A 121,896-nucleotide genomic window follows, 5' to 3' on the forward strand; every position below is an offset into this window, starting at 1 on the left:
TTGTCGACGAAGTCAGGCATTTGGAGGTGACGAAGAATCTTCCATGCGTTGGAGAATAGTTCAGCAGTATGGGTCGATGCGTTAGTGGGACACAAGGACAGATGGGCTGTCGTGTCTTAGCCATTTGAGGGTTACCATGGGTAAAGCCGATGAAGAGGACTCAGGACGTACACAATCACGGAGAGGTTATGGTGAATCGTCATGATTCGGCAGAGGGTAGCAAGAGAGAGCATTGGTGTCTTGATGCTTCTTTGCAGCCGTGTAGGTGATATTGAAATCGTACTCCTGTAGGTGAAGCACACAGCAACCCAGGTGACCTGATAAATTCTTTAGCGATGAAAGCCAGCACAGTGTGTTATGGTCGGTAACGACTGTGAAATGGCGGCCATGAAGACATGGGTGAAATTTTGCACTGCCCAACAGCAAGGCACTCCTGCTTAGTTATGGTGTAGTAATTTTCTGCACTGGTTACTGCACGACTAGCATAAGCAATTACTCGTTCGCGGAATGTGTTGTCACATTGCAGTAGAATGGCACCGAGAGTGACTGCTAGCGTCGGTGTGAGAGATGGTGGGCTCGGTCGGATCAAAGTGGCACAGTACTGGGTCTGACGTCAGGGCATGTTGCAAAAGCGGGAAAGCATATTCACATTCGTCGGACGAAACAAAGGGCGCATTACTGGCGAGGAGTTGATGGAGCGGGGACGTAAACATAGCGAAGTTGCATATGAAGTGCCGGAAGAAGCAAGTCCAAGAAAGCTGTGCATGTCTTTTTGACGCAGTGGACACAAAATTCGAGGATGGCAGTAAGCTTCTCGGGGTCCGGTCGAATACCTTCTTTCCTGACTATGTGCCCCAGAACTTTGATGGCCTTGCTGGCCAAACTGCATTTGTGTGTGTGTGCATGTGTGTGTGTGCGCGCGCACGTGGGCGTGTGTTGAGCTGCAAACCAGAATTTGCAAGACAGGCAGGGACTTCATCAAGATGTTGCAAATGTTGTGAGAACATGGTTGAAAACACAATGTCGTCAAGATAGCACAGACAGGTTTTCCATTTCAAGCCACACAAGACTTATCGATCATGCGTTCGAATGTGGCAGGCACATTGCAGAGTCCAAAAGGCATCGCACTGAACTCGTAGAGCCCATCAGGGGTAGCAAATGTCGTTTTTGCTTTGTCGGATTTGGACATCGGTATTTGCCAGTAGCCTGGTCTAAAGTCAAGGCTAGAAAAATATTCAGCACCGTGGAGTGAATCTAGTGCATCATCCATCCGTGACACGGGGTAAACATCTTTGCGCACGATTTTGTTCAGTGCACGGTAATAGACGCAAGAACACACTGAGCCGTCTTCGTGACAATTGCAACGACATGAGTGTCAACAGCTCAAGTGACAGTTGATCCACGAGGCAACAGTTGGGGTTCGATTTAGTTTATTGCAGTAAGCAATGCAGACCCCTCAGAGAAGCAAATAAGGCCAGGGGTAATCAGAATTGCTCGAGATAGGGTATGGTCATAGGGTAGAATGAATACGCCGCCATCCACAATGTTAGAGGAGTTGACACCTATAATCTCTTCTCTAGGTGGCCAAAGAACGTAATCGGAAGAGGTGACGAGACGAATGCGTTCTTCGAGGTTAGGAAGAGAATTGCCAGTGGCATCCAGTTGTGTGAGGCGCTGACGACAAGAGATAGAAGCGAACGCCAAAGATAAGAAGTCCCACCCCAAGATGAGTTCATGGGTCACTCACGAAATACCGCAAAAGCAATGTGGTGAAGAATTTAGTCTATGGACACACGAACAGTACACGGTGCGATTGGACAAATAATAACGTTGGCCGCTGCACAAAGAGAAAGGCCGGAGTAAGGCAATTCTTGTGTTTTATAGAGTCCCGAACAGTCACATGGCAATAATCGCCAAGCGTCTTGTAACATGGAGCCACCTCAGAATTGCACCAAACAAAGATGATGGATGCAGCCAGTCTTGCCAGATAACTACATTTTGACTATTCTGTATTGTTTGCATTTTTGTGCAAAAGGAATTCTCGCAGAGAGTTTTATCTTCAGTGGCCTTCAGTTGACGTCATCTGCTACAACTAGCACATAAGTTAACTCCATAGCACCACTAGGATGGAGACATTGTGTCGTGGGATGCTTCCTTAAAAGTGGACAAGAAGATTCCAAAGGAAAAGTGCGAGATGGTCACAGTAATAACCAAGGCATTTGGCATGGGAATGACCCAGCTATGAATGCATTATCAGATGTGGACAAGCATATAATACTAAATGGCGCCTTGCACGAGCCCCAAGTGTCAAATGTAATGAGTATTGTGCATTGAAAGGGCCAAAAATGTTTTGTACATGCAAGGGAACACTATGGGCATTTGATAGCAGTTGCTTAGATGTACTACATTAACAGGAACCAAACAAACTCCCGTAGACATAAGCATGCAGCAAATTCAAGGACTAGATGAAGCTTCAAAGAAGTAACTGCATTTCATGTAGGATAGGTGTGAATGACCTTTGTGCATGAGATGGAAAGGGCTGCCAAAAGGGCTCACTGAAGTAAAGGTTGCAAATGGCAGTGTTACCGGACTTCAGTCCAAAAATGAAATGAAGGCACTGAAGTGGATGGACAAGAGGCCTGTTCTGATACTCACATCTGTCGCCTAATATGAAGCAACTTTGGTGGACAGTGGGAAGAAAACAAGGGACGGCGCACCAATCATGAAACATCAGGCCGGTCTCGATTACAATGCTCAAAAAAGGGCGCCGACTATAGTGACCAAATGACGTTATACCACAACTGTCTTAGAAAAGGACTCAAGTGGTACAGAAAGGTAGCTGTTGAGTTGCTTGTTGGATGTGCCATCATAAATGCGTGGAACATTCGTGGCATTCTTGAAGGAAACTCTACACCAATTATAAAATTTCAAGATGAACTGGCTCATTCACTGTTCGGCCCTCATCAAGACAACATCGAAGAAACTCGTGGGAGAAGTGTCCACATGCTAAGAAAAACTGGCACATCGGCACACGACACTCAGTGGCACTGCACTGGCTGCTATGCGGCCAACAGTACGAGCAGTAGCCCAAACACTACGGTGAGAGAGAAAAGTGACCACTTTATGTGAATAACGCCCCGGCAAGCCATTCATCTATTTGTTGTGCTTTAATTCTAAGCACAAGTAACCTGAGAAGCAAGCTAGCTTCAACTGTAAAATGAGTAGGATGAAAACTTCAAGACATGGCTAATGTTCATAGGAAATTTTAGCCTTTCTCTAACTAATAAATATTTCTAACACAGGAACTGACTTCTTGTCTTTTCTAATGGCAAGCACTTTGTAGTTCAACGTAGGTTTCTAGCATCTTGAATCCATTGAGGGGCTACAGAATGTATTAAAGAAAGATAAAAATGCATAATGTTGTGCTGAATGTGATCAAGACACATGTACAAGAAACTATAGTTATATTAGTTCGATGAGGACAGTAATGTGCTTTAGCAAGTTAGAAATTTGTTACCAACTTGCCCACATTCACATCTTAACAGATTTAACATATATAGTTTCCACTACGTGGAGAACCTTGATCTACAGTGCTTTTATCATCCTGAAGAAGGTTGGTGTTCCTATTATAACACGTGTACTTAAGAAGCTCAATCTCTCAGGATTTCATGTTGTTTTACTTGACATAAGCTTACGAGGCTTACAGATTACGTGCTCGTATCTCAACGTAAACACTTACTTCCTTTCCAATGATTTTGATTTCTGTAAAAGCACAGTAAATTTCGTCAGACGAGAAGTGCAAATGCGTTTTTTATTCTTTCATACTTGGTGCTTGCTGTTATACAACTTACTTATATTACAACTTGCTTGTTTAGAAAACTCGAAAAAAAAAAGGTGGGGGGAGTGTTTTCTTTTACTTTCCATTGACTCTGACTTTCATTATGTTAATAAACTTCAGAAGAGCTTGCTCTCAGGCTAGTTTGTACACACTGCTAAGAATGAAAAAATGTAGAGAAAACGGGACAAGAAAGAGAGGCCTACAGAATGCTGATTTGCGCGCGGAAATTTATATCAAGGACGGGGTGCTGGACCAGGGAAGCTAAGAAGCCGCCACAACAAACTAGGGGAGCTAGGTGAATGGTTTCGATGTCCACACAGAAACATAAATATAGGAATGTTAGAGAATGCTGTGTCATTCAACAACCCCGTGAATGTTGCAAAGTGGGACAGTGATTAGCTGAAAAGAGTTTCAGAGAGCTCCAGGGAGTGGGGAGGTGGATACGGTAAGGGGGCTAGGGCGGTGACGCACATTAAGGGCATCAAGAATGAAGTGAAAAATTATGGAACATAGGGGGATTGTCTCATCACTGCTCGATCGCTCAACACCAGATAGCCGTGGCCAGTTGCCTTAGCCGAAATTCACCTACCCTGTCATAGCATTTGCTGTGCTTGCTGCTCTGCAGTCTTTACAATAGGCAGGTGTCAGGGAAGCATGCCCATAATGCCTGCAATTAAGCAATAGGTGACTTGCAAAATAGTGCCCGCTCTCTTCCATACACAGCCATGGCTGAACCACTCACTAGCAAATCTGGTAAGAAAATAACGCTTACCTCCACTGTTACTTGGGCTCCAACAAGTCTGGGCTGCAAACAAGAAGACACAAGACAGAGCGCTGTCATGTTTTTAGCACAGTTTGCTTTCCTAAGTAATGTACCAACAAGGTCATAATATACATTATATAAATACATCAATTTGTAAACAAAATGTTATTTTTAATATAGTCATTTTTAAAAACAGCACAAGGATGATAGCATAATATTAGGCGTAATGGCTGCATGCCTTAGCAATGAAAAACTTTTGTCAGAAGTTAAGCAAAGTTGTTTTGGCAACGTAAAAATGTGCATCCTCATTGCTAAAGCATTCTTGTCCGGGGAGTGTTAGGAGTTTGTCTTGGTGCGATGTAAAACCCTCCACACAATTATATAGTGCGAGAGAGAGAGGTGATGGGGGAGTGGTAGTAGCCAGTGGAGAATCCTTCCCTGAAATAAATTTCTGGCTATGTCACTGAATGTCTGCAATGCCTTGTAATAGCAATAGGTCTTGGATGGAAACACCATAGATGATACCAGTGAAGCTATTGAGCCTATTCCTGTTTAGTGAAGTGATGGATGTTTCCCCAGAGAATTATAGAAACTGTACAATGGAATGTTTTGTACCACCTGTAATAACCATGCTGTAAGAAAACAGAAAGGCTGAGCTTAAATGTTGTAGGAAATCTCTTAAGAGGCTCGAGGATAGCTAAAGATGACTAACTCCCGTATTCTCCACTCAACACTCCACCTGGATTCAAATGCACAGCAGCCCCGCTCCTTGACAGAGGCGGTTGCTTAGCTTTAATTAAACTTCATGTCAATTACTGTGAAACACAGCGTCGTCTTCAGTCGAGGGGTGGCACTGCGCTCAGCTCAGTGGAATGAAGCTTCCAGTCATAGATGGTTTCAGAATACAGGGTAAGTGATCTCACATTTTACTCTCTTCGTCGTGAAGTCTAGACACCAAAGCCTCGGTTTGAACAAGTAATGCTTTAAGCGCTCTCTCATGCATATGTTTGCTTTAAGGCAGAGTCAGCTTACTATTTCCTGCTTCTGCCACATGCAAATGACACAAAAATATCTCAATAAAATGATTGTGATTTAAGTGGTACACACTCTCTGCAATGTGATTAAATGTTTGTAATAAAAGACGCGCTACTCATGTGCTGGTCAGCATCTGCAGCAATATGTTCACCAAGATATTTTTTTTTGTCTCAATATATTCGATATTGTTGCAAGTTTAAGAGGTTTTGCAGCTAACATGTAGCTGTTTACTTGTGTCTCGAGAACATACAGCTTTAGGTGAGAGGAGCGCTATATTGCACGATACAAAGGAACATTTTTAGACTGCTTGATTTATTTTTGTGCGAAAAACAATTATGAAGGTTTTAATTGCAAAGTAATACAGTAGGTGTTGGCAACGCGAACAAGCCATGCAAAGTGTTAGAAATGAACTATCCAGATGAGGACCCCCCACCCCACTGATATATGTCAATGCTATAATATCAAATGCTGTGACATTTGATATTATACTTAAAAAAAGGATAACTTAAAAAAAGGATAAAAAAGGTGACTTAAAGAAAAGGATAACTAAAGCAAAAGCAGCATTAATAAAACAACAATACCAAACTGCAAAATTTATATAATTTTTCTCAAAACTTTTATCTTCGCATAAACTGTGGCCTCGCGCACTGTGGGCACCTTTGCTAACAACCTTCACATTTCGCTAGTGCCAATTCTAGCTTCCCTCTAGCTTCTAGCTCAACTGCAATGTTTTGAACGTCAGGGCATGTGCAAGTGAAAATTAGTTTGTGATGGCCATGTGGATCTGTTTCTCTGCCTGAATAGGGAGGAGGGCAATATAATTGCCTTGAGAACTGTTAAGCGGAGGCAGCATGGTGGATGAGGAGCAGTAGCCGGGATAAAACATTTCAGGAGTTCAATGTAGTAAGGATACAGTAGTAATATGATTAACTTCGCAAGAATATGAGGCCATTATAACACTAAGGGAAACAGACTGGCCCATCACAATGAATTTTCAAATATTGTAACTGATCTAGAACACCTTGCACGGCTGCTGTAATTAGGAAAAAAAATGTAGCATTGTCTTAAAAAGACAGCTCTTTTGTTTGTTTACTCTGCTATGCCACTGTACACATTATTACTATTACTTTTTTTCTTTTGGAACAGAAAGTCACCATATGCCTGGAGGATTTAGATCACCTTGGTGTGCTCCCGATATATGAACAGTTCGAAAACATTAACATTGTTGCTTGGTTTATTGCCCAAGTAGACCGGCACGTAACGACCGACTAAGGAAGCAGGCGTGTGAATATGCACACCCTGTATCCAATCAACCCCTATATCAATCAATTTTGCACAATTAGACCTCCATATATTGAACTTTATTGTAACAAACCGTTTTACTTTGCAGAACTTATTTGGTGTGCATATAGAAATCTTCAATTTATTGAATTCTGTTTATCTGCAATTTCAATTTACTGAAATTATAAATTCTTCTAAAATTTAAATGAGGATATGTGTTGCATTTGAACTGTAAATTCTATGGACGTACAAGCGCTTTTCGGGAGTAAAGCTTCACGATTTCCTTCCCAAGTTTATTCGACTTAAGGACAAAATTCTGCAGCAAAGTTATAAAACGACCACAGGTGACAAGCAGTTGAATGCGAGGTATCTGGTACAGACCGACGGGGGAAAACTTACAAATCACAATAGCACACATTCAGGCGAGTATGTAAACAGGCGAACTAAGCAGGGAACAAAAACAACACAGCACTGCTTTCATAGGTCCCGAATGATCAGAGTTTCGTCAGAGTTGGTGCAAGCACGCATCCGCAGATAAAACGGGCTCCCACCGTGCATTGCCCAATACTTCGAGAGCTGACGCCTACACAACCACTGGGGTAGGTTATAGCACTTGTTTCTGCTCTGATGGTATAATGTTCGAATGATATGTCGCGACAACGCAAGCACTTCCAATACGGGCGACGACCTTCCACAACTCCAGGACATCACAAGAGACCGTTTGCACATGTACTAACCAGCCAAACAAACTAACCACGGCAGCGAAGACCACTTAAATCGAAAATACAACGCAGAAACACCTCGAAAAGGTTTCACCATAGAGAAAGGTTACACCCTGTTTCACAGACGCTCACAAGAAATTCAAGAAATGTCCAAAGCGCACTACCGCCGCCTTTTAAAAATCCAACGGGGGCCACGCCAAATCAGTAACAAGTTGGCTATTTGGGTGAACGCAACGCACCCGTTCGAACCACCGGGTACGCGCAACGCCGGCCAAGATTATGTAAGCGGCCAAAACACAGCGCGCGAAGCTATGAGCTATTGGCACTGTTTTGAGGGCATCGCAGATCGCTTTCAAGCTGCGGGCCACGCGGCATTGCCATAAGAAGCCGCCGCGTGAGTACGCTCATAGCTCAACAACAGAGAATTTTAGTGCGTCCAGTACTCGGGCAAGCGCGGGTGGTTTGCCGAGTGAACGGGGACGTAAACGTGAGCGGCCAGATTGGTGGCGCCAGCTGTTGGCGCAAAGCTCAACAACACAAACACGGAGCCAGTTGATATATTCTGCTTAGCTGCTGGTGTAAATTTTCGACAGCGGCGCAATCGTGTGGACAATTACGCCACATCGCCGAAAATTTGCACCAGCAGTGAAGCAGAAGATAGTCGCTTAACGCAATTTTAGCTCTGTGTTTGTCTGGTTGAGCTCTACTACACCACGGCGGCTGCACCGCTCCGGCCGCTCACGTTGCCCTCGCTCATCCGGCAATCCGCCCAAACCACCCGCGTCTCCAATGGTTTCACGCGGATCAACAAGGCGCTGTAGAGTGATAACGGCTTATATAATGATCGGAACCGTCATCAGCGCACCTCGGGCCTCCACCTGCAGTACTTTGCTTGCGTCGTCAATGCTCCTTGTGCCACCGTCGGCACCAGTTCGTGTCACCATTGAGCTGTCGTTAGTAATGGCCTAATCAAGCTACATTACATTGGTAATGACACCGGGCTGCGCGGAGATGAGCTAGTGGCACAATGCTTACGCATAGTCTAACTCCCAGAGGAGTTTCTGCGTGATTCTTTTTCTTGTTCCCGGCCGTTTAATATGCGTACTGTATCGCGCCAGCGCCTTGCTACTGTTTCTGCTGGAAGTGAGATAGTGATGTCAAGAAGGAAAGGAAGCTTGAGCGTAGCGATGATGTGGGTAGTGGTGCGAGAAACCCTCCATGCCCCACGATTTTCCCAGCTTTTGTAGATCGAAGCGCCTCGCACACCACGACCAACGTCTTATCACATCCATTTATCCCCTTATCCAAACTGAAAAATTTCGTCCAGTGTTGCGTCAGCTTCCGCACGCAACTCTTATTTCGAAACAGCCTAGGCGACTTGTTTTGAAAAAACTGTTTTCTCTTAGCGACAGCTGAGTGAGCAGATTGTGCGCCCAGGCAAAACATCTCCCCAGTCCCGCGTCAAGTACCTACAGGGATCTAGGGAGCGCTCGCCGTGACGCTTCGGGGAAGAAAGTACCTATAAACGTGGTACACGCGAGCGGCGCATGGTGGCGCAGCGGTCGAGCGCTGGGCTTGGGCGTAAATAGAAACACGCGGCTCACACACTCACATACGCACTTTGGGTTCCCCAGAACCCACCGAGTTGAGCGAGTCCGTGTAGACAGATTGTCACGCGTGACCCCAGCGGGCACGTCTTGATTTCAGAGCTGACTTCTCAGGTAGCCGCCACGACTGTCAGCACACTGTCACGAATTTTGGGGCCCGTGAAAACGCACTGCAAAACACCCTTTTCCAGCAACTTTCTTGCTGCAAGTAGACCATAAAGGCGACCGCGAATCAAGTAACAATACTCGGTCCGCCGAACGTGGCTAGCCTTGCTGGCGTCGCCGACTCTCCGAAGGAGGTGCATGGCTGATTATTATAGCGCATTGTGTTGTCGTCTCCCTTCCGTCCTTGTTTGCTGGCGCTAAATATGTTTTCAATTTACCAACACGCACAACAAATGGCAATGCTACAATTTATGATTAACTTTGCTGTGGTATCCAGTTCTCTGAATGAGGCGCATTGTTGGCTCCCCAAAACGGCTCGGCGCAGAGGGCCGGGAAGGGTTCGAAGGTCGCTTCTCCGAAGGACGCTACCCCTGCAGGCAGATCATAACAATACATAGCATGGCTCGTACACTGAAAATATGACCGCTATTCCGTCGCTAAGACATTCACCCACGTCTCCTAGATGAAATTCTACAATATCTTTCAAAACAGCAGTACTCGCATCATTGTGTTGCCTCCCACTGTCACGTTCCGCACAGACACAATTGAAATCACCAGCCAGGATTAGTCTAGGCTCGCATTTCAAGTAGGTCTCAGTTTCTCCAAAAAATTCCCTTCGCTCTTGAGCCTTTGTTGGTGCACAAAGACAATTCACTTGCCAATTTTTTGTTAACAGGGAAAAGTCAGATACAATGAAACGGCCCGACTCACAGGTATACTCACCGGCTGCACTACAGCACCAGGGCTCTGCCGAATTAACAAAATGCACCCCGAAGGCACCCCCACCGCATGGGCAACACACGTGTCATAGCGTCTCGCGAAAGGGCGCACCACACGCTCTCTGTGGTTCTCTCTCTCCACTTTGGTCTCCTGAATGGCTACAATATCAAAGTCGTGCTCCGTTGCGAGGCGGTAAAGTTGGTTTTGCCGCCTCTTGGCAATAAGCCCTCGGACGTTCGGTGTAGCAATATTTATCGAGCTCCCTAAGGACTCTATAATGGCAAGTGATACCATACCGAGTCTGCGGCGCTCCCCTCATAGACCTTGCCTTGTAGTATTCCGCAGTCCAGTCGACGCTCAGGGCGTCTACTTGCCGCAGCCGCGTGTAAGCGACGCCGACCGCTGATGGCTGGCCACACGAGGTTTTTAACGCGACAGCGTTGAGGGGCTCATGTCGAAGAAAAGCCGGTGTCGTCGGTGTTGGCGTGAGCGGAAAATCCCGGAAGGCAATTCATAAATAAAGAAATGGCTGTGGCTTAGCTAAGGTTAAGCCCAGGATGCGAAGCATACTAGCCTTTATTTTAGTTGTTGAACCACTGTTTAGCCTGGTGAACTGCTGTTGCTTGGCTATATTTGGTTCGGTTAGACGAAGAAACAACTCATGCGTTACTCTGCTTCGCCTTCAAGAGTGGAACGCGACAGCGTTCCCGTCGACCCGCCAAGGGGTGTAAGACAATGGGCTACGGCGCAGCGACTATGCGCCCCGCATTGGACGCGGTTAGCGTCGAGCAACGCAGCGTTCGGCGCGGCAACGAATGTGCGCCTGAGCAAGCGACGCACGAGAACAGCTCGTTTCTAAGGCAACACCGCATTCACTAGAGGCGCTTTTGTACCGCTTTGAAGCATCGTACTCGTGGCTCAGTGGTAGCGTCTCCGTCTCACACTCCGGAGACCCTGGTTCGATTCCCACCCAGCCCATCTTGCAAGAGTTGAGCCAAAGCCACCTAGAAATTTCGTTGTCGCGCCGAACGCTGCGTTGCTCGACGCTCACCGCGTCCGATCAAAGCCACCTAGAAAATGTCTAGCAGAGGCAAGCGCAGCTGCTTATATACCGCCGCGACGCCGCGAGCGACGGCGCGAGTTGGAGCCCCGTTTCTCCTCTGTCGTGACGTCACGGTGTCACGTGGTAGGGCATGGGGTCAAAGGTCATTGAAGGCAACACCGCCGCGCCTGAGGAGCTGGGTTGTGCTCTCGTAATATGCTTCGCATAAAAAAAACTGGCTGTGGCTTAGCTAAGGTTAAGCCCAGGATGCGAAGCATACTAGCCTTTATTTTAACGCGACAGCGTTAAGGAGCTCGTGTCGCAGAAAAGCCGGTGTCGTCGGCTCAGGCGTGCGGCGCTTGGTCAGGCGCACATTTCGTTGTCGCGCCGAACGCTGCGTTGCTCGACGCTCACCGCGTCCGATGCGGGGCGCGTAGTCGCTGCGCCGTAGCAAAGCCACCTAGAAACAGTGTAGCACGCCGCAACCTTCGCTTCTCATTCCAACGAGCAGCTCTGTCTCCAGGAGGCATCTCACCTCGTGAGTGTCTAGCAGAGGCAAGTGCAGCTGCTTATATACCGCCGCGACGCCGCGAGTTGGAGCCCCGTTTCTCCCATCCTCTGTCGTGACGTCACGGTGTCACGTGGTATTGAAGGCGACACCGCCGCGCCTGAGGAGCTGGGTTGAGATCTAGTAATATGCTTCGCATAAAAACAACTTGCAAGATGGGCTGGGTAGGAATCGAACCAGGGTCTCCGGAGTGTGAGATGGAGACGCTACCACTCAGCCATGAGTTCGATGGTTCAAAGCGGGACAAAAGCGCCTCTAGTGAACGCGGTGTTGCCCTAGAAACGTGCCATAGAAAGTTATACTGCGGTGCATATCGGTAATTATGAGCATGTAAATTACAGAAGTCGCAGTTAAACGAGTAGCGAAGTACGTTTCCGCTAGATTTCTTCTGCGCTCGGCGCACACGCAGAGCCATCTTGCGGCAAACAGGAGACCCCCTCCTCGCAATGTAAGGCGCTGCCCCGACAGGTGGCGCGCCACTCGCCCGCTTCTCCCCTTGGTCTCGTTTGAGCGCTTTGGAGCCGTGCGGGGACCGGTCCGAGGATGCCCCAATACTCTTGCGTTTAATCCGTTTTCTCGCTCTCTTCTCTTCCAACTTCCAGCGTGCGTCACTCGAACCCTCGTGTTTAGGCGACGCGGCTCCTCTTTCCGCTCACAGCGCGATTCCTAGGTGCAGCGTCCGATACGGGACGCCGCGCGTCTGGTGGGAAAGCGTCCAATGCGATGTGTGCCGCGCTGCTGGCGAGGAGTCATGCGTCTGCGTGGTGCTCCCAAGAGAGATAGAGGACGATCCCATCGATGCGTCAGCCCCATGATCGCGTCCGCCTTCATGGAGCGTTGCGGCCCGGCTGTCCGTGCCGATCACGACGTTTGGCTCGCGTACATCGTTTCTCCCTCCGAGATACCGAGTTCTGTGGTTCGTTTCGCATGCTCAGGCGCACGTTTCGTTGCCGCGTCGAACGCTGCGTTGCTCGGCGTTCACCACGTGATTGGTGGGTGCAAAGTACGATGCGTGGCGCCTCGTAAGTGATTGCTGCGCCGTAACGCACTGTCTTACACCCCTTGGCGGGTTGACGGGAACGCTGCCGCGTTCCACTCTTGAAGGCGAAGCTTAAGCGTGCTCTAATATTTTTGTTCCAGGTCTCGTTCCCATCCGTGGCTTGTAGCCACGTGTCTTGAGACGCCGTGCTTGCATAGTTGGGGTTTCGCAGGTGTTGCCTCCATTGCAGCCTCGTCCGTCGAATCACTGTCTTTGAGCGTCGCGACGGCCTCGCTTACTGCGGTCTTGAGTTCATCTGTTTTCTCACCAGTCCCGGACACACTTACTGGCAGCTGCTGCCCTAAAATGTGGGTTTCAGAAGTGCGCTCTGCCGAACCTTTTTCCTCTTCGTGCTTTCCTGTCGACGCGTCTGCCACAGTGACGTCTCCTGCCCGAGCGTCTACAGCACTGTTCTCTTGCAAGCCTGCATCGCTGGTGGACGCCGCCAGTGCGGCCGCGTCAATGATGGGCGCCACCATTCCAGCCACGCTCTCCGCTTCCTCTTCGTCCATGAGCACCTCGCTCCGTCCATTTCTCCGCTTGCGCATGCAACTTTGGCGTACGAGCGAGTACATCAGCCTGCTCGTGCCCGAACGTTCGGCAAGCTGCGCACTAGGGCACTCGGCATTCTCGTCGGATGTGTCCAGTATTGTGCAACGAAGGCATAACGAGGCACGTCCAGGCACAACCACGAGCGCAGTGCCGCTACCAGGACGCATTTGATGCGGGACACGGTCAGGTGTGACATCGTCGCGGAGCAAAAGACGTACTAGACGATCGTTGACTCGGTGCCTTCAAAGTCCTCGGCCTTCCACCGATCACTGGTGCCTTCCTTTACCACACCCTGCTCTCGAAAGGCTTGTCGAATGGTCTCAGAGGTGATGTCGAACACGACCCAGTGTAGCTTAATCCTGAGCACTTGCCGCGCCGGATCAATGATGAGGCATGGCGTGTTCTTCACTAGTAGCGGTCCGGCGTCTAGCAGCGTCTGCTTTGCCTCGTCTGTCTTCATGTTTAGCAGCCATACGTGCGACATTTGGTACGCATCAATTCCACCTACCTGCTGAATTAATCCAGCAACCTTCAAGGGCTTTAGGAAGTCGTCGATTCTATGCGGGCGTCCAGTGACGTCGCAGTGCAATACAACTGCGCGCCTTTGTCCTTCACCTGTTGGTAACGGAAGCAAGATGACACGGTAATCCTTGGGCAACGCAGAGCACGGGGCACCACGGCCAACATCGGCCGCTTTCGCAGCTTTCGAGGAGCACTCCATTCTGCGTCCGTACCGCACGGCGTCCAGAAGCAGAATGACACCACGGCAGGTCGGTTGACAGGACAGGATATTGAAACAAGCTTAAGCATCGGAAAGCAGGTGCGGCAAAAGCTACTCAGCATTTTTGTATGTTATGCGGGGAGAATCTAACATTGAGAGTATATACTTGCAACCATAAGCGACTGCGAAAGAAAATCTGCCCGAGTATTCTTGGCGGCGATTTAAACTGAGGCACTACGCAATGTATACGTGTAGTGAGCTCAAACGGGCACTTAAGACGACAGAGAAGGCCAATTTCTGTCGCTGAGCGTGTCCCGCTTGAGCTACACATCGCTTCAGTTTAGTTCGTAATCTCCTTGGAACGGGAGGAACTTAGGTACTATTGAAGAATATCTGCCAGTCCATCGACGACTTGAGCGTTTAATGTGTATCGCTCACTTATGGTGTGCGCACGAAGGGCATGACTCTTCACATTCCAGTTTTTAAATTTCAAGCAATTTTCTTACGAAGAGGCAAAGTGCTGTTTTGCATGTAGTTCAATAGACAGTGCACGAACTTCGAACTATTCACAATTTATAGGCAATACCCTTTCTGCCGCATCACTCCACGACACGAACTAGAATTAACAGTGGAGTGCATAGGGAGTAACTGTTGTCGTTCGTCGCCCCGTTGCTCCCTTTCCGACCTGGGACTAAAACACTTACTCTCCGAAAATTACACACGGCACGCACATTCATGCAGTAAGTCCCTTGAAGGACGAAACCGCCCTTTTTAGAACTAACTGCCCAGTATACTCCCATTTTCCCCGGGATTTTTCTTGGTGTACGTACGTCGTCCATGCGCAATCCTTGTGGGCGCGACATGAAAATGACGGACGCTGCGACTGCCGCGGTCAAATTACACACGGGGGATACGTCTTCGGCGACTTCGGTAGCGTTGGAAACGCGCAGAGCGGAAGTCGGGCATGGTTTCCGGAACCGGTTTGTGTGACGTGTACGCAGACTTTCGATCACCCGCGGAGCGTTTTTGCGGTCCGCTGGACGATTGGGATTTGTGAAACCCGAGCACTCGCTCGAAGATTTCGGCGGCCGCTCCAGATCGCGACCAGTGAAAAATGCCAATTGTTTCGTTTTCCGCGCGCGCGAGTGCAAGAAGTGGGAACAAGCAGACGAAACGGAAGTACATGTCTGTTGCTACGGCGAGTAGTAAAACGCAGACATTCGGTTCGTACGTTTTAACACGACAGCGTTAAGGAGCTCGTGTCGCAGAAAAGCCGGTGTCGTCGGCGTCGGTGTCGTCGGCGTTGGCCGTGAGCGATAAATCCCAGCAGGCACTTCATGAATAAAAAAATGGCTGTGGCTTAGGTAAGGTTAAGCCCAGGATGCGAAGCATACTAGCCTTTATTTTAGTTGTTGAACCACTGTTTAGCCTGGTGAACTGCTGTTGCTTGGCTATATTTGGTTCGGCTAGACGAAGAAACATCTCATGCATTACTGCTTCGCCTTCAAGAGTGGAACGCGACAGCGTTCCCGTCGACCCGCCAAGGGGTGTAAGACAATGGGCTACAGGGCAGCGACTACGCGCCCCGCATTGGACGCGGTGAGCGTCGAGCAAAGCAGCGTTCGGCGCGGCAACGAAATGTGCGCCTGAGCAAGAGACGCACGCCTTAGAAACAGCTCGTTTCTAAGGCAACACCGCATTCACTAGAGGCGCTTTTGTACCGCTTTGAAGCATCGTACTCGTGGCTCAGTGGTAGCGTCTCCGTCCCACACTCCGGAGACCCTGGTTCGATTCCCACCCAGCCCGTCTTGCAAGAGTTGAGCCAAAGCCACTTCTCCTCTGTCGTGACGTCACGGTGTCACGTGGTTTCATGGCGACACCGCCGCGCCTGAGGAGCTGGGTTGAGCTCTCGTAATACGCTTCGCATAAAACAACTTGCAACATGGGCCGGGTGGGAATCGAACCAGGGTCTCCGGAGTGTGAGACGGAGAGGAGACTCTACCACTCAGCCACGGGTTCGACGCTTCAAAGCGGTACAAAAGCGTCTCTAGTGAATGCGATGTTGCCTTAGAAACGAGCTGTTTCTAAGGCTCAGGCGTGCGTCGCTTGCTCAGGTGCACATTTCGTTGCCGCGCCGAACGCGGCGCTGCTCGACGCTCACCGCGTCCGATGCGGGATGCGTAGTCGCTGCGCCGTAGCCCACTGTCTTACACCCCTTGGCGGGTCGACGGGAACGCTGTCGCGTTCCACTCTTGAAGGCGAAGCTTAAGCGTCCTCCATTTTTTATTGTTTTTCTAAAGTTTCATTCGCCTATCGAAGCAACAGATTGAACAAATAACTGATGCTGCCTTGAATAATTTTCGAAGTCACGTGTCACTATGAGTGACGTCACAGCATTGCCATGTACGCAGGCGCATTTGCGCGATTGACGGGCAAACGGTATTTCGTTTGAAATTTAATCTATTTCGGCGGCGCGCAGGGATGCAATACTTTGGGGCCCCTCACCAGATCTGGCCATTTTGAGCTGACAAGCGGAGAGCATACAACGTGCGATAACCATCGTGTCTGCAAAGTAAGACATCGCTACGCGCAACGGAAAGCTCTGAAATTTCAAACCGAACGCCGTTTTCCCTTCTCCTCGCGGCCGCCGCGCTCCAAGCCGGAGGATGACGTACACGTGCTAGTGCGTCTATGTACACGTGTTTGCTGTGACGTCGTTCGTGGTGACACGCGATTTCGATAATTACTTTAGGCAACATCTTTCATTTGTGTAATATGTTGCATGAATAGACGAATTAAATCTTAGAGAAATAATAAAACACACAAACCGAATGTCTGCATGTTCTTGTTTTACTTCGCACCGCAGCAAGAGAGATGTACTCCCGTTTCGTCTGCTCGTTCCCGCGTCGTGCAGTCAGATGCGCAGACACCGAAACTATGTCATTCTCTACCCTCTTCCAGCGCGGGATCATGCTCTATGATCCGCTAGTGTCGGCGTCAGCATACGTGTTGCACTTACTTATACCGCTAGCCAGGTGTCCTCGCGCACAGCACGCAAAATCCTGCGCTGCGCGAAACAAGACAGTCGCAACAGCTCGCACGAGACGCCGTCAGCGGAAGTGCACCGCGCCGCAAATAAACGAGGAAATTAAAAAAAAAATGAAGGCGGGGCCCGTGACGTATGCGTCGCGCTATCCTCGAGGTCCGGTATGGGAGAACGCAGGCAAGGAATTTCGCTTGCGGAGGCTAGACGGGGCAAGTGGAAAGAGTGTGTCGCTTGGGAGTGGAGCTCGCCTCCTGAAATCATGGGTTCGCGGCACTGAAATATTTATATCTAGGCTATTATTGAGCCGAGTCGAAAAATTTTTGCGGCAGAACGCTCCCCAGAGGACATGTAACAACTTCCAGCGTATAACCAGAATTTGCTATGGGGCCTGATGAGGGGCCCTTTAAAGAGTACCTGTAGGGTGCCTCGATGTCCTTCTCGCCCTCAACGCGCACCTGCTCACCCGCCGCTACGTGGGGGCGAGGATGACGTCGAGGCACCCTCAGTGAGGTTATATACACGTATAACCTCCTTGGGCACACTAATGGGGTGGATGCTGTGAGCGTCCCCTATGACGGGGCGATGGGTTGCGCCACCAAACTCCTGTTCTTATATTGCCTAATGTCTTACCTATCTTTTTTTAACACACATAGAATTCCCGTCGAATTTCCAAAACCACTATTGGGAACATTGTTTTTGTACGCCTCCGTTGCTTGTGGGCTCTTTAGTTTTCTCTATTACTACACTCTAAGCCAAAAAGGACTAAAACGGGTATGGCTGTTAGTCTCTTGGGGGACTAAATGACCTGCCACAGATTTTGAACCAATTTTGGACTAACTGCGGGAGCAAATGCAGCGGCCTAACTGGGGGAGCAACTACTGCAGACTAAAAGTGAGGGCAACTTTTAGACCCTCCCAGTTAGTCCCTAGAGGATCAACGGTTAGTCTGTTAAGGTTAGTCCACAGGGAGTAACTGCAGGAGCAACTTTTAGTCCTTCCCAGTTAGTCCGAAATCACTTTTCCAATGATTCCAGGTTGCCATAGCTTTTCAAGCAAAAACAATGATCGAACTCAAGTAACCCATGTTTATTTTTGATTACATATTGCCGCCATCATCTTGAGCCACAATTAACAAAACAAAAAAAGGAATACTAGCATACAAATGCCAAGTCCTTGGTATACAGTAATGACATATAGATACAGAAGATTAAAAAAATTGACTGAAAATATGCAGCAGTTCAAACAAAATAAAACAACTCCAAAGTATACAGCAGATGAAACGTGTCATAGCCAGAGTAAAATCATGAAAATGAAATTAAGTCAGGAGCAGTCACAGTCAAATATAAGTTAGAAGCACTCTACAACCCCCGAATGCAGAGATCTAACTTGGCTCGAACTTGACTTCTGGCAGACTCAAGACAGCTTCGCGGCGCGTCGTAAATCGTGCTTGATCTTGCGGACGACTTGGGAACGACTTGGCTGCGTCGAAGTCCGCTCAAGTTTGAAGTCTGCTCCCGGGCTAGCTTGAAACTGACTTCGTGTAATCTCTACTGCGGACATATTTACTTCGTCCCTGCTAACGCTGAAATCAGGGGAGGGGCTTCAAGGAGGCCAGCGGAGCCTAAACCGACAACTGGGTAGATATCTGTACATTGTAATAAAACATTTCGTAGTTTTTCTAGTTTCACCGCAGCAAGCACCTGATTATTATTCCTTGATGTATTTCGCTTTATAACTACGCATAACAAGGCATCCGGATCTCGCTTCGAAAAATAACTTTGAAAGTATGCATTCCGGGTGCTCTCAGTGGCTAATGAGTAGGCTATATACGTTTTTTGGCAACATCACCTTGGCACGCGCGCGCGCGCGCGCGTTTGTGTGTGTGTGTGTGTGTGTGTGTGTGTGTGTGTGTGTGTGTGTGTGTGTGTGTGTGTGTGTGTGTGTGTGTGTGTGTGTGTGTGTGTGTGTGTGTGTGTGTGTGTGTGTGTGTGTGTGTGTGTGTGTGTGTGTGTGTGTGTGTGTGTGTGTGTGTGTGTGTGTGTGTGTGTGTGTGTGTGTGTGTGTGTGTGTGTGTGTGTGTGTGTGTGTGTGTGTGAAAACTTTTATTGTAATGAGGTCCGGAGGCTCGACTTCTTAAGCCAATAAGGCAGGCCGCTCCCACGTTAACTGTCAGGCCAAGCCTTTCAGCGACATCATGGGCCCTCTGGACGGCCCTTAGTTGGTACTGAAACAATGGGCTGAGTGAAGGCTTTTCAAGGGAGTTGGGGAAGAAAGTTGAGGTCAAGCTGCGTAATTCATTACATCACTGCAAAAATGGTTTGCCCGTTATTCTTTAAGAACGTACTCAGCATTTTATTAGGGTATATAAGAATTATAAATATACTACTAGCTTTGGTGCGACCATGGTAAACGTAGAAAAAGAAGAGGAAAAGAAAACGAGCGGTGTAAACAAACAAAACTATAGGAAACGCAGTGCTAGAATTTGTCATGAATGAAATATTGCGTATTTTTGCCTCTCCATAACACATTACAGCGAAAGATGTTAGTACTCCTTGGAGAAACAGGCGCACAGTCAAAGAAGATATTAAACATTGAAAATTGAAAAATACGTCTGCGCAATTTTCTGTCACGCTCACAGCTAAACACCTGCAAGGCTAAGCAACAATCAGCACTCCGTGACACATGGTTGTTTACTACATGTCACCTCAGGCGAAACACTTTTTTCTCTCTCTTTCTCTTTTCCTCTTTCTCAGTCGCGTGAAGTTTGGCTGCTTTCACCGCCGACTAGACCGAGACCCTATTCAGATTTCGTTACGGAGGCGAAACAAAGTGCGGGACGGAATAATGCCGGGAGAGGAGACAGAGAGAGAGAGCGAGCGAGCGGCAGAGGCAAAGATTTCGGCACATTGCGTGCAGGCTTCGGTGCCAGCTTCGACACGCAGCGCGAAGCTCACGCTGCACGCGGACGAGCGACGTCGTAATGTCGCCGTTACATTGCCGCTTGTATCGATTAGGCTGGAGCCAAGCCTGCATTCCGATCGGAGCCGTTACGCAACCCAAAACTCCGAGGAGGGCTGGCGAGAGGCCGCCACTGCGCCGACTGGGTTGGTTGGCGGGGAAGGGGACGCAGCAACGCGCCGCAGCGCACGGCGCGCGCAACGTGACCGTCCGCGAGGCCCTTCACGTGACGTCGCCGCCGTCCTCCAATGGGGACCGACCTCGGCGTCGGGTCACGTTGAAGACGTCGTGCTATGCCGTTAGCGCGTCGTACGATCGTTGTGTCGCTCTTCCGCCGTTCAGCCGCCTCAACATGATGTCGCCCGGCGCAGCGCCGCGTCACTGTTTCGCCGCGACCTCGAGCACCGGTTGAGCGCGTCTGCCTGCGCGTCGCAACAGCAGCAGCACTGGGATCTAGACCTCGGTTCAGACACCGCAAGCCGGCCCATGGGCAGGGCGACCAGCTGCCGGGATCCAGCAAGGCGTCCGTCGTGATGGCCGCCATGTCGCATGCTCCGGCGCCGCACCATCAGCAACAGGTGACGTCCGTGGGCGGTGGCGGCAACAACGGCGACCGACACGTGGTGCACTGGTTCCGCAAGGGACTGCGGTTACACGACCAGCCCGCGCTCAGGATGGGTCTTCAGGGGGCGCGCACGTGCCGGTGCGTGTACATTCTGGATCCGTGGTTCGCAGGATCATCCAATGCCGGCGTCAACAAGTGGAGGTGAGTGGCACTGCTCTACCAGCGCTACGAGTGCTGCCATGGCCTGCTGGCGATGGAGCGTCCAACGCCGAGCCAGAAAGCGACGCGATTATGACGACGGGACGTGCACGCGGTTCGTTGCGCAGGTTCCTCCTGCAGAGCCTCGAGGATCTGGACGCACGGCTGCGGAAGCTCAACTCACGCCTGTTTGTTATCCGCGGACAGCCGGCCGACGTGTTCCCCAAGCTGTTCAAGGTACAGGCTCCTTTATTTCTCGCCGACCGAGGGGCTTTAATTCGAAGAATAAGGCTACGCTCGTGCGCCCAACAACTGATATTGTTAGGCGCCCACCGATTGATACTTACTGACATTACCTGCGCCTTCAGTATCCGAGTGGGACATAGCGATACGTTGCGGCCGAGGCGTCTAGCAGACGGAAGAACCGTGCACGTTCGGGCATCGCAGAAACGTATTAAAGTTTCGTGACACTTTCCACTTGATGACTTTATGCTCGCCTTTTTATTCTAAATTATTCAATCGGTACTATGCTGCTTTCGCATATTTGCGAGGTTAATAATGATTAGATAGATAGATAGATAGATAGATAGATAGATAGATAGATAGATAGATAGATAGATAGATAGATAGATAGATAGATAGATAGATAGATAGATAGATAGACTCGGCATGGACGACTACACATTGTTTGCATCTGACCACCACTGCCGTACCTTTACTGACGTTCGGATCGATAAAATTTGCTAAAGCTGTCGTGTAGAGCTAGACATCCACGCCATCTGCCGGAAGCACAGCGGTGGCTGCGAGGCAGTGATAACTTTTTAATTCGCGAACTACTAATTAAGACAGTGTCACATCTTATGCCGCGGTCCAGCTACGTCCAGCTCAGCCACGTCATGTTCAGGTCACACGTCATTCTATATTGCATGGGCCGAGTGTTCCGAACGGAGCGGAAGCAATGAAACGCATGTTTTTAAATCACACTCCAGCCTTTACGCAACTTCGTCCAGCAATCTGACGTAGCAGTACTGCGCAGGCACAAAGACCGCATCTTCTAGCACAAACGCGCGAGGAATTTCAGTCGGAGAGCATCTGAACAGCGCGTTCCGGCACATGGTAAAGGACCATTGTGTGGTCCAAAACCTGGCCTCCAGATATCTTGTTCATAATTTATTTCACGGTAGACACGGAGCAGCGCGATACGATAGGGACCAAGAATGAGAAGACACATGCACAGCGATAACTTTTAACTAAATGTTTTATTCGATCGCACGTGTATTTATAGAATGTCAAGGGATCGAAAATAAAACCAAGGAGACAAACATATAAAGATACAGTACTGAACCCACACGTCTCGTCACTGTAATCACATCGCTCCTGGTCATGCTTAACGCGATGATTCTGGATACCTTTCTCAGATAAGGCCAAAGATGGAAAGCTCACACATCTTTATTTCATTTCGTAGATTTCGTGAGCTTCAATTATCTCACGTGTCATTCTGCCTCGGGCCCTGCTTAGAATAGTCGTGTCTTTGTATACAAGAGTATTTTCGATCCCCTGACATTGTATAAGAAACAGGTGCGATCGAATAAAACATTTAGCTGAAAGTTAGCGCTGTATGTATTCTCATTCTTGGTCCCTGTCGTATCGCGCTGATCCGTGTCTACCATGAATCCAAGCCAACTAGCCCGGCCACGGGCCCCAGCAAACATCATTCATTCATTCATTCATTTTGTTTAAGTGCAGAACGTTTCGTACAAGAAGAAGGTGTCGGACTCGGGCGTCCTAGCGCTATAGAGCAGATCACTTGAAAAGTGATGAATGGACATAATTCATGACACCTGCATGATTGAATTCGTTAACCGACTATGAAGTGCGAAATGCTTTTGAACGCCTATAAAAATATGAATAGAAAAAATTACTCGTTGAAATCTTTTTGAAATCGGGGAGAGAGCCTTGTACTTTAACCATGTGATCTCTATGTCTGTGCTGCTTTGGCTCCTTTGTAATCGGGGCAGCGGGTTCGTCAAGCTGCCGCAGCTTTTACCTGCCGCTCCTCTATCGGCTCAAGATGACGAAATAAAATGACTGATCGAAAAAGATCAGTCGCTTCGGAAAAGCTCGCGGGACACTGAACAGCGACGATGGGCGAACCGAGTACAAGCAGGAGTCAGGTAGACCAGTCAAGAAGGTTGGATCCCTTTACTTTGTCATTTCAAAACCACGTCCAGCCTACAGCGAGCGAAGGTGACCATCTAGTCCACATTAACTCACTAGCTAGCTCGGCACCACCAAGAAAGTTTAGAGGGCGGGACGCCTCCCTCCGGAATGACCATGTGTCGTTGCAGTAACACCGACGTCAGCGTATAGCTGTGTAGAACGTTTAAAATCTCCTTAAGCTCTGGGCAATATGAAAAGTTATGTCTCACACAAGCATTGAGCCTCAAGGATAGGCACACTGACGCCGGCAAGTACGCGGGTACAAGTTACAACGTACGGATACGTTGCTTCTTGTAACCTGATGAGCGCCCCAATCTGATTACTGATGCTTCATTAGTTAGAGCACATCATTAAATGCAGATCGCCCTTAAATATATGTAAAAAATCTAATTAAATATATACCCTGTGCCATATATGCACTCTATACACTAACCTCGTACTTACTGATCCAAGTTTGAACGCAGGGGGTCCGGAAGTGTACATTGAAGGGGTTGCAGGAGCTGGGGCTTATTTTGCCCATGCATACCTCCTTGGTAATTCGAAACTCAGACTTAATTTATTATATTAGAGTGGAGGGGGATCAGGCTATCAGGGCTAGAGCCCCTCCCCCTTCTTTACGCTTCCAAAGCCCCTGCTCGCACGGACGGAAGGCGGGTATGACCGGCGCGCACTCAACTGACATGCAGGAATGGCGCGTGACTCACCTGACGTTCGAGCAAGATCCGGAGCCGTACGGCGCGATTCGCGACCAGAAGATCACGGCGCTGGCACACGAGATGGGCGTAAGCGTGGTGTGCGAACCGTCGCACACACTGTACCCGCTGGAGCGCATCCTGGAGCGGCACGGGGGCAGGACGCCGCTCACGTACCGCCAGTTCCAGGGCGTCGTGGTGGACATGGAGCCGCCGGCGCAGCCCCTGCCGGCGCCCGAGACCCTGCCGCGGACGCCCATTGACGAGGATCACGACGAACGCTTCGCCGTGCCCACGCTCGCCGAGCTAGGCAAGCCAGAGACTGCCCTCTTGGCGCCGCGGCCGGCTGCTACACAACGTGCCGTCTTTATGCAGGTTTTGACATGGACAATCTCAAGGCAGCCGTGTGGCCCGGAGGTGAAACGGAAGCATTAGCGCGGCTAGAGCGACACATGGAACGCAAGGTACGCCACTCTTCCAACGCTGCCCCTACCGTCCCAATGGGAACCCTTGGTTCATTAATGACCCGCGCTGCAGCAGGCGTGGGTGGCGAGCTTCGGCAGCCCAAGGATGACTCCCAAAGCACTGCTGGCCAGTCAGACAGGCCTGAGTCCGTACCTGAGGTTCGGCTGCCTGTCGGCCCGCCTCTTCTACCACCAGCTGGCGGACCTCTACCGAAAGGTAAGTCCGAAACAGTGCCTCACGAGCTGACTCTCCAGTGTCCCGAGCTGGCGAACGGCCCCTTTGGCAGAGCACTATGCACGTTTGCGTGCAGATAAGGAACTCGAACCCGCCGCTGTCGCTTCAGGGCCAGCTGCTGTGGCGCGAGTTCTTCTACTGCGCGGCCACGCGCAATCCAAACTTCGACCGCATGCACAACAACCCTATGTGTGTGCAGATACCCTGGGACGTCAATGCCGAAGCACTCGCCAAGTGGGCCAACGTAAGTCTCGCGGCGGCATCTGTACAAGCGAATATGCACTGATGACGATAGTGTGAACAAAAGGATCGATGGTCGAAACACGACAGTTTGAAGGGGCCCTGAACCACTGTTTATCGAAGTGGAGAAATGCGTCTGTCTTGCCCGCATTTCCTTTCTTTCTTTAACGCTGCGAGCCCGGTACTTCCCAGTAACGAACGGTATGCGCGTTATTAGCATGACATAGCATTCCCGACAGGAAAGTAGCGGGCGCGGTGTTATCAATAAAGGAAACGCAAGCAAGGCAGATGACTATTATACACTTTAAAAACGTTTACACCCTTTGGGGTGTATATTTGCCACACAACACACTCCTAGAAAAATTTACACCCCTTGGGGCGTATCTTGTCCCACAACGATAATCGTCATCCGTGTTGCCCGCGTTTCCTTTTTTTTAACGCTGCGAGCCCGGTACTTCCCAGTCATGAACGGCATGCGCGTTATCAGTGTGACGCAGCATTCTTGACAGGAAAGTAGCGAGCGCCGAGTTTTCAGGAAAGGAAACGCAAGCGAGGCAGATGACGATTATCGCTGTGGGACAAATATACACCCCAAAGGGTGCAACCATTTTAAGAGTGCGATACACTCTTGCGATAGACTCACGATTAGTGGCCTGTTTTTTTAAGACAAAAAATGAGCTGTTTTCGCCTATGGGAAATATGGCGTCTGAGAAGCCGGCCCTGGCACATACTTGTGTCGCCGCCTGCCGGCAGCGGTTGGAAGGAGCTGCTGTCGCGTAAACGGCCGATTTCAAGATGCTGTTTCGTCTGCAACGCAGCTCCTTCCTGTTGCTGCCGGCAGGAGGCTTCACAAGTCTGTGTCAGGGCCGGCTTTTCAGACGGCATTTTTCCCATAGGGGAAAAGTTTCTCATTTCTGTCTTAAAAAACTGGCGAATAATAGTGCCAAGTGTTATACTAAACGAAGTAGACAACAAAATGCGATTGTTCTGCAAAATTTGAGCCAGAACAGTGCAGCGGTGAGTGCAAAATCTTTTTTTGAACACGCGCAGCCAAATATTCATGTCCCTGTATGCTATCCACTGACTACGTACTCGTATTTTCACCAAGCCTGAAGGGTGGCTTAGGACCCTTTTAACATTAACGTGTTTCGACTATGTCCTTTCCTTGCACATTTTGTTGCTGGGAGTTCCCGCTGCAGACTTCTATTAGTGCCCAGAGTGGTGGCGTGAAGGAACAGCAGTTCTGTTCCGTTCACATGCACATTCCTTTTTTGTTCCACATGCACAGGGCCAGACAGGCTACCCGTGGATTGACGCCATCATGCGACAGCTACGCGAAGAGGGCTGGATCCACCACGTGGCGAGGCACGCAGTCGCCTGCTTCCTGACACGTGGCGACCTCTGGCTTTCCTGGGAGGAGGGCATGAAGGTCTTCGATGAGCTGCTCCTGGACGCCGACTGGAGTGTCAACGCGGGCTCCTGGATGTGGCTCTCCTGCTCGTCCTTCTTCCAACAGTTCTTCCACGTATACTGCCCCGTGCGATTTGGACGCAAGGCTGACCCTTCAGGAGACTACATTCGGTAAGCACGCCTGTGCTCATGTACTCGTATACTCTTATTTCATCGTGCACGACAGGTGCAGTTAGGCTACATGCATGATGCACGGTGAGGCGCCGACAAGGTACAATACTACTGTTTCACGTATTTGGTTTGACAGGGAACCCCCACTGACAACAATGACATTCTATGGATATTCTATGGACATCCACTACCAGGACATGGATATCCTAGGGATATCCATGTCCTGGTATCCTAGGGATATCCATGATTGTCATTCCAACTCCTTGATCCAGTTGTCATAACGTCGTCATCCTGCCATTGTTGCCATATTGTCGTCATGTCGTTGTTGTCATGCTGTTGTCGTTATACCATTGCATATTATTGTTATCGGCATATTGTTATCGTCATGTCATCCATCCATCCATCCCGTTACGTTGACCCAGTGGTCCAAGTTGTCTAACAGCTTGGGCCACTACATATGTGATCCTGGTAGAGATGCCATCTTGGTTGTTGGATTGTCTTCATTGCAGCTTTGTCATCTGACTCTCGTCATGCCATCATCATCATGCCATCGTCATCACCGTAATCACACAGTTGTCATCATGCCGCAGTCGTCATGCTGTTGTTTTGTCACTGTCTACACTTCAGCAACACCATCTAATTGGCGTCGTGCCATCGTCGTCATGCCACCTTCATCATTCCATCGACGTCATTCTACTTTAATTATACTGTCATCATTCAATCATGATTATGCTGCCCTTGTCATGCCATCATCATGAGACAGTCGCTATCATGCATCCGTTGTTAGACCATCTTCATCATGCCATTGTCGTCATACCATTGTCACACTGTTGTTTCACCATATAGTCATTACTTCAGTAACATCGTCCCATTGTTGTCATCACATTGTCACACTACCTTCATCAATCCATCGATGTCATTCCTTGTTCGTAATTCTATTGCAATTGTGATAATGCCACCGTTTTCATGCCATCGTCGTCATTGTGTTGTCATCAGACGGACTTTTTCATGCATCCATTTTCATACCATTGTCATCGTGCCAGTATGGTTGTGCCATTGTTGTCATTCCGACTCTTTGATCCAGTTGCCATCATACTGTTGTCATCCTGCCATTGTCGCTATATTGTCGCCATGTCGTTGTCATGCTGTTGTCGTTATACCATCGCATAATATTGTTATGAGCATATTGTTGTTGTCATGTCATCATCATTATATTATATTTGTCATTCCACTGATATCATTCATTCTTCGATATTCCATTGTCATGACGCCGACGTCAAATGTTTCTCATCATGCCGCCATGCTCACGGGCAACCTTGGCAAGCAAGTGGCATAGCAAAGTGGCACGATAACCGAGCACTTGGCATATAGTAGAAGCAATGAAACATGAAAGTCTCACATTTACCACTACACGTGTTCAATAAAAGTGACTTCAGGAATACCGCCAGTGAGCATTGCTTGCATGCTATTCACATTATTATCGACAGTCATCGTGAGACGAGTTCTGCCGTAATTTTTTTATTTGCCTAGGCTGCCACATTGCATAATGTGGAAAATTAAATTACACTAAGCATGGAGGTCCATTCTATGCAAATACTGCTACAGAAACTTATGAGAAGTATTGTAGCTTTCTCAAAATTCTGCTCAAATTTCAATACTTCTGCGTCAAGCATTTGCACATACAGCTGTCGCTTCCCTGGATTGGATAACGTGGCCTACAGCCACTTTCAGATTGACCAACAAATTGCTATACGCAGGAAGTATGTGCCAGTATTGAAGCACTTCCCCAACAACTACATCCACGAGCCTTGGACTGCGCCGGAGTCGGTGCAGGTGGCCGCACGATGCGTCGTGGGTCGTGACTACCCACTGCCCATGGTCAACCACCAGGTTGCCTCACACATCAACCTGCAGCGTATCCAACAGGTCTACCAGCAGCTCACGCAGTGTGTCAAGGCACCAGGTACAACCACCTTTTGCGAAACCTCGCCATGAGATGGGCTCTGAATGTCTACTGAGTGCTGCTATCTCAGGCTTAATATGATAATTTAATTTTATTTTTTGTGCAGCTGTGTAAAGTTTGCATGCTCATGAAACACTGAACGAGTTTACATATACAATTTTGAGCCTGCCTGTAAGTGCACTTATGGAATGCCAGAGACATGTATGGCAGCTGTGGCAGCACCATCTTGTAAACCTTTCTTCAACCACAATGCCTGAAACTCATTTTCCGACAATGTTGTTCTTGCAGATGGGGTAAAAAAAAAGAAAAGAAAAATGAGACAGATATGAAAGGCCAGGGAGGCTAACTAGCAAAAAATCCAGTTTGCTACTTAACATAGAGGGGAGAAGGAGGGGCTCATAGAAAGATAAGGAAATATATCCAGAGAGAAATAGGCCACATGCACATAATCACTACTGTTCACAGCACAGGACAACAGTATGCTATCGATTATTGCTGCTAATGCGTTTGCACCATCGAACGTAACCATCTCAAAAAGGTGCCACTAGCACAGCTGTGCATGTCAATTTGGTGTTACATATTCCGTAAACTGCAATCCACAGACAGATATTTTTTTCAACTCCATGTAATTTCTTCTGTCACATACTTGATTATATTTGTTATTACTCCGTATCAAGCCCTTGATGATGGCACTCTAACAAATATATAATTGCATACTTATCCCTTCTAGTCTACTGCCAACTCATAGATAAAATATTTTTATATATTTTTTTCTTATTGCTGAGATAAATACACAGACAGCTGTAAGAATGTCTGTAAATAAAGTGTACTCTCTGCTCTTTGAGTGAATACTGCCCACAGCGAGAGACTGCCAATCCCTTTTTGGCAGCTGCATACTGCAGCTGCTTCGCACAAAGCATTTCAGTCCTACTATCTTGATCTGTTAATGCTGCTGTGTGCTATATTTAACAGCCAAATGAATGATACTGTACTGCAGTTGATTTGTATGCATGAAACTGGCTGTAAGGATGTGTTCGGTGTTTCATGGCCATGTTAAATTGATGTCCCTTCACACAAAATAGAAATTGTTTGGGTAGCAACCAAAGATGGCAGCAGTGCTCATGTATCGCAAATGCCATATATGACCTGATCGACTTTCACCACTCTGCTTCAAGACTGTTAGTGTCAAGCCTGATGCTGGCTGCCTAAGGGCCCGAGCAAGCCCTATGTGGTTTCAGATGAGTCACGAGCTACGCGGCATTTCCCATTTTGAAAACAGCAAGCTCGACGCCACATTTATTGTCTTTGTCAAAAGTTTAGAAGCCACTACACACGCAAACAGATCTGGAGTCGTGACATGCATTGTGGCCGCTGTATAACTTTCACTGCTCTAAAGAAGTAGAAATTGAGAGGTAGGTGCGGTCACTGCTCTTCTGACTTTGGAGCACTAGGTGGAGTTCTACACGAGTCTGGCTACAGGACCCACCAGCAATGCTTGTAGCTTGCAGCGTTGCTTTTAATTTTGCCATGTGCCACCAGCACTGGCTCACAAAGTCATGCTGAGCGCCTGGCTTGAAGTAGCGCACAATTAAAGCATCTGCACCTCTTGCAAAGACAGCAATTGCACCTCTTCATCAAAACATTAATAAATGCTTTTTAGAGCCTCAGTTCACTATACGAATACCATTTGTGATTTATAACCAGTGCCACTATGCAATTAGGGTGTTTATGCTACAAACTTTTCCATGCCTCAGCTCTGTGAGATACCCACTCCCACTATGCCTACTTAGCAAGACACCAACACCAAACTTGGAGAAAGAGACAAAGAAGCTAGGTCCTCATGCTACACCCGAACAAAATTAATGTGATAGCATTATCAGGCCACCCAGGCCTTTCATTGCACTGCCTCCAGGCCCACCCCACATTACAAACGACAAACCACATTACACTCCTTGCAATGAATAAAGGGAAAATGAGACATCCACCTGTTCGTAGCAATTGCTACAAAGGAAACCCATACGGGTTCCTCGAAAGAAGGGTCCCGGACCAGAACGAATTTTTCTTCAACTATGAGGCTTTTCTTTCGAGGAACCCGTATGGGTTTCCTTTGTAGCAATTGCTACGAACAGGTGGATGTCTCATTTTCCCTTTATTCATTACTTCTCTCCACCTTGCGGGTTTCCGCAGAACTACTACGTCACACTCCTTGCAAGGACACGCATTGTGCACTGGTGTCAGAATTGGCCAAACAATTAAGCCGTGACCTTTGATTATACAGTATCCAGGATTGGCCTAGTTTACTCGACTAGACATGACACGCCAAGCCCCAGGAAGGTAATGAAAGCTTCACTTTAAAATATGAAAACTGTTTGTGAGTTCTACTATGTCGCAATGGATACATTCAGCATAGCGATAAGACATGCAGTGAGCAGCAGCATGGCTATCGCAATGACTTCGACTAGAGCAAATCATTCAACTAACCTGCTGAATGCAAATTTTCTTTTTTGGTGAGTAACATAAAACAAACTGCGTGCCACGGCTGATCAGAGGTTGCAGCGCTGCTGGTGGTCTCGGGCCTTTTCATATTTAGTGCCGTGGAACAAGGTGTGATTTTAAGATATATTGTTACCATTAAGCTGAATTGATTAAATTAGGGGCAGTAGGCGAATTTAATACAATAGCACTATCAGGTCACCCATGCCTTTGATTGCTATTTGTCAAGACTATTTTTTTTATTCACTAACCTTGCTTTTGTACTTTTCTCATGTGCACAGCTTCTTTTTTCTTTCTTTAAGGCTATGATTTCTCAGATAATGGGCGGGCTGTTTATAGATTAAATTACTGCTTTGTAGCAGTTAATAAGAGTGCTTTACTTCTTTTTTAGTCTGAAGGTGGCAGAGGTCTTATCAAAATGAAGAAATACGTAACTGAGATACTGTGACACAACTAGCACAAAGAAGGGTTCTACGACGTAAGTTCCCCTTCCCGACTTCTACTCGCACTGGTAAGGCAGTCAGTAAACTGTGGACATCGGTCAGCACATGGCAGAAGGTGTCAAAATGACACCGGCCTCCCTAAACAAACGAAATGAGAAAAAAAAAAAAGGCTCGCAGTTCTGTACAAAAGTTTTGCCCAATTGCGATAGCAAATTATTAGACAGCTGTGCGAAGTAAGGATGGCAGTTCTATCGACTGTATAAACTTGTAAACATGAGCTTACTAATTAACTTAACAAGCATAGCATTATGCACGCACAGGCTTATTCGATGACCGCTGACAGTTGCTATCAAAACGCTGGCGTGAGGAAGAGTGGCAGCGAGCAAATTGGCCTTCGTGCTGCCTCTCATTTCAATGCTAACCAGGCAGCGAGAACAGAGCGCACATGAAGCTATCAGCCCTCGGTGAACCTAGACTCTGTATCCATCGCAGATCGCTTACAAGATAGGGCCCAGGCAGCCGCACTTAGCTGCACTGTATGTAGTAGAAGCCCCCCTCCTTCCAGGTGCCTTGCACGCAATGGAAAAACGACGTGCTTCCTTCCAGCCTTCCTCTCTTGTGCGCGCGTGATCCAGCCACCATCCTCGGCTGACCCTCGCATACTTCTTACTCTCGTACCCACAGCATATGGTGCACGGCCATGACGTTATCGCACTTTGACTTTATATAGAACATCATGGCGACAGCTGAAATGCACATGTCGATATAATTGCTATCGCAATAAAATCTAGACCTAATGCAAAAGTTGGAACTTCTCAGAAATGAAGGTTTAGCAAAGCGAATAATTACACGCCATACAACTTTAATGACAATGCTACATTTGTGCTTATTTGCATCCTATGCAATGTAACATCTTATATATACAATGCTAACGTTGTGTACTGCAAAGGCTAGGACTTTGACCTCATGCAATTCTTGTATTTTTGCACCATATCATTCACAGGCAAAAAAAGTTTTTCTTTAGAAAAACATTACTTCCATGCAAGCCCTGAACCAGAACATCCTAACATCATTCCACTCATTGCAGTGGCTCAGTGGCTATGACATTCTGTTGCTCAGTACAAGGTTACATGTTCGATTCCCACCTGCACAGGACACAGTTTGATGGGGCTAAAATGCAAGAACTTTCGCTTCTACTTTATTAAATTAAATTATGGGGTTTTACGTGCCAAAACCACTTTCTGATTATGAGGCACGCCGTAGTGGAGGACTCCAGAAATATTGACCACCTGGGGTTCTTTAACGTGCACCTAAATCTAAGTACATGGGTGTTTTTTGCATTTCACCCCTATCGAAATACAGCCGCTGTGGCCGGGATTCGATCCCGCGACCTCATGCTCAGCAGCCCAACACCATAGCCACTAAGCAACCACAGCGGGTACACTTTTACTTTATTACCCTAAAGGCCCCACTGTGGGGGTTATTACATAAGGGGTGGGTGTACAAAAACGAAAACACATTGCCATTCAGGATGAGTAGTGAGCTCTTACGGGATCAATGAAGGCATGTGGGTTGGTGATGGCCACAATGACATGTGGAAAAACGTTCCAGTTTACAGTAGTGCGTGGAAAAAAGAGGGCAAAAAGGTGAAAGTATGGAAAAATGTTCCAGTTTACAGTAGTGCGTGGAAAAAAAGAAGGCAAAAAGGTGAGAGTATGGGGTTCGGGGGTGAGCAACGCTCATGTACTTAGGTTTGCGTGCACGTTAAAGAACCCCAAGTGGTCAAAATTAATCTCCCCCCCAGCGCAGTGCACCTAAGACCCACCGTGCAATTTTGCAACATGAAACCCCATAACTTTTTATAGAGCACAGCTCTTAGGTGCCCATTCCTGCAGCGAGCATTTGCACCGGTGTTGTCCCTCAACTGAGTGAATGAGCGCAGAGAAGGATGAAAGCGAACACGGAGTGCAGCGGGAGATGAAAAACGGCAATAACGAAGAGAGCGCAAAGAAGAAAGTGGAGGAGGGGGGGCGCAGCAGAACCGTGAGGTGGAAAGAGGAGGAGGATGGTATGGCAAAAGCATGAGAAGAAAACCATAGTTCTGTGCAAGACAGGCTTTGTGGCAACGATGACTACGAGGTGGCACCATAGTAGTGCGTTATCTGTATGGAAACAAAGCGCTGCATGAGCAGAGGTTGCTGTGAACCATGCCTATGAGTCACCGACGCACTGCCTCTTGTGCTTTTCCGACAAGCCAGGCAGTAGCACCACACTTCACTCCATTTGCAATGTGCCGCATGAGACAGATTGTCCATGTCATCCAACATATCTCAAAAAGGAACACGTACAGAGGTGCACTCGAATTTCACATTAGGGATTATCGTAATCATCGGTGAATTTGTAAAATTTCATTAACTATGATATGTAACAAAGAACAACAACTAGCCTATTCAGTTCACTTCTACTGCATGATCTACGGCAAATTTTGTGCATATGATGGCACCTTTTCAGAGTCGGTATTCCTTCAGAGTCAGTGTTCCAGAGTCAGTGATATAAAGAGAAACACTATTCAGAGTTTGAAAAGTGTGACAATGGTTATGCAAAATTACAGCAATGTCGACTTATAATGTACTAAGGGCAAGGTACTGCCGGCCGTCCATCACATACCTGCTACTTTCAAGTCGAGAAGCTCAATGTTCAGATGCTTGCTACGTGAGCACAACACAAGATATCAGGGGGAAAATTGCAAGATTTTGAGAAAATCTTATGTAAATACTAGTAGAAGTAATAAAAGTGCTTTGGTTAAAGCCTCAAAGCCAATAGTGATTAATAAAGTTTGCAAATTGCACATAGTGTTGCAGCTCGTAGCGCCAGAGTGTTCCAAAAATTTATGAGAATGATTGCTATACAAGAAAATGGGAAGTGATAGCAAATTGAGGCTTTGCACAGGGCTTGGACAGTTCCTTTAGACACTCAAGGTTCCTTCAAAGTGTTGCAGGTACAATTGTAAGTACTTAAATAAACAAGAGTACAATGACATAGTGCACCGAAGCTTACGGCCACCAGCGGTGTGAAGCTGGGGAGCAGTTAGAGAAGCAGGGTTTGCCCAAGGTCATGTCAGAACATGGAGGCACTCGGAAAGTAGTGCAATGTGTGACGTCAGATTTTGGCGAGGTCTCTCACCGACAGCTGCTACAAAAAAAGTTGCACCGGAGGAGTGGTGGTGTGAGGTGTTGTGCCACTGTGTCAAACAAATACTCGATGTGCCTCGTAACTTTGGCAAACTTCAGTGCTTTCATGAAGCAGTCCTTGAACACAATGTTTCTGCTGCCTTGATTGTACATTTGCTTGATTACACAAGCACGACAGCTGAGTGGTCATGTGACGCTGACCATGGTCAGTGGCCATGTCGTGAAAACTTTTGGATGAGCCTCTGACATCCATTGTTATGCAACTTGACACGTCTGCCACACATGGCCAGAGCACCACCTGAATTTATTGACAAGTTTGGCGAGATATTGTTGTGCGACTATGTGCTTCCCTTCTTCTTTTCAGGCACCATGCTTTTGTTTTCTGGTGAGTGCATTTTTGTATGCATTCTGTTGAAACTTAATGTGGTGTACATGCAGGCCTGTTCCCAAGCCTGCCATCAGCCTCCCCCACAGAGTGCAACAAGCAGAACAACCACTTTATCAATGATCGCAAGCTCAGGACCAACAAGAACTCCAGGGTACTGTGCCACAACATTTTGTCCTTTTTTGTACTGATCTAAAATGGGCCAACCAATGTATGACCGGTGATCGAATTATACCGCAGGTCGAATTAAACAATACGCATAAAAATGTCAAAACCCACCACCGATTCAATTGGCAATAATTTTCAGAACCTAACATGCCCCCGAATCAAATGTGCGCCAAAATTCTATGTGTGCAAGGTACAAAATTAACGTAAAAATTACATGAAAGCTCCTAAACAGAGTAGAAATTGTGGGGTTCTCCTCCGTGCTCTTGGGACAAAGGAACGACAACACAGTAGTGCAAACAATCACAAGGGCATTTATTGCACCTTTCATAGATCAATGCCTGCTAGCCGAGTTGCTATCCACAAAACATGCCGATGGGCGCGCGACAAATCTAGAAGTCCGACTCACCGCGACCGGAAAACGAGCGAATATGTTCGCCCCATGCTGGATCCCAACGCCTGGTCGTTCGCGTGTTCGGTCACGCCAACGGTGGCGCGTTCGAAGGTGGCCACGCGAGGCGGTCTCGCAGTAGCATGGGTAGGCGCACGCGCGGCACGGCACGTCCGTCCCGCTGGCTTCCCGAACCCCCAAAGAGAGCAAGCGCCTTCCTTTCGGCGCCCAAGTAACCTCGCCTGTCGGCGGCGTTAGCAGCGCAACACTCGCGCCATCTCTCGCACTACGCTTGTACCACTCCGACCGCCGCGAGCATCACGCAGGCCACGCGGCGAAGCCGGATTACAGGAGACGCGCTATGCGGGAAAAACATCAGGGGAGGCGCGAGGGTCGCGCATCCCCACAAAATCTAACGCGCACACAACTCTTTAGCTAGAAAAATACGTGTTGCACAATAACGGCCGGTTTCTTAAAGTCAACTTCGCCGCACGGTCTCAATGTCAATTTTGCCGCAGTACGCTCATATTGTGCGGAGAAGCATACAAACGCCGTGGAGGCGGTGACGGTTTCGTATCAGACTTTAAAAAATAGAATGCGCGCGTGTTCGAATCAGGTAAATACCGTAGTTAGTCATTGTGAGTTACGGTTATTGCTTGAAAATCTTGCCAGGGCTGGCCGAAAATAAGCGTTTTCAACAGGTGATGACGTGTTTTCAACACATACACTGTCCCTTAAGCTCCACCGAAACAGACGCTGCCACTAAAAGAGCCACTACTGAGGTCACCATTGGGGTCAGGTGCATGCATGCTGAGTGGCCAAGTTCGAATTATCCGGCGGAGGTCAATTTTAGCATCGAATTAACAAATGTTGGGCCCATAGAAATGCATGAACGCCAGTTGAGATCTTTGGTCGAGATCGAATTAACTGGAGTGGAAATAACGCGTCTACTGTTTATTTGAACAAGATGCATACCTACGAAGCTGTTAACATTAAAATTAGTAACTATCCCACACAAAGAAGGGAGAAGGGGGAGAATAGCATGGTTACACAGCTCTTGTGGGATAAATATACATAGTTTATTAATTGTGCCACACCTTTGTGAACGGAGCACACATACAAGCAGCAATAATATTGCTAGAACAGTGACTGACAGAAAATACACTATTTTTAGATCACAATAACTTTTTCAGCAAGATTGCCGTTGCTATTTCGCCTGCCGCAGGAACTTGTCTGTACAAACTTGCTTGAGGGAAGACTTCTGTTCCGTCCTTTCACCGTAAGACGGCTCTCAATGGAAGGTTCAGAGACTGATGGGCGAAATGTTTCCACAAGCATAATTTATTCCTTGTAATATTAATCAAAATTTGTAAATTGAGCTGAAATTAGCAAACTGTATGGAAAATTATGGAGAGTTGGCACGTATGCATGATGTAGCAACTCATCACAGAACGATGTTGCAGCACTGCATGGTACATGGAAAGTCTAGGAAGTTGCCTAGCTGAAATTAACAAACTCTGTAGTGAACTAAAGGTGGTAAGCACAAAAAAGTGACAATGTTAAAGTGCAGCCTTACAGAAAAGTCTCACATAGAGTGCCTGCACTGGCCTATAAGGATGGTTTGTGTCCATGACACGACCTATACTCGACTTCAAACTATGCTGTGCTGTAAGGACCTGACTCGCTTGTCGGTCTACGCTTGCGTGATACCTCAAGGGTGTGTAATGTGGTTGGAATCAAACAGAAACAATGCAGCACACAATGTCTTATAAATAATAATGTGCTTGTGCAGGTTATAACTGGTACAAAAATCTGTTGCTTGCTACAGAGCAGGAGATTATTAGTGTATAGTGGCGACAAATAGCAGAGCACCAACGCCTGTGTGTGTGTGTGTGTGGTTTATACCTGCAAGACCTCACAGTGCAGAACAAGTTCTCAGAGCTAAAAATTTTGACACTATCCCTGTTAGGTGGGTTAAGTAAAAATAAAATTAAAAAGAATGTACAGTATTTGCATGAATAGCGTATCCTGAGAAAGATTAACAATAAACAAGAGAACTAATAATACAATGTACATTATTATAGCACAAACTACCAATACGTGGCCAAATGTTACCATGGCCTGAAAAGAGGACATTTTAGCATAACGCTATGCGCCTGCTAGTTTGCTGGGATCTGCACAGATGCACACTGTGGCAACAAATTGTGTTTGCAATGTGGTATAATGCTTTGATACATAGCTAACTTCACTTCCCCCCAAACCATGCTACTCCCTTTCCCTTTGCAGTGCTTTCGCTTCCCTGCAAGACCAAGTCTCCTTTCATGCATATGCATCTGTATTATTTATATGACACTGAAAGGCTAGCTTTTCAGCAGAGCTCGCTCACCCAGTGGTAGAGACTGCCACATGCTGAAGCATGAGATTATAAAAAGAAAATTCACTTCTGGTTGGGGCATGCTTCTGAGCTACTGTCCATGAAAAAACTTATGGCCCAAAGTGTTCTTGGCCAGACTTGACATAGTGCCATGCGACAGCACTATGATCGTGGGCAAGGACAAGGTACCAACCTATCTTTAGGGCCAAGAAGTCTACTAACACTTATACATGCTTGCACATGCTTGTACACATCCATGTACATATGCTTGCACATCATCTCAACGCTGCCAACCAGTGTCACTGCAGTGCTTTGCATCCGGTCTGGACCACCTTAGAGTGGAAATTTTCAGAACAAGCAGAAATTTTTTCAAGTTGGCAACAACAATAAATGTAGCCATTTATTTGTGCAAATTTAATATTAGGCTACAGTAAAAGTGTTATGCCACAATCTTTCACTGAAGGTTTCGTGCAGTTGTCCACCATGGAAAGTCACCATTAGCATTTTTATAATGCAAACAACATCTGTTAAAAAAAAAAAGGGGAGGTGCATTCTGCATTGCATCTGTACAGAGCACAACCACTATCAGGTGACACAAGTAAACTTCACTCAAAACAAATATGCAGATGAGTATTACCAACTTCACTTCAATTGCATATCTTGTTGTTGCTGTATGCAGCAGGAAGATGAAGAGGAATCCATGGAAGGTGTGGTCTAGAAGGTCATTTCCTGGCACAGCATTCCCTGAACTTCTGACTCGCCACACTGCTGCCAATTGGGCTTCATATGCATGGGTCCAAACATGTGCTGGCCCAAGCTCTCTACTTCGGACATGTGAATCACACCCGGATTTGATGCAAAGACTTTGTGTAGCATATTCTTTGTGACAAAAAACAGCCTCGCAAGGTACCAAGATGTTGTTGCTTTGACTTCTTTCTAGGGATATAAAACACCAAATAGTAGATTTCAAATCGAATATCAAGTATAAGAAAATTTATTACAATGTTTATAGCTTACAAATTTTGTGCAAGAAAATACGGTGCTTCACATGCTCAGCAGCCTAACAGCATTTTACAACAAGAATGTTGCAAGCTATCGGTAACTAAAGTATTTAGCAATCAAGATGTACACTATCGTCTGATCTTAAAACCAAATTAGTATGCCAGCACTGATTACAGCTGTGTTCTATATGAAGGTCTGTAAAATATATATATTTTTTTTCTGAATAGAACATGTGCTGAATAGACTCAAATACTCTTTGCTATCTGAAGCTGAAGAAGTAGTGAGGTTATGTTGTACTGAATATCTTGTGAAATTTTCAGTTTTATAGTGGTCTGTTTTATGGCAATTTCTTTATTGCATAGAAAGTATTCTTTACCCATTTTCCTCCAAAACATGGACAGCTTTTCCTAGCTTCACTGGCAGTGGGTTTTGCGTGTTATCATCAGCTAGTGAAAGTCAATCTGCACGGCACACGAAAATGCACATCATGTGACTTGATCACTGCTTCACCCATAGACATCATCAGCACTGCGCAGGTCAATTGCGATTGCACTGATGGTGAAAAGCAATTGCCTTTTCATTGCCGGGTTCAGCGTCAATTGCCACCTGTCAAGTTCTGAAATTAGGAGGGCCACGGCAAACTTGCGCAACGCATTCAACTCATTACACTTGTGCGTTCCATGCAATATGAAAGCCTATGCTACAGCTACATTTGTGCTACATTTGCCAAATAGTTGTGCGGCAATATATATAGAAGGAAAAGCACACTACTCATGTACACAATCACCAACAACTTAATTTGAATATTGTATTTCAAAAAACCATTGCAACGTACAATGCCAGAACTCGAGCGAATAAACTTGGCTTGAAATTTATAGCTCTATAAAATATAAGTTGATAACATGCAACGGTAATGCTCATATGGAAACACATTTACCGTGCAACAAGCAATTTTTGTTGCTTTGTTACACTTTATTTCAATGGCAGTTGATTCCAATGGTTGACTTTTCAGGCATCAACTTTAGTACTGTGTTTCGTTATGTAAGTGAAAGCGAATTCTGTCGGGTTTTGTTTCAACAAGTAGGGTATTCAGCACAATGCAACTACGACCGAGTCCAGCAAGCTGAGTTGCGATACCTCTCTTATCACTCCTGGCAAACCGGTGTAGGGCTAGAAAGAATACAAAACGATGACTACGAAAGCTGACACTTTGACATAATAAATTTTTCTACCTTGTGTTAAGACTTTGGAGATTTCATTCACTAGCATTGCAATTTTCCGAGTGCACTGTCGAACGCACAGCCATTTGCTGTGTACGCGGGGGAAGGCATGCGAGAGTGAACGAGAAAGATGCTGGCTTGAAGTGCGCCATCATCCAGCGTGCCCGATGTTAGAGGTCACGTGATCAAAACATAGCTAGAGCAGGAGCGGGGGTTGGGGGGCAAAATGAGCATGTGCTAGGGGGAGGGAGGAAGATAAGGTAAGCGCATTTCTCCTCCTCAGCTGTAGCACAGGTTGCGCATCCCTGTCCACGCGGTTGAGCCCACTCTGTAGGTTCTGTGGGGAACTAGCAACACTGAATCACGTAATATGGGACTGCAAGGAGGACAAGCCTCCTACTAACCCGATGGCCCCTACATCACCCGAAGCATGGGAGGCGGTGCTGCACAGTTTTAGCCTGGACGTCCAAATACAGGCCATAGAACGGGCTAGAGAAGTCACCGTCAAAGATCGATTGGCGGCCATCTCGCCCACCCGAGAAAACCACGCCTAATTGCCCCACCTAACGCTGACGAAATAAAGTTTTTCCTACCTATAGTAGGCAGTTTTCAAAAGTCATCAATAGCATACTCGGCCTATTACGGGTCTGATGGAGACCCAGGCCTATTACGAGCCCGACCCAAGTCTGAAGCTCTTTGGACCGAGTCCAGCCCGAGCCCGGCCCGAGTCTGCAACAGCCCAAGCCCTTACCCACCCCTTACCCAACCAAAGCCGGGCCCACGGGCTGGGCTGGACCTGGGCTTTCGAGCCGGTCTAGGCCTGTGCAGTGCCCTAGCGCTGATTAGGACTGATGGCTGTTGAAGCGGTGCTCAGGTCTGTGCACATATGTACCAAGTTTTTTTGTGCACTTAACTCACATGCCGACAAAATGCTCCTAACTGTGTGAATACGCAAGTGTGAATGTGTATCAGATGCAATGCCTTCCAGCAGCTAATTATTCCAGTCTACACACATACTTTTGTGCTTTCCGAATATGCATTGCTTTTGTCGTTGTTCCCTCTGTATGCGTCGCATTATCGTTTTGATCGATCCTGCCAATCGAAGACCCTTGTACTGAGTGAGATTATGCGCCGTGAGAAAGCTGTACACGTTAAAGGCACCAACCACTCCAGTTCTTCCACCAAATGTACCGAACATTCGAAGTCAAATGCATAGTCTAATTTTCTCTTTAAATATGCAGGTATTTCATTTGTAAATTTAATTATTCAAATGATCCCTATTCAATTCAATGATATACAAGTATTCACACACCTCTGCTTCTTTCCAATAGCCATGTACACAACAGTTCCAACACATAAGCATTCACCTGTAATTTATCACAGAACAAAACTGTCCCAACTAACATGGAAAAAAATATCAGACACCTTCAGCATAATTTTGTTTACTGAACAATGAGCCAGCTTTCAAGGCCGCTAACACACTCTGGTTTAAGTTGCAATAGATAGCAAAAAAGTGTTTTTACAATGAATGTGGAACAATTAGTGGCAATCATTATTAGATTTGACTCTGAGCTGCACCAGGGCCTTTATCATGCTCAGCAGTCACTTGGGATCTGAAGCACATGTTTTTTTAGGACAAAAGCAAACACAGCAAAGCAGGCACTGAGATAGGGTAATAACAACCAAAATCATGCTATATTTTCAGCTACCACCATTATATCATAGCACTTCAAATGTCATGTCACTACACATGGCCAAGGAGTGTTTCATAGTTATTTTGTGTGATAAAATGAAGTATATAGCATACGATTGTGTGGCAACTGCTGTAGATCACTGTGACCTGCTACAGTAGCTTATTGGCTATGACGTTGCCCTGCTAAGCTCAAGGTCAAAGGTTCGATTTTGGCTATAACAGCCACATTTTGATGAAGGCAAAATGCAAGAACGCTCGTGTACGTAGATTTAACTGCACGTTAAAGAACCCCAGGTAGGGAATATTAGTCCAGATCCCCGCAATATGGCTTGCCTCATAATCAGATCATAGTTTTGGCACTTAAGACACCACAATTTAATTTTTAATAAGTCGTTGCGCATCAGCAAGGTTCCTCATGTCAACTTGCAGCACCTTCAGGAGCTAGATGTGATATGTGCATGCCCCCATTGATTAACAGACAGTCATTAGTGAATATATTTATTTTATACATGAAACTCTGCAATTCATTTGATTTCAATTTAAAAATATTTTTGACTTGTCATGTTTTCTCACAGCCAGGATACAAGGACTCCTGGGTGTTCAATAGGCCACTTCTCAAATAGAACAACTTTCAAATGTTTTAATAGAACTATCACCACCAGGACACTTCTTTTTCTTTTCTTTTTCTTTTGAAGAAAGACAAGTATACCCAGTCAAATGTCTGGCACACTGTGTAACATCGCTTTCTTAGACCTGAAACTATTGGCAGTCACAAAGCCCAAAATTTGAAGAAAGAAAGAAACGTACAGTTTAGACAATGAGACACCTGGCTTGTTGGTGAATATCTAGCTTGCTTTCATAGTAAGCACCACCATAGCATGCACATGGACAATTTGGCACACAAAGGTGACATGTGGCTATCCTGAATAACACAAATTACAAGAAAACTTATGTGTTTACTTGGGATTTTCAAAACTGCGACCTTTTTCCAAGTTAGTTTCTTCACTACTTGAAGTGCAAGAAGCATCAATGTCTCAAAGCAATATACTGCTCTCATTATGATTAATAGAGTGCAGACTAGGTTTATACATTGAAAAAGCTGAGGACAACACTGTTTGATGAATGTGATATTACATGTTCAAAAATGATAGGCAAAGCTAAGGAAGCTGTGTGGAAATTCTGGCTGGATTTGTGGAACATGACGACAAACAACAATCTGTGGACTAGTCTTGTTCTAGTCTAGTTATAAACCTACGCGATTTTGCTGGGTATCTCAAAAGAAAAATGCGAATAGCTGCTTACTAGTTCAGTGATACAAAACACACTGCGCATCAAAAGCTACGCATGCACAATAATGATGAGCGTTCTACCAAACAGTTGAAAGCGCCAGCTAAAAATTTTGTTTCTAGCTTGAAGTGCGCAGAACACACATGCCATTAATAAATGGTGACAGCTCATGTATGTTATAAAATATAGGTGGAGTCAACTTCTGCTTTTTCATCACTACCAAGACATGCTCACTCTATAAATTTTATTTATTTAAGAAATAATGCAGGCTACATTTGCATGGTCCAAGCAGAAATGGGAACAATGAATCCAGACAAACAAAATTTAGTGCATATTAAAGGTAAATATATATTAGCAACACGATATGCTGGTAGGCAGAAACATGTGCAGGAGTAACCAGCAGTCAATTTAATGAAAAATACTATACATCAAAAAATTTATTGACTTGTACATTTTGTGACGTATTTCGCATAAAATCATCAAAATTTGTTATTGCGCTTCATATTTATGGAAACCAACGCTGCCCATAAAAAGCCAGAGACACCAAAAGCTTTGCCAGGCAACATGAAAAGTTCTATTTTATTTCTACATTTTGCTATAGCCAAATTTATGTACAAGAAGCAAGCAGCACAAGTCATGAGCAATGATGATGACAATGGCATGAGTGAGGTCATTGCCGAGTTCACGGCTAGGTCATATACAGGCTGGCACGAAGTTAAAGAGAACATGTAAGCACAAGACCGACCTCTGCACAATATGTCAACTACATACTGTACACACTTTCATTATTTTGACTCTGCCTAACTTTTAACTCCATCCTGACTGAAGGCTTCAGCCAGTGCCTATACATTGTTTCTGGGCCGAAACTCAATATTTCGATTCTGAAAGTGGCTGTCACCAGATGCTTCGAACTTGACTGGTTGACACAAACACGCCTGACTTATATGGTGACTTCAATGGCTGCAGTGGTTGTCTTGGTGGCACTAGGGGAAAGTGAATATGTCAAACACATGTCACATTTCAAGCCAACAATTACTATTCTTGGCCTGCCCTAAGAAGATTTTCGAGCAACAACGATAGCTCACAATTAATGATTACTGTAATGATTAACATTTATTACTCCTTCATGAATGATTCCTGTAATGATTACCATAAGTAATGAGTGGCTTCTTTTCCCAAGAAGATTGGTCTGAAAATTGCCTGCACAGTGCAATTGGATACAAAACCGAAACAACAACTTACTGTCAGATCCAGCCTAGCCATAAGCATCATAGCCATTACCATCACAAAATGGCGGCAGAACGCACTGCGTGAAAATGACAATATGTCACTTTTAGTGTTTGACTGCAAAAGCTTAGTTAAGACAGGTTATTTGACATGTTGAGCTAGCGGCAACAAAGCATACCATGTTTTTGGCATTTCGGAGAATTGAATGCATTGCAAGAGGAACTAACAAAGTGTTTAGTCTATGTGTAGGCCACTATCCTATTTGTGACTGTTGCGGAGTCATTTGATAAATGCAGAATATAAAATGCTCAATGGACCGCATGGAGGACGACATGTTGTGATCCATAGATGGCAGAAAGTGCTGTCTGAGATTGCCGATGATAGACATTAAGTGTAAATAAATTTACACGCTATGAAGGTAGTGTTTGCTGGCTTAATCTTTTTTTCTGATTGCCAAAGTCAGAGACATGCTACACCCTTGTTGGTAAAAATTGAGTGCGCATTAGATTTCTACAGTTAAGCCTCGATGCAACATAGTCTATAAAATATGTAATTTGCTTGGTTATACTGAAATTTTCTTTTATTGAAAGTCACCCTTTTGTGTAAATAAGTACAGTCAATGATGAATTATTCCTATACAGAAGGGGCCGCAGCATTTTTCATCAGAAAAAGCAAATTTGAATGAGAAAAAGAAATCATTTTGTTGAATTTAGGAGTCAGCAGTGAAAGATACGGTTTAACAGCCATACTGTAATGCATTGTTGATGATATCTTCACATCGGCGATACGAAGCAAGGCCACGAGCTTTGGATGCAAGTGAAAGTATGCAAGGGTGAGCTGAGAAGATGGTAGTTCGGTGAGCACTGTCTTACAGCACAAGCAAGAGGGCAGGGGGGGGGGGGGGACGAGTTTGCGGTAATGCGGTCAAGCGCACACGAGTAGGGGGAGAGAGTGGGGAGCAAGTCGGCATGCGACCCCTTTTCTATCACGGTCGTGGCTATGCATGGCCGAGTGCATATGCAGCAGCGTGCACTTTAGAGGCAATCTGCTGTGTGTGCACTGTCTTTCCATGCGTTTAATACTGGAGGTTTCGTAATCTTAAGTTTCGGAGACGCTTTCAAGCGAGAGGGGGGTAAAACATCCGCTCCCTGCTGGCAATGCTTTTCATGACAGCGTCATCCCACTAAAGGCAACACTGTGACTCGATGTGACGATATCGTCAAAACCTCATGAAGCTGCACCTTTCGACGCCAGCTCTCAAATTAAACAAAATTATTCTTTTTTCTCATTCAAGCTTGCTTTTATCAATTACCCTATAGCGGAAAACATTTTTCGGCCCCTTCAGTGTTAGAAAAATCCATCAATGACTGTACTTATTGGCACAGCAGGACGAATTTCAATGGTTAAACTTTGATATAACAAAGTACGGTAGGTAAAATCGTCAATTTGCTTCATTACATCGAAATTTCATTGTATTAAAATTAGCCTTTTCATGCAAATAAGTACAGTCGCTCATCAATTTTTGTTACATGGAAAGCGGCCGCAGAATTTTCCGAATTGTCGGACAATCGAAAAAAGCAAATTTGAATGAGAAAACAATTCATTTTGATAAATTTGGGAGTCGGCAACATATGATACGGTTTCATGCCATGTCGACAATATATTTATTGCCGGTACAAATTAGGCAAATTCAGCCACTCTTTTGCAAGCGCTCTGCCCCCGCAGCTGATAGCATCGCCCACACTAGTACAACGCTGTGATGAAAAGCGCCAGCAGAGGTGAGTGAATGCTTCCTCTGCCTATCACTCCAATGGGTCACTGAAACTCAAGATTATGCAACCTTCAATACTAAATGCACAGGAAGACAGCTTACATGATGCCACACCATCTCGGCAGGCCCATTCTTTCTACATGCGGCAGATCACCTCTAAAGCAGGGTGCGCAGCTGTGTACGCGCTCAGCCAGGCTTGCAGCTGTGTGCGTGCCACAAATCGTGATGCACGCCAACTTACACCCCCCCACCGCCGCCAGCCACCCATCACGCACGCTTGATCACATTATCGCAAGCTCGCTCCCATCTTTTCCTTTGCTCACTTGGGGGAGGTAGCACACCTGCATGAAGCCACCATCTTTCTTTCTCACCCTCACACACTTTCACTCACATCTAAAGCACAAAAAGCACGAGGTACAATAGCATCTTGGACTTTATATGAAACATGATGCGGTTTCACTTTGGCGGTTGCTCTTGTCGCGCTGTGTGCGATTTGGGAGGTGCAAATTGCAAGCAGCCACTTGTTATTCAATCATTTGACCATCTGCGTCCAAAGAAGTTTCCATTTACTGTCTCAGCATTCCTTTGCAGTGGAAGCGAAATTTCGTTATACTGAAATCGCATACACACTTCGTAATATTGAGGTTCTAATTACATGGTGTTCTATGGACAAGAGGTTACAAAAATTTAAATACTTTGTTATATTGAGAATTTTGTTATTTTGAAGTTCATCATATGGAGGGTTAACTGTATAACGAAATTCAAAAGCAGATTGCAAATTTTACTGACTTCGTTATATCGAGGTTTAACTGTACTTGATTATATCGAGAATTTCGTTATACTGAAGTTCGTTATTTCAAGATTTAACTGTACTTTATTTAGAAACTGTGTCATTTTTAAGGTGAGCATTAAATGCAGGGGCATTTTAGAATCGAGAAAATACTGCAGTGAAGTGCAAATACTGCAATATACAAGTGAAACAGTACAGCGTTTTATAAATTTTTTTTACAGCAAAGCTGTTAGCCTCTAGTTGGTCATGATTTTTCATGTCTATCAGCAAAAAAGAAATAATAATAATAATAATAATAATAATAATAATAATCCGAAAAAAAAGTGCATATTTCCTTTGGAATCAGGCATACAACACAAAGCTCAGTGTTCATTTCAATAAAGAAAAGCTCAAAATAAGCATCAGAACTGCATTATGGATGATAAGGCACCTGTGAGCAATGCAAGGCACGTTATTTCGCCCCGCATGTGTTTCCCGGTAAAAATTACAGTTGCATAAGCTGCTCCGGTGGCAAAAGGGCAACAGCAGCACAAAAACCAGTGAGTGACATCACCAAACTTCATAGATAAAAGGGAGACCTGCCTAGTAACTCATTCAGTTCATTGCAAGACCAGTATGGTAGACCATGCAAAGTTAAGGCTCCCGAAGAGCAGCGTGATATGATGAGCGTTGAAGAGTGCAAAATCGTAATGCTCAACAACAGTATCGTGCTGAGACTGGGAAGAACAATAAAATATTTCATATCCCCATCAACGGCATTTGAGTGCTTTTCTAACAGCTTCGCTGGCCATCCAGATTCGCAAGGTCGGGATGACGAGTCAATTCTTTAACTCTTTGTTTCAATTTACCGAATTAGATTAATTTAATCAATTCCCTCAGTGTCAAATTAACAGAGGGTGACTATAAGTATACAATCAACGACCAATTTTTAAAATTTTTTTTGGACGCCCAATATTTCGGACAGGTCCGTTTATTCAGATGCCTTTGCAGCACCACCACAAAGCCCATAGAGCCAATGCATGAGGACGTCTGAAATTTTGGATGCTTAAACCCTTTGTCATACAGTTTTTCAGACTTTTTGCCTGACCACAGGTTCAGAAGTGCATTAATCTAAACCACCACCGCTGCCATTCTTATTATCTTGCAGCGTATAACCAGTGCTCTCGGATGCCAATCCGCTGGCAGCCATAGCCACAGCGACAACGCTAGGCCCAGCTGCTTCGATGTTCGCTATCAAGCTTCCTATTGTTCAGTGGCATGTTTCTCAATGAAAGAATTAACCACTGTCAGCAATGACATTGACTTTGCCTAGGTCATCATCGCAGATGGCTTCGAAGCACGAAAAGTACTGCAAGGGCCAATGCATAATGCAGGTCCCAATTAGTCAATTTTGCTCCGACACAGCGTTGTTACATCGTCAAGCATACACTGTAAAGCGGTCAAGCATACCAAGAACAAAAAGGGGCCACTGTCACGGAACACAGTATGTATATATCCACGCATGCACCTGCCATCTTCTGTCCAGTACAAGCACCGATATGCCTAATAAGAGTGCAGACAGGCCTTCAGAGCTATTTCAGATGTGCCTAAGGTGAATTGAACCACTGGGGGAAGTAAATTGCATGCATTCATTTTTTTCGGACTGCCCAATTTTTTGCACATTTTCAACACCCTTGGGAGTCGAAAGTATCAGACGAACTGTGTACTCCCACATTTCTTTCGTCCTTTCTTTTTTGTATTCTTTTTTTTTTATAACGAGTGTCGCAAATTAGGAGAGCTGACATATATGCAGAGTTGACCTACGTGGGCAACATGGTGGAAAGGGTGAGGCGGTGAGCATAGGTCACGGGATGAGGGCCTCCTGTGTCTGCACAAAGCTTTCGCCAAGTGGTCACTGTTTACACTGGGTGAAGCAAGGACCAAGTTATTGGCACCTTGCTTTCTAAAACTTGACCACTCCGTGTACAGTGGATGTTTATAGAACTGAGCTGCTCATGTCACAAACTGTGTCGGGGCCTTTTTATAAACTATGCTTTGACAACTAACACGGCAGGACCTAAGAAGAGGAACTTCCCTGTAAGACAAGAGCTGATAAACCTTCATGGCACACAGAAGTTCGAACTCATGTACTGTCGGGCACATAGTGTGGATGCTGTAGTAGCCACCAAAAAAAAAAAATTAAATTAAGCTCCTTGTGCCTAATGTGTGCTGTACGAAACTGCATGCTGGAGAGCAGCAGTTGTGTACATGTGGGTGCACAGCACTATTCAGTTTCACCAAGTATCTCTTGACAGCGAAGAAATTCTGTCTTTTCAAGATACCTGTGGTATCCAGATTTTTTACTTGGTCTCAACTCTACTGGGGGCAAGACAGTGACTCAGCTTGTTTACTGCACACTCAAAAAGCTGCAGGATATTTGCTTTGATGTAACAACAGCAACTACAGCTGGACTAGGTGACAAGGGAAGTTGGATGGAGTTCTCCAAGTTGGCCACACGCCGAAAGCATGTTGTGCTGGCAACACCTCACTTGGTATAACAGACGCTCCAGATTAGGCTTCCTCGACAGCCCCGAAACTGGCCTTTTTGGCAGTGCCTGGAACTTGCTGCAGGCGGTGTTGTGTTCGCTCTTTCCCCAGGAGCAGCATCATTTCGGCTACACCTGGCCCTTGCTGCGAGACGGCAAAGGCCGAGATACTTTGAATCAATGACACTTTGTGTCCGCACACACATGAAGACAGCACAACGGCAGCTTCACTGTATAAAGATTCCATCTGCTGCTTTTTTTTTTTTTCAAGTGCGCCTAAAATTAATTTATATATAGCTTGCATTCACAGACTGTTTACACCATGTGAAACTTCAATTTTTAAATGTGTAGAGTTCAACAAGAATGATCTGTAATAAACGCTGTGAAGACATATGATCTGGAAATCATGCTGCATGATATGGAAAACATGGTATATACACGTGTGAACACCAGCACGGTGCCAAAGATGGCCCTGCACTTAAGAACAATGCTGCGATTGCCTAACCAGCACAGCAAAAATGCACTACAATGTTCCTTTTGCAGTGTTAACATAGTTTTTTGTAGGAATACTCTACATTGGCTGTACATGGATCCAGGCTTCTGCAGTTGCAAGCTGTGGAGTGAACACAAGATGTTTGATAGAGCCCTTCTTATTTGCTTCAGGAGCATGCTAAGTGCGAACTGGCTCTTTAGTGTTGACATGCTTTGTCTCACTACCAGACATGCCAATGGTGGTGCTGCTACACGTCAGTGACATAGCTTACCTTGAGTCCACTAAGCAGCAGACGCAAATGCCGCATGAAGTCACTGTACTTGAGCCCGGCTTCTGAAGCCACTGATCTCAGCAGTTGGCTCAAGGAGTCACTATTGTACTGGCTGCTGTTCAGGCTTTCCAGTTGTCTGCACAAGCGACTGACTGCTGCAACTGTCAAAGGAGGGAGAACAAAATGTTGTTTGCACATTGAGTGACATTACTAAATTATGTGCCTCAGGAAAATATGCGCAAGAGGAGCATACGATAGACTCATCTTCTTGTTATCTGGCCTTTGTTATCTGGCCTTAAAGAACTCTGCTTGTCACACTGTTCTTTGAACATGCAGCTCATGATGACTAGTGGCTGACAACAGAAATAAATGAACAAGGCTGCCAATGTTGACTTGTACCCAGTTCGGAATTATAGCCTTCGAACAAATTTGTGATGCTTCCTTCATCAATTGGCTGTTATACAGTTACTATATCCAACCAACAAATTCAACTAAATTAGTTTTTTATTTGACTTGTAGCAGTTGGTTTACACATTATGAAACAACTTCAGCATTAGGATGTTGTGCCAGGCTATGCACGGTGATATCCATAATGTTTATAGTGCCCTGTATGTCACTGAAACCTAGTTAGCTCCTAGGGAACCCTGGGCCCTTGCTCTTTGCCAAGATGTCAGTGCAGTCAAGAAAATCATGAAAACATGGGAAGCCATCAAAACACAACAGGTGGGTGATGTTTTGATGGCTTTCCTAATACTAATAAACCACCACAAAAACATGGCAGGGCCATCAAAGCATAATTGTGCTCTTCGTACACACGCATTATTCAGTTGTTAACATAATCAGTGAGGTAGAAAAATTACATTTTAAAGAGAGCTAAGAAACTAGGAAGACATCATCACAGTGTGAGACTGCACAAGCACTACAAAGGTCACATCTCTCGATGACATTTCCGCCAACCAGATCAACTGCTGCTAGTGTATCTTTTTCCTCTTTTATGCTTCTGTCTAGCTCAAAACTTCAGCTGTCAGGCGAAACAACTCTCATCTCAGCTTCTGATGCCGAAAAATAATAATGTAATATTGCTCTAAGATAAACATATCTTGAGAAAATTAAAACTATGGAAACGCCATATGACCCATATGACTATGGGCCTACACTAGCCTTTGGCTACAGGCCCAACAGTTCCTTTGTACAAATTATTATCAATGAAAAATAAACTGAATTGAATTGAAATTGAAAATTCTTTAAGCGGTCCTGAATCAGCTCTCTGGCTTGGTGAAAAAATGCAGTTCACGGATAGCATATGCTTCTGTGAAAATCTCAGCCAAGTTTTGCAGTCGTGAGCGGCACGCAGAGCTCAGAAGCACAGCATGAAGTCGCCTTTTTCTCAAACACTCTTTTCAACAGAAGCCTTCACCCCACCTTTTTCGGGCACAATATTTCTTCATATAGCTTATTCCCATAAGCGGCTGCTATTTTCCGATAGCTGAAATCAATCAAGAAGGGCATTTGGATCAGTGTGCTTCTTCCTACTGTTACTGTGCACATTTATTGATGCAGTTTAATGGACAGGCCGAAGTAAGTGAAAATCTGCTTCCAATTGTTTATAAGAATTGTGTACTTCCGGAAGAAGCCAACTAACGTCTGCTCACGTTTGGTTGTGGCCACCTGCGTAGGAACGAAACTGGCCAGACAGGTTACAGGTGTTGTAGCCATCAGGTCTCGCTGATTTCAATTCATTTTGAACACTCAACTAGGCTCGAACCACGCGAAGCTTAAGGTCAGATGACACACACACACTGGCCTGTGCATGCTTACTCCTGGCTGCTCCAGGTTAGATGACTTGGCAGACTTTGCTTCTATTGGGCTAGTGATAGCGCTTCAATTTGGATGTGGCTATTATCCATCGGTCAAGCTGGTTCAGGACAAAGCCGGTCCGCACCGCATAGCACAGACAGACAAGAACATTTGAGCATGAGTGCACACTCAAGACCTGTCGTGCAAAACACAAACGCCGCACATACATACTACAGTTGCATGTAGCTGCGGTCCATTATGTGGCGTAGATATTGCGGCCGCTGCGGGATGCCATGATGAGTCCATTTGCTGAGCGCACTGCGGCTTGCTGAGGTCAACCGCGCTTGGTATGTCGTAGGTGCCAAAATTGGAAATAGCGGCATCTATGTAAACATCCAAAATCAAATTTGAACTGCCTGCCACGGTGATGTTCAGTAGGTGTAACCTATGCAGTGCAAGGTATTAAAGGAGCGGGAGCACTGCAAAGGGGACCTTTGATTGCCAATAACTCCACCTATGGAGAACGCATTGAAGTACTTGTTGTGGTAAAGTATTTCTGAAATAGTCTATTTTATCTTCAAGTGCATTTTCCGACTACAATAAAAAGTGCTTCAGAGTCCCTTTAAGAGCTCTAACCTTCCCGTAATGCACCTTCTACACAAAAAGTTACATTTGCATTGATGCCATACCCAGCATTTAGACCTTCAGTTATTAGTGCTCTGGCAATTAATAATAATGCAAATGTACAAATGCAAATGCAGATGTTTGGTGATAACGAGCAAATATAAACAAATCTACAAAAGCCTACAAGATCTAAGGAAGAAAGAACGCCTAAGACTGCAAAGAGGTGTACTTACCAACTTCAGGCTTCTGCTGGTCTTGGCCACTCAGTACAGGGTCACACCAGATGAACGCCATATCCGGAGTAAGCAGATCGTGCAAGCTGTCAATCCGTTCCTGTAGACAATGAGCAGACGCTAGGCTAATTCACATGGACACAGATGCTCTGCATAACACCATTGCTACATCGGTAGCCTCAATGGTTGTTCAAAGCCACCACCACCAACAGCATAATTGAGGTCTATTTATGCAGGTCGACAGCTACCATCACAATACTATGTGATTCAGTTACTGCATGAACAACCCATGCCAAATGGCCAACATCAGGGAAGAACCTACAAGTTTTATTAAACTCAATCATTGCATATTTCAGAGCCTCCAATGAAAGCTGAACAGCCTCGTAAAACCACTTTGTGTCCAGTATGTTTGGTATCTTAAAAAACAGACGACTTTTGGCTGATTGCACATGCTGAGAAGTGGCACTGTTTATTTTCTCCTCAATGCTTATTTATTTATACCCAGTACATGAAATGCCCCTTCAGGTTTGTACTTGAGGGCTGGGAAGGAACATACACATTACCTAGAAATAAAGTAAACCTTCATTACAACGAAGTGAACTGGACGGTGAAAATATCTGATATCTATGGTAATTCAACAAAAGCAACTACTCCATAAAAGCTAAGGCAGAGCTGGAATAGCACAATTCTGCAGAAGTTTAACACGGGCGTCGCATAGCGCATCGAGCCCGATCATGCCCAAGCACACAGGATGTTTCGTGCATCTTGGTTTGGGTGACGTCCGCACACGGAAGACTGCGCGGAGCAACATTTGCCTGTTCTGTTGTGCACAACTTCCACGGCACCGCAGTGCCATGGCGGCAAGTTCCTCAATGATAACACGTGGACGCAGCCAGGAGGAAAAGGGTGCACAGTCAACATGACGGCATAACTGGAGACTGAGAGGGTCACTCGCTTGCCCTGTGTGAAAGGCACTTGGCGTTCACTCTAAGCTGAGCAGCTTATTGCTTTGCTTTGAGTAATCCAATTTGAAATGCATGCGTTTTGGTTGGGAGTGGAAGAAATTTTGAATAAAGCGATCATTCGAGTAAAACAATTTCATCAAGGTTGAATTAACAAAAATAAACTGTATTATAGAAATAAAAAAATACAGTGGTTTTCAGTTGCTTGTTCAGCATTGTTTGTCGTCTCACTTTCTTCGTCCCTTGCACTGCCCCTAACCAACTCAGCCAATTCTCTGCTCTTCTAAGGAATATGTGAATGGTCTACACAAGCGACAAGAAAAAAATCAGGTGCAGCATTACGAGAAAAAGTTTAACAAGAAAACATAGTGACTGCAAAATAAACATTAAGAAGAAAGAAATTGAACAAATTGTTGGAAGTCAGCGTTGTGCGTGTCTTTCTTCGTTTGTCCCTATCTCTCGCGCTGTTTTTATTCTAACATGCACAGTAGTTTTGAAATGTGAAGTATAGTGCAATAATGCTGGTGGGAAGATCGTTCAAGTTTACAGCTGTTTATAAAAAGAAAGATAGGAGGTGGGACAATGTTTATACTGTACTAATCGAATGAAGTGCATCCTTTAGGGCTTACTAAAGTACATACAGTCGACATCCGTTAATTCTAGTTTGGTTAATTCAAATTTTCAATTAATTCGATCCTGACCAAAGGTCCCAGCTTGTGCACATACATTTCTATGGGCCCAAACCTTCATTATTTCGATCTCAATAATGGCCTTCGCTCAATAATTCGAACTTCACTGGCAAGCTTTTGCCACAATACAGCAGTGTTGTCCTGTGAAGTATATGCGACTTATTGTGGCGAAACATACAAAGAATGGAAAGGGTCCACTGCCACAGGACATAGCATACGTTTCTTAATTATACAGGTGCACATGCACAATCTCCGCTCACAGTGCAAGCACCTCGACATCTAATAAGAATGCTGGCCGCAATTCAGAGCTGTTTCTGATGTTTCTGTGGCAGTTTGAGCCCTAATTTTGCACATGCCATGCATGTCTCGTATTTAAGACCGTTAACAAGGCCTAGTATGCGTTCCTTAATTATGCACATGTGCACATGCCCTGGACCGAGAAGCGGAGAAAAACCATCTGTGTTTTGGAAGAGCTAGTGAAAAAGAATGCGGTAAAATGAAAAAAACTTCGAAAGTCGAGGGGACGTCTAAAGCCAACAAAACACTGGTCTATCTAAACTCTGAAGGCCTGTCAGTAAACTTATTACGCATCTCGGTGCTCGTACTATGACTGGAGACGGCGCATGTGCGTGTGTAAATTAAAGAACACATGCTATGTCTCGTAATAACAGAACCTGGTCTCACTTAATATGCTTCTCCACATAACGCGTACTATTGCGTCGAAGCTAACTTTAAAGGCAAACACTGCTAAGTGAATTACCAGTGTGTTTCGGTGTTTTTTTTTTAGAGCGCAGCTCTTTGGCGTCCGTTCCTGAGTTTCGCGTCGTCGTCGGCGTTGTCGTTGGCCTCGCAACCAGCTCCGCCCCCCTTTCATCCCCCCAGCGCTAGTAGCGACCGACTGGTACCGCTGGATGCCGCTGACGCCGCTAGAGAGTCAAGATAACGTGACTGCATAGAACACCGTCGCCGCCATGCAGAAAGAGGAAAAAAGGGTCCCCCCCCCCCTGTTCTTGTGTGGCGGATAGGGTGCTCTTCAGTTGCCGACGCGCCGGTTATTTCACGTAGGCCCCGGCACGTTGACGAATACGTGACCACCTTCCCACGGCTAGACCTGGTTCTTAGCGCTGCGGAAGCGAGGGTATCATATTGTTTGTGTCGGCATCGGCGGCGTTGTCCCTGAAACCAACTCCGCAGCTGGGGTTGACTCACTATCGGCGTCAGCGGCATCAGTCAGTCGCTGCTATCTCTTCCCTCCTCCCTTTATCGTGTTGTCCGCTTGCTGCGCGCGCTTCTGCCCCCATCGTTTGCCGCTGGGTGTACACGCCGCCCCCCTCCCCCCTCTTCCTGCGAGTCTCCGGTTGTCAAAGCGCCGGCTCGAACTTAATTCCTTTCTTCGCTCCTCCTCCAATGCAACCCCTGTGCGGTGGCAATCAGAGAGCCAGATCGGTGGCGGCGGATCTGTATATGTGCACCGCCCGAGCCGAAATTGCCGCTGCCGTTATTTCTCCGACCACAAAGCTTCCTTCATGTCTGTCAAGAACTGTTAGTGGAGTCTTTGTTAAAGGAATACGTGTGAAAAATAAAAAAAAAAATTCTGTGATAGCGCATACATGTGTTGCTCGATTTCTTTGCCTCAATCTATCGAAAAGGTGAAACAGCTTATTTGCTGCGCTCAAATTTCGCATTAGGAAGTAACGTAATCGTTGGTAATTTTTTCTGTCATTTGTTTAATTCGACCTGCTGGATATTTCGATCAGTTTCGAATAAACGGAAGTCGCTGTATTTACATTTCCACTGGCTCCAGCATGTGTGATGTTGGCGTAAATTTCGCTTGTTAACATAGATCATAGTTCATGTCAGCTTTAGTGACCAGATTTTCAGAGACCTGACATAGCACTCTTGAGTAATTGCACACATGGGGTGGCCTACATAAAAATTTCCCTGTCACATTTCATTCCATGAGTATAAGACATGCATGATACACAACACAGTATAATCATGACTGATGTGCTTGGGGACATGGCGCGCTGGATGGGTACCACTGTTCGGCTGTAGGCTATAAAAAAGCTTATGGCAAGGACAGTGCTGGAATACCCCATATTTTGTTTTCAGATCGGATAGGTTAGCTTAACAGATCATGTAGGTAAAATAAACAAGGTTAGACAGTTAGATTAGTTGACCCACGGATAAATAACCTTGCCAGAAATTGTGACCAGAGTGAGACTTCAGCAAAGCCTAGGGACAAAGAGAGTGTCAGCATTTTACCGGCCCTCATCATGGTATGTGTTGTTATTTTTTTACCTTCTCTGCTGAATCTGTTAAAAAAGGCAACTACGTCCAGAAACTAGTTTGTCAAATGTAGCTTGCTTGCACTCGACAATAATGACACTGTCCTTGTCAGCTCTAAGGTGGTAAACAGAACATGTGTTAATTTCACCTTAATTAAAGAGAAAAATAGGTTGAAATGTATTAGTAAATTACGCTTCTGCATAACCAAGAAAGTTGCTCCTACCATGATAGGAGGCTTGCCAGGCCAGAAAAGACTCTAAAGCAAAATACAGGTGACACTTTGTGAAGTTCTCACATCAGCTGACTGTGATGTCACAGATTTTCACAGCAACTGCTTGGGCCTAGTTTATTTTTTATCAGTAAAAATGGGCTGAATTGCATTCTAACAAAGTCAAACATTGAAGTTAGAGATGTTCAGAAACATTTAGTGAGCCACAACAGGCCAAATACCGAAAAATACTTTGAAATCCGTGACATCACATCGACGCAAAAGCACCATGGCGTAGGCAGTAAATAAAAATGAACTTGAACTTTTACCTTCATTTTCTCTTTAATAATCAACCTACCACCACGACATTAATGAAGAGAATCTGTCCAAACCGATTTGGCATTTCTCTTTAGTGCCCCTTAAAGCATTTTGTCACCGTAAAAGACAATGACCGACGACAGACAAGAAGCTGTTAAAAGTGTTGGGCAACAAGAGTTTGTTTTCTTTGTACTCTGAAAGCTATTGGAATCCTGTCAAGTCCACACGATTACTATATTTTTTATCTCTTCAAGATTCCATAAATTTTCAAATCTCCTAGAATTCATTGATACGCATTGCGTGTACAAGCAAGCCAAGGCACACAATATTATGCTGTCTTTAGGTACATAGCAGACAAAACTTGTGAATGCACGGCTTACACTTCAATAAAGGCCACATGTAACCACCGCTAAGAGTACTGTTGACACATTACATAGGTGCAGAAATCAAATGAGAGTTGCTTTTCACGTGTGTGTGAGCATACTCTTCTTCGTACCGAATTGGAGCACCCTTCAGCACAATAGCAGATGACCTGGCATTAGCAGAGTTGATGTCTGTGCAGTGTGCCTGCAGTATTCTATGCATTAGGTGCAGCGTGGAGTACAAGCCACATATGCGTGTGTGTGTGTGTGTGTGTGGGCGCGCGCGCGCGCGCGCGCGTGCTTTCACAAAGTTTACTCTGCCACCTAGTACAAGCTTAGCCCGAGGCTCAAGAAAAGCTGGAAGGTACCTTTGTTTGGTGCAGAACATGGATGATGTCGTGCTCAGTAAAGGATGCGCTAACTGCAGAGCTTTGCTGCTCAGCGAGAAGCTGCTGCAACTGCCTGACAAGCATCTGTGTACCATCCTCTGAGCTAAGGCAGGAATGCAGGTGCAGCTTGTTCAAAGACTGAAGCCGCTCAGTGTCCAGACGACAGGAGCCTGCCTTCAAGTTGTCAGGTGAAAACTGCATAGAGTGGCGAGATGTGGCACGCATAAATGCATAAGGTTGTGCGTGCATTCCCCCTTCCTCCCTTAACCTTTTCTACATTGTAGATAAGCCGTACTGATTGCTCAAAATTGTAGCAATAGTGCCAATGTCAAGAGGCATCTTGCTTCAGGAAGTGGAAATTGCTGCCACAAGCAAGTGAATGTTGCTGCTGGTTGAGCTTATCAAATTCTTTCAATTGTGCTAACGTGGAAGGAGCCTTTTCAGAAGCATTGGTTGTTGACTTATCTGGGTTGCTTAAGGTCAAACTTTTTTCGCTGGAAGCCAGGTCTTTAATCCAGCTTTCCATTGAAGCATCCCGGTGGTACTCAGCTACTTTAGGATGAGGGTCTAAAAACACTGCCAAGCTTGCTACTTAGCCAAAATTGTAATTTGCCAACAGTGCCTTTAGTCACTTAGCCTGATTATTATCAGACACAGAGGTTTCCAGCAGGTTACTGGTGTTGTCCGTATCCACAAAGAGGCGGCACAGAATGAGTACTTGAGCTGATAGTTTAGGGTAGCCATAAGCACCAGCAAATGCCCCTTGACAGTGCACAGTTCTTACTTTTCAAATGCTTCACTGCACAGTAAATATACTTCACCGCAATACAGTACGTATGCTTCACGGCAGAACACAGTTGCAGTGCAGCAAAGCTGACATAACCAATCAGTAACAGCAATTGTCAGGGGTTCAAATATTTTGAATAGTAAAAGTGTCTTTTGAAGTGAATCAAATGCTTACAAATTTGAATTGTATATTCAAGTTTTGAATATTCGCATGCCCCTATAGAATGTCATAATATTGGTGGCCTACTGTACTCAATTCTACAGTAAACACTTTGACACATCATCCATTGATATTAAGAGTAAGAAAAAAGATGCCAAAAGATGCCAACTGTAACTGCACAGAGAAGAAAAACGGACCTTAGGACAGAAAACCTAGCTAGTTGGCATATAATTGTTGTAGAGTAGGCCCCCTTAAAACAAGTACATTAGAGAGAACCCATAATAACATAAAAGCACATAAAAGCACATATGTCTCTCCTTTACTTTAGAATTCAAAAATTCTCAGGAATTTACATACCAATGCTAGGAGCATGGACAGCAGAGAAAAGAAATGAAGAGAAAAAACGAGCAAGGCTAGCATGACATTTAAGTGCTAGACCAGCAGCAGCAGCAGCAACGGCGGCGGTGGTGGCGGCGGCGCCAGCAGCAGCAGCAGCAGCAAAATTGTCGCAACTAGCGACACTCTAGTTGAGGTGGTTCCTGCAGTGGAAGTTACCGACACACCAGACAGGTACACCCACCATGATGGTTCAGTGACCGGAACTGTGCTACTGCTGCTGCTCACAAGCGCATGGGCTTGATTCTCAGCCGGTCAAGCCGGCTACACTCTCGTGGGGGCGGAACACAAAAATGCTCATGCACTGTGATGAATGTCAAAGCAACCCAGGTTTCCAAAATTATTCAGGAGTAGTGCACTGCAATGCCTCTCGTAGCTCATCATAATCATGATCATCATGATCATAGCTCATCACATCAAACCCATCACCTAGGTACATGAGCATTTTTGTATTCCCTTCACATTATAAAGTGGCTTCCACAGCCAGGAATTAAACTTGCAGTCTCATGCTTAGCAGCAGAATGCCACAGTCACTGAACCTCTTTGTTGTGTAACCTGAATGAGGCCAGACCTAAAATGTGACTGTGATTTGCAATGCTCAGGAAGAGGAACACAATGCAAGAACTACCATGAAAATGGGCAGCCTTAGAACTACTGGATGCAACAGACAAAGCGGCAAAAGAGGAGAAAATGCGGTCTACCTTGTCAACCATTTCGGAGAGCTGAAGAAACTGGTCCTTGTACTGCTTGCCAAACCCACCTCCTGCCAACACCAGCAGGTTGATCACAGCTTCAGGTGAGAAGCCTTGCTCCTGGAGTGGAAGAAGCACGGGTTTAATGTTTCTGTCCACATAGAAAGGTCCCTAAACCTTTTTCTGATAAGAAAAACAAAAAAATGCCTCCATCCTCCTCCTGCCTGCAAATTTGTTTAAAAATATGTGTGACAATGCGTCCCCGCACGAATAATATAAGTGGCCTCAGACGTAAACATTGTCATCAGTGCATTGTGTACACTATGAATGTGCAAACCTGGCCATCGTCTTGCAACAGTTTGGAAAGTGGACCCTTACAAGACCACTCATCTACTTTGCATTTGATAGGGACCGAAGATGTGTGCCAAAAACTGCTGATGCGGCGAGCAAAAAGCACAGCCGGTCGTTCCCAGTGCCTCTATTTGACGAGGTTTGCGTAAAGATTGGTGCAATCTTTGGTGAATAGAAGCGCTGTCATGGTCACAGCGTTTCTTTAGTTATTTATCTTTTATTTGTTTATTTCATGGGCTTTCTTTCTTGTCACAGTCCCCGAATCCTAGGTTGTTTTAAATGCTGTTGTTGGGCATTTGTCAACATCCTCTACAACTTCTTCATTGACATCTCCTCCATTAGGTAAAGTTATAAATTTAGTTAATTAAGTGTATTCGTTCACAATGAACAAGAAATATTCACAGCGGCCACCATAAACAATACCCATCAAGGTACAGTGAACGCCGTTCCCGTGGTGCCCTCAGGTATTTTTAATTTTTGGCGACCTTCTATTAAGATAGCGGAATACCACAGAATAAATGTGAAGTGGTGTACTGATCATTGCACATTTGCCAATATTTGATGTCACTTGCTGAGAAATAGCTCAAAGATATTTTTGAATACAATAATGAGATAAAACTGTTGCGTGGCTTTCCGGTATGCCTCATCGACCAATATTTTGAATAAGCTCGATTATTCGGGCTTATTCACGGTTCCGCCACAGGCACTATAAAGGCAGTGTTAAACGGCAACGAATATTTCGTGCGTCAAGCGATGTTTAGATAAGATTTTTGGACTCTATCTGCACAAGTCGTGTTGTGAACATAATTGCTGCGAACGAAATGTCGGATGTTTGCGGTTTTGCCAAACGTTTGATTACGACATAAAAAAAAAGAAAAGAAAAAAGAAAAAGAACTCAGTGCCCTTCCACTCCGTGAAGAAGGATGACAATGGTGAACTGCACCTCCGCCATGGGTTAGCCCGGTATTGCACTATCTTTGGGATCAGCCTACACATGGTGAGTGCTTCCCCTCTGCTGTGGGTCAGCCTGGTATTGCACTATCTTTGTGATTGGCCCAGTATGAAAAATTGTTGGTCTTCACGCGGATGCGATCTGCCAGATCCTAGCCATAGACGGTTTCGCTGTTAAAAAAAAAAGAAAAAGTGGTTTTAGGTGCCAGAACAGCAATCTAATTATGAGGCACACCACAGTGGGGTACTACGGATTAATTTTGACCGTCCGGGATTCTTTAATGTGCAGCTAAATCGAAGTACACGGCCTCACTTCCTCCCCATTGCTCCCATCAAAATCCAGTTGCCGTGGCCTGAATTTGATCCCACGACCTCATTTTTAGCAGAGCAACACCAAAGCCACTAAGCAACCATGGCAGGTCAATTACGACCACAATTTGGCCGCTAAGGTTGACTATAAACAATTGCGGTTGCCATTGGATATTTCTGACTAAGTTTTATGAAAGCAAGCAAGTTGTTTGTTGGGGTATCACTATCATCCCAGTAACTTGACGTGGTGCATGAGCAAAATAGATTTAGAACGTCCCATGCACAGCATTCGCCCATGAATCGACGTAGATGTACGAATACGGCACAAGGTTGTGTGATATTTATAACGAAACTGATAAGCTACACGCTGAGCAGACTACACGACCTTTCTAATTCAGAATGACTTTCCTTTCTGACTGCCCAATGAAATGTGCGCCAGTTCAAATGACCTTTAGCTGGTCTACATTTACGCAAATGCATAACACTTTTATAAGACATTCTTAATGCATTGTAGAGCACAAAACGGTTTTCATTTTCTTGTGGCCCAGTTACAATTATGCCAGCAAACACACCCACACTCCAAGGACGCCAATGCTGAAACATATTGCTTAGGCTTGGATTGCAGGGATAAGCACTAGCCAACAGATGTCTATGGCTGGGTAATTAGAGAGTTTTAGCAGTGCCTTATTACCATACGGCGTGTGCGGTACACAGTACAGTATTACCGTTCCATACTAACCTACCGCGATGACTGAAGATGTTTTAGCTGTGTGTGTGGCTCGATGCGTATGGTAACATGATAATGATGATAGTGGCTAACACTGGGACTTTGCTGAATACAATAACTATGTGTTGAGCACGAAGTATTCATTTTGGCGAATACTAGAATGCATTAGCTTGCCCATACGTATATTATTCTTTATGGAAGCACCTGGTGACTGCAAACGTAGATGCGAGTCACAAGGCTGGCTGCAACATCTTGTGACATTTTGTCCTACAACACATGAAACCTTTTCTGTTACATAGGTGTTCTTGTCTAAGCAATATACAAAAAAGGACTGTTTGTTGTAAATTGCATCACTGCCGGCACTTTACACAAGCAGATAAGTAGAATATAGTAAGTTAGTGCAATAAAAACTCTGCATCTCCTTTAAGTAAACTCTGCGACACTAGATCGCCACCAACCTAAAGCGCCTTTTCTTTTTGCCTTTTTGTTATCTGTTTTTATTTTAGAAGATTTTCGCTTTTTTTAAATATTCTTTATTATTATTTTTTTTCTGTCTCATTCGGCCTGAGTATATTACTCACCTGTTACGAACGGTATGGGTCACCAGTTCAGTTCAGTTCAGCTCAAGTTTACCTTCAGGTTAGAAGGGCTGCCGTGCTCGCTGCCACCTCGTCGCGTCACAGAAGGTGAATTAAAGTTAACTCATGCCTCGGTACTACCATGGTGAAGCACACAAGTGAGACACGAACGTGCATGGCGTGGACTCTGTGGCCGACGCCAGTTTCTCACTGTGTCTTGGCTTGGTGCGGCGTGCATAACATGGTGCGAGCCGAACCTTATCGACTCCTTACTGTCTAGTATGCCGTGCGGAAAATCCTTCTGTACAGTAAAGTGCGTGCATGCACCGTCCTCAGCCGGTACGATATTACCGCACTTAACTTACGGTAACATGGCACTACTAAAGCTTTCTACTGCCACTGAACACACACCCTCCTGCTAAATTTGGCAGCGAGTCATTCGAAATTAGTTTTCTGGCACAGCCTGGCACAGCTTGATAGTTTGGCAAGATGGCGCAATTGGTGCACCACTTCCATCCCTGTATACTACTGCACCTATTTAAAATAAATCTTACAAAAGAATGTCCCTTGGACACCCCTTCAAAGTGCCAAGTGAGAACATTTTTGAACAACACTGTTTTGGTCATCCTTAAGTGAAACCCTTTCTCTCTGTCTGCTCAGCTAATTACGAGTACATTAGTCTTCTACTACCGCCGGCTGCAGTTGGCTGCCATGCAGCATAACGTCAAAGCACAATTACAGTCAAACCACTTATAACGATATCGGTTTTAACAATACATCAGTTATAACAATGAGAAGCTGCTGCACCATCAACTTTTGCATGTTTTCCATGGTGAAATAACCCGCTTACTACAATGCCCTGATGCGGCATTATCAGTTATAACGATGAAGTCTGGCTGCTGAGTGTACGAGCTTAAAGGTAGGGAAATGCGAAATCCTTAAAAAAAAGAAGAAGTTATGGGGTTTTACAAGCCAAAACCACTTTCTGATTATGAGGCACGCCGTAGTGGAGGACTCCGGAAATTTCAACCACCTGGGTTTCTTTAACGTGCACCTAAATCTAAGTACATGGGTGTTTTCGCATTTCGCCCCCATCGAAATGCAGCCACCGTGGCCGGGATTTGATCGCGCGACCTCGTGCTCAGCAGCCCAACACCATAGCCACTGAGCAACCACGGCGGCTGGCGAAATCTTTGAAAAGAATAAAAGAAAAGAAAAAGAAAAATTCGAGCTGCTGCACGATGGGCCGCTGTTCCAACAGCCACCGTGTGCTCATTTTCCAGCCATCTCTGCGTGGCTCTCTCCCGTCACCCTCCCACGCCTCCGAACAAGAATGTGCTGTGCCCATAGCTCTATGCCACCCCACCCTCCAAAACACGAATGGACTGCAACAAATGCGCCGCAAGCAGATTGCTCGCATGTTGCCCGCTGGCTCCTAATTCATCCTGTACTCCCCCCTCCACCTCCCTGCTGGCACTGAGCCGTGCTCCCACAAGGGTTGCAGAAGAAAGTGCTAGCCTTTCCTCCTTCCCTCAAGAACCACGTCTATCCTCATTCAGCGCAGTCCTGCAAACAGTTTAATCGCTCACATTCGTTGTAGTTGGCTGCATTGAAGTCGTTCCTGGCCACGCTGTTTCTCAGCCTCACTTGACTCGCCACCAAAACAGAAGATGGCTGATCCACCCGCTGAGCATCGGCAATGACGGCAGCGATGATGCGGTAGGGCAGGCTGCCTCAGCGTTGTCCTCACAGGAGGCTCAGCAGATGATTCAGTTCCTCCGCGGCTTTGTTTTCGTGAGGAACTTTCCGCTGCACTACGTGGAGCACTTGGATACCTTGGAGAAGGATGTCGGCAAGCTTTGCGTATAGCGCGCAAGGCTGACGGACATAGGCCTCTCTCGTGCAAGCCAGTGAGAAGTATGAGGCGAGATGCTTGTGACGATCCCTCCTCAGCATTTCTTCTGGATTTCTCAAGCTGACAGGCTGCCGCGGCAGCCTTCTCGCAATATTTAAATGGCCCCTTTTTGGGCCACCAATGTGATGCCTCGGCGGTGCTCGCATATCGCTTGCTACCTGTGACACCTCTTTGCAGTTGTTATAGCAGTGCCATTTTCTAACGCCGACAGCCGCTGCTTGTTACATGCGACCGGAGCACCCGAGAAGCAGTTTAACGAGTGAACACAATCAGCAGCCAGATGGAGGAAATGGACGGAGGATGGGGAGGAGCATTGGCCTTCCCGCCATAATCGTTTTCTCACATCAGCTCCGCCATCCCCCTATTTTGATTTTTTCATGCAACTCGGTTATAACAATTATCAGTTATAACAATGGAGTTTTTGTGGCACTCGAATATTGTTATAAGTGGGTTCGACTGTATAAGCACAGTAGCTTGTTTCATGCAGATACTGCAAAACCAATTTGCGTAAGGCATTATTTATGAGCTATCAATCATAGTTGTTGGATTGGTCAGTTCTTAACATTTCACAAGCTACAAAATCCATTTGACATGACAGCAGCACTGTCCAAGCTACAACAGAATCCCGAGCAGCTCCCACAAATGAACACACATTCAGCAGAAAACAGAGGGCTCTTCATGTTGCATGGCAAAAGTGCAAGATAGAACAACTCACTCTCAATTTTTCCACACGGATGTCATCTCGACGTTTGGAAAGCTTGGTGCCATCCCTGCGCAACATCAGCGGGAATGATTTCATCTGCAAGAAAGGCTGCTCGCACTTTTCAACACAGCACAAGACCCCAAACAAGTACTTTCCGTTCAATTGGTTGATGCTTAGGATAAAATTTGTCGTTTTCGAGTTTCCTTGTTTTTCTTGACTCACTTTTTGCTGTCTTCTTGCTCAAATTGTGCTTCGACCTTTTCACGCATTAAAGCAGAATGACCTAGCATAATACTGCAAGCAAACTGCAAGTGACAGGTGAGACGTACATATTTAAAAGAAAAGTTCATATTCTATACATACATTTCCAGTTAAGCACCTTGATAAATTTATGCATGCACATATGCTTCATCTGCATGAAAGGCTGCATGTTAACAGGCTGAAATACAGCACAGCTGTGCCATAGTTTCCCAACACATTCGAGGATACGAAATTCTGTAAGTAGGATTTCACGCACATCTAGGTGGCAATCACTGCACTTTCAGTGCAATCAAAGTTGAGCAAAATGTGCTAGGTACTCAGAAACAAGGGTGATGGGAACAGTAGTGCCAATTTGCACTGTGACAAATCTTTTTCACTTATCAATTTTCCACATGATCTGTTACAATTCACTGTTGTTTTAGAATAAAAAGCACCTTCCTTCATCAGTTACAACAAAAGTGGCAGCTACGGAAAGCAACAACATGAAAGGGAAACCAGATTAGCGTTTAAAGCTTGTGATTTCTTTGTTGTCGTGCTGAAGTAAAAGGCTTTTAGTCATGTCATTAAATAGTATGCCAACATATTTTTGAAATCTTGGCTTATGTTAGCTGGGACAACCTCTATAAAAAATAGCAGTGAGCGAAGCTCTGACTCCCAAATTTGCAAAAATTTATGCTTGAACGCATATCAAATGCTCTTTTTCATAGTGGCGGTAAGTGTACAGCTTCTGCCAAAAGAAACAAAGCTAGTAGAGGCGTGAGCGTTACAGAATTATTCTAACGTTGCGCCATATCTGCGCACTCTTGGCACTAGAAAATTCCAGAGAGTAAGAATGTTCATCTGCCTATCTAGAGCCTTTGCGTACAGTGTAGATGCAACGGGAGACTGACTAGACATTCAGAGTAAGCTGCATAGACACATTTTTCTTTCTTTGGACAAAAGCTGGGTAAGCATGGAACATCATCCTAAATTACAATAATGATCTTTTGGATGGAACATTTAATGTCTGTTCCACTTAGGTGCTTATACATTCATACAAGGTGCACACAAGCTCTGCATGAGAATAGTATTGCAAGTGCACACATTGCTTCATGGCAGCAGTGGGTAATCTAGCATAACCCTTGCTCTGTTAGTGAGTAGACTAAGCGTAACGTTATGTGACGTCCACTTAGTTTCTCTGTTGTTTGACAGCTGAACTCTGCGTGTGCCGTTCATGGCTATACAGTAGGATGCTTACCGAAAACTCCTGATCTATATGTTTCTCTGCAGTGCTTGAACCTGTGATCTTTTACTTATAAGTGAGCACATCAGGCCGTAAATGATGGTAAGCAACTACACTCTAATGTTTTGCACAAGTGAGGCACATCTCTACTATAATAATGTACTGCTCAATACAATCTGCGATATTGCTCATTCTGCATGTAGGTTGCCAGTAAAAGCATCACCTCCAAGGCATCCACCGATGCAGACAAGGTTGAGCACCTGTCCCATAAGAGTCGCATTATATCTGAATTGTTTACTCTTGGCTAACCAGCTCTCCTACAAGAAACCAACTTATGATGAAGCATAGTGAACGCACTTGTTAAGTAGAAGAGGCAGGTGCCAGAAGCGCGGCGGCTCCCAGCCGAGAGCACTGTACAGCATCAGGTGCTTGGGAGTTGAGACCTGCCACTCGACACCTCGTAGCACATCGGTAACCCTCATCATCCGGTCATCCACCACACATGCCAAGTGGTATGTTGGGAAACCATCGCTTTTCAGGATCACCTGGAACAAAATCCACATTTGGCTACAATGCGAATGAAGCCCAGCACATAAGATGAAAGCAAAGAGGGCTGCAAGCACGTCGCAATGTAAGCTCTGCACGCTGAGAAATACCACCCATACTTTGTCTTTAAAAGCACTAACTGCACTTGCCCCAGCATTTGGTGCTAATACTGCCAGAGGTAAGATGAAGCGCCGTATTCTTGAGTGAATGTTTTTGCCTCCATCTCTCTCTCTCTCCTTTAGCAAATACATTCACTTTTACTTGATGTGGCTTCCAATGTGACATTCTATTGGAGCAGCGGGCACTCCGAGGCCTCTTTCTGGCTTAGCCAGTCAGCATACACTGAAAGTGACATTCCTGAAAGTGACTGATTCACAACACAGCCCCTGTTCACCCAAAACAAGACAACTGTGGCTCCCTTGCTTTGCTTGCTGAAACAAGCCACGCTCATCAACCAATTTTAGGTCGATGAGTTTTAGCAGCGCTCAGGGTTACTCTCATGTCTCAAAATACTAAAAGCCATCCTTGCCACAACATGAGTCCTCCTGCTGGGGGCGTACAAATGTAAAACATGCTGTTTAAACTAAGTACAGCCGAAAAGTTATTGTCACGACTCATCTTGTACATGACATGATGTGGCATGTATCACGTGGCAGTCCTAAAGTGACGATTATCAGGGCATACAACTTTTGGCGCAAATTGAACTCCACAAATTTAGCAAACAAAATGCAAATAAACATTGTAGGAGTTTGGCACATATGTGGGCCTCAGTACAGGAACTTTGTCACACTGGCTACACTCATCATCAGGAATTACGTCATTAATCGCAGTTCAGACAGTCCTCTAACTGGGAACGTTCTGTTTTCCCCTACCGAATCAGCAGTTTCACCCTAAATGCAAAGCAATGACAGTATTGTGTAATACTATGTTATGTGTAGCCAGTCTTGCAGTATGGTTCTGCATAGTATGGCTGTAAACATTTGAAGCGATGTGTAAAAAATTTGCAAATTGCTGTTGAGATGAAACCGAGCTTCGCGTACCGCTGGGCTGTACAGTGTGATAATACTTTGGCAGCCAACCCAGACAAGCAAGAACAGGCAGTCCAATTATTGATCTGCACTATTACTTATGAGATGGTAGTGCTGCACAGCCAAAAGGAAAGCTAAGGAAAAGTGTCAGGCCTGCGCATGTATACAGAAATAAGAAGGAGACACAGTTTGTAAGTGATACTCAATGGGCCCTCACTGTGCTTTCATCCACATGAAAACAATGCCAAAATCTTCGGAAAGTGGCAACAGAAAAACAAGCAGACTTTCAGCTATTTTTACAGTTCTGAACTCATTCACTGCGACAACAGTCACTTTCCTAACTCCCCCACACCTCTTGCTTCTGAAACTCCGGCAATCTTGTGCAAACTACCCAAAATGTGTGAAATTATGGTAGCATGAGAACAGCATGATGACAATGACAGCACGTCGCACATGTCATGGCATCACTGAACTGGATGGACAGACCAAGCAAGCCCCGTTACTAGCTTCTGACTGCAGTCACACTAAAAGTGACTTGCATACACCTAAGTCCTAAGCAGAGTGGTGGCCAGGTTATCTGGGCCAAGAGCAGCTAGCACCTCAAGTAGGCAGCAAGAGACAACAATGCAGGTAGATTTGTATAATAGGTAAAGTTGGCATCCACCAGAATACAATGTGAAATTTGAAGTTACACAGGTATCTCAAGAAAGAAAAGTCACACAAGTGACGAAGAAATTTATCCAGGTCAAGGACCAGATGAACTTTTAAAATTTTCTTTGACTTCCAAATACTGCACATAACATTAGTATGATGCAGGCATGTGGTCCTTACTCACAGGAGCATGTGGTCCTTACTCACAGGATCTCCTTCCGTTTGAGCCAAATTTAGGGTTACTGGCCCATGAACACCATCTTGAAATGTCAGGTTGCCTTCTGTCAGCTGCATGTCAATCAGAATATGTTGCACATCAGCCATAAAATCAGTGGAAAAGAGTAATACCTAGTAATCAATAATTAATATTACTTTAGTAGATAATGAAATACTAAGAAGGCAAAGTGTTTTCTTATACAATAGGCTAAAACTATTGCAGCTTTTAAAATGTGGGAACAAGAACTGCCTCTGCCAAAGATAAAATAATAGCAATAATTGGCATCACAACACTTAATGTTTACGTAATTAATAAGTACGCTATACGAGGACGTATCAAAATGTTCTGATCATCACCAAGAAATAAATAAATGCAGAACTTTTTTTCTTCTTTGTAGTTCGACCTCTACGTAGTTACCATATTTCTCTCAGCCTTTTGTAATCCTCTGCAGGCCTTTATTGTAGAAGTCTCAGATTTTATGAAAAAACACTGTTCGATCTCCTGACTGACTCTTGATCTCTTGAGAGGTGGGCGGAGAAACACTTCATAGCCCAGATTGTTTTGCTTCCACAGCAGCAACTGAGATGAGTGTTTGGGTGCATTATTGGCTAGAAGACAGGCACCACTGAAAAGCATACCACAGTGTTCTAGCTTCAGAGCATGTAGAAGTTTCTACAGTAGTGAGCATTAATATAGGGCTGCTGATAGCCAGACGGTTATTAAAGTAGCTCTACCAAGATGACTCTACAACAATCAAGGAATACTGACAACATGACCTTCATTTAGACCTTGGCACCTTGGCCTTTTTGGGCAAACAGGAATCGGAGCGCTTCCACTCTTTGCTGATCTCTTTAGTCTCTGGATCATATAGGCAGATGCAACATTCATCTATTGTTACCAAACGACTAAAAAAAATCCTTTGCATAGTGCTTCAAAAGAGTGAGCATCTGCCTTGACAGGTTGAATTGTGTTTGCCTCTGAAGAGGAGTTAGCAGTTCAAGTACTCAACATGCAAACACCTTAGGACATATTCAATTTGTAATGAACTATGTTCCACATGCTACCATAGCTTAAGCATATTTTTTGCATCATCATTTGAATGGTAACATGTCGATCTTGCAAAATTAAGTCTTCCCTCTTTCCTCACTGTGGCCGCATTATCAGTGAAAGAGGGTTGGCAACTCCTAAGTTCATCAGTGAGAGACGTGTGAACAGTTTGGAAATTTCTTTTCCACCTCACAGCAGTGGCAACTGATGGACAATCATCACTATAGACAGCCGTCATTTCCTCGTGAATTTGTTGTGCACTATAGGCTTTAAATTATAATGGTGCATATTTCAACCTTTTCCAGTTCTACGACCACATACAAAAAGGTAAAAGACATATTAGCATGGTAATTACACTGCTACATACACAGACTTCCATAACTATACCGGCGTTATGACTCTGCATAATATGACTAGCTGTAAACATTTGAAGCAACGTGCAAACAATTTGTACATTGCTGCTAAGATGAAATCGAGCCAGCAAAAAATAATTCACGCAGATCTTATAATTATGCAATATAATCAAAACTTTTTGAAACCCCTTGTTTCTGTGATCAAATTTATTGAGTTCATCAGTACCAAAAAGGATTCAATTCTTTTTATTGCAATAACAAATATATGGACACTCCACACGAATTTTTGGTATCAACATCGCCGTGAGGATTCATGCAAAGTCTAAGTGCAATAAAATTGGGGCTGCACACCATGTGCTGTTGGTGCAAGGGCGAGCCGTGACCACTCTTGCCGCTCAACATCACACCAGCACTGTGACAGCAAGTGTCCGCAGTCGTCGAGTGAGCTCTGTTCATGTTTGCCTCTGCGCGCGTGACACCTTACTTGTTAATCCAATTAGTAAGCAAATGTTTACGGCAATTTATACAGCTGATAAAACTACGGACCTTACTTAGTTGTCTAATACTTTGCTATCGCTATCAATATGTCGCCTTTCAGCTGAAACTGCAACTTTCACAACTGCGATGACACTGAAAAACAAATCATATTCAGCTAAAAGAGTGAGTACAAGTTGCTCTATGCAAGTTTTAAGAGACTACCTAAGTTAAAATGCAAAGTTACTACAGGAAGTACATTTAGGTTCAGATAGGATATTTTGATTACATATGCATGTGGTGAATTCTGCCATTTCAAAGTAATAAGATCATGAATTGTTCAGAAGAGTATCTCAAATACATCTACATACACTTATTTAATAGTATCTGTGTTATACCATATTCCTCCACAGAAATATTAAAGTGAAGCTTTCTTTGCTACTTTGCCAAAGTGTATAACTGGCAAGATAGCACCGGCCAACAGCTGAAAAGTGGAGGGCCAGAGGCACAGAAAGCTTCCTTGATTATTTTAATGGAGGAATACGGTATCCTACAGATATTGAGTATGTGCCACTGCGTAGGTTCCCAAATAGACAAGCAGTACAAGAGACAAGAAATGAAGCTGGTAAGAGAAAATAGGAGAAGATGGCTCGAGGGAATTGAAGAAGTCGACATCAAAAGCAGCTGTGTGTGGTGAGAGAGGTTAAGTGAACAAAATGGGCCAGAGTGTGCATTGATAAAGGAGCATTGAGCTACATAGAAGTGAAGAACTGAAGTGAAAACATTTCAGTAAATATCAAAGAAAGCTTTGCTTGTATAACCGATTTCCATATGCATGAGGGATCCATTGATTCTTTTTTTTTTATGTAGAAGGCTACATATTTAATTTACGTACAATTCATGTAGGCCATTAGTTGAAAGCATGTCTGATACACCAAGTCCTTGCACAATATTTTTTTCTACAAGGGAAGCACTTATTTGCATAAAAGTGCAGTAAAAGGATATAGTTAGATTAGTACTAAAGGTCGAACACTGACCTTTAGGCGAATCACATAGGGTTGTTGTCCTGGTGGGTTCTTTTCCAGCGAACGACACCGGTTGTCATAACGGGGCAGCTCCTGATTTCGTAGGGCGTTCTTTCGGAGAATTTCCAGCCGTGTCTCTGAGCAGTAACACCGGTAGGCATGGCCAGTCTACAACACACATTCACCACAGTGGCCATACCACAGTCACAATGTTACCATATGGGAACTAGGAGCACAGAAGCATGGGTTAAACAGATCACCAATTTTGAAACTTCAGCAAGAACATTAAATGGCCACAGAAGCTACCCTTTTGACATTTGCAATAGATCTGTCCTTAGAGAGATGAAAGAATTGGTTAGGGCAGCCGCTCAAGAAAAACAATTTCTTAATAAGCTTCGACACCAAGTTTCGAGGTATCACAATTTTTTTTCCGCTTCTTTTGGCAAGTGTCCACTGAACCAGTACCCATAGTACTGAATATTCGCCAGTTATTAACATTGAAGGTAACTAACCAAGATTATTTTGAGAAATCACTTCTCTCAAGTTCTTGGAAAAATGGCACGAAATGTGACATAATGAAGGCACTCAATGGTGTTTCCCCACAGCTGAAAATCATATGACCTGAAATACATTCGATATTGTATCCATGCACATAATGCATACAGAGGCACCAACGCAGCATTGTTCAAATACTATGGATGCACATAGACAGTGTTACAGAAACCTGTTCAGTGCCAGGCCACACTAAAGAGATATGTTTGCTGTGAATTCAGAAAGCATGCAGCTTTCTGAATTCAGTCAGCTGCATAGTTCTTAGTATCAAGTTCTATATGTTTTAAAGGGACACTAGAGGCAAACATTAAGTCAACCTAAAGTGACAGATTAGTTCTCGAAAACATCTAAGGCATCACATTATCGAGCACAGAGCATTAGCAATCGAGAAATTGAGGTGAATGCAGGACTCAATTAGGGACTCCCCGGGACATTCAAATACTAGCCTGATAACGAAGGCGTGCTCCTCATTATATTTCTGTCGCTAGCATTCACCCACTCATAATCAAAAGAGCATTGAATTTCATTACAAGATGAAAGAAAATGCTACTTGTCCAGTTCTTTTTGATATTTAGAAAAAAGAATTCATTGATGTTACTCTTGACAACGACACGGGCAGTTGAAAGGTATCGTTTTCTCCACTCTGTGACACCCGCGCTTTTACATTTCAGTAGTTTCATTATCGCATAGTGCTATGCTGGTTTTGCTGGCTCGCGAAACTCCCACAAACTCCAAGTAGCCGGGAATGTCATGTCCATGTGATGTCGCGGAATTCCTGAACAGTCTACACCACTTGACCAAGAGCAGCTAAAGTGGCGAATCCAATGCTCTGTCTTAGCACGATTTCTACATGGCCACGTGTTTGTGTTTTGTGGAGAAAAACTGTAACGCCGTCTGTCAGGCACTGTTTTACTAACCAACAACAGTAAAGGGTGGTGATGGTGTGTGCAACGTCACCACTCCTCGCTTGGAAGCAGTGAGTTATTCAAATTGCACTAAAGGTATGTGGACCCTTAGAAGCAACTTTCTCATAAACTAAGTCTCTTCTAGGCCCAAAACAAGTGCTGGGAGTTTTCTGGAATGGGTTTTTTTAATATCCACGTCGGCTTAGTATTTGTCTTTAATATCCTTTAAATGCATGTGATACAAAGCACTAGCATATAGTATGAGCAAACTGCACCAGCTATGGATCTTTTCATAAGGAAAGCATAATGCAAATGTTTTCATGCACAGATGTGACGTTGGAAAAAAAATTAATTTCAAAGACAAAAAGGCACCCTACAGGATCAATCATTGTGACAAAAAAAAGATACTGTATCAGTGGCAAAAGTCAGTGTGTAATGTCACAGGAATGCTGTATCGGTACATACATTCCTTGGTACACTGACTGACATTACAAGGGTCTGAATTACTAGGGCACTGGAAGGATGTCACTGTGACAATATGTGGAGGTCAAGAATCTTCAAACAGCGACAAAATATTACGGACCACAGGATCTCCGAAAATGTTCAATTCCTGAGCAGCCCGTAGCAGTAGCATGTAAAACTGTATATGACAATTTAGTTAGCATATTCTAGTTGAGGCCAGAAATGCAAATATACCAGATTGTGTTGTGAGGTTGCGAAGATATTCAGCTTTTTCTCAGATCTCATGCCCAGCAATATTTTATTGCCGGGTGTACACAGTGTGCATACAGTTGTTCACAGTATGTTGTTCTTCCTACTGCCCATATTCTCGTGAAAATTTTACTTTTGTGCTCTGCAACACTCGGCATAGTGTCCCACTGTGGCCACTGAAATTCACTACATCACAATGTTTCTGCTGCCCTCGTGTTTCAGCGTGCTTGATTACTGATGTGATGCGACAATAATTCTGATGAGAACTACACCCACAGGTTTTCTTTCACAACCTCTGCATCTTCACTGTTTTATGGGCCAAGCCCATGCCTTATTATGAAAAGCAAATTCCTCAAAACAATAAATACAAAATATGGCTCTTGAGATGGCAGGATCGTAACGTGTATGCATGCACACATTCACAGATGGACGGATGGAATTAACAGTGGCAACCCACACAAATCTCCAAGCACACCTTTATGAATTTCTAAAACAAAGCAGGAATACATGGATGGCTCACAGCCTACTCCCTGTAGTCATGAGCAGAGCACAACACTTTACCAAGCCAGTTTTTTTGGTTCCAGTGTGCATTGGCATTCATATTTTATTGGCACTTATCATTTGCATCAGTTGGTTAATTTATCAAGTAAAAGGTACAAAGCAAGGATACGTACCTCAAGGAGCCTGTGGGCATACTCTTTGTAGAACTTTAGCCTTTGAGACTAGAAAATACAACAGATATTAATCATACATTACTCTCACAATTCATACAATGCTGTATTCTGAATTGCTCGTAATTGGACATTGTACCCTGTAGTCTGTTGTGTGTACAAGCATCTGATGGCACACCGGGAAAATGTGATGTTAGCTCTGTTTTCTGGTAAGCTTCAATTTTACTTAGGGAAACTGCTGAAGAACTTATGTGGTGTCACCACTGCACACAAATGACTTGCACAGCCACATTTCAACATGAAAGGACACCTATGCTCACTGCTATCATTGCACCTAGGTACAGTGTACATAACATGCACATGAAGTGTTAGTGATGTGGTATGCAAGGGCTCACCTGCACATAAGGACCTACACTGCCGCCCAGACCAGGTCCTTCGTCGGGGCAGAGACCAGCCCAGCGCAGCGTGTCCACAATCCTCTCAGCCGCTCCAGGAACTACCCGTGACTGTAATAAAACAATGCTGCTTAAAATATCTTAAATATTTGTGGATAAGCACTGATCCTTACATCATGCGAGACAATGCATGTGGTACAGCAGAACCTCGTTCATAAGTATTGGAAAGAAATGCAAGAAAAACATACTAACCAGGAAAACATACGATCCAAAGTAGCTAAAAAAAATTTGACAGACTCAACTACTGTTGACATCTATGTAATGTGAAGTGTCTCGTGGATCATTGGGGCACAAGATGCTGACACACATCGAGCTGGTGGGCGAAGCCAGATGCCACCAACGCAAAACGTGATGCCCACATAGCGCCGCCTGCAGCAGGGAACGGCGCCGTGTTTGGATTGTCACCTACTAAAACCATGCAGCACGCTACCAATGGCACTATGCACCACGCGCTGTAATACAGATAGATGAAGGTGCTTATTGCAATAGGTTTGGCGGCGATAGCTGTGAACATGGCGTGCGATGACCCAGGCGGAGATTAGCTGGTACTGGAATAAGAAACCGTGAGCGCTGTCATTTTCATGCGAGACGGGCAGCTACATACTGTTCTCGAACGCGCGCACATCGCACCTTTTGTTGTTCACATGGAATCTAGCAGCCGGAAAACGTACACGATCGCAGTCAGCAGCAGAAAACGGCGGCGAATTTCGGTTATCGCCTATTAAAAGCATGCTCTACGCTTCCGATGGCACCACGCACTGTAAAACGGATTGGCAAAGATGCTTATCGCAGCAGGATTGGCGGTGAAAGCTGCGAATGCCGTGTGCGATGAACCCGGGGAAGATTTGCCAGTACCGAAATGAGAAACTAAGTGCACGCCGGCGTTTTCACATGAGATGAGTGGGCGAGCATTGCAGTGAAGCTGCCGCAGCGTGCAGCTATACGCTGTTCTTGACCGCGTGTGCCTAGCACATTTTCTTGTGTACATAGCATTTAGCGGCCGGAAAACGTATCATACAGTTGCAGTTTGGCGACATACTGAACACTGGTGCGGCAAATTGTGTTTTCCGGGAACGTATGAACCAGTAAAAAATAAAAGTAACTTTACTGCGTCATTTTTTGTGTTCTCGATTGCGAACGTTGGCGCCGGGAAAACATATGTAACAGGAACATGTCAACGAGTTCTATTGTATAAGGAACAAAGCTTCTTGAAAGCCTACACAGCGGGAAGACAGAATTGCGGAAGAACCCAAATTTACTTCCTTCAATCATGAACTGTGATTGGCTGCTGGAAAACTATCAGTTTTGATTGAACAGCAGTGCAGACTTCAAAGGAAAAGGTAGAGCCTATAGCATCAGTATTTCCAGTCTATCCTCATGATTACAGACAATAATTAGTTCCAGACACTATGCTGTCAGTATTGGCTCAGTGTGAAAGAAGATGGACAATATTTATGTAAATTTTGGGCATTTTTATACAGGAAAGGACACTTATTAGAAGAAGCGAAGGACAGCAGTTAGTCGGGCTTTCTGTCCAACATGGCTAAAACAGAGCTTGATATTACTGGGTGCACAAACGTGGCGTGAGGCCCTACTGTTTCTTAGCAAAGGGTGCTGTTCACATTTTGTGCAACATTCACAGTTTTTTCCTTGCCACTAATGGCCAGGAAAAATTTGAAACAAGTTGTATGTACATGTGTAGAAACATTCACTGTGGGGGCGTCTATAAAGAGAGGGCCAATGTACTCCATACTGGAATGCATTCTATGTGCACCCTTCTCTGTCAATCTGCATCTTTGTCTTTCGTCAGGTTAGGTCACATTTAAGAAATTTCTTCCGCTTTTTCGTGCAAGCTTTCAGTGGGTAAATTATGCATGAAAACAATTTGCCGATTCATTGTTGTATAATCAAACCAAGTTATAATGAACCAATTCATGCATTTGAATACAGTTTGACACGTAACTACTTTCATTATATATAAATTTGGTATAATGAGCACATATGAGTTTGTTACACACACGGTAGGCCAGAACTGTGCAACAGTGCTTGGACACCTCATGGTGAGCTGACTCTAGCAGCAGCACATGTAAAGTAACACCACAACCCTAAGGGATCTGGCTCTCTACTGGTTTATGTGTCATATTGCAAATTACATTCCTACCCCTGTTAGGCGCTGAACATGCTGTCAAGATGCTCAGCTAAATAATAATAATAATAACAATAATGATGCTGATGATGATGACTTAAGAAAACAATGCTTGGAAAGCATGTGTGTTGTGTGTGGAGGGGGGGTTGCTTTTATAACACACTTAACACAGTCGAAGTTCAATATACTTAATGTTAAGCTTGTTCTAAGGGATTCTTTCTGCTGCTTTCATTGGCTCATGCTGGCACCACATGCTGTTATCACCGTTATTGACCACTCAGCAGACAGGAAAAAAAAAACATAGTTCCATTACTACTGTCATTCTGACATTCACCTGACTGTACTCATGTAATGTTTAACGTATGATAGAACTATTGAATAAATGAAATAATGGTTTCATGTGAAGGGTGTTACATGGTTCTCCTGCACACTCAATAATTTAAATTGACGGCTAGGCACACCTACCTTCACAGCCATTCTCTGCACATTTGTGTTAAGCATTACTTCACAGAAGTACAATATCAGCATTCAAAATTTTCTGTTTCATTGCTGTAGGCTCCTGACACTGCCCAGGTGGCGAGTCAGAGCAAGGACTATCAGTGCCTCGTGCTGCAGGTTGAGTCAACATCGGCACGGAGGAACCGGTCTGCCCACATTGTGCAAGCATCGAAAGTGCATGGTCACTCTTGCTTAGAGCAACAGAAACCTCGTGAATTTTGCTTTGCTATTTCAAGCCGATAACAAAATTATTTGCTTACACCTACGACAAATGTTGTACACTGCTGGACACATTTTCGGCTTGAAAGAACATGTCTCTTTTTTTTGTGTGTGCGTTTGCCGGAGTAGCAACATTCAAAGTGATGGAAACACACAAAGTGTTCCCTCAGATGCCACGTCATATATGAAGTCATTCTGTGACATAGCAACTCAACAGTCTGCGAGCATGACTCAGCTTGGTATTCGAGAAGTTCACACTCTCGTGCCATTGCTTCAATACTCTTTCGAGTCCTCAATTTTCGCTAACTTAGCATGCTCAAACTGATTGCCACTTTTCAAGCTAATGCACAGAGGTAATGATGAAGTGTACCCATAAAATTCCTGCCACTGAAATGTTAATGCACTTCGCTGGATCACTGCTACTGCAGCCACAGTTTGAACAAAGCGAAATCAATAAATAAGATTTAGGGGCAGGTTAAGGTAAACATAAATTTGGATTTTCTGTAATACGGACCACCTCAGATGGACTGCTGGCGCGTTATTAGTATGCATTGCAGCGTTATTGCAACTCGGTGACGGCGATCACACGAACCAAAGGTAATTTAAATACATGAATGGAATTAACTTGTCTCGAGTTGCGAATCCAGGTGAATAAGTCCGGTTTGCCAGACACCATCGCTCCAGGTGAACAACAACTCGCATGCGGTGTGCTTCAATGGATGCTGAAGTGACAGGAGCCTGCTGTGGCCACTAGCATAAGAGCAGAGAGGCGATGGAGTCAATGAAGCATCAGTTGTATAATCAGGCGAGGCATTAGATCACCCGGAGCGACGATCTAGAGAAGATGTTTTACGTTAATCTCAATTTATTAGGCTATTTTCTCACCCTAACATGGCAATGAGGACATCTTTACCAAGCCTCTTCGGCCAGGCAAAAGAATGACACAAACGTCCAGCAACGCTATTAGGAATGCAAACGTACGAGCACCAAAAATGTAGTGTATGATGAGTTGAGGACTGCCTACTAAACAAGGCCCATGAAGCGGACTGAAAAGCGTAAGCGTCGGCTCTCATGTTGCAAAAAGATTTGTTCTGCTTTGAACACACCAATGTCACACTGTGCCCTAACCGTTTTCAAAGTCGTGAACTGTGCTGCCTTACAAGGTGCCTATTCCCCATCCATCCCACAGTTGCACTTCTGCTGTAACAGCTGGTGCAGCCCTCACCGGCAAACTCCACTGCCAGGAGCGTACACCACAACGTTTGGCACACACTCCTTTTTGTCTGAGCAACCTGAGCTTTTCATATGCACTGTCCAGAACTGAGGTGAAGTGCAAGTTTAATTAGGCACCTTAGGGTAAGGCCATATAGTTACCCATGTTCATGAAAGGGCCTCAACTCAAATCGCTTTTAGGATTTACCACAGATCAACATGCAGTGTCTCTGGACTGAGCTGCACGGACATTTCAAGCCAAATGGTTTGATCATTAGTTTCTTCAATAAGAAGAATAAAATCTCCTCTCCAGTGCCTTCAAGTGATCAGATGTGACTACATTGTGGTTGTCTGAGCTAATATCCATGCACCATTCTTCACTTTTTATATGTCAACCCATAGATAGAAGAGCGAGAATTCTCGCGCACATCCGTCGTGCTACCGTAAGAAATGCGCACGGATTAACGGTAGCGTGCAATGCGTTTTAATGCTATTAGCATTCTTTGGGAATTTCCACCCGTTTGCGATATCTCTCTATGTATCTATATGTATGTCCACGTCTAACCTCTTTCCCGCCAACTTAGATCAATGTTACAACTGCACTACAATGGGCAGTTTACAGTCAAACAGTTAAGGCCTCGGGCTGCTGTGCCGATCGAGGGAACCGGGTTCAAAACCAACCATTGTACCAACTTGGGTCATTTGCTACGTATGTGCAAGGTGCACTTCAATGAACATATATTTCACCACAACTTATGTCAATGGGTATGTGACACTATGTGCTGCATTTTGTAATAAACATTATATAGATCCCATAACAAACATTTACGCGCTACTACTGACAGATCGATCGCTAGCATTAAAGTAGCCAATCTCTGATGAACGCACAGCCAATTTTATGGCGTAACTCCGACAAAGGACAGTGCCGGACAGTGAGAGTCACCTGATCCGTGTCCTCGATCCTGAGGAGAAACTTTCCACCGTACTTTCTTGCGAATAGGTAATTGTAGAGGGCTGTCCTTAGGCTTCCCAGGTGCATCTCGCCGGTGGGGCTGGGCGCAAACCGCACTCGAAGATCAGACATGGACCGCCTCCAGTGGCACATGTCGTGCAACGAGAGGAGCACTCGCGAGCGAGCGTACTTCCTCCATGACCACATATTGAATCCTGCTTCTGTATCGGCCGAGACGAACGGATGCGCAAAATTAGAGCCCGGACATGGACACTGTGTGCTGTCACATGGCCGAAGTGGGAACACAACTTTGCAACGACCGTATTCAGGATTCAAGGTTTCGATTCACTAACACTTTGGAAAAGGGATGCAGTACATACACAGACGCTGTTTCGCAGTCAGAACAAGTCGAAAACATCGTAGCGAGAGCAAAATGGAATAGATCTCCTGTGACACGGTGCAACAACAAGTTTCGTTCGCAAGTCGCGGTCATAGAATCGCAGCGACGCCATGCTGCACCCCCAGTTTCGGTTTTGTGGGACATTGCACTAGCGCGTAAAAAAGGAATCGGGCAGAAACACACACACACAAAAAAAGACACACCGAACGCTAGTTCTTTTTTTCTTACTTTTTTTTAACATGAAAGACACACCGAACTAGCGGTGTGTGTCTTTCAGGTTCCTGTCCGTGTCCTGCAATGTCCAATATACCACCAACACTTTTAATGCAACATTCTAACCACATTCTAATTTAATGAAATGCAAATGAAGCAAACTCTAATAGGATTAGTAGAGCTGCATAGTTCGCCTTCTTTCCTTTTACACGTTTACCTTTTGATTGAAAAGCGATTGGTCACGAGCACTGGATTAAAAAAAGAAAGAAAGAAGAACTGAAAAGGAGCGGCCGTGCTGTGTAAGCTTATGCTAAGTAATTAATAGTTTGCTTTTTGGCATGCTTTTTTGTTTACCCTTCCGCTCCTTGCGCTACTCTATCTACAGACCGGAGTTGAGGGGAAAAACAAAAATGCATTACATTACTGTATTGCTCTATGTTTGCGCCTACTTGCGCTTCGATGCACCCGCCCACTGCCCAGCGCTCATAGAACTTCGGGTACAGCTAGTGTTATATTTTAGAAGGTTTTCGGGGAAAGGGAAGTTGGTTCTTTATTCTATGGCAAGGGCATCAAGGGATTCATTGGTGATTCCCAGTGATTCCGCCTATAGCAGTCACGTCAGCCGAGTATGGACGCTCGAAGATTCCAAAAGACGCAACGCCGTTATTCAATTGCTGCGCCCTGCGACCCTCCTCTGCAACGCTGGAGGTGAGCGAAGAGAAATGCTTTTGTTTGTGCGTACCCGTCACAGGATGATTCGGGTATGCATTAACCAGAGTGGCGAAGATTCTGGAAATGTTTGGAGAGAGAGAGCGTGAACTTTTATTTCAAATCAGCAAGATTTTAGTCCGGCGTCTTTTTAGTGGGTCTGGGCACCCGCCGCGGACGCGGTTCCGAGACCTCGAAGCGGCTTCCTCGGCTCGCTGGACGGCCCAGAGTTTTGCTGTCAGGTCAGAGCTGAGCAGTGCGGTCATCCAGCGTGACCGGAGGCTGGCGGTGGAAGAGACGGAGGGGTCGGCACTGCCCGACTTGTTTGTTAGGTCCCGACACTCCCATAACCTCGCACACGACGTGCATCTGTTTAGTGTTACATGTCTGGATACATGGCGTGCATGAGTCTGGGGTTTCTGTAAGAGTCTGTTTGTAATTGTCTGAAGTGTACTGCTTGTGTCCTGTCTAACCTAGCGTTAGGGAATGGGTATACATGCGTCTTTGTAATTGGTAGTGTGCCGTGATGTCGTGAAAACTGGTCATACGATCCTCCCATGCCCGGACGTTTGCAGTACCCCGCGAGGGCTCTTCCTCCGATGCTGCTCAGTGAGTCAGGCCTCGAGCAACGCCGTGAGCCGCTGCGTTGGGGGTGCTCATTCCAGTGTGTGCCGGGATCCATAGCAAATGCCTTCGGTTATCAATGTCGGCCTCTCCTTGGTGTATGGGATGTCGCTGGAATATCTGATACGCCTCTTGCGAGATACGCCCATTTGCAAAATTGCGAATTGCCGTTTGCGAGTCGCAGATCACGTATGTAGTTTGTGTGAGGGCCAGTGCTATGGCCGCTTCGGCATGTGCCGTGTTCACGGTGACGCTCGTGAGGTGATTGCCTCGGTGGCTAGTAACATGCCGCCACGAAACTCTTCCTGTCTCGATAGCGGGCTGCGTCGGTGAAGACCGCCTCCTTGTCGTTAGAGGAACTTTTGTTCATGTGTTTTGCCCTTGCTTTACGCCTCCCCGTGTGGTGTTGGGGGTGCATGTTGCGAGGCAACGGGGGTACGTAACGTTGCTCGCGTATGGGTCTTGGAATGTCTACTTTGACGCCGTGTTGCGAGTGGTACGTGATGCCGAGATTTTCAAGTACGTGTCTGCCCGGGCGGGTCTTGGTTAGGCGTTCAAGTTGGGACACTTGTTGCGCCTCCACGAGTTCTTCGAGCGTATTGTGCAGGCCAGGGGCGTAGCCAGGGGGGGGGGGGGGGGGGGGGGCTTATGGGGCTACAGCCCCCCCCGAAATTTTTTCGTGCTGATATGCGCCGCCGGCCAAAACAACTCCCGGCGCCGGAAATCATGCTCGATTTTCTCTAGAATGTCCTTAATTCACGCTCGAAAAGAGATTTTAGCGCGAACATTGCGAAATCGGGCTGGATTTCGCGGCAACGCCCATGCATCGGGAGTCACATATTGTAACGCAAGGGGCCCCACCGAGCACAAAATTTCAAGGGCTTTTTGATGGCGAGCGGGCTCGTCTCGGCATCTTGCGGAGGCCGCATAATCTACGGAGCGCTTGAATTTCAATTCTGAAACATTGTGGGTATAAAGTTCTCATAACATTTAGTTGCGAAAGGTGCATTGACATTACCAAAGTCGTGCTTTAGGTTTTCGATTCCGGAAATTTGTGGGTTTAATGATGCTGTTGTAAACATTTGATGCCAAAGGTGCATCGACTTTTCTAAAGTCGTACATCGGGCTATACAACGAGACAAGCCAAATCAACATACTATCAGACAAGTTGACAAAGCACGCAGCGAGGTCCAATGAGACAAAGCGTTGTGGTGGTTCATTTGTGCCGTCAGGTCACAGAAAAGAATACGAACATTTTTTTGTTCACCTGCGCCAAAGCATCCATGTCAATACACTAAAGCCACCATTGTAACTAAGTTCTTATTTATTTTTCTACCTAGACATTTATTCGCGAGGATACATTGAGCCTATTTCATTGAGCCTCATTTTTTTTCTTTCTTTTTTATCTCGCAACCCGCGGGCGGCCGATCCAGCCAGAGCGCATGCGTTTTTCTCGTGCTGCATTGACAACCGCGCGGTACACTTGGATGCGCGTTTGTTTTTCTCTGGCCGGCTGCATTTTTGCCTGGCAGAGTTTTGGACGCTTTCTGGCTAGCAGACTAGAAAAAGAAACAATCCATAGTCGCTCGCCGCCAGCACTGCGGGGACTCGACGGATTGCAACGCGTTCGTTTGAGCGCAACCTCTCCGGAATTTTTTGTCTCGCCGGTGTAGGATACCGAGCAGTATGCGTATGATTTTCTGTGGACCAAGCGTCACACGTTTTCTTCGATATTCCTTCGGTAGCCACATTAGGGGCCCACAGTAGGCATTCGATTGTAGCCAACATGCTTTCCCTTGCGTTTTTCTATTTCGCCGGCCCCCGCCCCAAAAAAGAAAAAAAAAAGAAGACATTGTTGCGGCGCAGCGAATTGTCGCATGGTGAAAGCTCGATTTTATTACTTCGTTTGCGGAAAGTAATGGGTCACAGGACGCTTCAGTTGCCGGATACTATTATAATATTGCGATAACAGCTATATGAAGACTCCAGGCGCATTCCTGCCGTCGCCCTCATGTTCCGTATAAATAAAGGCCATGGGCGATAACATCCTGACCGCGCGCCGCATGCTATATGTGCGAGTGAAAGCGTGGGGGAGGGGGTGAGCCGACGATGGTCTTGTGTGCGCAACGGAGAAAAGCGGGCGGGAAGCGCGCCGCCTTCCGTCGCGCGCGTTACATTTTGGGAGTGAAGGGAGGGGGGGTGCTGTGATCTGTGAATTTGTGGTTGCGCGACCTGTTTATTTGCCTTGTTTGACACATTATATACAGTGACTTTTTCTTAGGTACGTTATACGTATATTTAAATATCTTGTTGTATTTCCTCTCTGTCATCTTTCTAACCCCTATCCCCCATCCCCAGTGTAGGGTAGCAAACCGGAGACTCATATCTGGTTAACCTCCCTGCCTTTCCTCTTCATTCTCTCTCTCTCTTGTTGCGAGGTTTTGTGTGTATGCGCAGTGAACTTTGTTTCCAGTGACAATTTTCTGCCCTTTATCAAGTTGTATCTTCACATTTGTATATTCCATTGTGTCTTCGCATTTCTAATGTACGAAGGCGAGTCAAATGAAAGTGAGACAACCCGCCCCGCGAAATATGGTTCGGTTCATTATTTTTGAGGCATGTGCGTAGCACATACGCATCTCATTTACAAGTGACATGCAGAGGCGACGTTAAGTGTTCTTTAATGCTCTCATACACTGTGTTGAACATGGCTGCGTGACATAACGGACACTCCAAAAGTTGAACAGCTTGGTGTCGTGAGGTTATTGAGAAATGAAGATATTTCCAAAAAAGAAATTATTCGCCGTATGGCTGCCGTATGCGCTGAACATTGCGTTTCATTGGCCACTGTGAAGCGTTGTAGCAAGCTGTTCAAAGAAGGACATGAAAGTTACAAAGACGATCCATGGCCGGGCCAAAGCTACCGTGCAATCACCCCCAACACAATTGAAAAGGCCGTGGTTTCTCAGTGGCTATGATGTTGGGCTGCTGAGCACGAGGTCGCGGGATCGAATCCCGGTCACGGCGGCTGCATTTCGATGGAGGCGAAAACACCCGTGTACTGAGATTTAAGTGCACGTCAAAAACCGCAGGTGGTAGAAAGTTCCGGAGTCTCCACTACAGCATGCCTCATAATCAGAAAGGGGTTTTGGCACGTAAAACCCCATAATTTATATTTTTTTAAACAAATGCAAAGGCTGATTAGACAAGAACGGAGGATAAGCATCGATGAAGTGGCAGGGCGTGTGAACATCACTCACGGCTCGAGTCGCACCATAATTCATGAACATCTCGGTTATCGGCTCTTGTGTGCGCAGTGGATGGCCATGATTTTGAACCACCGCCAGAAAGACGGCGAAGCTCGGCGCTGCCTTGACTCATCTAATCCGTTATCACGATGAGGGTGACGACTTTTTGTCTGCAATTGTGACCAGGGATGACTCATGGTGCCGCTACTACTAGCCTGAAACACTACGGCAAAGCTTACAGTGGAAACATTTGAATTCACCACTCCCAAGGAAAACAAAAGCCGCCATTTCTGCCGGAAAAGTGTCGACTTCATTTTAGATCGTCAGGGGCCATTATTGATCGAATTTTCTAAACCTGGAGAGACTAAATCGTGTCAGATATTGTGAAAGGTCGGATCGGCTGCGTGTCGCAATCAAGAACAAACGACGTGGAAAATTGAGCATTGGGAACATCTTGCTTCACAACATTGCCCGTCCCCACGTTGCTGATGTGGTTAACACAAAACTGGCAACGTTCAAGTGGGAAACGCTGCAACATCCCTCATGCAGCCCAGACCTGTTGCCTTGCGTCTTCCACATTTTGTAAAATTTGAAAGAACTGCTCAAGGGAACCAGATTCGTGTCGGAAGATGACGTGTAGTCATTTGCAGATTTTTGAGGCATCAAAGCAAAGAGTTTTATGAGACGGGAATTACGCGACTCGTTAGTAGGACAAGTGTCTAAATACTCATGGTGACTACTTTTAAATAAGTAGTCATATATTCGCATTGGCTCACTTTGATTTCACTCGCCGTCGTATATCTTGCAGAACTCCTGCTTTTTATATGTGCTCTCAGTTGCGACTATAATTTCGGAGCAATTACTCACAATACACAACCGGTGACAGCTGCTCCTGCGCAATACATTCTAACAAAGGACAGAGTAATTGAGATTTTCCTCTGATCGATCGAGGCATATGTACGAAATTCAAACAAAGTTGCTGAAGGACAGATATATATATATATATATATATATATATATATATATATATATATATATATATATATATATATATATATATATATATATAGGAGGCTAAGTGAGCCCCCCCCGAACGAAATTTCTGGCTACGCCACTGGTGCAGGCCTATATGAGCTTGGTGGTGCTAACTCCAGGCGCAAGTCCCAACGCACATTTGTACGCCTTGCGTATGAGCGCGTTGAGCTTGTTTTTTTCCGCAACCGTCCAGTTGTGAAACGCTGTACCTTATCTGAGAAATGACGAAGGCTTGTATGAGTCGGATGACGCTGCCTTCGCGCATGCCCACGTGTTTGTTGGTGATGCGTCGAATGAACTGCATCGTGCTGGTGGTATTTGCCGTTATCTTGCGAAGTGCTTCGCCATTGCCACCCTTATGCTCTATCATCATTCCTAGTACCCGGATTTTCTTTACTATCGGGATGGGTAGGCCGTTTGATGCCGTTAATTGGATATTTTGCTTTTCCAGGGGGGTGTAGCATTTAGGTGGGCGCCCCTTTGACTGGTCTATATAGCAGCAGTTCGGGTTTTTCGGCCGAGCAGGCGAGTCCCGTGCCCACGAGGTAGTTTTCTACGCATTGGATGGCCTGTTGTAGTAAACGTTGCTCGATCGCTCCGTCGCTGCCCGTTGTCGTCCAGATCGTAATATCATCCGCGTATTGGCCTCGAGCTCCACCACTGGAAAAGCTGGCGCCACCGTCGGCGTGACGTGCTAGGAGGGATCACGTGGACATAGCGGCCGCGTCGGCTGCTTCGGGCGCGCCGAAGCGAGCTGAAAACGAGTTTAAATTCCCGCGTACGCTGCGGTTTTCATTCAGTGGCGAAATTTTCCCGCTTCGAGTGTCTCCTTTACAACGCTTGAAAGCACTACTATAGGTAGTAGTGGCTGCCTTTGAAGGCACGCAACATGGTAGGCTACTGCTCGGTGCCGCAGGGCCGGACGCACGTAACGGAGGCCGGTGTCGGCCTTATTCACACGTAGCCGCAGGACAAGAAGCTGTGTGAAGCTTGGCTCGCGAAACATAAAACCGGCAGTCATCGGCTACAACTCGGGTATGCAGCAAGCACAGACGCGAGGAAGATTTCTGCTACGGCGCCCGGTCTGCGATGTTCTCAAAACGCGCACTGAGACGCTCGCCTGAGTCCGCTGTCCGACTAATGTCATGACGGTTTGGTCTATGAACTTGTCGATACTATAGATACTGCCAAGTTCAGTGGAGTGGAAAGGCAGCGGTGAGAAGCACATTTAAAGAAAGCATGGCATATGGTCATGTTTGTGTTATGAAGTAATGCACTGGATTACAAAAAAGGAGCAGCGGGAAATTGCACGCTGAGAACGCCGATAAACATACAGTGCGACGCAACTCCAGAAATAGTATTGAAAGGTCAAAGAATTTAGAAGAAAAAAAAAAGATTGCATCGTCGGGACGGCACATCACAGTCCCCGTAGGCGCCGAAGTCTCTACAATGAAATTATTTTTGAACAGCTCTGATAGCGCCCACGCAACAATGGTTGCCTGTATACTGTCAAATGCTCATATTCTGCGGCCTAAAGCTCATGGCACGGTGCGAAAACGCGCGTGCGGAGAAAGCGAAACAGTGCGCGGACAAGCATGCAGACGCGCAGTCGGTCGCTGCGAATCTGCGCGATCGCTGCATTGAGGCTTCATTCTATTACGCTTCATTTAGTTATAAAAACACTATAAGAACATATTTCACATAGTTTGCTCTCGGCGTTTACCTACCTTTCACGCAAGAAGCCGATTCGGGAGACTCCATCGCGGCGACCGCGCGCAGTGGCGTTCACTGTACGTATTCGGTAAAGAGATAGCGGCTGTAAACGATTGTGTGCTTTCAGCTTGCCCAAGATTATTATTTAGACAGTAAGAAACTTCTCTCGTTTCGAAAGTACTTACAGAAATGTTCGGGAGAGCTCGCGCGTGGTGTTTTCAGTGAGCGCTGACAGCAAAACCTATGAGGAGCGCGTCACGTGATCCCTCATACTACGGCATCGAGGCGCTTCCGATAGAGGGCGACTCCGTAACTCCTCGCCGCCAATAGCGTGTGATGCAGTCCTTCGATTTGAAACAGTTGGTCGGGCAACCCCAGCAGGACGAGGTTGAAGAGCATTGGCGAGATCACCGAGCCTTGCGGGGTGCCTGAGCTGCCGATGTTGATTTGCTCTGACTGTAGTTGCCCCACTCGCATGCGAGCGGTTCTTCCCGTGAGGAAGTCTCGGACGTAGTTGTACGTGCGCAGGCCGAGATTTAGATTGTCTATTTGTCGCAATATGGCATCGTGGCGAACGTTATCGAAGGCCCTCTTCAGGTCCAGCCCGAGGATGGTCGAACGCCCCGGATTGTCTATGATTTGGTGTTTTAGTTGCAGAAGGGCGTCTTGCGTGGAGAGATGTCTTCTGAACCCAATCATGGTGTGTGGAAATAAGTCGTTGTCCTCGAGGTAATCCGTGAGTCTATTGAGAAACGCGTGCTCCATTAACTTGCCCACGCAGGACGTGAGGGAGATGGGGCGCAGGTTTTCCAGCTGTAATTTCTTTCCGGGTTTCGGTATCAGTGTGATATTTGCTTCTTTCCATTGTCGGGGTAGCTTGCCGTGCGCCCAGCACTCATTAATGTATTTTGTTAGTTTCTCGATCGATCCGTAATCGAGATTGCGTAGTGCCCGATTGGGTATTCGATCGGGGCCAGGGGCCGACTTGGTGTTCAGCTTTACGAGGGCCGCCTGGATTTCGGCTACGGAGAATTCCTCGTCTAGGGTGGCGTTGCTTTCTCCTGAGTAGTCTGGATATATTTGCGGTGGCGTTTGGGATATGTAAAGGCGTTCCGTATCCCGTAGGAATTGTTCTTCCGTTCCCCCGTAAGCGTGTATGATTTTGTATATGCCTTGCATGTGTGTGGTCTTGGTGTTGGCGGGATCGATCAGGTACCGCAGTATCTGCCACGTGCGACGCGTGGTGAGTTGACCATCCATCTCCGCGCATTTCTCTTCCCATTGTTGATGTTGCGGGTTAAGCGCGTGCTTTTCTATTCCTTTGTTGAGCAGTGCTATCCGTTTACGCAGTCTCCTTGTGTCTCTGTTGTTTCCATCGGTGCTGCAGGTTAGTTTTGGCTTCCCACATGTGCCGCAACCGGGAGTCTATTGTCTCGAGCCCAGCTGCCGACGGGATCGTTTGCGTCTTGCGCTCGATATCCCACCGCAGTTGGTCGGTCCACTGTTCTATATCTTTGATGTCTTCCATCTGTTGCTCATCACGATGTTTGCGTAGCCGATTCCAGTTGGTGATCTTCATTTGACGACCGGCATTGCGTTCCTGCGGACCGCCTTCTGCTTCTATGGAAATAATGTAGTGATCGCTCCCCAAGTCTTGCATGGTGTTTGTCCAAGTGACTTTGCGTGTGTTGCACGTGAAAGTAAGGTCCGGCGTCGTGTCAGTGCTTACGCTGTTGCCCTGCCTTGTTGGTGCCGCGGGGTCGGTGACCAGCTCGAGACCGGCGTATTGCGCCGTTGCCCATAGATGGGTGCCTTTGGGGTGATCGTGCTTGTAACCCCACGCCGTGTGCGCCGCGTTAAAGTCCCCCCCAATGAACAGCTGTTGCCCCTTGGCGATGTCGATTGCCCGTTTGAAGAGGACATGGAAGCGGTGCTGGCGACATCTGGGACTGCTGTAGACGTTGAGTACGAAGATGCTATTGCGGGTCTTGCGTGGTGGAATTAATTCTACGAGAACGTTTTCGATGTCTCTGATTTTGGTATCGTGTTCGATAACTGTGTGCGCTCGCTTGACCAGTGTGGTGACGTTTGGTTTCCCCGCGAGTTTGGCGGGACCATTCGTTTCCTGCAGATGATGACGTATGGGCGTTCGGGGTCGTTTTCAGGTATTGTTGTAAGTGCGCTCGTTTGTTTTGGTAACTTCTGCAGTTCCACTGCCATATCGTGTGTTTTTGTTTCGATGAGTGTCGGGCCATGTTTATATCTTGTTACATGTGTTGCGCCACTTCCCTATGCGACGGTATGATCGTGCTGTTTGCGGCTTCTAATCTCGACAGTCTGAGGAGAACACTCTCCAGGCTCCGCTGGATGGTACGCGTGATGGACGCGATGATAGTTTCCTCGAGATTGCTTATGCGAGCCTCGAGTGCATCTATTCGCGCGTCGCGTATCGCTGCGCGCATGCGCTTGGGTCGTGTTGCCTCTAAGGGTGGGAGTGGGTCTTCGTTTGGTATCGGGGAACTCGACCTCGTCGTCCTCTATGGGTTCCTCTTCCGTTCCCTGCGTGGCCTGAGTGGTCTGTGAGGGAGTGGGTCTGCGTTTAGTGTCGGGGTATACGACTTCGTCGTCCTCTATGGGTTGTTCTTGAGTCTCATGCATGGCCTCTGTATCGGTACCGCTCTTCACGGCATGCTGGAGTTGTTGTATGAGGTCGTCTTTTGCGCGAATCTGTGTCTGCATGTGTTCTATTTGCTTCTGCAGCGCTTGTATCGCCTGTGTTAATTTAGTCACCTCCGTCTCTGTTTTAGCGGGTGCTTTGTCGCCAGCCTTCGCGGTTGGTGCTCGTTTTCCCGTGACTGCATCTGCCCAGCTCACCTTCTCGGTGGTTTCGGTGTCTCTTGTTGAGGTCCTTCCGGGGGTGCGGCTGCGAGTCCGGCGTTGCTGCTGCTGCCGTGGGTTTGGGGTGCGGCTCCGGGAGCGGCCTCGGCTGCGGGTCCTGGATCTCGAGCGCGACTTGCCGGCGGGGCTGGTGGCTGTGGCGGCCGCCTCCGCTTCCTCGGCGGCCCTGTGTCGTTCCCATTGCCTCTTTGTCACGACGTAGGGGGTCTTGTACCTTGCGCGGCAGTTGCGATCCGCTGTCATGTGTGTTCCCCCGCACAGCTTGCAACGTGGGGAGCACTGGTGGTCGGGGCCTGGGTTGAGGGCGTCACAACCACGGCACACTTTGTCCTGAGGATTGGGGCACACGTCCATGCGGTGACCGAGTCTCCCGCAGTAGTGACACATGTCGAGTTCCTTGAGATACAGGGCGCAGCGAAGGAGGGCACCGCCGTACCTGACGTAGGAGGGCACTCGCGGTCCTTGAAAGGCCACTATGACCGTCTTGGTATTTGGCTGCCAGGGCGTGGGGGTTGCGGGCGTGAACGATGTTGGTGTGAATGGACTTGGCGTCCTCCTCCAACGGGATTACCGTGATCATTCCCTTCACCGTGTAGTCGGGGGCCGTCTCATAAGCACTGACCTCGTGGCGGCGATCACCGATGGGGATGGCTTCTAGTTGTCTGTACTTGGCGGCGTGAGTAGCGTGAGGTGTACTCACGACTATGATGTTTTGGCGGTTGTTGGTGCACACCGTGTCCTCCCCTGCTTCTTGCCCCGGTACGTTGGCCGCCCGGTAAATGGCCGATGCGAGGAGCACGGTTCCGGTGGCGGCAACGTCGAGGCCTCCTCTTGGTCGTATCACGACCTTGAAATCACTTCGTGGAAGTAGTGACATTTTACTGTTCCTGATGACTTGCTGCTTGACGTTACGCTGTCTGACGCGAACGCTGTCGGTCGCCGTTCGCTCCCTCGCCGGTGCGGGATCGGGTTCCGTTCTGGCCGGGTGTTGCTTTGCGCGGCCTCGCGGTTGAATTGGGTCTTGTATCGAATGGTGCACCAACCGTTGCATTGGAGAAACTCTTCAGGGGAGATGTCCTCCCCGTTCACTTGAACTTCCATCACTGCTCCGGCGAAGCGAGCTCCGGTGAGGGTTAGCGTGGAGCTGGTCAAAAGCCTCTGTGATTGGGAAGGAAGTCGTTTCCCACCTTGAATATGGTGCCAGTAGAATCTTGGTGACTTCCTGCATACGCTGGTTACGCTGGTGTTACATTCATGAGGTGAATGAGCGATAATCACAGCGAAATTCTTGGAAAACGGAGCCGACGTGAAGTGCGTTCGCTCCCTTCGGCGACTTCTTCGGAAATGTTTGGAAGATTTTTTCTTTTCCTATAGGAACCCGAAAATAAGGCCTGCATGTACACAGACCTTGAAAAATTACTTATAATTTACATCATTTGTTGCGCCAATGGTTGTATTCGGGTATGCATTAACCAGAGTGGCGAAGATTCTGAAAATGCTTGGAATATTTTTTCCTTTCCTAGAAACCCGAAAATAAGGCCTGTATATACAGACCCTGAAAAATTATAATTTAGATCATTTGTTGCGCCAATGGTTGTACCTAATATCGGCTCACACTACCGTGCACTTATTTTGAACGCGATTAAGCTCGACCCGGATCGAAGTTCTCGACTGCGATTGGCTCCCTCGCGCAGCTTGCGCAGATGAGCCAATCACGACCGAGAAATTCGATCCGCATCGGGGCTGATCGCGATCAAAAGTGCGCAGTACGTGTAACCCGTATTTAACACCAACAGATGCTCAGCTTCGATGTGTCGATCGTTGCCTGCATGAGGCGCCTTCACTTTCCTGTGCAGTCACTGACCGCGTGCGCCTCCTGCTCCTGCAAAAACACATATATAGTTGGGCGAGTTGCTTCAGCATTGCAGGCGTGTAAATGCGCCTAAGATACAAGAACGAAAGAAAAGACACAAGGCACGTAGCGCATCGTGCGACTTATCCTTTCTTTCGTCCTGTCGAAGCATCACTGTTACAATCTTATGCACTACGTATATATACGCGTCTTGTCATTCAAAGCGATAAAATTAGAGCTGAACATAAAATAAGTTCATCTGCAACAAAAGTGCATGGTACGTATAAATGACACGCAAGCAGAACCATATATACGCTCCTGCTTGCACATTTTCTGCAGACTAACTTATTTTAATAATGTTTGCTTGTTGAACAATACTCGTTACACGCACGCGTGACACTCAATTAAGAAGAAAGGCTACCTTTAGATAAAATAGCTTTGTAATATATATATATATATATATATATATATATATATATATATATATATATATATATATATATAATATGGGAAAAGCCTTGATATGTTTGTTTTTTTATCGACGCACAGTTGGGATTTTTTGACAAAACTTTACTGCACGCGGTACATGTGTGATGACACAGTTTTGTCTTTAGGCTACCGAATACCGTTTATTGCTCGTGTTGTACCACGTAACGGCATTCTGCAGCTTGTTTCTGTATACTATGATGAAGACAAAAATACAACAAAGCGCTTTTTTCTTTATAATTGAGGGCAGGCGTGCGGCGCAAGCGACAGAATCGGCGCCCCGACGTTGGTCAGAGAATGGCGGCCGCTGTTGCAGCAGGCGGCGCAGTTGTCCCCACCCTAAGAAGCGGAGAGTAGTTCGCATTGATTCTGCGCATTAGAACCGGCGCCAAGATCAAGTGTTTGTACATGTTCGTACCATAGTTTGTGCGACGCACCGGACCGACCTAAAAATTTGACGTTAGTTTTATCCACTGATCTCCACTAGGTCAGTTGTTTGATCTTGTGATCAAGCTTGCTAAGGTCACTCTGCCCGTGCTAAGCTCACTTGTTGCTCCGATTAGCTCAACGAAAATAAATCGAGAACCACTAATACAGGCGGAACCTTAGAAGACTAGCGTACCAACAGTCCGCGCAGCTCCGAAGACAGCAAATCGGCAAGGTGAGTTTAAATGTCAGTTTACTTCAGTTTTAAAGAATAAAATATTGTTCTAGCCGGGTCTATCGCATGAAGTGGAGTGAACGGACGCAGATCATTTTGCACTTGTGCACTATCTTGTGCCTACGCCCTGGGCCCGTATTACTTTCGGGGATACACATCCCGACTTCCTAACAGTGTGATTACACGTGACTAGACTGCGTCTTAGTACAGTGTCGGAAACGCTGATCGACTGCGAATATTCTTCCTGAGTAAGCAAAATAAATAAACAGATAGAACTATGCAATTACAACTTGTCCGATCTAACGTCCGGTGTGCGTCTGTGCTGTTTCACACGATGTAGCCAACGCATCTGGGAGAGTGTTTAGCGCACGAGCAAAGCCGGCGTTATAAATCTAGTTTACAGATTTCCATCCTCCAACATTCACCGCAGTTTGAATGATTGAGCCTGATTAAACAGCACCATAAGGTCCGCAGTAGTCGGTAACGTAAGCTGCAGCCTGAACGGCCCGTAAGTTTTCAATCGCGTTTTTGGCCGTTGGGAGCTCCCTAGAAACAGTTGGCTAGATTTAGGACAGCCCCAGCAACGCTTGTGTAAGCAACACCGCACATGAAGTAAAGAAAGTGTGCCTGACAGTCTTCATTTTCTCAGTATACTTGCTTTGCATTTGACACATTAGCGAGAATGCAAGGGTGCAGCTTTAAGTTTATCTATAATAATCAGAAACTTGTGGAAACTTGTCAGGCATCTAAATTTTGACCTTATTGCGAATGTGGTTGTTTGCCTATTGGCGACAGGCCGGGATTGACTGGAGTGTTGACAGCGGGATGCGGACGGAATCATTGTTGGCCGTCATTGAACAGTGTGTGCTACACAAGTGGTCCGGGCTAGCCCAGCTATAAAAAGAAAAAGAGGTTTCCAATAAGTTGGCATGCTAGAACTGCCTAGAGCACATGCACTGGAACAAATGTTTGAGTCACACATTTGAACTTCTCTCAATGAGATGCATTTGCACTGTGTAGTGCACACGCACTGTCCATCTCAACCAGAATTATGGCCACTTTTAGATCCCTTGCATAAGGATATTTGGTTGGAGCCAATATGAAGGCAATAAGTCATGCAGAGTGTTAACATGCATTGTGACAATGAGCATTCACTCCTAACAAGATTTTATCCTACTGCAACCATAGAAGTGTCATAAGAATTTGCCATCTTTACAAATGCCAGCGTCATAAGCTTTCTGTTTTTAGAGGCAAGAGCAAGAGCATTGTAAACTCTCGCGTGGCTACAGCTATGCTATGAAGCTGTAGTTGAACGTATTGTGTAACACTCAGAACATCAACTGTCCTGCGACAGTTGCAATTGACATTCGGGAAGAAGCCCTTTGGCTGGTGCAAGTAGTGCTATATATATTGATAAAAAAGTTTCAGAACTTGAAAGTGCTAGAAGGGATCACGGAGTCAGCAGCCAACTGTGCACTTTGCTGGCATGCAGATCTGGGAATAAAGCTTACTGCTCACTGGATTTCCTTTTTTGTTCTTTTTGGCCTGTAACTGGTATTGCTTATTTTAAACATTGCATATCATTTCAATCTGGGCAAGGATCCATAACAGGTATCATTGTAAAGGATAAACTTAATGACCAGATTTAAATTGTTAAAGCTAGCTAGATTATGAAAGATGTCATATTTCTTGGTTAAATTTTTCTGCTTGGAGCTTTTTAACATGTACCCTTTGCTTTGGGCTCAAGCTGTTTTGTACTCCTTCTCATTGAAATGTTGCTGCAGCAGCTGTGAAGTGAACCCTCTTTAGTAACCACCGCCAGGCAGTGGCTGAACATAGATAAAAAGAACTGCGGTAGAGCAGAATGTGTGCTCAAGCAATATCACAAAGGTTCAGTAAAAAAAAAAAAGAAAAAAAAAATGTTCGGCCACGATTCTCGGTTCTCATCTCGTTCCATTGTAGCTAAAGTGGTGATCCTGTCGAATATGCTGACAGCCTTGGGTGGTGAACAACATGCATGCTGGCAGTCACATGAATTCCACAGCCGCCTCTGCTGCTGGGCTCGCACCTCGAATTGATTTCCCACCTTTCTGGTTCGCCGACCCTGGCCACTGGTTCCTGCAGGTCGAAGCATATTTTACTGTGCAATGGATCACCTTTGAGCCACCACTGTAGCTACGACGGGTAAGGCAGAGATGAGAACTGACAATCAAGGCAGAACGTTTTTTACTGAACCTTTGTGATGTTGCTTGAACATAAATTCTTTGCCACTGCACTTCTTTCCCTTCATCTTCAGCTACCACTTCGTGTTGGTTAATAGATCTCTCTCTTGTGCTCAGCAGCAGCACTCCTAAAGAGTCGCTATTGGGGGTGCAGTTCGTGATGCTCTCTACCACTAGTAATTGTAGAAATTGTGCAGTGTTAGTGGTAGAAAACATGAGTGAGGTTCATTTCCAGTAAATGAACATGTAAATCTATGCTGGTTTCAAACAGTTAAATTTGAACTTCAGATAATCGAAACCAGTTCTGTACATTCTGTTGAGGTCAGATTAACAGGTGTTAGTTGCACATTGTTTCTTGATTTCCTTTTAATATTGCACGCACAAGACTGCAGTTGCACTTCTACAAAGTACTGCACTCCACTGTGTTCTTGTTCAAACATTGTGTCGTAAAAAGTGCTTCCCTTCCTCCCTCCCTTCCCCATTAATATATCTTTAACTCGTTTACAAGTCATGCTAAATACTCCCAGACATAGTGCTGGGGATCGGCACCATGTTTGTAAGTGCGCACCATCACATGAGCTAAATAAAATTAATAATAATAAAAAAGGAAAACAAGAAACTGCACAAAACTAATCTGTCAATGTTTACTGGCTGTTAAATTGCCTGCAAGCATCATTTTCTGTTAAGAAGTATGGTAATACCTGCCCCCCCTTTTTTTTTGTTGCAGCATGTCAACCGTTTTCGTAAGGTGCCAGCCCCAGAGGAGAGAGGTAGGGATGTGTGTCTGTGTTTGATGCATGGTTTAAATTGTGTTCTTAGAGATTTAGGCAAAGGAGAAGGGGGAAGGGGGAGTATTCCTTTCTGTCAAAGGTCTTTTGCTCTTCTGGAGTTGTGGTTTGCAAGTACAAATTACTTAAACTGGTATTTGTGTTATCGAAGGAGGTAGTTGACTTGCATGATTCACACTCCTCAGGACCATATCTTTAAATGAATTATCTGGAATTGAAGAACAGATGACACAACAAATCTAGCCACTGACTGTGTGAACATACATGAACAAAGGACCCTGTATAAAATGACGCATATGGAAGCAGATACAGAATACTTGTTGCAAAAAAGATGTGCCATTCACCAGTCGTAAGGTATTTAGAAATAAGTTGCCACTAATTGCCTAATTTTTAAGCATTAGAGGCCCAAAGAAACAATAAAGAAGGTCATTAAGTTAAGCAAGGTTATAAAGTCATTAAGGATTGCTAAGTTAGCTATAGTCAAGCTAGTTAAGCTTCTGAAATACCAATCAGGCACTCTTATTGTGAATGGAGGCTTGGAAATACAAACACATGTAAATAAAAGACAGGGGGTGGCCACCTTGTTGTTACTGCACCAGCACTGGCAGCATGTGCTTGAGATTAAATAATCATTTAAGGTGGAGTGAGACTTTGAAAGGTGGTACGGAATAATTGCCGTCAGAGAAGTCATGAACATGGTTGTGCTTTTAAAATTCTTCATATGGCATCAGCTTTAGTTGGGCTATCTATAAAACAAAATTTAAAAAGAAAGTCACAATTCAGTGTTTGTTATTTTGCATTTTCACATATGTGCAATTCTTTTATGTAATTGTTATTTGTAGAACTTTCAAACTTTGCAGATGAAAGGGCAATGGTGTCCTACACAACTATGTGCACAGCAATATTGTAGGAATATTGAAAAAAGCATCAAATAGATCCTTCACAGACGCAACATGCTCTTCGAAGAGTGCTCGCCGCCAGAAACAAACAAAAGAAGAGTGCAGAAGAGTGGAAGAGATCCCCCTAGTGACTGTAAGACGCACTACATAGAAAAAGAAAGTTGCAAAGGCAAAACTTAGGTTAAAGACAAGTTGTTTTTATGTGATGAAAGCTTCATATGAAATTGGGAGTTGATGGCAGGGCATGCCCACTTTCCGGTTGACGCAGCCACTGAAAATTAATTAGGTAAATAAATATTTTAAAAGTTGTGCACACTCATGTGTTATATATTTTTTTAAAGCTGAAGACATGCTATCAAAAGAATGCACAATGTGAAAATCAATATTTTGGATCGCACACAGTCTCACCCCACCTTAACAAGGTTTCCACTGCATTCTAAAAGAATTATTTAAGTGTGATAGCAACCTAAAACATGTGAAATTTTTTTGAAATTTGTTTACTTGCTTGTTTAGCGGTGCCATGCTTTGGCCATGAAATTAAGAAAGGGGATCCTGGTCCTTCGTTTTCTCTACTAGTAACGCTTTCCTGCCAGATAAACTTAAATGTAATCCTGAAAGAGCACTTCACAAATCTAAAATGACATAGTGAATCTAAAATGAAATAGCGTTGCTCTATAATCCTACTTTTACAGTATTTTCTATGCAAGTTATGTTAAGGCTATGCAATTGTTTTCCTCATTTTTTTCTTCTTCTGAGCTGCCTTTGACCGCGAAAGCTACATTATTTTATTAGTGCTTCACCCATGGCAGTAGGATTTTTAAATTAAGCAGCCTTAAAAGAATACTGGCAGCATGTGTATCTTATATTTTTGGCATCATTAGGTAGCTGTTGACACTGCAATTATGGTATGAAGTCAGAGTTCTTTTGGTGTGGAACAAATGCACACCTGCCAACTCTCCCAAATTTTTTCCAGTGTTCACGAATTTGGATTTATGATTTTATGAGCATCATATTAAGTTCTCGAAAAATAAGTTGTGTTCACGAAAATGTTTCAAAGCTCCTGAAATATCAGACGTTGCAAGTGTGTAAAAAGTACACACACACAAAAAAATGTATTGGCACCTGTGCTACCCTGTTGTGTCAGCCTAAGGTGCCGCATGAACGAAAAAGTAATTGCTTGAGCAAGTCTATTCTGATGAGTTCCTCAAGCAGGTGAAATCGGCGACAGCAAAGTCCCTGAAAAGGTCACTGTGTGTGTTGCTTGTCAGTATGTGCTGTTTAATTTTAAATTTGCTGCTGCTTATGCGGTGCATGTAGAGGCAAATGATCATTAACAAAGTGCACATGTATGCCACAAAATGTGTGTGCTCAGGAGAAACATAGTAAAAATGCGTGCTATCCCCCCTGTCCCTCCTGTCATGTTCACAAGATTTTTACAAATCTTGATGTATACAGGTTCGCAGGCATGCAATGAATAATGCATCACACGATCAGATCAAGACGAATGATAAATCCAAAAATGTCTTCGGCAGAAGCTGGCCTCAGCTGAAGTTGCTGCTATCGGAAGTGGTAATCGTGTGACATCACAAATTAGTGTGGTCCTTGCCAGCAAGCCCAATAGGGTGGTGAGTGCAGGCCACGCTGCGAATCCTTGACCAAACGCTGAGCACACATGTTATCCCCCGTGCTGCCAGATTGGTGATGGCCCTCCCATACCACTCTGCGGTCTTTTGCATTCAACATGGTGTGCACCTCGATTAGACAGCCATCTGCAGTTGCTTCTGTGGGTGTGCAGTGCATTGCCCCCACTTTCTCCTTCCTTATGTCCCACTTTTACAGCAAATGGGTGCTTAACTTTGGCAACACAGTCATATTGTGGCCTTCATCAAAAGCATCAGGCTGTCTGGTGCGGGCTTCAGTGACTGCAACCACACCTGATTGCTGTTTTGTCAAATGTAGCCCGCTTGATGTCTGAAGCCACACTGCACTTGATACTGATTTTGAACTGACTGCATTAAAGGGGATGTAAATGGTTAAGTTGTTACATAATTGGGGAATGGGGCTTCATACGGAGCTGGCAGGTATTCAGTGAAAAAGAAAAAAATCAAAACAAAATAATTTTGGCTTCAGCAGTGGAGATGGGGCATTCGGCACTCTGCCATTTTAAACTAAATAACTGGCCAATCTCTAACACTGAGAGACTACTTTGTGATGAGTGATTGATACATGCCACAGTTGTGTGTGCCTCTGTTTGCTTCATATGTTTGTGTACTATAACATCATTTGCTGCAAGTGATGTGGTTGCTGCAAGATACTAACACTGTTGCTTTCTCTTGCCATAGAACCCATGATCAGAAGTGTTTACACTGCACAATTATTTTGTTACAGTCTCAGCTGTTGATCAAAAACCTGGAACTACTGCACATAGATCCCCTACATGGTGTCAGATTTGAAGAGTAAGCACACCATAACATCTTTTGATATCCTGAAACACATTGTAGGGTAGCAAACTGGATCTTCCCATCTGATTAACCTCCCTGTCTTTACCCTTTCTTCTGTCTCTCTATGAAACACATTGTAGTTTTCATCATGAGAATTGTCAAGTTTCCTTGTTTGAGCATTACAGTGCAATCATATCATTTGGGACTGAAACTATCTGGTGTCTTTTAGTGTTGTATTTGTACATTTGTGTACCTCGTAGTACACACTATTTCATTCCGCTCTGGAATACACCTTTCTATGTTAATTTTCAGGAGCTTGGATAATACAACACTGAATAGCTTACAATTCGCTACAAGCTTATGCTTTCATATGCTGGGAGATATACATGGAACGGTCATTTATGTACAATTTTTTTTCTTTTAGAATCTTTAAAAAAAACTAGACACATGCAAGGGTAAGCCGGTTTGTCATCCAGCTGTCACCACGCATGCTATATAATTTTTGTCAGTAGAACACTTTATGATCGGTGTACAAGGTATCGAAACAAAAGTTTTGAAATGCAAGACGACGTTTAATGTTTGACTTATCCTATGCACTGTTAATGTGCTTTCATCCACATTAGGCCAGAGAGGTAGCATTGTTTTACCGCAGGTTTCTCCCAAGAATCTTGAAGTTTCAATGTGTACTGAAAACACTGCTAAAAAGCAATACTTTTGAGATTTGTTTGAATTAACCAGAACTTGGAGTGATTCAAGCTTGAATTATTTCATGTATACTGTATCGGACGTGAGATCCATAACGTTGCCAGCAACCTCAGGCTATGTACTCATTTGTTCTCAAGTGCTATTAAAACTGTGTGTAGTATGTGGTAGCAAAACACAAAGTATGACCAAGTGCATGTGAGCTGCCCTTTTTGTCACATCCTTTCTTTCTTGCTCATAAGATGTAGTTTTGACACTCTAGCAATTCCAAATTTAGTTGACTGCACAGCTGCACTGCATGAAGCATTGACATATGTTGTGTGTGCAAATGATGCGAGTATGCTTTGAAGGTTGTTACTGGCCACTTCACATTTCCAGAATACTGAATTGCACTTCAGTTGGCCACAAATTTCATTTCATTTTATTACCTTAAAGGCCCCAATAAATGGAGCGTTACATAAGGGGTGGCAAGAATAAAAATAAATCTACACAGTAACAGCAAGTTTTTTACATTTTCGATGAACTTCGAGGGGCAGATATGACAGCAACGTTGTTAGGAATGCCGTCCCAGTTTGCAGCTGTGTGAGGAAAAAAAGAATTTGAAAATGTGACAGTGCGTAAGTGTGGACGGGCTGTCGTGTGTGTAGTGTAGCTCATGGCTGGTGCGGTGAGATATGCGTGTAGGAGGAAGGATATAAGGTGCGATGCGCATAGGGCTATGAAAGAATTTGTGAAATAAAGATAGGCTGGCAATGCGATGACGGAGTGATAAGGGGATAATGCGGATGCAGTTTTAAAGGAGGAAATGCTAATATCAAAGAAATACGACGAGTGGATGAAACGAGCAGCGTGATTTTGTACATATTCAAGATCATTAATTAGGTATGCTTGATGAGGATTCCAAATAGGCGATGCAAATTCTTGTTTTGACCTGACAAATGATTTGTAGGCTAACAATTTTACATGTTGAGGAGCATGATGTAAATGGTGTTTTAGAAATCCTAACGTCCTGTTCGCGGATAACATTAGGTTAGTAACATGACAACTCCAGGAAAGATCGCTCGAAAGTGTTACTCCTAAATACTTGTACGAATGAACTAGTTCTACCGGAACTTCAGAGATGACGTAAGAAAATGAGAGAATTACGGCAATGGTGAATGGACAAATATTTACACTTACGTGGGTTAAGTTCCATTAGCCACTTGTTACACCAGTCCTGGACAGCATGACAATCACTTTGAAGAGATTGGTCAGCAGTGGAAGTAATAGCACTATATATCACACAATCGTCTGCGAACATACGTATGCTAGATGTTACATTTAATGGTAAATCATTTATGTATATGAGGAAAAGTTGCGGGCCTAGCACGGATCCCTGTCGGATGCCTGATGTTACAGAGACTGAATTAGAATTTCTATTATTAATGGTGACGAATTGTGAACGATTAGTCAAGAATTCTTCAATCCACTTCAGTATATTAGGGTGAAAATTTAAGCGGGAAACCTTTATCAGAAGGCGTTTATGGGGTACATTATCAAAGGCTTTAGCAAAATCTAAAAATACTACGTCAGACTGAAGATTACAATCAAGGTTGGAGTGCAGATCGTGTAAGAAAGCGGCAAGCTGAGTCTTGCAGGAGTAACCGCGGAGAAACCCGTGCTGGGCAGGATTAAAAAAGTTATTTGAGTCAAGAAATGCCATGATGTGAGTGTAGATGACGTGTTCCATGATTTTGCACGGAATACTAGTTAGATAAATGGGACGGTAATGTAGAGGTGAGTTCTTGTTACCTGATTTGTGGACTGAAACACCTTCCCTTGTTTCCAATCTTTGGGCAGTTGGCTTGTGAGGAGTGACTGAGTGAATAACAAGCACAACAGAGATGAACATGTGTCTTTGGTGTTCTGCAGTATCTTAGCGTTGATGTTGTCTATGCCAGCAGAGGATGAAAGCTTTAAGTTTTCTATTAGGGACAAAATCCCCTCTGAAGAAAATACATGCGAAGGCATTGTCTCCTGAATAATTGCGGGGTTTGGAGAAACAGCCGGATCGGTTTCATTAGTAAACGCGGATGAAAAAGCTGCATTAAAAATGTTGGCGCATTCGGATTCACAGATAGTTTCACCTGGTGCATCAGTGAGGGAAATTGCGCGTGTATTCTGGGGATTAATGACTTGCCAGAACCTACAAAGATTAGTAGACATGTTTGGCAGGTCATAATGGAAGAAAGAGTGTTTGGCTTCTCGCACATTTTGTAGGTACGTTTTTTCAGCTGCATAATACTTGTACCAAGCGTTCTGACTAGGCCGCAACTTGGCTGAACGGAAAAGACGCTTCTTTTTGTTTTCAAGACATTTGAGTGTATTTGTGAAACAGGGGTTTAGGGGGTTAGTTCTTGTAATTATGCTTGGAACAACCCTGTCAACCAAACCTTCAATTTTTGTCTTAAACAAGTACCAGTTATCGTGGATAGATCTTTGATTAAAGTCAGACTGAAAATGGGGTAAGAATGTGCGAAGTTCATTATTTATGGCAGTATAGTTTCCTTTATCATAAAGTCGGATGGTACGTTTGCTAGTTGTCCGTGAAAATGGTTTAATCGTGAAGTCGACTTGTATGACTTGGTGATCGCTGACACCTGGTAGAGGCGTGATGGAATGAACCTATTCCGGATTATCCATTAATATTAGGTTGAGAATGTTAGCGCAGTCCTCGGTTACATGGGTTGGCTCTGATATAATTTGAACAAGATTAAAATTAAGGCAAACATCAAGAAATTCGTTAGCATCTCTATTACCTGTGGTAGTTAGATTTTGTGCAGTTTTGTGCAAATTTTGTGCAATTGACTTTTGCTTTTATCTTGCTTAACCAGGGAAGACTTCCGAGGCAAGAACGCTTCCACCACCGTTCGACACGTGCTTCATGGTCTCTACTGTGCCTATGACAAGAAGGCAGCTCAAAAAAAGTTGAAGTAATATATTTTACTTTACTCAATCATGTAGTGCAATTTTCACAAGATAACTTAGCAAGGGGTCACCTTAGCTTAGATACCATATCTGTTTGAACTTATGTTCATTTGCTGAAATGAGAAAATAAATAGTTATAATAATTTTAATAATAGTAATAACAACCAAGTTCCTTGAATGAGAGCTGACGAGAATATTATGCGATGTTCTGTGAACAGATGGCTTTATTATTTTATGCATGAATGCCATGCCTCCTCAAATTTATTAAATGCTTTCTTGAAAACCTGTTGTTACAAATAGTGCTTAAAAAAAGTTAAATATTGTGTTTTCACACCTCGCTGCTTTATACATCTTGGACGTGTTAGATTCAAATGTTTTAAACGATTCCAAAACGTTCACTGTTTTGGTCACATCACTCATCATTGTCACCCACACCAGCAACGCTTGATTGGTCATCACTTTGTTTGCCACACAGTTGACTTCAGTTCTGTCCATTGCTTACGAAATGAACCACTTTAGGAAAGGTCATAAAATGAGTCACAAGATAGCACTTGTCCTGTCTGGTTCTAGTGTCCGTCTGTGTCACTTCGCGCTACAATTTAAAATCATGGCACAAGATGAGTCAAAGCTAGAATGACTTGTCCATTTTGCCACCTATCCTTAAAATGCATTCGCACCAGTGATCGGCAGAGGTCGCACAACCAATTGCGAATGCTGACCAAGGAGCGAGTCACGGTGACCGTCGTTTTTACTGGTAAGCACGACCTGCACATCACCGTGCTGAAGTCTCGCAATTAGTGACATCTGTGTCTGTTTGCACTGCCATCGTCATGTAAATTAAACACCATTGTATACTGATGTCCCGCTCCTATGCCACTGATGGGTTCAGTCGTTCTGTGACGGCAGTGTGTGACTGACCTGAAACGGTTGCTCTTCGATCAAAGCGACCGCTTGTGATCGGTCACTTTGCGGCCAACTTTGCCACGTGACCTCTGCGAGTCATCAGTGCGAATGAGGCCTTAATGGCGAGTTGTTGCGATTAGTCAGGTTTAGCTGATGCACTTTGTCAGTCAGCCAACTTGTAAAGTGATGGGGCTGTAGCCCTTAATCATAATGTTAAAGTGCACATGATTAACGCTTACAACATGTAGAAGCCTCAAGCCCCCGTCATACGAAACCTTGAACCACACCCTTAAATCTAAAGCCTTTGTCTCAAATATTTTGTAATGTGTGATATGCTAAGATTTGAATAAATACAGCATGTTTATGTGTGGGCTCATGCAGGAATGTCTGGCCAGTCAAGCCTGGGGAGCCTGACAAAGAATTCCGTGCAGTGATTGTTACCTGGATCTCAACGCTGCAAGTAAGTAGAATGTCCATCATTGAGTGCTTGAAACACTAATCTCAGCTGTGACCAGACACGACATAACAATAACACTGGCTCTATACTCGCCCTCCCCTATTGTCAGTAATATTATTTGCAGATGAACCAAATTTCTGGTACCTTTATTTATTGGACGTCACCGCAAGCAATACCTAAGGAGAGTCTGTTACTATATAGGTATTCACCGCTGTTGCTGTACATATTTAGTTGCCAAGTCATTTGAGTATACTTGGACATTTGGGTAAACTGACAGCTAAAAATAAAAGGCCATTTTCAGGCAATTATATTGCTCATAAACATCAAGCCTTGCTGTGATTGAGTGAGGAGTTGGTTTGCCTGTCTGCATTGACAAAGTTACTGTAATGCAGTAGTTATAATGCAGGAAATTAGTCATTGAGCGGATAGCATTAATTTGCTTGTGTGCTGGAAATTATAAAAGGATAGGCATAGAAAGAATGGGTTATTTTTGCAGCCTTTACTTCTGCAGCAGGGGATTACTAATGCAGTGCAAAGAAATGACTGACTCAAGAAGATAACATGAACACGTCAGTGTACTTATATTTTACTTTTGTGCCTGTGTTGTCTTGAATATGCACAAATACTAATCTAATATGGTGTACCAACGAGCCTGATTTGCAACTCTGGGGCCCTATAACCTAAAACTATTCCAATCTGCTTTTATTCCAAATCGGCCATTAGCCTTCCTGATCGGTCAGAATGGTTCGGGTCCGGCCCCGTATGGCCAGGCGCCACACCCATATGGGCAAAGTCCGAGCCATTTTCATCTATCACGCAGGGCTGGTGGCCGATTTGGAATAAAAACAGATCGGAATAGTTTTACATTATACCAAACCCTGGTCACTGGTATAGGTTTAGTGAAGCTTATACTTAAGTTGAATTTGTTCCTCTGTGATATCTCTACCTCACGAATACAATGTTGTCAGAAAGAATTGGCTAGCTATGGTGGTAAGAATTAAACGACTGTACAATATTTCAGTGACAAAGTGTACTAGACATAGCGAACAGGCATTGGTAAGGCCTGCAATTAATGTTGCCATTTTTCCATGTCATTCTGACAAAACAGCACCCAAAGTGGTCTCCTTGCTCATACAATAAGCAAGGAGATCAAATATGCTAAGCTGACATTCTTAAGTAGCGGGAATTCCGAATATCATGGTAGACTCTGCAAGTACTACTAGAAAAAAATTGTCTGAACTCGTGGTCCTATACTCGCCGAGAACTTTATGTGGCTAAGAGGGGAAAACTACAAGCGCACCAGTCTTAGGTGTCTTAGCTACGAGGGCACCAGTCACCAGTCATCTGCAAGCCTTCATGGAGTGTAGATCGAGTTTAAGGTGAACCCTTTTCAATGTGCCTTGTTATCTGCGCAGTGAATTGTTTGTTGAAACAACATTATGCGGTGAAGTTTTGCGTCGCACTGGGTGAAACTGCGAGTGAGACCCATGTTATGATGAAGACTGCTTATGGGAATGATGTCATGGGTAGATCAAGTGTTTTTGAGTGGCACAAATAGTTTCAGGAAGGAAGAGAGCAAGTTGAAGATGAGCAACGGTCAGGGTGCCCTTCAACGGCAAAAAGTGATGAAAACTTAGTGAATATGCGCAATCTTTTGAACTCTGACCATAGATTTAGTGTGCAGATGATGTCAGAATAGTTAAGCTGGCCAAAAACTGTTGTGCACGAAATTGTCACCGAAAACCTCGAATTGAGAAAAGTTTGTGCAATTGGTGCCGAAGGTGTTAACCGATGAACAAAAACAGACATCTTGTGATTTGTCAAGAACTTCTTGATTGTGTTTGTGACCATCCAAATTTTCTCGACAACGTTGTCACCGGAAACAAGTCGGGGCTTTTTGAGTATGACCCCTCAACAAAGTGCCTATGCTCTGAATGGCACACTTCTGCCTCACCTCGCCCAAAAAAAGCTTGCATGAGCAAATTGAAAATGAAATTGATGTTGATCATCTTTCTTGACTGCAAAGGAGTGGTTCACAGAGAGTTTGTACCACCTGATCAGACTGTAAATGCCGCATTCTATGTGGCAGTACTTTAAAGACTGAGAAAACGAGTCGCCTGCCGTATCCGTCCAGCAATTGCTGGATCATGGAGGCTCCATCACGACAGTGCGCCGAGCCACCACCTTTGCTGTCATGGACTTCCTGACCAAACATTGCATCACACAGCTTCCCTAGGCACTCTACAGCCCAGATTTCGCTCCTTCAGACTTTTTCCTTTTCACCTGACTGAGAAGGGTCATGAAAGGACAGCACCATGGCTCGGTCCAGGCCATTCAAGAGGCCAAGGGAGCTGAAGAACATTCCAGTTTCTGCGTTCCAGGGAGCCCTCAGTTATTGCAGAGTTGCTGAAAACGCTGTGTTGATGCAGAATGGGCATATTTTGAAAACTATTAAGTTGATGTGTCAAAATTGTGGATAAATTAACGAAAAGCTCAGTCGTGCTACTTTTCATACAAACCGTGTAAGACTACCTACACAGTCAAACCTTGTTATAATGAAATGGGTTTTAATGAGCTAATTTATATAATGAAGTAATCATAATACCCTTTGTAACCCACACAGAAAGCCATGAATTTAAAATCTCATTTTAATGAAGCAAGTATTTTCTTTAAAATGGACATAACCAATCTTTTTTTAGTTCAGAATGAAGGTCTGCTGATCAACTTGGGCAGAAATCTGGGGGTGTGTGACAGTGCTTGCAACTTGTCTCATACGGTTGTTCAAAGCTCCCTTGAGCTGTTGGCTATCTGGTAACATGGAAAATCGTCTGCGCTGCTAAGTCAGTGGCCATGCATGCACTCATCCGCGGCTGCTTCGCATCACAGTCTACCAGTACTGCTGACTCCTGCAATCTCCTGCACTTGTGTTTAGTTGGGTGTGTCATGGGTGAAGGTTGTGTGCTATTACACCAGAATATAGTGCAAACATTGAAGCACATGACTTGCAATTCGAGGAGGAAAGGTGCTTCGGAATATGCTGCATTATCCAACTGCAGCTGAAACAAATAGCTGTACATGCATTGTAAGGGGTCTTCCACGTCTGGGATTGTATTTCATAATGATCCATTTCATTTCTCATATTTTTCTTTCTTTGTCATCAGTTCAGAAGAAGCCAGGGCAGCCGTCACTGCCAGGGTCAGGCACTCAGCACAATGAACAAGAATATAAAATGAAATCGATTATTTCAATATATGGCATCAGCTCATGTTTTTAGCGATTGCTATGCTTATCAGTGTATCATAAAAGTTCCAGTAGAACACTGCAAGCCTTTCATTTCGTATACGATGCTTGTTGATGTACACGGGCAGAGATGAAGCTCTGCAAGCCTCTGAATTCATGCAATGGTCCTTGCTGGATGCCACTGTAAAAACACTTCCTTATATTGACACTCCAGGCGAATTTTCGTCATCGTTGTAGCAGTGATGTTTCGTATGAAGTCCAAGTTTGATAACATGGCATCATGCCCTGCACACCATATGCTGCGAGTGTGAGCTGGGAAGGATGGTGGCCTGATGTGCACTGTCTCCTTGCATGCCCAGTGTTGTAGCTAAGTAATCATGCATGCAAGGGGGAGCAAATGTGTTTCCTCTTGTAGCCCATCCGTGGCTGCGTATGGGCGCATATACAAATACCTTTATTTCAACATCAGGGATGTTAGGGGTGCACCCAAAAAGCCTATGACTGGCTTGGCAGAGGAACGCACCCCCGTATATACGGCCCATGCACCATACCTTGTTGGCACTCTTGTGAGAGAGTGTGAGTGGGTGAGTGTAAGATCGAGTGTTTGTAGTTAGTGGTCATCGGGTGAGGTCTGTTCATGATTGCCAGCGTGTGTGTGAAACCATGCTTGTTAATTAGTTGAATGTTTACTGCACCTTATATGGCTAGTAAAACTACGAACCTTATTTCATGTACTTGTCTAATACCTTGCTATCGCTATCAATGCTTTGAAACTACGGCTTTCTTTGTTTGCTTAGAAGCATCCACTCACTTACAGCGACAGCTGTTGTATGAAATCAGAGGCTTGCAGTATTCAACTGGCACACTCACTAGTATGTGTTGTAGGACTGGTTGTGCCATTACTTTTGCTCTCACAATGACGGTAAAGACAAATTAGTGTTGACAGCAGTATTAGAAAGAGCAATCAGCTCACTGATGAAGACAAAAAAGAAAACAATCTTTTGCAATCCTTCAGCTATTTACAGTGTGTTTTTCCATTGGCTTACCAGGTGGTTACCAACTGCACTCAACCTCCTTCCTTTCCTTGCGGCTAATGTCGGCCATGAGGGCAAACAACTGCTATAGTGATGTTATATAATATAGTAAAGTAAGTGCCACCCTTCCTTCAACTTCGTTTAGTGAGGTCCTGCTGTGCTTCAAGGATTGGAGTAGAATTCTTGCACCACGTCCGTTTTTTGAAATTATAGAGGACATCAAGGTCCACAAAAATGACTTAAAAAAAAACAAAGCAACACACCAAATGTAAAACCTTGCTAACAAATGTAGATTGGAACAAGGAAACAGGGCTTGTTTGGCATTAGTGTGAAAGCTGCCATGGAAGCAGTAAATAAACTTCCAAACTTTTGTTTCAGCAAAATTTTTGCAGAAGAATGTGGGGTACTTATCGATGCTGTTTTGACTGCTGCTTACAGGAGAACCACGCTGCTGCCCGCTTCCTTCAAGGATTCAGTGCAGCTCTTCTTCTGCGCCCAGGAACACCACAGTGCTCAAAGTTCCTGACTGGGCTGTCCACCTTTGTGCTTCAAGACAGGCTAAAGGATAAGCTAGACCTGGCCATTGACTTTAGTCATGAAACTCTGAATCTAAATGTTATCAAGTTTGTTACACAGGAGAATAAGTCCACTTTTATCAATTTGCAAAAGCAATACAATGCAATTGAAGCAAACTATGCGGATGAGGAAAGGTTGGTCAGCATTTGTTACTTTGCGACTTCTTCCAAACCTTTTATGTTTGTTCGTCTAGTCTGGCTCTTCTTAGCATGCTGCGATATGCCATGTAATCGAATAGAAGGCAAATTTTGCGTGGCACAAGCAGGAGTGGGAATAAGCAAGATTTAGTACATAGTAAAGGGGCCATGACACCAAATTTTTGAGCTTGAATATGCATTGCACATTAAACAGTACACATCCCACAGCAAGCTGGCAAAGCTTGAGCCCATTTGGTGCAGTGGAAAATTTGTATTTGAATTCTTTTATATCACTGGTGAACCATGCAGCTGTGTGGCAACGCTGATGCATAGTGAAATGAAGTGTGTTTGGCCATTGGTTCTGCATGGTCAATGTGCATGGTATACCCGTGGTTTCGTATTCGAATGCGTGTATCAGCAGTCAGTTTGACGTAGTTTCTGCAGGCCCAAAATGGTTCCTTTGTTTGTTTGTTTGAGCTGTTTTTATTTTGCAAGTGAAAGAATTGTGGGCACAATGTGATTGTGACACCTTTTCTGTGCTGCTGGGTGCTAGAGTGTGCCGAGCTATAAAGGCCAACCCACATGTACGCTTGCCGGCGTGCCTACACATGCGCAGATTGTGTGGGACAGATTGCATGCATCCAAGTGTGGTGCAAGCACAGGTATCTATTCCAGACATATATTGGTGCTTGGCTGCTTTGCGTTTCTGCGCACCTGGCTATGCAGATACCGTTAGCACTTGGTGAGGCAGGTTTATGTCATGCGAGAGAATGCACTTTTTGTTTACATATTGAGCTGATAGAATGACTCTAGAAATGAAACTATTGTATTTAGCAATATTTCAGCATTTTGAAGCACTGTCAGTAACAAAGTGTGAAATGATGTCTGTCGAAACAGGTATGAGTGAGCCAAGCAGGCGTGCGCTGGAGTAGATGCAAACCGCAATTTCTCGCAAGGCGAGGCAAACACAAGGTTTTAGGCGTGAGCTTACGCGCCTCGGCAACCACACATTTGGTCTGGCCTTAAGACTCCGGCGAGGTGCATATGTGGTTTCTGAGCGTTTCAGAGCAGACAACAGAGTAGTGCTCCCACAGATCAGCCATGCCAAAATGACGATTACTGCTGGTGGGAGGGCTTCAGAGGCAGTGAATTCAAATTGAAATTTTTGGTTAAAATGTGTGCTGAAAGCCCAGTTAGTTTGTGTGTTTTTGTGTGTGTTTGTTTTGGCACCTTTGCTCTCAATTACAATGATAAACTGATAATAGTTTAATGACCATGTTATTGCCCCTTTAGTATTCAATACAAAATACCTACGTAATAATACCAGGTGCATGTTTTTTTTTTTAAACAACCAAATGTTTAAAAATTGCTTGTGTTAAACATATAGCACATTTCTACTCCTGGAGCTGGATTACTTAAAGAAGCAGACATTATTTTCATGAGAAGCTTAAATGCTTAATTGACTAATTAATCAAATATTAATAAATTAGCTTTGTAATAAGTTACTTTATGGCACATGTTGCAATTTGTTAATTATAACCGTTGAATATGCAAGGCTTACATGAGTAGACACTGTAATTGTGACATCCCTGTTACCGATAACAAGTTTTGTTACCCATAACTTGAACTAACTTGAGCAAACAACTTATTGAAGTTGTCTAAATTTCATTGAAGTATATTTTTATTGAACTCATATGCATGCTCACTTGATCCTTAATTTGTTTCCCCGTCTTATTGCTTTTGGCAGGCACTTGAAAGAATTGCTGTCAGACTTAAATATGTCACTGCGATCTTTGAGAGCTGAGGTGAAGAAGTAAGTTGCCATTGCATTTATATTACTTTTTGTGCTGTTTTTAACTTGGGGTGGATGCTTGGCATTGTTCATATAGCGTTGACTTGACAGATAAAGAGGTACGACGATTCTGTACATGAGCGCAGACTTGTAAGCAAGTTTTACAGCATCATTGTTGTAATGCACGTTGTTCATTGTTTCATGGTGACTTGTTGACAGTGAGCCCTATCCAATGCCTCCCTGGGAATTCACCAGTATCACAAGTAACAAGCCAACCAAGTTATGATGCAGCGATATAACATTGATGAACACAATATCATCTACGCATCATGCACTAACACCTGCAAAGTGTATATGGATGCTGCTATCCTACCAGATGGCCGGAGGACATCATTCCTTAGTACTACTACACATAGTTTCATCAGCGCTGACCATCATTATCTACGGAAGCCAGCACTCTAGTAATGTAACTACAAGCCATCTATGATGCTGCACTAGATGTCACATGTAAGCTGCCTACAATCAGACAACTACATATCTTCACTGATTCTTTAGAAGCTATTCAAGAACTCGAGAAGGTTTACAAGGCGATGGAAATCTGCGAGATGATACACACTATGAACAGTAAAACTACTTGCATCAGAGTACACTGGATTCAAGGCCATTCTGTGAACCATCACAACATTACGGCTGACCAGCAGGCACACTGCCTTCCTAATGCAGATCGTCTCTCTATTCCCCTCCCACCTGGACCTCTTAACTCACTCCGAGCCCGTAAAAATTTTCTCCGGCAGGACACGTGCTCTTATGCCACCGCTTATGTATGCTCCGTCCCCTTTCACCTTACTAGGGTGGAGGAAGTTGTGTTAAGGAGGCTTCGGACTGGGGTGGCCATTACGCCGGCTATGCTCTCCATGTGAAACTGGTCGCATTTAGCACTGTGTGCTACATGTCCATACTGCTTAGCCCCAGTGATGGAGGAAGATGTGTACCACCTAATGTGGGCGTTTCCAGGCTTACAGTCGGAATGCTGGCGTTTCCTGCTGTAAACCGGCCTCCGCTACAGTGTCACAACCACCTATGATAGCTGGATATGTGATAACAGGTTCCACAAAACACGGCTTCAATTCATACACAACACGGGCCTTGCAGCACATATATAATACACATACATGCATCAAAAGAAAAAAAAAACTGACAGGAAATTTTTCTGCTGGGACTTACATAATCCTTTGTTATACTAGTCCATGTGTTGTAGAGTCGTTCTTTGTAAAGCCATTTGACTATATGTTCCACTTAGCACCAAGCGACAAAGAATAAACTATTGCTTGTTCTCAGCTTTTGCGTTGTCCTTCACATTTTCTTTCTTTCTTGATGTTTCTTACATTTTGCACAATATCTTTATAGTAAATATCCTCTATAAACAATGTAGGGTGGCCCATGAGTTGTGAATGCCTGCAGATGAGCTGCTGGGAGCATTATTGTTTTCCTTTTCTTTCTTCCAGGTACGTGCCTGATGAATCCTTTGAAAAGCTGACTATGGTGCGTGCCTTCAGTGTTTACAAGCGCAGCAGCAGACCACAGCAATCCATAGCTAACAAACGATTTTCTGAGATCTTGTCTTTACTGCAACAGTGGTTAGAAGCTTGAAACTGGGTTTGCTGTGACCATCACTCCTTTTTTAATACTGCCTTCATATTACTGTTGTCATTATCTTCAAGCCATCTCTACGTCTTTATCTCCATCTTCACCATATGAAGAAGCAAAGCAAATCTTCGCTTACAACCTCCTTTATCCATTGACTTCATGTGACAGTGACTAAGAGAAATTGGGCCCCTCATTTCCCCTTTTTCTTGTTTATATATATACTGTGTTTGTATTCAATCACCTAAGCATTGTAGAGGGGAGTGGGCTAACAACAAATTAGTCCATTTCTAAATACTACTTGGCAAGAAGGAACATGCGGGAAAAAAAGAATCCACATGGCAGTATGTCACACGAAAGAATAAACAAAAAAAAGGCCGATAGCAAAGAACAACAAATACGTAACGCAAAACGCAAAATCATTAGAGAAATACGAATCACAGAATCTTATAACTGAAATCAGCACTATCTAGTAAGGCAGCTAATCTAGTATAATAACTAAAAAAAAGTGCAAAGGGAGAAAAAAGTCACATCAGAGGCAATACAGCTGTTCACTGCATAAAAAGGGAAGAAACCAGAAATGCCATACCTTCATTTATGCAGTGCCATTGCTGTAAAAAGAAAGAGTATATGCTGCTGGAGCAACTTGCAGTTGCGAGCTATATGCACTGACCACTTGGCTACAATAAAAATTTGAGCTTGGCTAGTTGTGTCGGATATTATGCACCACACAGACTCTGAGGAGAGGGGCATGCGTGCATGTCATATTTTAGAGGCTACAGACGGCAGTAGTACCGTAACCGACAAGTGTGAAGCTGTGCACATCGCAAAATTTATCAGAAGATGGTGGTGTTTGCTGTGAGAGCCTTTTGCTGTCGTAGTAAAGGAGTTCAGAGGCAGAGGAATGACTAAAGTGTGCTACTGACTTTTCTTTTTCTTCCAAGAAAGGAGCAAGTGCTTTGATAGCAATTTTTAGCAGAGCTGTTCGTTTGACAGATGCTTAGTCAAGGTGTGCGAAGATTCCTTCATACTTGGCGTCTGTCTGGCTGCTCTGGTAAACGCACTGAATATTTCACATCTTTCTGTTTTTGTAAAGTATCGCACATTTGCCAGCTGAGTGGTCATTATTGTGTAAAAATTTCTCGTGAGTTTCCGGCTGTTGATTTCGTAACATGAAGTAATTGACAGGAGTACTTGGCAAAAATATTGCTACATACCTGTGGAGCGGTAGATAAATAAATGGTGTCTGTGTTGTTTTAAAGCTCTTTAATGGACACATGTAATGTTTTCCTTTTACTGCCTTTGAAGATCCATAAGGAACTACGTGATCAGAATGGACTTATTTCTACAAGAGTGGAGCAAATTGAAGACTACTGTGCGCTCCTGGTAAGTGTTGCACCATACATTGCTGTGGGCTTCGAGAATTTTGTAGGGAGAGAGCTGGTGGCCTACATGGGAATTGACCTTACCAGATGCTCAAACAGATGAGAGAGAAAAAAATTTGCTAAGAAATGGCAGAGAGGTCAGTCTGTGAAACTCCTCTCAAGCCTGCTTCTCTGGGCCTGGGGAAAGAGAGAAAAGTAGGTTTCTAGTGCTTAATAGCATCTCTCCAGTCGAGCTAATGGAAGCTTTCCTTGAAAATCCATCACGCTAAAGTGCAGTAGCACTGCGCAGCCATTGCCAGAGGTAATCATTATCTGCATGCTGCACAGGCAGCAGTTTCACCTCGCCTCCACCCTGTCGCTTGTTCAGTTTTCTGTATTATGTTTCTGCTTTATTGCATTGTGTTTACAAAGTGGGATGTCATGTGGAAGTGTTATTCGAGTGTTACGGTGATGCTCCACATTCGTAGAAGTTCAACTTGACATAAGTTGGTTCTTACAGCAGCAGTATCTGAGTGCTAATGCAGACTGCCTGGTGATTAAGGGCATTGTGTGATAAAAACTTTATGGCCACCTCCTTAATTCATCATCAAACTGTGGGTCAGTTCCTCGAGTCCTCCACAGGTCTTGTGAGCAGGAGTGGCTGCAAAGTTTTCACAGCTGTGAAGTAGCACTGCTCAGAACTATTGTATACTGTCCAGAATGGCATATTCAATAGTACTATACTGGAATGGTCATTGAATAGGTATGGATACTTGTGTTATGCACTTGTTAAGTGCTTGGTGGCAGTGCTGGAAACTTAGTGAGAAAGTCGCTAAATTTAGCAAGTTTTTAGGCACCTTAACAACAACCTTGCATTTTTGGAGTCCTAGCAACTTTTATTTTTAGTGATGTAAATACTAGCTAGTAAACTGCCCTGGTAAAATTTCTCAACAGGCTTCAGCTATGTTCAGTGCCTAACTTCCTGTTTATTCCAAAGGGGGTGCATGCACCTCCATTTATTCACTACTACTAAACGCGTACCAGAGAACTCATTATTAAAACATTTGGTTGCATCAAAGCTGCTTTTCTAGGTGAAGCACAGTCTTAAGATCTGACACCGTTTTAGAAAATTGGCGGTTGTTTTCTCTTTTCACATTCCGACATTCGAATTGTTGATTTGCCACCGAAGGAGGTAATGTAAAGCTATAGTTTAAAATATATCGAGACAGACGTACAGGAATAGCTAAAGCATAAAAAAGACAAATTCTGAGCAACTCATTATTGCAGTCATCACTTGGTGTCTTTTCACTAAAGACAATGTTTTGGGCTGCAACTTGGGGACTTTGCCTGAACCAAAGTTACCAGGGCCGCCTGGTGGCGAGATAACTGAAATTTTTACTTGACACGTGTAGCAAACAGTTGTCCGTATTACTTACGTTCTTTTACCTCATTGCCTTTTTTTTATGACTGTCTCGTACAATGTGGTGTGGCAAGCTGGAGGCTGTACTGCGCTTGTTCTTTATTTTCAGTAAAGAAGCTAGAAAAGATTTCATTTTATGTGTTGCCCTTGAGTATAGACTGAGGACGAGTAAGGCATGTCATGTTGGACCCCATCAGGCACATCGTGCTTAATCAGGCTTGGCATAGTGCAGCAGCAGTAGCAGTACTGCTGGTTGCTGATCTTTCTGCACCACTCATCAGTGCTGTAGGTGCTCTTGGTTTCTGTCGTAATGTTGTGTCCATGCATTGTACTGAATCTTCATTTCAAAGTGCAAATCTGGTCACTCTTCCTTTCTTTCCCCCCCCCTCCTCTTCCTAATTTTGTGAGTGTGTAAGCAGAATAATGAACTGGGGATGCATTGTTCACTGGAACATTGCTCCTGGCCATGATGACAGTTTCACTCTCTTCAGGCTGGAAAGCATGCTCAGGGCCAGCCAAACATGTTGCACAACTAGTGCACTTTTGCACTCCAAAGTGTTTCATAAAAGAGTTCCTGTGTGTATTCATGTCCTTATTTATTCCATATTTTGTGCAACTTTCTTGGAGCACAGAAGTATTATAAGTAGTTACTTATGGTGGTTGTTAGCAGTTATTGTAAGGTGCCATTTGCAGTACCTTCCTCTTAATGACTGTGCTGGAACGTGGAGAGATTTGTATAGTCGAGTGTAAAAGTTTAAAGACCAGAGGTGCCGGTAAAATATTTAATTTTCTTTGCAGCCTAATAAAAAAGGCTGAAATCGAGTAGTACTGCCTATGTGCGCATGTTTGACCAGCATACTGCATTAATACAATTTCACTTTGCACGGCTGTGCTAGAAGAAATTAAATTTTTTTTGCTGATTCCCCGGTCTCTAGACTTTTGCACTCGACTATACATGCAAAACAAAATATTCTGTACACTCACCACTGATAAAGGTTGCTGTGGCTCTGTACATAGATTACTTTGACAGTGTGTGCACATATTTAATGTTTGGCTGGGACACAGCAAAATGCTTTAAGTGCAAAGGAGAACAATTGCCAGAAAAAAAGAAGTTAAAAGTCAACAAAAAAGTAAACAGGTGAAACTCTTTGTTTCATGAAAAAAAAAATCAATTACATTATTGATTGATTGATTGATTGATTGATTGATTGATCGATCGATCGATTGATGGAAACACATGGAAAAGCCTGTTATAGTTTGTTTGTGACATTGAAAAGTAATAAAACAGCTTTTGATTTTGACTGGCCGAATTTGAGAGAGATAAATATAATACCCAAAGGCTAATGTATCAAGCTGGTTAGGTCATGCAAGCAACGAGGTGATATGCACCTGTATATCAGAGCAAAGTTCATCAGGTACACATGCTTGTGGGATGTGCAAAGCAAAAATTTGACAGCAGTTGTAATTAATTACTAGCATTGCTGGTAGTCATTGAATTGGATGCTTTCAGGCAGCTGCAACATCATTGTAATATCATTGTAATACTGTATGAAAGGACTGTGGTAATACATTCCAGCTGATTTAGTTTTTATGCTGGCAGAAGAAAAACAAATCATTACACTTAGCAGCCTGAAACACCACCATTGCAAATCATTCTTATGCTAGGATATTGTTGCATGTTGGATGCCTGCAATGGAGGCAATGGATAGGAAGCAGCACTTTTCATGGTCCTAGTAACAGCTAAACATATTAATGTCATACACGGACAAATTAATTATATTAATTTTATTATATGAAGTTTATTATATGAATGCCTTTTGAGTTTACGATTCCTATGGCTGTAAGCTAATTGGGGTTTCATAGCTGTAAAGCCTTTCGTGGTGCTAGGATAGAGCAAGCCAGCTAGCGTAATAAGTTGCTAGAAATGGAATCCCATGTTTGGATGATGAAACAGGAATGTGCCTTTAGCTCGTGTGCCAGTGTAGGTTATAGTGGTGTTGCAGTTTCAATCAAGTGCACGAAATCACTTTTACAGAATGGGCTCATCACAATTGATCTGGTTGGGTGAGTGAATTTCATATTTTCATATTTTGCTTGCCAAGGGCTCTTAAATGTCTCCTGCTCTCTTGGACAATTCCCCTGGCCTCTCCAGCTGTAGTTATTTTTGCATATTTGGAAAACTTCACTAACACGGATGGAAAACTTGGCATTCATGTGAAAGAAGTATGAAGGCATACAGTTGTGAACGAAGGCATGCACATTCCTTAGTAATTCAAGCTTCGCATATGTGAATATTCTGATCTAGGAATCAAACCATGTGCTGGTGTTATTTCACAGCAGTCGCTCTACCAAACTGAAGTAACAAGGAGTGAGGCTAGCGGTAACAACTTATAGGGCTGGGTCGTTTATTAACCAAATTAGTTCTGCAAAAATTTGCAAGGTATTGGATAATTCAAGAAAAGCAAGTTCCAGCACTAGTTGTTTTTCAATTCAACCTTGCCCTTCCATTTTGCTTGCTTCCTGACTAGCTCAGCTGGTAGGAGTGACCTTCCTAGAAAGGCTGTACACCGGTTTCAGTCCCGAGATCACAAATTAATCTTCAGCATGCTGTAAATCATCCTTTCTGGGAGACCTCTAAGTGTTTTCTTTTTCTCTTATTCTTTATTTATTTATTTTTTTTTGCCCCTTTGCAACCAGAATTTTCCCTTTTATAAATATTACTGCAGATTTCCACACAACTGTTACCACGTCAGTAATATCCACAGTGGACTTTCTCTTATTCTCTTAATTTTTCCTCCCCTTTGCCTTTCCCCTAGTATAGAGTAGCCAACTGGGCCTAGTTTTGGTTAACCTCCCTGCCTTTCATTTATAATTTTCTCTCTCTCTCTCCACATAACTGTTTGGTAATTTCACTAATGTCTTGTAATCCATGTTGTAATTGTTATAATGCTGATACACCTTTCCGTGCCTCTTGCTCACATGTTGTTGCCACAAGCGGCAATCTGTTGTTCTTCAGCATATAGTACTTTTGCATCTTTGTGCATTTTGCATTCGCTGCCTCTCACTTGCATCTTAACAAATGTATTGAGCACCATGCTACAGGTTTTGCCATGTTGGTAGATACGAAGGCATTGATGCTAATAAGTAAACTGCATTGCACTGTATTGCAGTAGCATCTATTGGACATCTCATCACTGTGTAATGGTTATTTGAGTTGCAATTGTTATCCTTCTTTCTCCGTAGAGGACTTGAAAAGTGCGACGCAATCAGCAGACAGTTTCTTGAAGGATTCGACAGTAAAGGTAATCTTACACTTTAAATTTTCTCTTCAGAGAACCCAGATTTTGAGGAAGTGACGCACTAGTGGCATGCACGCAAGTAACGGCACATGTTCTGCACGTGCCCAGCGTCATTCTCTAGCAAACATTTCATAGTCAAAGAAGTAACTGACTTCTGCTTTAAAGAAATATATAAAAAAGCAGACATGACGATATACTATGTGGCGACACATTCCGTGACAGATGTTCTGTGGGAATAGCCAAACATTAGTTTCTTTCTTTCTGTTTTTTTTTTAAAGAATTTCAACTTAATTGGTGCTGCCAACTCGCCAGTATCACAAGGCATGTGACATCAAAGTGAACGTGTGCTGTGCATTCCCACCATTACATGTAGATCAGACACTCTGTTTACTTTGTGTGCTGCACAACTACAGACGTACCAATGACAACACAATGTCACCACACGATGCGTGGTTGCTAAGACAACATAAAAATGATTTGGACAGGCTGCTTTGGCCATTGTTTCCAGAGATACTTCAGGAAAAAAGAAGAAACTTGACTTCTGCCAGACTTCTTCCAATACAGCCAGGGCCCCGCCTAAGCATCACTTTCATTGAGATTTTAAGTTTGCAGTGCCATCATCCATGTCATCCTGTCCACAATCCTTGCTACATTGCCATATCGTTGGATACGTGCATGCGATAGCAAAAAAACAAAACAATCTTGAGAATCAGAACTTGTACTTGTCTATGTTGACTATCTTTTTGGTCAGTTTCGTTTACATGCTGTCAAGTATTGAATTTTTGAAGTAAGCTATGTTCTTTCTACATGAAGCCTGCGAGGAACAGCATCTCAGTGTAGCAGTGGCAAACGTGCATCTGGATTCCATAAAAAAGACTGTGGAACGACTGCAAGCGCAGAGGCAAGTTCTTGTTTTTCTCTAAGTGAGGCTCACATCTGTCCTCGCATCTCACCTGAACATTTCTGCTCAATATTTTTTAAGGCGAAAGCCTTTCTAGGCTCATGGTGAAGTTTGTGTCAGCAGACCTGACAATCGGAGTGTCTGCCGAAGCGTCATCACGCCATATGGAGACAGATTAAAGACAGATTGAAGAATGAAAAATGATTGATAGTGACAGTTAGTGAATGATAATGTTATAATAGAGATTGGTAGAGGTTAATAATGACTAGTAATGACTAATAATGATTAATAGTGACTTGTAGTGACTGCTAATGACTCAGAAATGGCCAATATGTCTAACGAAAGTTTGTAATGACCACAATTGATTAGAAATGACCAGAAATGTCTAGTAATGAGTAGTAATGACTAAAATGACTACCAATGACTAGTAATGGCTACGAAATGACCAATGTGTCTAACAACAACTTGTAGCCACTACAATTGATTAGAAATGACTAAATATGCTTAGTAATGACCAATAATGACTGAAATGACTTGTAATGACCACTAATAATTGTGATATGACCAACATTTCTAACGACAGCTTGTAATGACCACAGTTGATTACAAATGACTAAAAATGCTTACTAGTGAGCAGTAATGATTAAAAGGAAGAAGAGAAAGAGAAGAGGCAAAGAGGAGGAAGAGTAGGCTCTTGCTGTTCACCTCTTCAGAGAGATCTTAAGAGACTGTAATTTTTTACCCCAGTATACA

At 44.7% G+C, this 121,896-nt stretch overlaps 3 protein-coding genes across 15 annotated transcripts; 2 read left to right on the top strand and 1 right to left on the bottom strand.

Moving 5' to 3' along the window:
- The first annotated feature begins 20,214 nt into the window (after positions 1-20,214).
- LOC135918740 (cryptochrome-1-like) lies at positions 20,215-38,569 on the top strand. 6 transcript variants are annotated; one of them, XM_065452402.2, is made up of 10 exons: positions 20,215-20,822; positions 20,948-21,056; positions 23,726-24,041; positions 24,107-24,195; positions 24,269-24,412; positions 24,630-24,674; positions 25,959-26,251; positions 28,009-28,214; positions 34,780-34,880; positions 38,336-38,569. In XM_065452402.2, the coding sequence occupies exons 1-10, from the start codon at positions 20,590-20,592 to the stop codon at positions 38,372-38,374; spliced, it is 1,575 nt and encodes a 524-aa protein (XP_065308474.1). In that variant the 5' UTR covers positions 20,215-20,589; the 3' UTR covers positions 38,375-38,569. The 6 variants fall into 6 exon arrangements, with proteins under 6 accessions (XP_065308474.1, XP_065308472.1, XP_065308473.1 ...); XM_065452400.2 differs by having other exon boundaries at positions 20,220-20,822; positions 24,507-24,674; positions 38,339-38,569; XM_065452401.2 differs by having other exon boundaries at positions 20,220-20,822; positions 24,540-24,674.
- Positions 38,570-43,088: 4,519 nt separating this feature from the next.
- GluRS-m (putative glutamate--tRNA ligase, mitochondrial) lies at positions 43,089-81,575 on the bottom strand. Of its 4 annotated transcripts, none has more exons than XM_065452451.2 (13): positions 81,557-81,575; positions 80,511-80,619; positions 75,433-75,543; positions 75,041-75,088; positions 72,211-72,366; positions 69,290-69,370; positions 67,215-67,402; positions 65,387-65,441; positions 59,850-59,960; positions 57,786-58,001; positions 52,590-52,689; positions 49,936-50,096; positions 43,089-49,316 (listed from the first exon to the last, which is right to left on the bottom strand). In XM_065452451.2, exons 2-13 carry the CDS (start codon positions 80,604-80,606, stop codon positions 49,197-49,199), a joined length of 1,443 nt encoding a protein of 480 aa, XP_065308523.1. In that variant the 5' UTR covers positions 80,607-80,619; positions 81,557-81,575; the 3' UTR covers positions 43,089-49,196. The 4 variants fall into 4 exon arrangements, with proteins under 4 accessions (XP_065308523.1, XP_070388210.1, XP_065308522.1 ...); XM_070532109.1 differs by having other exon boundaries at positions 81,552-81,569; XM_065452450.2 differs by lacking the exon at positions 81,557-81,575 and having other exon boundaries at positions 43,089-43,841; positions 49,175-49,316; positions 80,511-80,740.
- LOC139054685 (uncharacterized) lies at positions 81,410-121,202 on the top strand. Of its 5 annotated transcripts, none has more exons than XM_070532112.1 (13): positions 81,410-81,431; positions 94,294-94,357; positions 97,307-97,349; positions 100,655-100,722; positions 104,283-104,381; positions 105,661-105,739; positions 110,449-110,720; positions 112,471-112,536; positions 114,021-114,057; positions 115,468-115,545; positions 118,979-119,007; positions 120,187-120,245; positions 121,056-121,202. In XM_070532112.1, the coding sequence occupies exons 3-13, from the start codon at positions 97,308-97,310 to the stop codon at positions 121,163-121,165; spliced, it is 939 nt and encodes a 312-aa protein (XP_070388213.1). In that variant the 5' UTR covers positions 81,410-81,431; positions 94,294-94,357; position 97,307; the 3' UTR covers positions 121,166-121,202. The 5 variants fall into 5 exon arrangements, with proteins under 5 accessions (XP_070388213.1, XP_070388214.1, XP_070388215.1 ...); XM_070532111.1 differs by lacking the exon at positions 81,410-81,431 and adding an exon at positions 81,701-81,840; XM_070532113.1 differs by lacking the exon at positions 94,294-94,357 and having other exon boundaries at positions 81,410-81,446.
- The last annotated feature ends 694 nt before the right edge of the window (positions 121,203-121,896 follow it).

The sequence above is a fragment of the Dermacentor albipictus genome, chromosome 1, assembly GCF_038994185.2.
Source record: "Dermacentor albipictus isolate Rhodes 1998 colony chromosome 1, USDA_Dalb.pri_finalv2, whole genome shotgun sequence".
Taxonomy (NCBI): domain Eukaryota; kingdom Metazoa; phylum Arthropoda; class Arachnida; order Ixodida; family Ixodidae; genus Dermacentor; species Dermacentor albipictus.

Excerpts from the sequence above, each read along its gene's own strand:
- LOC139054685 (XM_070532110.1), top strand. The coding sequence starts at position 81,761 with ATGGACGCTCGAAGATTCCAAAAGACGCAACGCCGTTATTCAATTGCT. Across the intron at positions 97,350-100,654 it reads GCCAGCCCCAGAGGAGAGAG|TCTCAGCTGTTGATCAAAAA; the intron begins GTAGGGATGTGT and ends ATTTTGTTACAG. Across the intron at positions 114,058-115,467 it reads CCTTTGAAAAGCTGACTATG|ATCCATAAGGAACTACGTGA; the intron begins GTGCGTGCCTTC and ends CTGCCTTTGAAG.
- GluRS-m (XM_070532108.1), bottom strand. The coding sequence starts at position 80,726 with ATGTGGTCATGGAGGAAGTACGCTCGCTCGCGAGTGCTCCTCTCGTTG. Across the intron at positions 69,371-72,210 it reads CCTATGTGATTCGCCTAAAG|CTGACAGAAGGCAACCTGAC; the intron begins GTCAGTGTTCGA and ends ATTGACATGCAG. Across the intron at positions 65,442-67,214 it reads CTGCCTCTTCTACTTAACAA|GGATGGCACCAAGCTTTCCA; the intron begins GTGCGTTCACTA and ends GATGTTGCGCAG.
- LOC135918740 (XM_065452398.2), top strand. The coding sequence starts at position 20,590 with ATGGCCGCCATGTCGCATGCTCCGGCGCCGCACCATCAGCAACAGGTG. Across the intron at positions 24,413-24,506 it reads TGGCGGACCTCTACCGAAAG|ATAAGGAACTCGAACCCGCC; the intron begins GTAAGTCCGAAA and ends GTTTGCGTGCAG. Across the intron at positions 34,881-38,335 it reads GGACCAACAAGAACTCCAGG|CAGGAAGATGAAGAGGAATC; the intron begins GTACTGTGCCAC and ends TGCTGTATGCAG.